The sequence below is a fragment of the Callithrix jacchus genome, chromosome 2, assembly GCF_049354715.1.
Source record: "Callithrix jacchus isolate 240 chromosome 2, calJac240_pri, whole genome shotgun sequence".
In the NCBI taxonomy this organism is placed as follows: Eukaryota; Metazoa; Chordata; class Mammalia; order Primates; family Cebidae; genus Callithrix; species Callithrix jacchus.
In genome coordinates, this window is record NC_133503.1 from 87,260,239 (window position 1) to 87,404,417 (window position 144,179).

General features: G+C 35.6%; 1 protein-coding gene across 5 annotated transcripts; it reads right to left on the reverse strand.

The window, feature by feature from the left end:
* Nucleotides 1-12,033: 12,033 nt before the first annotated feature.
* Nucleotides 12,034-80,983, reverse strand: SRFBP1 (serum response factor binding protein 1). 5 transcript variants are annotated; one of them, XM_035291025.3, is made up of 9 exons: nucleotides 80,868-80,983; nucleotides 80,137-80,273; nucleotides 69,609-69,697; nucleotides 68,500-68,572; nucleotides 46,385-46,456; nucleotides 24,006-24,087; nucleotides 22,190-22,904; nucleotides 20,409-20,446; nucleotides 12,034-12,985 (listed from the first exon to the last, which is right to left on the reverse strand). In XM_035291025.3, exons 3-9 carry the CDS (start codon nucleotides 69,686-69,688, stop codon nucleotides 12,801-12,803), a joined length of 1,245 nt encoding a protein of 414 aa, XP_035146916.2. In that variant the 5' UTR covers nucleotides 69,689-69,697; nucleotides 80,137-80,273; nucleotides 80,868-80,983; the 3' UTR covers nucleotides 12,034-12,800. The 5 variants fall into 5 exon arrangements, with proteins under 5 accessions (XP_035146916.2, XP_035146915.2, XP_017825211.3 ...); XM_035291024.3 differs by having other exon boundaries at nucleotides 80,124-80,273; XM_017969722.4 differs by having other exon boundaries at nucleotides 80,113-80,273.
* Nucleotides 80,984-144,179: the final 63,196 nt, after the last annotated feature.

Sequence of the window (144,179 nt, forward strand, 5' to 3'; positions counted from 1 at the left end):
AATAGTTAGATCCCAAACATGTATCATACATGTGTTAGGATAATATTAGCTACAGTAACAGAAAAACTCCCTAAATCTCAGTCACTTCAATGCTCTTTCATTTTTTGGTCATGTAAAGTTCAGTACATGACTGGATGGACTTGGGAGGATTTAGAGCCCCTGGCAAATAGGAACTTCACTATCTTCAATCTCTATCTTGAAAATTATCCAGTATGTCAACGTCTAGCTGGGAAATAAGGGAAGAAGTGTGGAAGATTACCTAGATCGCTTTGTGGGGAAGGTGAAAATCATGTAATCATTTTACCTATATTCCACTGGCCAGAATTTGCCTAACTTTATGGAGGCTGGGAAATATTATTTGCCCAGGTGCCTAAGGAAAGAAGAAATAGATTCAGTGAACCCTTAAGCCAGTTTTTAACATACTATTTCCTTCTGGTTACCAAATATCCTAACACACCTAGAACATACTCCCTCTTTCCTCAACAGAGGTGGTAATCCAAAGTTCCATTCAGTTACTGTAACCAGCTCAAAGTCCAAGATCTCTGCTCTGGATATAACTTCTTAAGACCAGTTATAGAAATCGCTCCCCTGCCACCAGGCCCAACATAGTAGGGTGAGCAAGGATAGATTTATAATTAAAACTGCCATTCCCACTGGGGAATATGGGAGATACAGAGGACACACAGTTCTGTTCTAGTTATGGTATGCCACTAGCAAGCATTTTGAAGTCCTCTGATCCAGGAGTGAGGGCATTTCTTTGGTTTTAATTTTGCTGTGTGGATGGAAGTATTTGTTCATTGTTTTTCAAAGCACTAGATCTATTCTCTTGGAGATTCTCTTTTCTTTATTACCCTATACCACGTTTGAAATAAATGATGGAGAATGTACCCTCCTTTGGGGCTCTGAGAGTTTTTGCATCCCACCTCTTCACTGAGCAAGTGTGGGAGCCCCAAAGTACATTTAATGATAGAACATTCAAAGGCTGATGGAGTCCAGTCTTGCAATTACTTAGGCACCAAAAATAGGCAAACGACTATAGTTTTTGAGAGGAGGGTGTCTATTCAATTACATACATTGTTAGCATCTCTTAAAGTTCTTTCCTAAATATAGTTTTCAAGCCTGCCTTGCATTTTCTTCCTTTGTCCTTATGCCTTAAAGACTATCATGTTTGGAAGGAAATTCCATACTGTTACTCAGGTCTATGTTGGAACCAGGAGTCTCAATGGATCTTTGTACACAATCTCTTATCACTGGGAACTGGAAGCAATGATTTTCCATCCTTTGCTTTTCATTTTTGTTTTGCTTGCAAACTAGTAAAGGATTTCCACAGTCCAACACTCACTAACAACATTCCATTTTCCTGTCTCTTTTCCTAGAGCTGCAGGGTTAGGAACCATGTGGCCCACCTTCCAAAAAAGTGCAGATGACCATTTTAATAATTGTTTTGTCACTGTATGGCATGAATCTCCAGTTTTTTCGCTCTGGAGTCATTTTAGCTTAGTAGTCATTTTCCTCCTGACCCTGTGCTAGACCCTATATTTTGGGCTTTTGGGCTTCTTCCTCCCACCGAATAGTAGTATCATTTTCTAGCACCAATTTCTACATCAGAATAGTAGTATCTGTACTATAACAAAAAATTCCAAACTGTCATTGGTTTAACAAAACGGATGTTTGTTTGATGATCACTTAAGTCCAAATGGCTTAAGTGGAGGATATTCTTAGTTATTTACATTGATAATTGTGATAATTGTTCCTTCATCTTAAAAAGGCAGGCATCCATCTGAGACATAAAAAATGAGTGGGAGATATGAGATTTTATGGGCCACACCTGCAAATGGCTCACATAGTTTTCACTCACATTGCACTTAAGAATTAAGCAATTCCTAAGTCACATGACCCAAACCTAACTTCAAGAGGGGTTGGAAATGTAGATTAGCTATACACTAATTGGTTTGATCAAGCAGATTGCCAATCTCTGCCAGAACACACCGGGGTAAATCCAGATGGATTAAGAGTTACATTCAGGCCAAGCAGGCTCAGTCTAAAATCCCAGTACCTTGGGAGATCAAGGTGGGAGGATCATTTGAGGCCAGGTGTTTGAGATCAGCCTGGGCTACGTGATGAGATTCCATCTCTACCCCCCCCCCACAAAAAAATAAATAAAAATAAAAAATGAATAGCCAGGTGTGTTAGCATATGGCTGTAATCCCAGCTACTTAGGAGGATTCATCAACCCCAGGAGTTCATAGCTGCATGAGCTATGATTACACCACTGCCCTCCAACTGAGTGACAAAGTGAGACTTTAAAAAATGAAGAGAGAGAGAGAGAGAGAGAGAGAGAGAGAGAGAGAGAAGAGCTACATTTAAACATTTAAACATATACCTATAAAAATACTAGAGGAAAACAGAATAATTTGAAGATGTCAAGAATTCTATGGGAAGTGGGAATTTACCCTACCTGCAAGCCACTAAATTAGCCTGTGACAATTTTAGAAATGCTGGCAGATGACAAGTGATCCTGGGTTAGAGACAAATGATTTTATTAGTCATGGCAAAAACAATAGGCAGAGTGTGAGCATGATGCTTGTGTCAGTTTCCCCACTGGGTTGTGTGTCCTTAAAATTACCCAAAGCCTCAGTGATTCACTGGAAAGACTACTGGAGGCCAGCTGTGGTGGCTCATGCCTGTAATCCCAGAACTTTGGCGGGGGCGGAAGTGGGCAGATCCACTTCCTGTAATCCACTGAGGTTGGTAGTTTGAGACCAGCCTGATCAACATGGATAAAACCTGTCTCTACTAAAAATGCAAACTTAGCTAGGGGTGGTGGCACAAGCCTGTAATCCCAGCTACTTGGGAGGCTGAGGCAGGAGAATCACCTGAACCTGGGAGGCAGAGGTTGTGGAGAGCTGAGATCATGCCATTGCACTCCAGTCTGGGCAATAAAAGCAAAACTCTGTCTTAAAAAAAAAAATTCACAGGAGTCACCATTTATCACAGATTAAAGGATAAAGATGACAATCAGCAAAGGAAAAGGTACATGAGGCAAAATCTAGGACAAAACAGCAGCAAGCTTCCAGGTGACCTCTCCCAGTGGGGTCATATGGACACACTCCTAGAAATGATGTGTGAAAACATGTTCTAATGTTGGCAGCCAGGGAAGCGCACATGAGCCTTGGTGCTCAAGGTTTTTATAGAGGATCAGTCACATAGACAGAAATGACTTACAGGACTGACCTCAGCTACTAAGTCTCTAGCTTCCCAGAACAAAGAAATGTTCATCATAAATTGCATTGTTAACATAAACTCTCTGAGCAAATCGGTACCATGTTTGCCAAAGGCTCAAAGACCATCTCCCAGGAGTTGTCCAAGACCCAGTCCCTTTCTCAGGATGTACTTATTTCTTCGAGCACAATGTGTGACAACTTGTGCAAAGTGTTGCAAACTAGGATGCTTACCTGATCCTTGGTGTCTATGGTTTTTACTGGGGAGTCAGTCACATAGATATACATCACCTGTCTGAACTCAGCTACTCAGACTCCAGTCTCCCAGAAAACAGATAGGTACTCACCATAAATCACTTATATAAAACTAGCTGATCAAACTGGTATTAGAAGGTCCAAGGCCTTATGCATACAAAAATGCTCTTATCAGGTTAACTATTAGTTCAGAGCTCATCTCTCAGGAGCTGACCAAGGGCCAGTCTGGAAGACAGGCATATCTTGGGAATGTGTAGAGCTGGCAAAGTTTGAACAACCCTGGCCAGCTGAGTTAACCCCTTCCTGTATACTTGTATTCTCCCAAGCCCTATGGGGAAAACACAAAGGACCATTGTTTGATACCTATAGATTCACTGTAGGAGAGAATTTCTGAACTTGACTGATTTTTTTGTCCTGAAGAGATGTTACTCATTCTTCAAGCTTGCCAGTGCAAATAAAATCCTGAAAAATGGCCCAGGTAAAAGGTGAACAGGGTTTTGCACTCTTGGTATACTTAGCAAGAACCTGCAGGGAGGTACAAGGCTTATGGCAGATTGCATTGTCCAACAAGGGTAGGCTCTCTTAAATAAGATAAAACACAGACGGCAAATTGAAGTGACTGATAACTTTGGTCACATAAAAACACTTACATAGCACAAAAGATACCATAGAAATGAAACTAGGCATAGAATATGGTAAACTGGAATGATCATCACTTCCACTCAAAAAATTATAATAAAAAATTACAAAATCATAACTTTTCTTGAATCCAACAAAGAGATGAGGTGGTCGGAAAACCAAGCAGCCAGAGATCTAGGGAAATACAAGCACCTCCTAGGAGGAAGATTTAAGAGCACTGGCTCTCTTGTGACAGAGCACAAAAGGAAGATGGGGTTGCCATGAAGGTAAGAAGTATTTGATTAGTTTTTGATGAATTGCTGCAGCTGAATAAAGCCCTGAGAGCTGGTGACATAAGGGGAATTTGCATCCAATTTGAGGCTCATAGATATGAGCCTACACTTGGACTCTTGCGAGAAAGGGAAGAGCTAAAACTCTTGACGATGTAGGCTCGAAAGAGAAGGGGCTGCAGCTGTAGGAAAGACACAAATCTCCACTAGGACCCTTTTTCCCTAATGGAAAGAAAAAGCCTTATTAAGCCACCTGAAGGAAGGAGATCAAACACTGTCACTCAGGACACAGGTGAAGACTCACTGTGACTTGTGAAAGGGTAAAAGATAAAAACAAAAACAACCAAAAACCCAAACCCTGTATCCCTGGAAAGAGACAGAAAGCTATCTGCACCCAGACTGATATATAGATCTCCTAACTGGGAAAGGGTCAAGAGGCTCTCCTGGAAAAGATTTATCAAAGATACAGCGAAGAGTTTTGCTGCCACAAGGAAGAGAGGCAAGATCACTGAGAGTAATAATCCCAAGATCTAGCCATGGTTCTTTAAGTATCAAAACTACAGAAAAACCTTTAATCATCAAGAGCTCAAAAACTTCTTTCCATTAGTCCTTTTTTTTTTTCTAAGAAATCTGCTAGAAAATATACTTTATTTAAACTACAGCAATTTAGCATTAAGTGTACTTAATTGCAAATCTAAGATCAAAATTAAGGTGAGAAAAAGGTATAATAACAATAGGTTATATGGTAATGCTGTTTGTTACGTGCTGCATGTTCTGATGAATAAAAAATGATGCAACTGAAAATGGGAAGAGAAGGGACATGAAACGAAAAAAGCAGGAGAAAGTCAATAACTAGTATTTAAGCAACAAGTGAAAGTTAAAGAATGTCATTAAAGATGAACAATACAGATTCTAAATAAAAAAATGGGGGGAGGTGCTAAAGGCATTAAAAAAGGTATAAACAAAATGACAACAGAAACAAAAACTTCCTAAATACCAGATTTAAGGTTTTGTTTTTAAAGGATAGCACAGTAAACACATTATAAAGAGAAATGGACTAAATGTAATAAATATAATTACAGCATAAAATATCTGGCAGGGTTAAGAGAAAACATATTCATCTTTCAACACATGTGAAAGGCTTTACTTCACTTACTAAATGGAAAAGATCTTCATTTTGGCTCATAAAAAACCAACTATACGCTCTATTCAAGAGACAAACCTAAAACAATTATTTAGAAAGGATAAAAATAGGCTGGGCATGGTGGCTCATGCCTGTAATCCCAGCACTTCGGGAGGCCAAGGCAGGAGGATTACCTGAAGTCAGGAGTTTGAGACCAGCCTGGCCAACATGGTGAAACCCTGTCTGTACTAAAAATACAAAAATTAGCCAGGCATGGTGGCGTACGCCTGTAATCCCAGCTACTCAGGAGGCTGAGGCAGGAAAAGAGGAAAAGCTTCCATCTCAAAAAAAAAAAAAAAAAAAAGAAAAACAAAAAATAAAGGAATACTCAAAGTTATTCTAGGCAAATGGAAATAAGAAAGCAGAAGCACCAGCTGGGTGTGGTGCCTCATGCTGTAATCCCAGAACTTTGGGCAGCTGAGATGGGTGGATCACCTGAGGTCAGGAGTTTGAGACCAGTCTGGCCAACATGGTGAAACCCCTGTCTCTACTAAAACTATAAAAATTAGCCAGGTGTGGTGGTGGGTGCCTGTAATCCCAACTACTGGGGATGCTGAGGCAGGGAGAATTGCTTGAACCCAAGAGGGGGAGGTTGTGGTTAGCCAAGATGGCGCCACTGCACTCCAGTGAGACTCCAATCTCAAGAAAAAAAGGAAAAAAGAAAGAAAAACAAAAGCAGGAGCACAATATTGATATCGAATGAAGTAGCAAGCAAACCACTGCAGGGAAAGGTTTTGAACTATTTTTCTCAATCCGTTTGCAAAAATGAAAAGGAAATAAAAAGAGAAACTAATGCATCTGATTACATGATAGAATAAATGACAGAAAAAGGCAACATGATAGAAAACATAAAATCAAGACAACTGACAAATTAGGAAAAGTATTTGCAATACTTAAAACAGATAAAGGGCTACTATCCCTAATATATAATAAATCTTAAAGATTAAGGGAAAAAACACTCACCAGTGGAAAAATGTCAAAAAACATATAAAAAATTCACAAAAATTGCTATAAAAGTGGTCCTTAAACATTAAAAAGCATTCAACTATCCTGCTAAAGAGTGAGCAATACATAGCCACATTACACAGAGGTAACCTTTCTCACCCATCTTACTGTCACAGAGAGGTCATGGGAAAATAGGCCTGTCGTACACTGCAGTGGTCATACACAATGGTACAACCTTCACAGAGGGGTTTTTTTTTAACCAAAACTACATATGCATTTACATTCTGACACAACATTCTCACTTCCAGAAATTTACCCTGAAAATATACCTGCAATAACATGAAATATGTACCGCTTTTTCATATGTCCTTTGCAACACTGTAATTGCAAAACATGAAAAATAATCCATATATCCATAGATAAAAGAGTGGTTTGGTAAATTCTTATATATTTACCCAGTGGAGTAACATAAGACAATTTTTTAAATGAGGAAGTTCTCTATGAACAAATCTGCAGTGATTGCCAGGGTGTATTTTAAATGAAAAAGGCAAAGTTCATGTAATTATCTAGGGAATGCTAATTTTTGCGTAAGAAAGAACAGGAGATAAGAAAATAGACATATATTTGTTCCTCTGTGCAAACAGGAACATAGAAATAATTTACCAGGGATTAATGAGATTTATTATCTATAGGGGATGGGTAGGAATGAGGTGGAAAGAACAAACAATGGGAAAGGGGAGAGTTGCTAATCCTCTGAGGATACTATTTTGTGTAGCTCTGACTTCAGGAACAGTGTTGCTGTTTCACATACATAAAAGGAAAAAACCAAAACTACCATGGATGGAGGAAAAATCATTAAAATAAAATACTGTCAGAACCATATAAACTTCACTACATTTCAAATGAAGTACTACATATACTAAACGGAGGAGGGAAACCAATATTCACCCAGGGAACTTTATATTATTTTTAAAATTGAGATATTCACATAATATTTACCCTTTTACAGTGTAGTTCAGTGGATCTTCTATGTTCACAAAGGTGTGCAATCAACACTATTCAATTCCAAAACACATTCATCTTTCTAAAAATAAACGTCAGACCCATTAGCAGGCACTCACTCTTCTTCCCTCTCCCAGCTCCTAGTAACCACTAATCTATTTTCGTTCTCTATGGATTTACTTATTTTGGACATTGCATATAAGTGGAACTGTACTGTGCGTTTGGCTTCTTTCAGTTAGCATTATGCTCTCAAGGTTCATCCATCCACGTTGTAGTGTGTATCAACAGTTCTTTCCTTTATAAGCCCAAATCACAGCCCATTGTATGTATAAATCACACTGTTTACTCATTATCAGATGATGAATGTTTGGGTTGCTTCTTTTTCTTTTTTAAGCTATTATGCCACTATGAACATTCACATTCAAGTTTTTATGTGAACATGTTTTCAATTCTCTTGGGCATGTATGGCTATAGGTGAGAATTCTGGGTGACATGAGGCTTTCATCATGCCTGTGTTGGTACATCTGATAAGTCTCCCACAGATCTCTGAGAATCTGTTCATTAGTTTTGGGCTTTTTTTTTTTGTTTTTTTTTTTTTTTTTGAGACAGAGTTTCGCTCTTGTTACCCAGGCTGGAGTGCAATGGCGCGATCTCGGCTCACCACAACCTCCGCCTCCTGGGTTCAGGCAATTCTCCTGCCTCAGCCTCCTGAGTAGCTGGGATTACAGGCACGTGCCACCATGCCCAGCTAATTTTTCATATTTTTAGTAGAGACGGGGTTTCACCACGTTGACCAGGATGGTCCTGATCTCTTGACCTCGTGATCCACCCACCTCGGCCTCCCAAAGTGCTGGGATTACAGGCGTGAGCTACCGCGCCCAGCCAGTTTTGGGCTTTTCTTCATAATTTCTATCTCATTATTGATGTTCTCTATTAGGTGAGGCATTGTTCTCAGACTTCCTTTTAGCTTATTAGACATAGTGTACTTTGGTTGAACATATTTAAAATAGTGTCTTCAATGTCTTTTTGAGTCTGAAGTTTGGGCTTCCTCAGGGAGTTTCTATTCATTTTTTCCCCCCATCAGTGCATGAACCATTCTTGCTTGTTTTTGTGCATGTCTGATAATTTTGTTTAAAATTGGACATTTTAAGTAACATAATGTTACAACTCTGTAAATCAGATTCCCTTCTCTCGCCAGGCTTTGCTCTTATTGCTATATTTTGGTGTTTAGCGAACTTTCTGAACTATTTATGTGTAAAGTCTATATTCTTTGTTGTGTATGAAATATCTGATTAATATGCTTAGTAGTGTGCTAATAACTGGACAGAGATTTCCTTAAATGCCTGGAATCATTACTTCTCTTTGTACTGGGGAATCTGTGTTGGGGCACAACTTTACTACTTAGCCCCAAGTTAACAGCTTCTCCTTAGCCTTCACTTACTTATGCACTGCCTCAAGGTCAGCCCCTGGTGAGAGTTTAGGGCCTTCTCAGCTTTTCTTGACCGTGTACACAGCTTTATGCACGTACATAATCTCCTTGATTCCAAAAAAATCATAACTTATTAAAGTCCCTATCTTTTAGTTGTTTAGTGACCTTTCTGATCTATTTATGTGTAAAGTCTATATTCTCTGTTGTGTATGATCATTGACATTTCTGATTCATTAAGCTTAGTAGTGTGGTTACTTTGGTTAAAATAGAATAATAGAAAAAACCAACAGAAATTCCCTGAGGAAGCCCAGACTTCAGACTTACTTAAAAAAGACATTAAAGACGCTATTTTAACTTACTTTTTGGTTAACTTACTGTTTACTCCAACTGTTACTGCCTAAGATAGTCTTGATATGTGTATGTCTGTGTGTGTGTGTTTTTAAATGTTTCTGAAAAACAATCTCTGGGAAAAAGCTAATCTCATTGGGTAAGCTCTAACTCAGATGAAACAAAGACAGCAAGTCAAGTTTTCCAGTGAACCATCAGGCAGGTCAAATAATGACAGTTCTCAGGGAATGTTGTCTAAGAAACTCCAATCTTGCTCTGAAGTCCTTCCAGTGGCTGCCAGGCTGCTGTTTTCCACTATGATCATGGGCTGTTGGTTTTCACAACTACCATGAATCTAGGAAGCAGGAGATTAGAATAGAGCAAGGTTTCACAATGATCCCTATTCTTAACAAGATTTAATTCAAGATTCAAGATTTAGATATTTTTTCTGTAGTAAATCCTTCTTAAATTGATGCAAGCCTTTGGTTAATTCTAGAGTTCTGAAAAAGTTGATTCTGATAGTTTAGACAATTTTCTTATTGCTTTTAGAGAGAAAATTATTTTTGGATGTTTGTACTCTGACATTTTAGCTGTTATTACCCCAGATAACTTTTAAAGAGCTCTAAACAAATATTGAACCCTTTGGCTAGTAGGCTTCTGTTATGCAGAGCTATCACTTAGCAACTTTGAAACTAACTTGTGTACGGACAGACGCTAGGGGTGAACTTTCAAAATACGTAAATATATCTTCGATAATGGTAATCCATTTTCTCACTATTAGAGAAAGGACTTACATGTCAAAAGGACATGGCTCCCACTGGCCAAATTAAGTAGAATTTGAGCATCAAAATAAATAATGAAGGACTTATATTTTGACCATTAAAGAATAACAGGGACTAGATTTTCCCTTCTATATTAAACTAGAAAACTGGACAAAGTATACCAAACAACAGTTTTCAGAAAGTGGACAACAGGTGGCAAAGGATAACCAGAACTGACAGAGACAAACAAGAGTTGAGTGCTGTAAGTACACCAGCTCACTGCCTGAAGTTTCCAAACTGTAGTGCAGAGAGAAGAACCCCAAAGATCTCAGTGGCCTGACTGACATTAGAGAGAGACCTCAGAGTTCAGAAAAGCCAATGTGGTTAGAATTTGTGAGGCAAAATACTAGAGGAAGGAAATACACAGAAAAAGTGCTCCAAAGATCTGTAGAAGGTTCTTTCAAGTCTTCAGTAGAACAACCAGTGTATGATGTACAAAGAATACACTAAGGCCAGGAAAAAACCGAAATACTAGAAAGGAGTTAGTGGAACTATGCCTTACACAAACCCAAGTATAGTTTGTGTTCTGACCAGCCACTGCAGAAAGATTTCCTAAGAGATAAAGTATCAGGTAGAGTTCCTAAAATGGTAATGCCTCGTACTGAAGTCAGATGAAATCTAGACCAGGGTTTCTCAACTTTAGCACTGTTAGAATTTTGGGCTAAAAAATTCTTTGTGTATATATATTATAGACAGCTTAGCAGCATCCTTGGCCTGTATCTGCTAGATGTAGCCACCTCCCACCCCTCACCCTTGACTATTCGAAATATCTCCAAATGATGTTGCCAAATGTTGCCTGGAGGGGTTGAAAATTGCTCCAAATTGAGAACCAGTGACCTAGATTAATGATTCTTCTAGACCCATTCTAACAGCGCAAACTTCAAAATGACTAATCTGATTCTAAGTAACTTAATTGCATCCCAGAACGAAGTCCAACAGTACTTAGAACAAAATCTAATAACTAACAGCTAACACACTTAACACTCTTCCCTCTTAACTTTTTACTTGGACCCTAACTCCTTCCAGTTGGGGTAAAAAGTCTTGGACGGACTTTGCAGTGTGAAGGATAGTGACCCCAACTTGACAGTCTGGCAAACTCTGGGTAGGTACAGAGACATTTTCCTGTTATTTTGTTTTTTGGCAGTCTGAAATTATGTCAAAATAAAATTTAAAAGAAAGTACAAAAACAATTTATGCATTCAACACAGGAAATGTAATTTTCTCTCTGCATAATCTCTTGAATTTCATCATTCTATTTATCTAAGTTCTTTTTTTTTTTTAAGACAGAGTCTCACTGTATTGTCCAGACTGGGGTGCAATGGTGTGATCTTGGCTCACTGCAATCTCTACCTCCGAAGTTCAAGTGATTCTCATGCCTTAGCCTTCTGAGTAGCTGGAATTACAGGTGCTCACCACCACACCTGGCTAATTTTTTATATTTTTAGTAGAGACGAGGTTTTGCCATATTGGCCAGGCTGATCTTGAACTCCTGGCCTCTAGGGATTTGCCTGCCTTAGCTTCCCGAAGTACTGAGATTACAGGCATGAGTCACCATGCCCAGCTGAGTTATCTAAATTCTTGAAATAAGTAGAGATGACTCTTGAGAGTTTGTGAATACACGTTAACCATATGGCCGCCTCTGCCATTAAAGGCACTAATGTGCAGGAAACATAGATTAGCATTATTAAGTTTATCAAGAACCCTGAAATTTTTCCTAGCAAAAGTGAAACATTTGAAAGGATTAAAAAAATTCTTTTTTCCTTTTAAATAGCAGTACTGTGATGTGTAAAGCAGTCCTTTCCTCAGTGAGGCATCTTATAGTTCTTGGCTTAGCCATCAGTGGAAATGTTCTTTTAATCCTACCACCTTCAGAATTTGTTCTTAAGAATCAGAATCTATGATTCCTCAAACATTTTGAAATAAGACTATATAGTCAAATAACTAGGTAATATTCTTGATTTAATGAAAATATTTATATGCAGTGAAACATAAATTATTGGTTGTATTGCTACATTTAAATAATTTGCTTAAGTAACTAAAATACAATTAAGAATCCTCAAATTGTCCTAGACAACTATTTTAGAATCAAAAAGTACATGATCATAAGCACTTGAAACTATAATAAAATTAATATTTATTTAATTAGCTGTACATCCATAATAAAAGTTACTAGTTTGCTAACAAGAATGATTTTTAACAATAGTGATCTGGTTTAAATAGCTATGATTTCCTGTTTCCATTATTACTTAAAAATACATATTGACATTTATTTTTAAGGACACAACAGAGCTCAACCAGTAAAGCACATGTCATGATAAGCACTAATGAGAAAATATGAGACCACTATAATCCCCAAATTACTGAATAAGGGAAACAGTCTGAGGGATATTATTAAAAATCAACTTAAGTACATATTGGATTTGTGAAAGGTCTATGTAAACATAACTTGAATTTACTTAACAAAAAAAAAGGAAATACAAAAACACTGTAATTCCTCTCAAGAGACTTATTCAAACATGAATTTAAGTAATAGCTGCAGGGCAAGGGCTGAGAAAGCCAGGCATGGTGGTGCATTCACCTGCAGTCTCAGCCCTTTGGGAGGCAGAGGTAGGAGGATCACTTGATGCCAGGAGTTGCCCAGGCAACAGAGTAAAACCCTATCTTAATTTTTTTTTTTTTAGATGGAAAAGTTCACAGAAGATGTACTAATCAATCATCAAATGTAATTTTCTTCCCCTGAAACACAGCAATGTTAGACTGCTGTTCTTTTCGCCTTCTGCTTGCTTCCCATGAAGGATGAAGAGGCAGCAGCAATTGCTGTTTCGTATTTTCAAGTTTTCTTTGTAGTTTTTTATTAAAATGATTCTTGATCTGAGGTTCATTCTGTGGAAAATCTAGGAAGAGAAAACAAAAATAACTAACTACATACCTAAAGAGCATACAGGAGAAGTACATTTCATCTTTTCCAAACCAACATTAAAAAAACAAAATTTTGATTTCTTAAATGGAATATTTCACAATTTAAAACTGAAGTCCAACAGGGAATAGTTTGAAGTTGAAAATTTACATATGAGCAGTCAATTCTGAATACAAGATTTCTTTTTTTTTCTTAAATTTATTTATTATACTTTAAGTTCTGGGGTACATGTGCAGATTGTGCAGGTTTGTCACATAGGTATACACATGCCATGGTGGTGGTTTGCTGCATCGGTCACTCTGTCATCTATATTAGGTATTACTCCTAATGTTATCCCTCCCCAATTCCCCCTCCCTCTGCTATTCCTACCCTAACCCCCCACCCCCCAGGCCCCGGTGTGTGATGTTCCCCTCCCTGTGTCCATGTGTTCTCATTGTTCAACACACACTTAAGAGTGAGAACATGTGGTGTTTTTCTGTTCCTGTGTCAATCTGCTGAGAGTGATGGTTTCCAGATTCATCCATGTCCCTGCAAAGGAAATGAACTCATCTTTTTTTATGGCTGCATACATTTATATGTGCTACATTTTCTTCATCCAGTTTATCACTGATGGGCATTTGGGTTGGTTCCAAGTCTTTGCTATTGTAAACAGTGCCACAATGAACATATGTGTGCATGTGTCTTTGTAACAGAATGATTTATAATCCTTTGGGTATATACCCAGTAATGGGATTGCTGGGTCAAATGATATTTCTATTTCTAGATCCTTGAGGAATCCCCACACTGTCTTCCACAGTGGTTGAATTAATTTATACTCCCACCAACAGTGTAAAAGCATTCCTATTTCTCCACATCTTCTCCAGCATGTTTCCTGATTTTTTTAATGACTGCCATTCTAACTGGTGTGAGGTGGTTTATCTCAATGTGGTTTTGATTTGCATTTCTCTAATGACCAGTGATGATGAGCTTTTTTTCATATGTGTGTCAGCTGCATAAATGTCTTCTTTGAAAAGTGTCTGTTCATATCCTTTGCCCACTTTTTGAAGGGGTTGTTTTTTTCTTGTAAATTTGTTTAAGTTTTCCGTAGATTCTGGATATTAGCCCTTTGTCAGTCGGGTAGATTGTAAACATATTTTCCCATTGTTTTGGTTGCTGGATCACTTTATTGATAGTTTTTCTTGCTGTGCAGAAGCTCTTAAGTTTCATTAGATTCCATTTGTCTATTTTGGCTTTTGTTGTCATTGCTTTTGGTATTTTAGTCATGAGGTCCTTGCCCATGCTTATGTCCTGAATGGTATTGCCTAGGTTTTCTTCTAGAGTTTTTATGGTGTTAGGCCTCATGTTTAAGTCTTTAATTCATCTAGAGTTAACTTTTGTATAAGGTGTAAGGAAGGGATCCAGTTTCAGCTTTCTGCATATGGCAAGCCAGTTTTCCCAACACCATTTATTAAATAGGGGATCCTTTCCCCATTGCTTGTTTTTGTCAGGTTGATCAAAGATCAGATGACTGTAGTTTTGCAGCATTCTTTCTGAGGCCTCTGTTCTGTTCTATTGGTCTATATATCTGTTTTGGTACCAGTACCATGCTGTTTTGATTACAGTCACCTTGTAATATAGTTTGAGGTCAGGTAGCATAATGCCTCCAGCTTTGTACTCTTTGCTTAGGATTGTCTTGGCTATGCGAGCTCTTTTTGGTTCTATTTGAAGTTTAAGGTGGTTTTTCCCAATTCTGTGAAGAAAGTCTTTGGTAGCTTGATGGGGATAGCATTGAATCTCTAAATTACTTTGGGCAGTTTGGTCATCAATGAGATTGATTCTTTCTAACCATGAGCATGGAATGTTTTTCCATCTGTTTGTGTCCTCTCTTATTTCCTTGAACAGTGGTTTATAGTTCTCCTTGAAGAGGTTCTTCACATCCCTTGTTAGTTGTATTCCTAGGTATTTTATTCTTTTTTTTAGCAATTGCAAATGGGAGTTCACTATGATTTGGCTCAGTCTATTATTGGTGTATAGGAATGCTTGCTATTTTTGCACATTGATTTTGTATCCTGAGACTTTGCTGAAGTTGCTTATCAGCTTAAGGAGATTTTGGGCTAAGACGATGGGGTGTTCTAAATACACAATCATGTCATCTCCAAACAGGGACAATTTGATGCCCTTTCTTCCTATTTGGATAGGCTTTATTTCTTTCTCTTGCCTGATGGCCCTAGCCAGAACTTCCAATACTATGTTGAATAGGAGTGGTGAAAGAGGGCATCCTTGTCTTGTGCCAGTTTTCAAAGTGAACGCTTCCAGTTTTTGCCCATTCAGTATGATATTGGATGTGGGTTTGTCATAAGCAGCTCTTATTATTTTGAGATATGATCCATCAATACCTAGTTTCTAGAAAGCTTTTAGCATAAAGAGCTGTTGAATTTTGTCAAAGGCCTTCTCTGCATCTATTGAGATAATCATGTGGTTTTTGTCTTTGGTTCTGTTTATGTGATGGATTATGTTTATGATTTGCAGATGTTGAACCAGCCTTGCATCCGAGGGATGAAGCCAACTTGATCATGATGGATAAGCTTTTTGATGTGCTGTTGGATTGAGTTTGCCAGTATTATTATTGAAGATTTTTATGTCAATGTTCATCATGGATATTGGCCTGAAATTTTCTTTTTTAGTTGCATCTCTGCCAGGTTTTGGTATCAGGATGATGTTGGTCTCATGAAACGAGTTAGGGAGTATTCCCTCTTTTTGTATTGTTTAGAATCGTTTCAGAAGGAATGGTATCAGCTCCTCTTTGTATTTCTGGTAGAATTTGGCTGTGAACCCATCTGGTCCTGTACTTTTTTTGGTTGGTAGACTATTAACTGCTGCCTCTACTTCAGACTTCATTATTGGTTTATTCAGGAATTCAACATCTTCCTGGTTTAGTCTTGGGAGGATGTAAGTGTCCAGGAATTTATCCATTTCTTCTAGATTTACTGGCTCATTTGCATAGAGGGTTGTAGTAATCTCTGGTGGTAGTTTGTATTTCTGTGGGATTGGTGGTGATATCCCCTTTATCATTTTTTATTGCTTCTATTTTGAATCTTCTCTCTTTATTAAATTAGTCTGGCTAGTGGTTTATCTATTTTATTTAAAAAAAAAACAGCTTTTGGATTTACTGAGTTTTTGAAGGATTTTTTTGTGTCTCCATCTCCTTTAATTCTGTTTTGATCTTAGTTATTTCTTGCCTTCTGCTAGCTTTTGAATTTGTTTGATCTTGCTCTTCTAGTTCTTTTAATTGTGAAATTAGGGTGTTGATTTTATATCTTTCCTTGCTTCTCTTGTGGGCATTTAATGGTATAAAATTCCCTCTAGACACTGCTTTAAATGTGTCCCAGAGATTCTGGTACACTGTAACTTTGTTCTCATTGGTTTTGAAGAACATCTTTATTTCTGCCTTCATTTCATTATTCAGTAGTCATTTAGGAGCAGGTTGTTTAGTTTCCATGTAGTTGTGAGGTTTTGAGTGAGTTTCTTAACCCAGAGTTCTAATTTGATTGCACTGTGGTCTGAGAGGCTATTATGATTTCCGTTCTTTTGCATTTGCTGAGGGGTGTTTTAATTCCAATTATGTGGTCAATTTTAGAATAAGTGCAATGTGGTGCTGAGAAGAATGTATATTCTGTGGTTTTGGGATGGCGAGTTCTGTAGATCTCTATTAGGTCCGCTTGGTCCAGATCTGAGTTCAAGTCCTGGATATCCTTATTAATTCTGTCTCATTGATCTGTCTAGTATTGATAGTGGGTGTTAAATTCTCCCACTATTATTGTGTGGGAGTCTAAAGTCTTTTTGTAGGTCATTAAGAACTTGCTTTATGTATCTGGGTGCTCCTGTATCAGGTGCATATACAGTTAGGATAGTTGGCTCTTCTTGTTGCATTGATGCCTTTACCATTATGTAATGTCCTTCTTTGACTCTTGATCCTTGTTCGTTTAAAGACTGTTTTGTCAGAGACTAGGATTACAACCCCTGCTCTTTTTTCCTCTCTATTTGCTTGGTAAATCTTCCTCCATCCCTTTATTTTGAGCCTATGACACACATGCTTTCTATCCCTTATAATTAGATACTTATTGAGTGCCTCTTAATTTATGCCATGCTGTCTTATTTATAATAACATAAAGAAAGAAATCTCATTGTTGTACTAGCATAGAAAAAAGAAAGGCATCTGGTATTTTCAAAGGAGCATCTTTAGCTTATGATATCTGTGCTCATGAAGCAGATGTAGCTAGAAAATTCACATCTCAGCTAAGACACTCCACTGGGTCCGACAATACTGATAGTGTTTACTTATTTCACTCCTGTCTGTTACCGAACCAAAAGTTGTTATTAGAAGGAAAATTACTAAGTCTACTCAAGAATATAAGACACAATTCTTTATTAGTTGTAATGTTATTCTCCAGATACAAAGGTGGCAACTTGTACACTAGTCCTTACAGTATATTATCACTTTACATATTTTGAACCAAGTCTTATTTGGAGAAGATACACTAGCATGAAAAGACATAAATCAATGCACATTTTAAGTAATCAGAAAGAAAAAGAAAGGCAAAAAACTTAATATAGGCTTATTAATCAGTCTTAGGAGTATGTGATTTCTCTGCTGCAAGTTAGACATCATTGTCAGAAGCTTTTTAAAGACCTCTTTAGGAAAACAAAATATTTTATATAAACCAGTGTATAGTTTGGGATATTTACAAAACATTATGTAGACAGAAATCAAAACATCCCTTATCTTACACAAATCACATGTGCTCTAGAAATCTGTTATAATGTTCAAAGAGTGGCTCTAGTGATGAAAAGTTTAAAAAAAGATTTCATGAAAACTGAGATTTCAATAAAGCAGTATTTCTAAATGAATATATTATTTTATATATTACATAAATTAGAATTGTAAATGTAAATAAACTCGTAAATATTTTAAGCATACAAACTAAGCACAAAAAAAACCCTTTACTTGGATATTCTCACTGTGAAAATGTAGGTATGTCTTATATTTACAGTTACCCTATGTTTGTGAATATATGGTAAAAATGGGGCATACTGATGTGTTTCTGCCAAATCCTGTATTATCTTCCTTTTTTGGGCATACAATTAGAATATATTTTCCATTCTTGCTGCAGTTATGTGACGTCCCATGGCTGAATTATGGCTAATAAAATGTGAGTAAAAGGCCTGAACCATAAAAACCTCACCTTCAATCTTCCATTACTTCTCTATCACTGATGAATGAAGAGGATCCAGAGGAGGGAAGAGGCACAAGATAGAATAAAACTCTGAGGGGCAGACAGACTGATGGATGACAAAACACTGAGATTTAGTAGTTACTTGTTATAGCAGGTAGTCTACTATGAATAATACTAAAATTGGTACTCTGAAGTAACATTTCAGTAACATAAAAATTTGGCATTGGTTTAGCAGTTCAGTGGTAGGTAGCAAGGAAATAGATATCTGAGAATGGGAAGTAAGGAAACCTATGTGCCAAAGAAATAGGGAAAGCTGTTATCAGTGATTACTTGGCAAGTAGGCCACAAGCCTATGGAGTTTGCAGTACAAAGGTAACCGGTGGGAAAGAAAGTATCAGTATATTACTGGCGGTCCTTGACAATATACTATATAAAAGGGAACAGACGGAACAGAAAGAATCCAGATATTTGGGAACTCAATGTTTAGAAAATCCTTGGATTCCCAAACAGTAGGCTATAAGACTAAGAAAAGTTTTAAGTAATAAAGGTCCACAGCAACTCAGCCCTAGAGCAGAGATAAGACTTGATGTATGGCTACAATATGACTAAATGTAGGGCTGCAATTCCCATCCAAACCTGATAATTCTCAATGCAATTGATGCTGAATGCGAGTGGGAGTGGGAAAAACAAAACAAAACACAATCAAACATAAATACAAGTTTGAGAACTAGCTCTAGGAAAGAATTTCCAGTACAGCAGCTAGCTGACAGATGGACTGAGGGAAACAGAGGTCAGAAATCCACTGAGTTTTTGAGGAAGTATACAATGAAAGAAATCACAAACCTGGGATGGAAAAAAGCCTCTGTTGAACTTTGTACAAATTTTCATCACTTTATATCTGTACCAGTGACTTGGGGCAAACTCCAAAGAGATTATGTTAAATACCCACTTCAGAAGTAGCCATGAAACAAAGACCCTTCCTAGACAGGACCAAGAACAATGGATAAGGAGGTTCCTCTCAGAGCCTTCGTAATCTTTGCTTAGCAGAATTTCAGGTAGTATATCTGTTGTGTGCCTTCCATCTTTCACTTAACAAATCAAGAGTTTTTATTGTCATTACCTTATCCCTTTTCTGCTACTCTATATGTGGTATATCATGGTATGAATTTCTTTTTGGTACGAAAGTCACCAAACTTTGAGGAATCCCACCCATGAGATTTGATGAAAAGTACTGTATCACCAGTGATCCTGGACTTTGAGCTGGATGCAGTGACTGGATGTGATTTCGGGTTGGCTTCCTTGGGAAGGAGGTCAGTGTGCTCTGTGTAGGAGGAAACGTGAAATAAGCATCTGGTGACAGAGAGAACTGTCACTAGCAGAAAAGTTTATGTGTTCACGAAATTCCACTTCCTCTTTTCTCCTAGATATATAGTAAGACTACATTTCTTAGCTCCTTTGTTGCTAGATGGGGTCATGTGACTGAATTTGGGTTAATGATAATGTGAACAGAACTGACTTTTGCTACTTTCAGGCCTGGCTCATAAAAACCTACAAAATTCTCCATGTACTCCATCCCTTCTATTGGCAAATAGAGAATACTTGGAACCTGGAGGAGTAAGGAGCCAAAAGATGGAAGAAACCTGATTCTTAAATGACTATGTAAAAAAGTACCTCTCTAATTCATCAAGTGGACTGTGATGTAAATGAGAAATGAATTTTTGCTGTTAAGTCAGTGAAAGTCTGAGATTGTGTAAGAAGTTGGTGTACCCAAATATGTTAAACTTAGAATTGTTATGAATTAATCTGAAAATATTCTGATTATACTCTTACCCAAGAAAGTAATATACTTGTTATTCAATGTTTAATGGAATGGCATTAGTAATTAGATCACTAATAATTCAGATATAACTTACATAGTTTACTTAAAAATGTGTTAATTTGAGATAAGTTAAATAGACATAATATTTCCTGATAAACTTTGTCTATATCTTTCCCTCTGGCAGGACACAGAAAAAAAAGAAAACCAAACACAAAAAATTATACTGATAATTATAAGATGCTCTGTTAATATTTCTGTGGGTACATCATTCATTCAGGCTATATTAAGCAATCACAATTTTTCATTCTTTCACTTTGGCAAAACATAGCTTAATTGTATATGGAGGTCAGGCAACTGTGAATACATACCTACGGATCTGGTTTTTGGAGCCTGTTCTTTGTAATTTCTAAAAGAAGAAAAACACCATTATGACTTTAAAAAAATAAATCCTCTGATCTTAAGAACATAACAAAACTGATGATGAAACTAATTCAAAGGCTATTATACTCCTTAGTCACACCAGCAAACAATGAAATAATTATGAAAGCCCCAGGTTTTAGCTATATCAAACAAAAGTTTGTTAGAATCCAATGCTACTACAGACACATGAGGACCTATTTCTCTCATCACCCTTAAAGAGAATTCTGTTTGAAAAGAAAATATCTTATCTTGGTTACTTTGCCTTTACTCTTGGGGACTATCTTGATAAAGAATTTCTAACAAAAACTAACATTTACATTTTGGCTGGCCGTGGTGGCTCATGCCTGTAATCCCAGCACTTTGGGAAGCTGAGGCAAGTGGATTACAAGATCAGGAGTTTGAGACCAGCCTGGCCAATATGGTGAAACTCAATCTCTACTGAAAAAATCAAAAACAAAAATTAGCCAGGCGTGGTGGTGGATGTTGTGTCCCAGCTACTCAGTAGGCTGAGACAGGAGAATTGCTTGAACAAGGTAGGCATAGGTTGCAGTGATCACACCACTGCACTCCAGCCTGGGTGACAGAGGGAGACTATGTCTTCCCCCCCCCAACCAAAAAAAAAAGGATTTACACTTTGTGGTATGCCATTTTCTTTCTTTCTTTTTTTTTCTTTGAGATGGAGTTTCGCTCTTGTTACCCAGGCTGGAGTGCAATGGAGATCTCGGCTCACGGCAACCTCCGCCTCCTGGGCTCAGGCAATTCTCCTGCCTCAGCCTCCTAAGTAGCTGGGATTACAGGCACGCGCCACCGTGCCCAGCTAATTTTTTGTATTTTTAGTAGAGACGGGGTTTCACCATGTTGACCAGGATGTCTCAATCTCTTGACCTCGTGATCCACCGCGCCTGGCCCTGGTATGCCATTTTCAAATAGGAAAAAAATGCAGCTTTTGAGGCAAGTTTGGAAAATATAAGTAAATATTTTACTTATTTCAATGCTCCACACATTTTTATGTCTTTGCCATACTGTGACATTTTTGAAAATTTTTTATATCACATTTTTCTCTTTCAGTAAAGACTATCCCAGACTTGTAAATAAATGCAAAACAGTTTATAGCTGTTACTGAAGAAATTAGCTAACCATGGTCTTCTAATGTCTAAATGGGATTATACAGTAAAATGATTGATGTTTACAATAATGGTCCTGGGTCATCATGAAAAAACACCATATTCTTTTCAGAAATTTCTGTTTAAAAAGATATATAAAATATTTTCAAAAGTTTTTCACTAAAAAGGATTTCAAAATTTCAAAACTTTGATAAATAAAGGAATAAAATTAAATTAGCCTGAATATTATTTGGCTACAGCATCTTGTTTTTTGATGAAACTGGACAAATGTGGCATTGCCATATGTATATCTGTACCTAATATCCCACTATAACATTGGAGAGGGCCAGGTCTAAAAATAGGATGGGTTGTATAAACTAGAATTATAATCTCTTCATGTATGAACATGTAGATATTTCTAGCATTTAAAAAAAGAATTAATGATTATTTTGCCATATGTGTATCTATACCTAATATCCCACTAAAACCTTGGAGAAGGCCAAGTCTAAAAACAGGATGGGTTGTACAAACTAGAATTATAGTCTCTTCACATATGGGCAAGTAGGTATTTCTAGCTTTTTAAAAAGAAACTAATTATTATTTCAGAATAGGAAAAAGAATCTTACCTTCTAGAGCTTTTAGATCCAGATAAAGAGTGGAAAAACACTGATTCCAACTTTCTGGTTTCTGTATTTGGCTTGGCTGTGTCATTTCTTGTATCCCCATGAGTTTCACCTCTATCTTCTTTAAGTAATACTTTTTCGAGTGGTTTTTGTTCCTTAACTGAATAATGACGACTACTTTCCTTCTTTCGTGTCCGTCTGACTTTCCCAATGAAAAAGTCATCACCACTATCGCTATCTTCAGACATGGAAGATTGTTTGTAAAACCTTTCTTCTGTGCTATCATCAAAATACTCCCTCTCCTCTTCACATGATTCTTCTCCGCCATCACTGTTACCACAGAGTGAGCTATCAGATCTTTTGGTTTTTTTGGTTTGACTTAGTGTTTTCAGTGTTGCGTCAGGAGGTGTCTTCTGGGACTCTCGGGAAACTACAGAATTTTTTTCTGAAGGCTTTGATGGAGAATTTTGAATAGTCACAGCTTTAGCTCCATGTTCTACCTTGGTTATTTTTTCCTTTGAATTATTTGTTGGTTTCTTTGCCAGTATTTTGGTTTCTTTCACTTTTTGCTCACTGATAATAGTTCCTTCATGCTGTGAATTATTTCCATTATCATTTGAATACAAAGTATTCTTAGAATGATTGTCCTCTGAAGTATTCTTTGATGACTCAACTTCAGCAACATTTTGTCTTGCATCCTTAAAGGCTTGGACAGCAGCTGCAACAGAAACAATGCATGATTTATTTTAGCAGGGAAACATATGAAACATGACTGTTTTAGAAGACTATTTTAAAAATTATTTGAAAAGATCTAAGAGGGCAATTGGAATGGATATAAAGTACATATAATGGGTCTGAATTCACAAAAAAATCTTTCAACTTCTTAAAAACCAAACATAGTGGCTCACGCCTGTAATTCCAGCACTTTGGGAGGCTGAGGCAGGTGGATCAGGAGGTCAGAAGTTCAAGACCACCCTGTCCAATATGGTGAAATCCCATCTCTACTAAAAATACAAAAATTAGCCGGGCGTGATGGTGTGTGCCTGTAATCCCAGATAGTCGGGAAGCTGAGGCAGAGAACTGCTTGAACCCGGGAGGCGGAGGTTGCAGTAAGCAGAGGTTGCAGTAAGCAGTAGACTGCGCCACTGCACTCCAGCCTGGGTGACAGGGCGAGACTCCATCTCAAAAAAAATCAAAAAACAAAAACAAACAAACAAATCTAACATATGATATGCTCAGACGTATTCATTTTAAATTGTGAAAATTAAAAGAAAATCCTTTCCTTATGTCTTGGAGTTACAAAGAACAGTAAAAACCTCACAGAACACAAATAAATAAAAGGAAATGGCAACTTTAATTTCTATAGTAATAACGGATTGAGTATTATAAATTGTGCTTACAGATATAAAAATCAATGTAAGATGTGACAAAAACATTTCATTTTATAAATATTTTATAATAAATGCATATAAATGAAAATTATGTGACTAAATGGCAAAACCAAAAGTAATGAGTTATGTCAGTATTTAAAAAAACTATTCATCTTTATCATGTATATATTATATATAAAACCATATATATTATATATTCATATATTAGGAATTTATTAAAAAATACAGATTTGGTTTTTCATCAGAGATCATAGATACTTTCTGTATTTTCAGAAACCTTTTACCTTGGTAAATATGTGAAAGAAAATTACATTTATAATAATCCTTGAGGTTAAAAGAACCATAAAAATATTTAAAGTAAGTGATAGCCATTATCCAAAGTCTACATATACATTAAGTACATTGCTTAAAAGTCACTTAATTCATACCTTTTAGGACATCTATCTTTTTCTTCAGAAGCGGATGTACTGCCAGTCTGGCAATTGCTCTTTCAGTTGCAGTAGAATCTGGCTGCAAATTAATGTTAGGAAATAAAGACACTATTGAAAGTGAATAAAATAAAATCTTTAAAATTAGAGTTGGAGAATAGAACCAGTTAATACTCTCCTTAGATAACTTATCTGTATAATCAATCCATGCTAATGACAAAGATCATTCAGACAAAAATATTACTGACTGAACAATTAAAATTATTATTTAATTATTAATAAATATTCTTTGGATACTTAATTGTAATAAGCACCATGTGTAACATTAAAAAAAAACATAGTTTTTACTATCAAAGAACTTAACTGATCTAATTAAGAAAACTAAATATCAAAGAATGAAATAATATATTAGTGCTAAACTGGGTGAGACTACTGCAATACTTGAAGTCCCATTTAACAGAGACCTAGAAATTATCTAATGTTCTTTATTTCTATTTTAAACATCTACTATCACAGCCACATTCTCAGGGCATAGAACAATGCTTGGATCTAGAAAATAAGTTATAAATATTTGATGATGACTGAATGGGAATATTATTTACAATATTCAATATATTTATACATTTTGGAAACATCAAAATGCCAGCTAATTACTTGAAATGCCATATAAAGGCTGACAACATCTAAATTTCGACCTCTAGCTTCAACCTGAGCTCTAAGCTGATACATCAAACCACCTAACTTGACATCTATTTGACATTGTCACAACTGAATTTTTTGCTTTTTTTTCTCACAAATCTGTTTCGCCTATAGCTTTTCTATCTTACTGTATGTAATTTCCATTCTTCTGGCTGTTCAGGCCTAAAACTCTAAGGATTCTTTTCCAATATTTCTCTATCTCAAAACTCACAATACAATACATCCCCTGTGATTCCAAATGTAAAATATATCCAGAACCAGTCACTTCTCACCATTTCTAACTCTTTGCCTAAATCACCAACACCTCTCACCTGGACCAACATAATAAGCTTATACCTGGTCACTTTCCTTTGCAACTTGCTTTCTTAACAGTCAATTTTCCAGGTAGCAGCCACAGTAATTTTTAAAAATATACTCAAATCATGCTAATTCCGTATCTGTTCTTCTTTAAACTTTACTGCCTTAAGATGCTTAGGCCATACCATTGCAATCTCTTCTTTACCTGGAATACTCTGCTCCCAAATATATACATGGCTGATCATCTCATTGTATTCAGGTCTCTATTTAGATGCCATCTCAACTAGCACAACACTTCCCATCACTATTTACTTCACATCACTTATGTTTTCATATCCATGAGGCAGAGACTTCATTTGCCTCATTGCTGTAAATTCAACACCTAGAACAGTAATTGGTATTAATAGTAGGCACCCAATATACATTTAATAAAGCAAGTCAATAAATTTCACTAGTGTGTGAAAGTAGAACAACCAGTATCAAATTCTTTATTCTAAATTTAGCCTTCATTGTGATTAGCAAAATATAAGGCATTTCCAACTCAGTAATATAAATGTATGGATACAAAATAAAAACAAGATGATGGCAGTATGCAAGCTATTCTATTTGGAGGATTTATCTGAGTAATGTCACTCAGAAAATAATTTGTTTAAATTACTCCTGGTGTAAATTCTGTGCCAGGAACACCTGCTATTAATTACCTTGGGTACTAGGTTGAATAATATCCTGCCAAAATTCATGTCCAAAATTCTGGAAACTTGGAATGTGAACTTAGTTGGAAATAAAATCTTTGCAGATGAAATTATTATGGAATCGCAGTGGATCAGGGTGGTCCTAAGTCTAGTATGACTGGTTTCCTTATAAAAAGAAGAGCATTTAGATATAGGGGCACAGAGAGACATAGTGAAGACTACGTGAAAACTAAGGCAGAGATTGGAGTTATCTTGCCATCAGCCACCAGTAGCTGGAAGACGCAAGGAAGGTTTCTCCTCCGGAGCTTTCAGAGAAAGCATGTCCTCACTGACATTTTAATTTCAAGCTTTCACCCTCCTCAACTGTGAGAAAATAAATTCATGTAGTTTTTAAACCACTCAATTTATGATACTTCATTATGGCAGCCTCAGGAAACTGATACACCTCTATTCTGACTATTAGACATAGCTTCTGTTCAATCTTTTCCAAGAAATGTAGTCTACTTATAGACCGTTAAGTACAGCACAAAGTGAACCTCTGTCTCTTCAGCCCACTGCTGGGTTTCCTGATATAAAACAGGAAAGACAGAAGAGAATTTAGGAAGGAAGCCTACTGCTAGTATCCTGAGTCACTTAGTGACAAGCTGGGCTGCTGAAGGAATAGGTCAAACATGCTTGCCAAAGTATTAAAAGCTAGATTATAAAAACCCCAATGAAGAACATGATCTTTTCAGGCTAAAAAGACTGAAAACAATACATGAAAATAGAGAGTCATATCAGTATATTATGACCTACAAGATTTCAAATAAAGAAAACCAAGTCACCAAATAATAACCTAAAAAGAAATGGTACACAGATCACAATGGTTCCAGACTTTACTTCTGGAAGCCAAACTACAGAGCAGCTAATGCTTCTAAAATTCTGAAGGAAAAGAATTTCCAACCTAGGAAGGAAGAAAAATACTTCCACATACAATTTTTTTTTAATTTACATCCCTTGTACATTTCTGTCCAAGAAGCTACAGGACAATGAGGAAGGATACAAATAATAAGAAAGGCATAGGAGACAAGAAACAGAAGACCCAGGCAGGAGTAATTTCCCAGGATGATGGTGACACGAGACTTAGGTTTGGGATACTTGGTGTGTTGAATATCTGGAGAGGACATGTCAATAGCAGATGGACAGTTTGGTGTTACACTAGAGATAAGACAGAAAACTAACAAACCTATCACAAACTAGAAAACAATATTATGCAGAAAAAGAAAACAATCACTCAGTACATGACTCACAGTCACAATAACATAATCACTAAATGTTCATCAAATCTGATTCAAGTATGTAAGAAGGATGGAGGGGTATGGAGGAGGATACCTCTTTTCCAGAAGAAAAGAGGTGTCTAAATCCTTACCTACCACAACATAAAGTTAACAGCTAGTGCTTAAGATGAAAAAGTTAACACAGTACTAATAAGATAATATAAACATCTTGTTGTAGGGGTAAATTCTGTATGAACCAACTGCAATTGAAGCAGGAAAGGAATAATAGAGTAGTGCCATTTTTACAAAAAAAATTACTGTAGAAGTATTTGATTTTCAAAACCAGGAATTGCAAATTGGCCCACGAGGGCAGTTCCAGCCTGCTGCCTGTTTTTTTTTTTTTTAAATAAAATTTTATGGGAACAAAGCCAAACTCCTTCATTTATATATCGTTTATGGCTGCACTCATGGCACCATGGCAAAGCAAAGTAGTTGTGACAGAAGCTGTCTGTCTTACAAAGGCATTCGTTTTAGGTCCTTTACAGAAAAACTGTGATGCTTGCTTTAAATTACATGTGAGTAAATCCTAAAAAAAATCAGGAAGAAAGAAAAAATTGTGAAGCAGGCCCATGATGTTTAAAATTTTAATTTAAAATAAAAATACTACCACGATAGACTTCTGTTGCCAAATCCAAGCAACAGGTTATAGCTGTGCTCCAGATTGGTAACACAATTAGAAACAATTTGGTATTCAACGAAGAAGCAGTTATGTTTCAGTCCTCAGGATTCATTACAGAAGATTTATGTGTTAAAACAGTGACAACAAAAATGACTAGTCCTGAGAAATGTATTCCTCAGGAAACTGCCCTTCAGATTATAGAAAAAAAAGAAGATACTCCAGGAGCAGCTGTTTATCTTTTACTACTGCTTTCAGTGTGTTTACCCCTTATAGTTTCTAAAAAATCCACTTCAAAGTAATTCTCAATACATGAACAGATGTAAAACAGACATAAGAAATTCTGGGAATCCTAACCAGATTTTGATTAAAACGTATTCAAACAATTCAAAAACACATTTACTGCTGTTCCCGAATGCCTGCTTTGACAACTTGCTAAAATCTTTGCTGAACTGGGTATTTTTCTTTCCAGAGTTAGCTATATCTTCCCGTCTTAGTTATAAAAAGTTTTAGAAGGGCAGTGGTAATACTTGCATGTCCAATGTTGACTCTGGGGTAAATGCTGTTTTGTTAAGAATCATTTTATCATTAATTTTATTTAGCAAAACTGTTTCTCTGCTCTGGAAGATATCCCAGACTAACTCTGATGTAGTAATCTGATTTCAGTGAATATTATTCTTTCTGAAAGGCTCTAGAATAAGATTTACAATTCTATAATTATGTATGAATCTCATGAAGGAAGATTTATTTTTACATTTTTCTAATTTCTTCTATAACTGTCCTTTTATGTTGTAATCTTTGTGGAGGACTAATTTGTGGAAGATTATCAAGTTAATAAAAAATAAGACTGATTTGGAAAGGGCCATTATATTGCATAATCCCAGGAGAGTCACTCACTCACACTGCAGTTGTCAAATTGGAGCTCTGCAGCCATATGTAGCAGCAGTGAGTCAAAGGAGAACATAGAAGTTTGGGTCTATAGGGTATACAGGTATATAAAATGAGTAGTTATACAGAATTAGGTATACTGTAGCTTTAAGTTCTATAATTATATGCAATTTGTGTTTCTGAAGAACATCAACAGTTAATGCTACCAGCTGTTAAAAATAACATATATTATAAATAAATATTGTTATAAAACTCTTAAGATGTATTTTTTGTTTTATTTTAATTCACAATAATTATATATACTTATGGGGTACAAAGTGATATTAACACATGCATACATTTTGGAATGATCAAATCAGAGTAATTAGTGTATCTATCACTTCAAATATTTATCATTTCCTTGTGATGAGAACATTTAAAATCCTCTCTTTCAGCTATTTTGAAATATATTCTTAACTGTGCTACAGAGCACCAGAACTTGGTCCTACTTTCTTACTGTAACTTTCTATCTGTTGAGCAATTCTCCCTTTTCCAGGTTCTACTACTCCTACCCCCAGCCTCTGGTAACAACCATCTTACTCTCTATTTCTGTAAGTTTGACATTTTTAGATTCCACATACAAGTGAGATCTACCAAATTGCACTTCCATTGCAATATATCCAAGCATGTTTTTCTATGCAGTTTTCCCATGCAGAATATTAGCAGACTTTTTGATCGCTATAATCCTGAACTAAAAACAGTAAGTCATTATAACGTTATTTTTTATTCATTGTTACTAAATCACTGGTATATCCTTCTCTGTAAACATGTGTTTATAAATCTTGCTTTGTTCTTTTTCTGCTGGTTTGTTCATCAAAAGTAATCTTCACAGATTCAGAAAATTTGCTGTGTCCTTTCACATGTATATGCAATGTTAGTATTTTTTTTAAACCTTATTTTGGAAAATTTTCTGGGTGAGAAATTTAAAATTTTCATGAGTCAAACTTTCATGACTTCTGAGTTTTAGATTACGAAAACAACCTCCATGCCCAATATATTATTCTATTAGTAAGTATTTTGTTGATAAGGGTAGTTATTTTTAAGGAAAATATAAAACATATTCTGATGCTTTATGCTACAGCTAATATTTAATGAGAATGTGGCTTATTCATGAAAAGGCTGATGTGTGGGCAATTGATTTTGTATAATCACACCATACCAGAAAACACATTTTTTGCTCTGGGAAAGTTTTGCATAGCTATAAATGCAAAATCCAGTTTATACCATGTGGCAGTATCCATGTCCTCAACAGTGGCTAAGAGAAACACTGCTTCACAGTAGAAACACCATTCTGTTTAAGAACAATGGGTTGAAAATAAATGGTTTCTCAAGTTCTTTATTTTGCTGACACTCTATTTAACAAAAATGTCTCTAAAGTATGTGCTTTATCTACTTTGTACCATAATTTTATGATGTATATACATTTGAAAATGAATACCCAGTGCTTCTAATTTTTATAAATGAAATATTGATAAAGTTGCCTACCCAATACCATGGCCAAACATCTTAGAGGATGAACTACTTGTGATATTGAAATATAAAAAATGTTAGAGTTAAGAATATTTAACACAGTGAAGTTCTGGGGCAAAATAAATCTAAACACTGGAAGGATCAGCTTTGTCATTTTTATTTGATTCCATAACAACTCTGAAGAGGGACTAAAATGTATTATCAGGACATTTGATCTAGAAGATCTCATTATTACAGAAATGAGAAGCAACAAGACTCAGGATGGTAAGTAACTTGACTGAAGTCACAAAGCTAGTGAGAAGGCAACACCAGTTGAAATGCAGAAACCCCTAGAAATTTAAACCTCTAACTTTTGCTAAACAAGAATCTTTGCAAAGAGTGAGTTCACAACTGATAATGAGGATATTACCAGTCACTTCCTAGAAGTGTATCTGAATTGTCAGCCTAAAAGAAAAAGGCACAAGTTATGCTCAAGCCCTCCTAATTAAAGTACTGTTACCATAATACTATAAGAAATCACAATAATTAGAATTGAGGCTTTCACCGAATGAAAAATTATTTAATCAAGGTATTCCTAAACATCAGAATGTTTTGTAGGGGAAACACATATCTCCTTAGGATACATGTGGTCCTTCAATAGTCCTTATAGTTAGTTGCCAGCTATTTTAAACTAATTCATATTTTGTCTTGATGGCATGTTAGTAATTTGCAAATCTCAGTTGCTTGCAATTACGTGAGTAGAAAAAATATTCTAATGGGGAAAAACTGTGCAAATAAAAAACTTACTGACATATATATTAGTAATGTGTTTTATAAATACTAAATTTAGTTTTCCATTCTTAAAAGACCAATAAAAATATTACACATGCACTTAAAATGTTTGTTTTGAAGAAAGTCTTCGACATGTTTTATAAATTATAGCAATTATTTAAGTATTTTTATTTTTTCAAGAAAAAGTCAAACTTAACATTTTTAGCTTTTAATTTTATTCCTAAGCAATTTTCATTTTAAATCTTTAATTTTATTAAGAATTTTATTCTTAGAAAATCCTACATTTAACTTTTAAAATCCAAATTTCAACAAGATGTAAAGGGGAAATGGACCAAAGATTTTATCAATCTATTAGACTAACCTTCCAGACTTGATTTCAAGATTACCTAGCTAGTTAGGAGCAAGTTAGAACTCAGAATCTGTTTTCTGAATTCAGTATTCAGAAACTAGTATTCTCAACAACTTTTCAACTCCGAGATAACTTTCATATTTCATGACCCAACTCCAGATGTTTTTTACACTATAAATTATGTAAAGCTGCCTTCATAGGTTTTTGGGGGGAAAAATGAAATATAAGAGTTAAAAAAAAAGTTTACGAAGCAAATGGGCTCAAGTTTATTCTTTGGCAGTGTTTGCATTTCTGTTGCACTGAGATAATATTTGCATCTTGTGTACTGCACTGGGTTAAGTGTAGAAACTCACAAGAATGAGAACAGACTCCTTCCCTCCTCATTTCTCTCCTGTCCATCTTCCTTCCTCACTAACTTCCTCCCTTTTTATATTTACTGAACCCTTATCATGTGAAGACATACACATGAAGACAGAGAAATCATCCTTTGAGGCTCACAGTATTGCTCTAATTTAAAAGGCTAAGACAAATGCACAAATAACTAACCCAAGGCAGAATGTGATAGGCTTCACAGCTGAGATAGAAAATGTTATGGATATTTCTGTTCCTTTCTATCTAGAAGGAACAGAAATACATGATACATCTTAAATAAATTTATTTTTGAAGCCTAAAAGGCTACTAAGTAATCTGTATGAACAAACAGTTTTTACACCTGCATGAAAAAGTTTCCCAATATTGGAAGGTATGACAGAAACCACAGCTTTCCTTATTTAAAGTTGACATAATGTTTGCCATGGAAAATTCTTCAGAAACTGTGGTTTTCACACACCTCCAGTGTCTTCCATTTCAAATAAATTATATAAAAAAGGGAAAACACCTTACCTTTCAATGGAAAATTTTTACTTGGGTATATGGGTATTTACTGTAAACAGAAAGCATTTGGATATATCTTAGAATGTAAACAACACCAAAATGGAAAAGAGGTCTTCTTTGAAACGTAACCTAAAATAAACTGCCTATAAATAGACTGGTGGAGGTAGAATGCTAGTGGCAGTACTTTTAATATTAGATTAACTTAATTTCAATTACAGATTTTACCTGATGATATAAACCCACATATTTATATTTGTACTTATCAAAACCATTTAACAAAATAATACGAAACAGTCCATTTAGCTTGATCACAAGAATTGTGGCTAACTAAACGTGAATATTTAGGTGGTGATGACAAAAGTCTCAATTATATTATCATACATAAATGCAACTAAGATTTTTAAAATAAATGCTGAAGAAAGACAAATGAAATATTTTCCATAGGAAGGAAAAAGAACGATACTCTCCGATATTCTGTCTACTATATGTTCCTGTTTGAAGACATTTAACAAAAACATTGAAAACTTGTCACATACACAGTTTTTCATGAAAATTAAAGTTTTATGAGAAATGTAATTTGATACTCTCTCTCTCTCTCTCTTATATATGAACATTGTGTTCATATATAACATGAACAGAATGAATATAAGCTTAAGTGATAAAGCCAGTCGTTTACTCATTCAAGCTAATCATTTCTCAATCAACTGAAGGAAGTAATGGCTTTGTGGTAAATGTATTTGCAGCTATTGTTTCTTTTCCGCTTGAAAGGAGAGAGGCCTTAATCACTGCTCTATTTCCCCTAAGCCACTGGGTCTGCTTTTAAGTGATAGTGTTGCTCATCTTCAGCTAAAACTTATATTAAATACCGATTACACCCTTCCTTGGTTCCTATTTCTAGAAGTGGATCAATTTCTAAATGTATTTGATTCCAGAACACCATATGTATATGTCCTATAGTCAATAAGGAAGAACAAACACATAAAAATAGGACAAAACAATAACAAAAAGGAAAACTATGCAGAACTCCATGTACTTAAAACAAACTCTAGGCAAGCAGAGGCCAAAAATGAACCTCGCTTTAATTTTCCCTTTTAACACTGGAAAGCAGTAGGGAGTTAATAATATGACAGAAGAAAATGAATGCTAGAGAGAATCAAAAGTGAACACAATAAGAAAAAACAAATTTTCAATAGTGATGTAACACAACTGAATTAAACAGCGCTTATACTTATCACTATTATATGGGTCTTTGGATCTTACAAATTGGTACTTGTGGTATAGTGGGAAGGGAAGGTTAAAGAGGAGGATGGAGTTGAGTGCCAGGAAAGAATCGCAGGACAGCTAACAGACCAGGATGGGATGTTCCACTATGGAGCTAGTTCTTAAAAGAAAAATGGAAAAGGTTGAGGACTATAGAAAGCAAAAGTTGCAAAGGCAAACTTGGCCTAGAATATTTTCCCTTGAGAAATTATGGAAATTATCCTTGCCATTATTGCAGAACATGAACAACTTTTATCAACTTGACTTGCTTGAAAGAATAGTAAATAGGCAAGAAATAGGTAAGGTGATTCTTTCAGGATCACCATGCTCATCTACATACTACAAAAAGAAGCACATACACAGGACAGTGACTTTAACCATCTGTGGCCATCCTACTCAGAAGACGTACCAAGAACTATGCATGAATCTATCCATCCACCCACCTGAAGAATGGAATATTCCCTGTGAATTTTAATATATTACATCTTTATCTTTTGTTTTCCACCTCTCAGTTTCAAAGAGAATTTAAAAGATCGTAGATATAAAATTTAGTAAGAAAATACCAAATAAAGGTAAGCAGAAAACATGAAAAGTGGGGGTGGGGGGTGGGGAGAGAAAATAAAATCATAACATATAGTGGCTGAATGGATTTAAAAAACAAAAATAAGGCTCAACTATTTGCTGCCTATAAGAGACTTATGTTATCTGTAAGGAAACATAGACTAAAAGAGAAGAAATGAAGCAAGATATTCCATGCAAATGGAAACAAAAAGAGAGTAGAAGTAACTATACTCAGTCAAAAGAGACAAAATCAAAAACTGAAGAATGAGACAAAGGTCATTATACAAATGAAGGGCTCAATTCATCAGAAGAATATAACAGCCGTAAATATATAAGCACCTGGTATCAGAGGACCGAAATATATAAAGCAAATATTAACACAGCTGAAGGGAGAGACAGACTGTAATATAATAATAATAGAGGACTTCAGTACTCCAATTTTAGCAATGCACAGGTCATCAAGGCAGAAAATCAACAAGGGAACATCAGGCTAATAGTATATCTTAGACTGTATGGACCTAATAGACATCTACAGAACATTTCATCCAACAGCAACAGAATATTTCTTAAGCACACAAGGAACATTCTCCCAAACTGATGATATGCTAGGCCACAAAATAAGTCCTAAAACATTTAAGAAAACTTTTTTGACCACAATGGTATAAAACTAAAAATCAGTAACAGAAGGAATTTTTGAAAAATTCACACATAAATGAAAATTAAACAACATGCTCCTGTACACCTAACGTGAGTCAAAGAAGAAACCTAAGGGAAAATGGAAAAGTATCTTGAGACAAATGAAAATGCAAACACAACTTACCAAAACTAATGGGACACAGTAAAAGCAGTTCTAAGAGAGAAGCTCATAGCAATAAACGGCTCTATCAAAAAAGGTCTCAAGTAAATAACTTAAAGTTATACCTCAAAGATTTAGGAAAATAAGAACAAACTAAACCCAAAGTTAGCAAAAGAAAATGAATAATAAAGATTAGAGCAGAAATAGATGAAACAGACATGAGAATAACCATAGAAGAGATCAATAAAAAACCAAGAGTTGGTTTTTTGAAGATATAAAACTATATACCTATATAGCAAGACTAAAAAAATGAGAAGAACCAGATAAAATGAGAAATGTAAGAGGAAATATTATAACTGATAATCACAGAAACACCAATGATACTGACCAATAGAACAGAATAGAGACACTAGAAATAAATCTACACATTTACGGGCAACTGATTCTCATCAAAGCTGCCAAGAACAGGCAATGAGAAAAGAACAGTCTCTTCAATAAACAGTACTGGGACAACTGGATATTCACGTAAGAAAAAAAACAATTAGACCACTATGTCACATCATGCACAAACCTCAAGTCAAAATGGATTAACAGCTACAGCATAAGACTGGAAACTGGAAACCTGCTAGATCAAAACATACGACATACACAAACCACACATCTGGTAAGAGTCTAATATCCATAATATTAAAGGAACCAGAGAAAATCACTAGCAAATTAGCTGGGCGTCGTAGCATATGGCTGTAGTCCCAACTACACTTGCTACACCAGCACTTGCACACCAGCTTTTAGGCTGGCACCTCCGCGTTGGGAGGCTTAGGCAGGAGGATCACTTGAACTCAGGAGGCGGAGGTGGCAGTGAGCTGAGAGTGTGCCACTGCACTCCAGTGTGGGTGACAGAGCAAGACCCTGTCTCAAATAAAAAATGAAAATAAAAACAAACAAAATGAAACTCACAAGCAAGTAAACAACCCAATTAAAAAATAGGCAAAGGATCTAAGCAGACATTTCCCAAAAGGTGACATTCAAATGGCCAATAGATATATAAAAAATGCTCAAAAACAGTAATTGTTAGGGAAATGCAAATTAAAACCATAACGATGTATCATCTCTCAACAGTAAGAATGCCTATTACAAAAAAGCCTAAAGGTAACAAGTGATGGAGAGGATGTGGAGAAAGGGAACCCATGTACATTGTTTGATGGCAAAATTAACACCACCATTATGAGGAACAGTATGGAAGTTCTAAAACAAATGAAAGATAGACTACCATATGATTCAGCAATCCTATTACTGGGTATGGGTATATATTCAAAGGAAATGAAATCAATATGTTAAAGACATCTGGCAAAAAAATTATTATATTTTCTCAAGAAAAAATAGATTGTGCTTTGATACAATTAGCACTGTTCTGTTCAACATGTCATTATTTTGTCTCAGGTAAGACCTGAGCACAAATTTAAAACCATTTTAGGGCTAATATTTTCTTCTCTCTCTCTGTCTCTTTTTTTTTTTCCCTGAGATAGGGTCTCACTCTTTCACCCATGTTGCAGTGCAGTGGCACGATCACAACTCACTACAGCCTTGGCCTCCCAGGCTCACATGATTCTCCCAGCGTAGTGACTGAGTAGCTGAGACTACAGATATGCATCAACACATCCAGCTTATTATTTTAGGATTTTTTAATAGAGATAGGGTTTCACCACATTGCTCAGACTAGTCTTGAATTCCTGGGCTCAAGTAATCCACCTCTCTTGGCCTCCCAAAACACCGGGACTACAGGGTGAGCTGCCATGTCCAGCCTTTCTTCTCTTTATGAATGAATTCTATGGAATAAAAATACTTACTGCAAAACTGCACTCATAACTTTGGTGTTGCTTTTCTGACAAGGACAGCTTTTCTTGCCATAAAATGCCTTAAATTTAACATAATTAATATCAATTAATTGTAGAGAGGTAAGAGTCTACATAAATGTAGCATCATCAGAGTACTTTTTTTTCCTTAAGGCTGGGAACCTTAACACCATTCAGTTCAAAGAACTTTTTAATCTTTACATTTTCCCTGAAAAATATTCTTAACACTTTGAGACTCTAATATTCAACAACTTCTCATATCTCTATGAGTAAAATTAATAATTACTGCCATGAAGTACTAATGATGACGCCAGTGAATTGATGAGTCTCCCTTAGATATGATGGAGAGAAAGGAAAGTAAAAACTATGTAGTATCTGTTCCAAATATCCTTTCACAATATAAATCCTATATCTAAATCTAATCAGGACTTCAAATAAAAGTAATTGGTAAAAATTTGTTTTTGAAGTTACACTGTATTTAAAAATTCAAAAAGAGTGAGCTCATTACATGGATTCCATAGCAATCTTGAGGAAAAGCAAACAGCAAAATCCAGTACTGTCATAATGATGAAAAATCACATTATACAGAAGAATGAATAAGAATGAAATCCAGATCAAAAGCCTCCTATGTTAATGAAACCTTTGGAAGACATGAATTTACATTCTTTTCAGTTACCTTGCTGACTGGACAAGCTAATGTCCCTGAGCTCTAGTTTTCTACATTATACAATGGGGATGTAATTCTGTCCCAATCAAAACTCCTCCACTAGAGTTGCAAATATTAAAAATTAAATGTGACTGTATCTAGCATACTTTAGTGAAAATTATAAGCACTGAATATATATTGTATTTAATAAATAATTCAATTTTAAGGACAAATAAATATGCAATATGAGAATGAGTATTTTCAAATCTTTTTCTTACACACACCTTGTAGCTAGTTACAAGTATAAACTCTCTTTTAGAAATAAACTCTGTGGTTAAGATTATCTCTTACCTTTTCTTGTACTGTCCTTAGCAATGCTTTAAGATACCAAAGGATGATCTGGCTTCTTAATTGCCATCCCTAATCTCCACACTATTTGTTTTTATTTGTTTAATATACAACACTTAGTGTGGAGCAAATTTTTTTTTTTAGAAGAGAAATATTTTATTCTGAGATAGATTGAGAAAATATATAGCAACCAACTGACATGTCATAAGCAAAGAAATTAGCTTATATTTTTAAAAGGTACACTTATAAATGTAGGGACAAGTATAATTAGATTGTTTATAGTACAAAGGATAAATGCTTGAGGGAATGGGTACCCATTCTCCATTATGTGATTATTATACATTACATGCCCATATCAAAATATCTCAATATCTCATGTACTCTCTCTATATATATAAACTATGTACCAACAAAAATTAAAAATAAAAGTAGGCATAAAATAAAAATTGCTGTATCTTTCACATATTTTTTAAAGCATTAACATCTAATGAATGAAATTCCCCTTATTAAAAAGTATGTTAAACTTTTAACAGAGGTTCTGAGAGAAATAAAAGTTTTAGAAATCATGGCCCTAAATCATCTAGCATGCTGATTTTCACAATACTGAATGAGTATTTAGATGACAACCTGTTTTAGCAAGATTTCTAACAATTCGGGAGATCTTAACATCATACATACTTTTATTCATTTTACTCAAGTAGCTATGATTAGAAACTTCTATATAATTATCATAGTATATTTTAAAATATGCTCTGATTTATTACATTTGAATTCTCCCATCACGTTTTGAGAATAGTGATTCTCAAAAGCAAAACTTTATGAAGGTTTAGAAATAAGAGAAAAACTTAAGAGCTTGAGGACAGACCTTTAATGGTGATTTTATTGAGGTATTTTATTGATTAAAAACAAGACACCCAGAGTCAGTGTATGTCAAATTTATAAGTCCGCTGAAGAGAGAAAGAGTGATAATGTATCCCCTGGGAACATACAGGTCAAGGTTACACTCTAGATAACCTAACATTTGGTAGTCTTATAGTTTATTATAAAAAATTAATGCTAAATTTAGATTTTTGGTTTCTTTTTTTCTAAAATTCAGATGTTGAAACATGAATTTCTGGTTCCTATTTGGAAAGCTAGAGAACCACAAAGAGCAAAAAGCAAAAAAAGGATGAACACTGTCAGAGTGAACATCTTAGAGTCAGTTTGGAGTGGGACGAGGTAGGGCATTATACACAGAAGACCAAAGAATTATGGCAGTCTTTCACAAAATCATAGAGGATAGATAACAAAATGCTGAAAGAACTGTCCACATAGAATTCTATACTTAAGAAAAATATTTTTTAAAATAAAGGAGAAACAAAAACTTGCTTGCCAAAAAAAAAAAAAAAAAAAAATTGGTGGAAACATATTGCCAGCAGGCCAGTTCTTCAAGATATTTTAAAAGTCCTCAGGTGAAACAAATACACCAGTAGGAAACTTGGATTTAAACAAAGAAAGAGCAATCAAAACTAAATAAATAAAAGTAAAAAGATGATTTATTCTTATGCTTATTTCTAAACTGAACTAAATGTTCAAATGTTCAAAGCAAAAATAGGAAAACCTATAATTTGCTTACAGCATTTGTAAATATAAAATGTGTCACAACAATGGTACAATAGAAGCCATAAAGCAATTGGCATTTACTGTCCTTAGATCATTACATTGCATATGAAGCAGCATAAAATTATGTGAAAGCAGATTTTGGTTAATTAAAGGTATATATTTTAAATTGTAGAGTGAATACTAAAAAAATAATAAAGATATGAACATGTAATAAATAGCTCAACAGAAGAGAGAGGACGCTCATTAATTCAGAGGAGAAAAAAAGCAAAAAGACTATGAAGCAAATAGAAAACAGCTAACAAACTGGCAGATTTTAATCCAACCACATCACATTGAGAGAAATGGCCTAAACATACCACTTAAAAGAGAGATTATCAGATTGGATAAAAAGCAAGATCCAAGTAAATGCTATTGATTTTAAAAGATCACCTTAAGTACACAGACATACGCAGGTTAAAAATAAAATGATGGGGAAAGATACTGCATGCGAACACCAACCAAAAGAAAGCAAAAGCAGTGATATAAATTTCAGACAAGATAGACTTTAGCATGGTAAATACTATCAGGGTTAAGAGGGCCATTACATAATGATAAAGGAGCAGCTCCCCAAGAACATAAAAAATCCTAAAAGTCTACATACCTAACATACATGTTTCAAAATTCTTAAGGCAAAAAAGTGATAAAACTGAAAGATCATAGGCAATCTGACATGCATAGTTGGAGGTTCCACACACCCTTAATAAAGTAGGCAGAAAAAAAAACAGTAAAAATATGGATAATCTGAATACCATCAAAGAATCTAACTTAACAGACCAACAAAATATATGCTGTCTTCAACTGCACGTGAAATATTTACCAAGACATGCCATACTCCAGACTATAACAAATACTACAACATTTAAAAAAATAGAAACCGGGAGGAGGGACTCAAGATGGCGCTGTGAGAACAACCCAGGATTGGAGCTCTCGTTGTGTCCGCGGAGAGGTGAGTCTGAGCTGCATTTCCAGACAGATCTTTGTTGCCCACGGAACGGGGAAATTCCCAAGTGAAGAGGAGACGCGGGACGCCAGGGAGAACCTCCGCCTGGCGAAGCCGGCAGCCGGGGTGGCCGGCCCTACCCAGCGCTCCACACAGGGCGCGCTTGTCCGGGTGCCCCGTTGAACCGGCAACCGGAGACGTGAGAGGGCTGGACTTGAGACTGAGCTAGAATTGGACAGTGAGCCAGCCCAGGGGATTGCAGGGACAGAGCGTTACGGGTGGCCCAGTGGGACGAACAAAACCGCGATTTCAAACAAGCCCCGTGCAGACGGCCCGAGACGCTCTGAGGGGGAGGGGCGTCCACCATTACCGAGGCAACCCGCCCCAACTGAGATACACGCCCATTGCTGACGCAGCCAGCCGTTGCCGAGGCAACCCGTCCCTACTGAGATACACGCCCACTGCTGACGCAGCCTGCCATTGCCGAGGCAACCCGCTACAACAGAGAGACTCCACCGCAAGGCGTGGCGGAGAACACAGCAGAACAGCAGAGCCAGGGCGAGCCTCACAACAGCAGGGCGGAGCCTCGGCAGGCAAACAGTGGCTAGTCTGCGTCCTAGCTGGGCAGGACCTCAACGGACATCCAAAAATAAAGCCCAAACCCCTCAACACAGAGCATTTGAGAAAAAAAAGGGTTTTTTTAATGAGCTCTGTTGCAGCAGAATCAAACATAGCAGCCTAACAGCCCTGAAAGAACAACAGAGCTCACAGCTCAGCAATTAAGCCCCTATAAAGTACAAACTGTCTCCTCAAGCAGCTCCCTGACCCCTCTATATCCAAAAGACTGACATTAGGCAGGTATCATCCTGGGACAAAGATAGCAGAAAAAGAAACTGGTAGCATCCCTCGCTGTGCCACAGCTGCTAGAGGTGCACCCCAGACAAGCAGGGTCTGGAGCGAACCTCAGCAGTCGTACAGCGAAGGGGCTAGACTGGTAGAAGGAAAACCAAGCAACAGAAATACTTCATCATCAACATTCTGGGTGTCCACTCAGAGACCCAATCGAAAAGTCAGCAACTACGCAGACGAGCAGCAGACAAATCCACAAAGATGGGAAGAAACCAGCACAAAAAGGAGGAAAACACCCGAAACCAGAACACCTCGCCTCCTAGAAAGGACCAAAACTCCTCCCCAACAAGGGAACAAAGCTGGACGGAGAATGACTGTGATGAAATGACGGAATTAGACTTCAGAAGACAGATAATGAGAAACTTTGTGAGCTAAAAGATCATGTATTAAATCAATGCAAAGAAACTAAGAACCTTGAAAAAAGATTTGAAAAAAGATTCGAGGAAATGGTAACAAGAATGGATAACTTAGAGAGGAATATGAATAAATTAAAGGAGCTGAAAAACACAATACGAGAACTTCGTGAAGCATGCACAAGTTTCAATAGCCGAATTGACCAAGCAGAAGAAAGAATATCTGAAGTCGAAGACCAACTCAATGAAATAAAACGAGAAACCAAGATTAGAGAAAAAAGCGCAAAAAGGAATGAACAAAGTCTCCAAGAAATGTGGGACTATGTGAAAAGACCTAACCTACGTTTGATAGGTGTACCAGAATGGGACGAAGAGAATGAATCCAAGCTGGAAAATACTCTTCAGGACATCATCCAGGAAAATTTCCCCCACCTAGCAAGACAGGCCAACACTCAATTGCAGGAAATACAGAGAACACCACAAAGATATTCCGCAAGAAGAGCAACCCCAAGGCACATAATCGTCAGATTCAATAGGGTTGAAATAAAGGAGAGAATACTAAGGGCAGCCAGAGAGAAAGGTCAGGTCACCCACAAAGGGAAGCCCATCAGACTCACAGCAGATCTCTCGGCAGAAACACTACAAGCCAGAAGAGAGTGGGGGCCAATATTCAACATTCTTAAAGAAAAGAACTTTCAACCCAGAATTTCATATCCAGCCAAACTGAGCTTCAGAAGTGAAGGAAAAATAAAATCCTTTGCGAACAAGCAAGTACTCAAAGATTTTGTCACCACCAGGCCTGCTTTACAAGAGCTCCTAAAAGAGGCACTACACATAGAAAGGATCAACCAGTACCAGCCATTCCAAAATCACACTGAATGCTAAAGAGCATCAATATAATGAAGAATCTACAACAACTAACAGGCAAAACAGCCACTTAGAATCAAAATGGCAGTATCAAATTCACACATAACAATATTAACCCTAAATGTAAATGGACTAAATGCACCAATCAAAAGACACAGACTGGCAAATTGGATAAAAATCCAAAACCCATCACTGTGCTGTATACAGGAAACCCATCTCACATGCAAGGATACACAAAGGCTCAAAATAAAGGGATGGAGGACGATTTACCAAACAAATGGAAAGCAAAAAAAAGCAGGAGTTGCAATTCTCATCTCTGATAAAATAGACTTTAAAGCAACAAAGATCAAAAGAGACAAAGAAGGCCATTACATAATGGTAAAAGGATCGATACAACAAGAAGAGCTAACGATCCTAAACATATATGGACCCAATGCAGGAGCACCCAGATACATAAGGCAAGTTCTTAATGACTTACAAAAGGACTTAGACTCCCACACAATAATAGTGGGAGACTTTAACACTCCACTGTCAATACTAGACAGATCAACCAGACAGAAAATCAACAAGGATATCCAGGGCTTGAACTCAGACCTGGAGCAAGCAAACCTGATAGACATTTACAGAACTCTCCACCCCAAATCCACAGAATACACATTCTTCTCAGCACCACATCACACCTACTCTAAAATTGACCACATAATTGGAAGTAAAGCACTGCTCAACAAATGCAAAACAACTGAAATCATAACAAACAGCCTCTCAGACCATAGTGCAATCAAGTTAAAACTCAGAATTCAGAAACCAACCCAGAACCGCACAGCTTCATGGAAACTGAATAACTGGCTCTTGAATGTTGACTGGGTAAACAATGAAATGAAGGCAGAAATAAAGAAGTTCTTCGAAACCAATGAGAACGAAGACACAACGTGCCAGAACCTCTGGGACACATTTAAAGCAGTCTCTAGAGGAAAGTATATAGCAATAAGTGCCTATATGAGGAGAATGGAGAGATCCAAAATTGACACCCTATCGTCAAAATTGAAAGAGCTAGAGGAGCAAGATCAAAAAAACTCAAAACCCAGCAGAAGACAAGAAATAACAAAGATCAGAGCTGAGCTGAAGGAGATTGAGACACGAAAAACCCTTCAAAAAATCAATAAATCCAAGAGCTGGTTTTTTGAAAAGATCAACAAAATAGACAGACCACTAGCCAGATTGATTAAAAAGAAAAGAGAGAACAACCAAATAGATGCAATAAAAAATGATAAAGGGGAAATCACCACAGATTCCACAGAAATTCAAACCATCATCAGAGAATATTACAAACAACTCTATGCGCATAAACTAGTAAACCTGGAAGAAATGGATAAATTCCTGGGCTCCTGTGTCCTCCAAAGCCTAAACCAGGAGGAAGCTGAAACTATGAATAGACCAATAACAAGGTCTGAGGTTGAGGCAGCAATTAAGAGCCTACCACACAAAAAAAGCCCAGGTCCAGACGGGTTCACAGCCGAATTCTACCAGACACACAAGGAGGAGCTGGTACCATTCCTTCTAAAACTATTTCAAACAATCCAAAAAGAGGGAATCCTTCCCAAATCATTTTATGAGACCAACATCATTCTGATACCAAAACCCGGCAGAGACCCAACAAGAAAAGAAAACTTCAGGCCAATATCCATGATGAACATAGATGCAAAAATCTTCAATAAAATATTGGCAAGCCGATTGCAACAGCAAATCAAAAAACTTATTCATCATGATCAAGTAGGATTCATCCTGGGGATGCAAGGCTGGTTCAACATACGCAAGTCTATCAACGTAATTCACCACATAAACAGAACCAAAAACAAAAACCACATGATTATCTCAATTGACGCAGAGAAGGCATTTGACAAAATTCAACAGCCCTTTATGCTAAAAACCCTCAATAAACTCGGTATCGATGGAATGTATCTCAAAGTAATAAAAGCTATTTATGACAAACCAACAGCCAATATCATACTGAATGGGCAAAAACTGGAAGCATTCCCTTTAAAATCTGGCACTAGACAAGGATGCCCTCTATCACCACTCCTATTCAATATAGTACTGGAAGTTCTAGCCAGAGCAATCAGGCAAGAAAAAGAAATAAAGGGTATTCAAATAGGAAAGGTGGAAGCAAAATTGTCTCTATTTGCAGACGACATGATAGTATACCTAGAAGACCCCATCGCCTCAGCCCAAAAACTCCTGAAACTGATAAGCAACTTCAGCAAAGTCTCAGGATATAAAATCAATGTGCAAAAATCACAAGCATTCGTCTACACCAGTAACAGACTTAAAGAAAGCCAAATCAAGAACGAACTGCCATTCGCAATTGCTACAAAAAGAATAAAATACCTTGGAATACAACTCACAAGGAACGTAAGGGACCTCTTCAAGGAGAACTACAAACCACTGCTCAATGAAATCAGAGAGGACACAAACAGATGGAGAAACATTCCATGTTCATGGTTAGAAAGAATTAATATCGTGAAAATGGCTATACTGCCCAAAGTAATTTACAGAATCAACGCTATCCCCATCAAGCTACCATTGACTTTCTTCACAGAACTGGAAAAAACCACCATGAACTTCATATGGAACCAAAAGAGAGCCCACAAGAACAGAAAATGAAACACCGCATATTCTCACTCATAGGTGGGTGATGAAAAATGAGAACACATGGACACAGAAAGGGGAGTACTAAACATTGGGGTCTATTGGGGGGAAAAGGGGAGGGCCAGTGAGAGGGGGAGGTGGGGAGGGATAGCCTGGGGAGAAATGCCAAATGTGGGTGAAGGGGAGAAGAAAAGCAAAGCACACTGCCATGTGTGTACCTACGCAACTGTCTTGCATGCTCTGCTCATGTACCCCAAAACATAAAATCCAATAAAAAATTAAAAAAAAAAAAATAGAAACCATAAAATGTATGTTCATGGATCATAAAGGAATTAAATAAACAAACAAAAAAAATAGCAAAAAGATACCTGGAAAACCTCTAACTGTTTGGAAATTAAGCAACACATTTCGAATGAAACCATAGGTTACAAAGGGTTCAATGGAAATTTAAAACATTTTAAACTAAGAAAAAAAACACAGCATATCAAAATTTATGAGATGCATCTAAAGTATTGCTTAGAGATAAATGATGAGCATTAAATGCTTTTATTAGAAAAGGTCTAAATGAGTAATTTAAGCTTCTACATTAAGAAACCAGAAAAAAACACAAATCAAGAAGATGGAAAGAATGTGGAGTAGAGCAAAAATCAAAGTGAGTAAAAAACAAATGCAATACAGAAAAATCGATTAATACAAAATCTGTTCCAAAGTGAAGCAATGTCAGTAAAAATTAAAAAAGGGAATTAATAAGGAAGAAGCAGTAGTGGTAAACCCAAAGAGCAAAACATGTAGAAAAATGTAATGATGATGCCACCCAACAGTGGTGTGTCCTTTTTTTGTTTCTGAGATGGAGTTTTGCTCTTGTTGCCCAGGCCTGAGTGCAAGACCCGATCTCAACTCACCGCAACCTCTACCTCCGGGTTCAATAGATTCTCTCTCCTCAGCCTCCTGAGTAGCTGGGATTACAGGGATGCGTCATCACACCCAGCTGATTTTGTATTTTTAGTAGAGATGGTGTTTCTCCATGTTGGTCAGGCTGGTCTCAAACTCCTGACCTCAGGTGATCTGCCTGCCTTGGCCCCCAAAGTGCTGAGATTACAGGATGAGCCACCATGCCCAGCCCAATGATGTGTTCTGAATCACCTCATTTAATTCTTTTTGAGCTCTAGTTTCCTCATTTGTAAAAAGAGGGTGAAAAAACATCTTTCGAAGGGTAAATATACAGATTAATGAGATACATATTTTAAAAATTTGGAAAAATAATGAAAAATCAGTTCTAAGCAGCAAGATTTACAGACTAATTTTTATACAAGGTAAGAAATGTCCTATTAAGTTCAACATACGTTTAAGGACTTTGAAGGCTGTGATAGCCAAACAAAATTTAAATATTAGTATCAAAATTGTTTTGGTGGCAGTAATGGAGTTGAGTTAGGAAAAGTAATTAGAAACTAACAGCGTTGCTTCTTGGTGAGTTTTCTCTTCAAAGAAAAAGTAAGCAACATAAATGAGAAACTTCTCATAAAACAAATACAATGCATTGCAGATATACCTTTTTGCAGATTTTTTCAAAGTTGATATCATCACCAAGAGCAGATTTAGTTACTGTATCAGGTTTCAATTCCTGTGGAAGAATAAAGCAAATTAATTTTAGTTGTCTATTTTTAAATTATCACTGTGAAGTTCCTTCCCATGTCTTAAGAAAATTAATATTAAATAACATCTTAATTTTGAGAAAAGAACTAACTCCCACCATAGTAAGATATTATCATGCTACTAAAATAGCCACAGCAAAATTTTAAGAGCTAATCTTCCTAAGAACAACATACGAGGCAAGTTAAGAAGCAATATTTTCATGGAACTCAATATAAACAACTATAACCTCAGGATTTTATACCCAGTCAAGCAGTTCTTCAAATATCTAATGTATAGAAAAACAGTTTTTAACTGTAAGAATTCAGGAAATATATGTATGTGCCTCTCCTGAGGAATCTTCTAGAAGCCAGCAAGAGATAACTTTAATAAAATAATTGATGTTGAGCACTGTATCTATTTGTAGAGCTATGACTAAAATAAATGTGGGGGAAGAGGAGAAAGGACAGTAGGTAGGTTTTATATGTTTTGATTAAGCAGGAAAAACAAGTAGAAAAAGTAGAGGAGAGGGAGAAAGAATAAGATTTTGATATGTTTTTTTTTCCTTATTTTAAAATGTTTTAAATTTCCCTCAAACCCTCTGTGACTCATGGTTTAATTCAAAATGTGTTGCTTAATTTCCAAACAGTTAGAGGTTTTCCAAGTATTTTTTGCTATTTTTTGTTTATTTAATTCTTTTATGATCCATGAACATACATTTTATGGTTTCTATTTTTTTAAATATTGTAGTATTTGTTATACTCCAGAGTATGGCATATCTTGATAAATATTTCATGTGCCCTTGAAGACAGCATATATTCTGTTGGGATCAGTGGTCTGTAAATGCTAAGTCAAATTGGTTGACAGTATTTAGATTATTCATATTCTTACTGTTTTCTTCTGCCTACATTATTAAGAGATGTGTTAGATCCTCCAACTATGCATAAGGGAAATGATAAGGGAAATAAGGGAAAATAAAGAATAAGGGAAAGAATAAGATAGGTCAGGTAAACAGGAGTTAAAGAATACTGTTCAAAAGGGACAGAGTAGAAAATAAAAGATTACATAAGAAAATGGAAAAGTATAGGCAATATAAGAGATATAAATACAATGGCATCCATGGAAAGAAAATACAGACTTTTCCAAGTACCAAAAGAATTTTTTTGAAAATTGCAAAGACACATTAAGTGGAGAAATAAACAGTAAATACAACATAGAATATTCAGTAATTAGAATATAAAATATGATAGAGTAGAAAGCAAAAATCAGGAATACAATGGAGTGAATTAGTTTAATGTGCCTATTAGAAGAAAAATATTTTCAAACTGAATCACAAAGCAAAACCCAACTCTATACTGTATACAATAAAGACTCACAAAGAAAACAGTTACTTGAAAAGGCTCAAAGATATACCAGGCAAACAAGAAAAAGTAGAAAGCAGGTGCTGAGACTGTGTTTCAGATAAAACGGAGGCAAAGAAAACAAAATTAAGACAAAGAAGATAACATTTATGACTATGTGTTAAATAAAACACAACTATTACATAAAGCAGAAAATACAGGAAATAAAGGGAACGGAAATACTATTTATTAACTTGAGACCCACACACAACTTCCAGTTCAAGAAAGAACAAAATAGGAAAACAAAATTACAAGATCTTAACAACATAAATAAGGTCATCTCTTTTATGAATGTATTTAGAATATTATATCCTTATATACAAATTGTATCTTCTTCTCAACTACACGTGGGAATATTAACAAAATTATCATCTATTAAGTCAAAGAAAGTATAATAAGAATAAGCTTCATTAAGTAAAATATTACAAGCAACACTCTCTGATCACAATGAAAAGATTACAGAAAATCAATAAATCCATAAAGGAAAAACCAAAAAAGGCCCATCTGGAATGAACACAATAAATAAATAAAACCACCTCAATTAAATAAGACTTGGGAAAGGGGAAATATAAACAGACATATCAGAATTTCTAACAATTAATAGGAAAATACTACACATAAAAATGTATGAAAAGCATTAAAAGTGGTTATTAGCCTTAAAACAACTGTATTAGTAAAAACAAAATAATGAAAGTAACTAAATTAAATTGCTCAACTAAAACTAAATTACCTCTGTCAGTTCCTCATTTAACAACTGAAAAGCAAGACTCAAATCATGTGATTTGTCCAAGGTCCTATAACTAGTTGGCAGAAAGACTGACCTTAACTAGTACCTTTATTAGAGCATCATCTTTCTGGCCTACTGCCTCTGTGAAATTCAAAAGATCTCTACAATGTCAAAAGCATTGGTGAAAAACTAAGACAGAATCAATTTATATTTCATGGTATGTGATGATGTCATATGACCACTTTACCAAGAGTATTAGAATCTTCTAGATATGAAAAACACAAGTTTTAAAATGAAGCATGATTTATATGAGCTGAGTGTTATTATAACCCTTTTAGCAGAAATAAAAATATACTTCTGTTTTTACATAAATGTGAGGTACTGAGCAATCTAAGCAGGTAATTTTGGCAACTTCTCTGGTTTTTCAGAAATATTACAGCAAAACTGATGTGAAGGTTCCAAATAAAATATATTTAAAAGATATAAGAAAATGAGGTTGATACGAATTTAATCAGGTTGGGTATATTTAAAATATGTTTGCCACTAAGGCTGTGAATTTGTTGTACTAATTATTAGCAATACCCAATGTCAAAATCTGTGAAGGATTTGAGATTTGCAAGCTAACAAGTTAGCCAAATACAGTATCATGGATGTTGGTAGAAGACACAGACTCCTAGGTCAGAGACAAAGGACAGTTTATTACTCATAGCAATAGCAGAAGCCAGTATCAAAATTTATTTGTTTGTTTGTTTTTGAGATGGAGTTTCATTCTTGTTACTCAGGCTAGAGTGCAATGGCGCGATCTCGGCTCACTGCAACCTCTGCCTCCTGGGTTCAAGCAATTCTCCTGCCTCAGCCTCCTGAGTAGCTGGGACTACAGGCGCGCACCACCATGCCCAGATAATTTTTGTATTTTTAGTATAGACGGGGCTTCACCATGTTGACCAGGATGGCCTCGATCTCTTGATCCACCCGCCTTGGCCTCCCAAAGTGCTGGGAGTATAGGCGTGAGCCACTGCGCCTGGCCCGAGTATCAAAATTTTTTAAAAGTTAATTCACTGTTATTTTTTCCCCCAGAAACCCAAAGCCCCAGAAACATGGTGGATATTAAACTTTAGATAATAAAAAAACCATGTAATAAAAACCAAAGGAGTAGCTTAGGAATGTAATACCTCTAAAATGGGCTAGTAAGTGGAAAACATTTGATTGAGAAAGGGAAAACCATTTGTAGCTCTAGTAGTACGACATGCGAACACAAAGTATGATTGCAATAACCTCTACTTTTAGAACCTAAGCAGCGATTAATTACACATTGTGTGCTAGGCTGAATAGCTTCAGGAAGATGTCCATGTCTTAATCCCCAGAGCCTATAAATGTGTTATTTTACATGACAGAAGGGACTGTGCGGAGATAATTAAGAATTTTGAGATAGGGTTATTATCCTGGATTATCCAGATAACCCAAATGTAATCATGAGCTTCCTTACAAGAGGGTAGCAGAAAGGTCAGAGAGAAGGAAATGTGGAAAAAAAAAAAAAATAGAAGTGGGGGTAATGCGGAAGGTGAAAGGGCAAGAAGAGAAAGAGACAGGGAAGAGAAGACGCTATGCTGCTTGTTTTGAAGATGAAGAAAAATGCCATGAGTTAAGGAATGCAGGTGGCCTTTAGAAGCTGAAAACGCAGGAAAAATTCTCCCCTAGAGCCTACAGAGAATATAGCCCTGCTGAAGCCTACAGAAATAATACAGTCCTGTTGCTGTTAAGATTTCTAACCTTCAGCACTGTACGACAATACATTTGTGTTGTTTTAAGCCACGAACTTTGTTATAATTTGTTACGGCAGCACTAGAAAATTAATCTATTTTCTATCTCCTACCAATCTTCGTATTATAAAATAATTCATTATACCATATTATTAGGACAAACACTACATGCCATAAATAATTCCAAGAATTAAATATTTACCTTAAAACTAAGTAAAATATAGACACATTTGGATGGCTTAAACTTTTTGTCTCATACCATTTATACTTCAGTATTTTGGACCAACTTGTTTCCTTAATTTTAAATACAATCCTATGTGTCATTAAAAGGGAATACTATGTCCTAAAACATGGTTCATATAAAAATGTAAAAACTGTGTTTAGCAAATAGGGATGGATAGAAAAAACAAGCAATGGGGAAAGGATTCCCTGTTTAATAAATGGTGTTGGGAAAACTGGCTAGCCATGTACAGAAAGCAGAAACTGTACCCCTTCCTGACACCACACGCTAAAATTAACTTCAGATGGATTAAAGATCTAAACATAAGACCTAACACCATAAAAACCCTAGAAGTAAACCTAGGCAAAACCATTCAGGACATAGGCATAGGCAAGGACTTCATGACTAAAACACCAAAAGCAATGGTAACAAAAGCCAAAATGGACAAATGGGATCTAATTAAACTTTACAGCTTCTGTACAGTAAAAGAAACAATCATTAGAGTGAACTGGCAACCAACCGAATGGGAAAAAATTTTTGCAATTTGCCCATCTGACAAAGGGCTAATATACAGAATCTACAAAGAACTAAAACAGATTTGCAAGAAAAAAAACAATCGAACCCATTCAAAAGTGAGCAAAGGATATGAACAGACACTTTTCAAAAGTAGACATATATGTCTACTTCATATATGAAGGCAACAAACATGAAGAAATGCTCATCATCACTGGTCATCAGATAAATGCAAATCAAAATCACATTGAGATACCATCTCACGCCAGTTAGAATGGTGATCGTTAAAAAATCTGGAGACAAGAGATGCTGGAGAGGATGGGGAGAAATGGGAACACTTTTACACTGTTGGTGGGAGCATAAAGTAGTTCAACCATTGTGGAAGACACTGTGGCAATTCCTCAAGGACCTAGAAATAGAAATTCCATTTGCCCAGCAATCTCATTACTGGGTATATACCCAAAGGATTATAAATTTTTCTATTATAAAGACACATGCACATTTATTTTCATTGTGGCACTGTTTACAATAGCAAAGACCTGGAACCAACCAAAATGCACATCAATGATAGACTGGACAAAGATAATGTGGCACATATACATCATAGAATACTATGCAGCTATAAAAAATGATGAGTTCATGTCCTTTGTAGGGACATGGATGAATCTGGAAACCATCATTCTCAGAAAACTGACACAAGAACAGAAAATCAGATACCGCATGTTCTCACTCATAAACACGTGTTGAAGAATGAGAACACATGGACACAGGGAGGGGAGCATCACACACTGGGTTCTTCTGGAGGAGTACAGGAGGGACAGTGAGGGGTAGGGAGGTTGGAGAAGAATAACAAGGGGAGAAATACCAGATATAGGTGGCGGGGGAATGAAGGTAGCAAACCACCTTGCCATATGTGTACTTATGCAACAATCCTGCATGATCTGCACATGTACCCCAGAATCTAAAGTACAATTTTAAAAAAAGCGAAAGAAACAACTAGTTTGTGAATATATAATAATTTTACACCATACTCTTCCTAGTGTATGTTGTTAATGCTAAGTAAAATGATTAACTAGACAGCAACACTTAGCTTTCCTTCATATAAAACTAATTCCAATGTCTTTTAGATAAATGTAGTTTTCTTGAATTTAGATTTTTTTCTAAATTGACTATAACTACAAATACTCTAAATATTCTGCAATTTCAAATGAAGAATATAATGCATTATTCCACATAGTAATATGCAAATTTTATGTCAAAGTTATACATTATGAAGTTAGGAGAAAAAAAATACCTAGATACATTTCAATTTGGAAAAAGAAAATTTAAGTTGCCCAACTCTGTACATAGCTGAGAAAGGCCTGTCATCAGGACTGGCCATTGGCCAGCTCCCAGGAGATAACCTCTGAGCCTGTGGGCCACATGGTACCAACTTAATCAGAGAGTTTATGTTAACAATGTGATTTATGGTGAATGTGTTTTCGCTGGTGTCTGAATAACTGAGGTTAGTCGTAGAGGCAATTCATGCTTACATGACTAATACCCAATAAAAACCCTTATAACCCAGGCTCAGTTGAGCTTTCCTGGTTGACAACACTTTGAACATGTTGTTAAATTATGCTGGGAACATGACCACGTGACTCCACTGAGATGCCACCTAGAATTATGCCGATTTTTTTCCTGGACTTCACCCCACGTGACTCTTCCTTTTGCCGATTTTAATCTGTATCCTTGCAGAGTAATACACTTTTCATGAGTATAATGGCCTTTTAAGAGTCCTGGGAATCTTTCCAGAGAATTGTCGAACCTCAGAGTGGTTGTGGGGACTCCTGACCCATTCATTTTAGAGAAGAGGAAATCATGACCCAATAAACTTTAAGAAACTCATTCAAAGAATCAAAGCAGGGCTAGAACTAGAATCCCTGTATTTTGCTTTGTGGCTATATTCTGTTGTCAGTGATGATCAATTAAAATTGTCTTAATTCCTTCCTATTTATATTAAACTAGTATTATTCATGTTTTCAGCATTAAAGAAGTCATCTCCTAATAACCAGAACCATCAGAATTATTCCAGTTCTCTTACTCCACACAGTCCTAGATGCCACTTTATACTTTTATACAAAATATCAAATTAAATTAAATTAGGTAATCCCAATTTTGGTTATTTGGCTACAACCTCGTCTTTCTTCTCTACAGAGACTTTTGTTTGCACAGTCTAATATAGTGACTCATAACTGTATAAGCAATGTAGTGTTGCCTCTGGTTAAGTAGGGAAAGTATACATTGTAACCAAACTATTCTATATTGTGCTGTGGGAAGCAAGATTTGGTAAATACAAAAAGCAACTTGGAGGCAGTAACCATGTTGACATTTTTAATTTCAAGAGAATCTCATCAGAGTCAGGCTTTTAACTTAATAAAATATAAAACATGTTTGTATTTTCCAAAATGTGATCAAAACTGGAATAGCATATTTAGGTTTAAGAGATTAACCCCCAAAACAAAAAATTAGAAGGTGCCAAAAAAAGTCTGGGTTCCAGATTTTTGGTCTATTTGAAAATGAGGCATTTCTCTGAAATAAAAAATCTGAAATAACTTGTGAGAGAATAAGAGATACCAAAATCTTCATACTATTCTATAGTTGAGAATTTCATTATGATTACCTTTTAGTGAGTGACAACAAAAACCTTATTTCCTAAATACTGTTCTGCTTTTAAAATACAGTTCTAGATTAAAGTTAAGGTCTATCATCATATTGCCAATAGATTTTTTCCAAACATCGCTGTCTTCTTCCTACATATATTCCTCTGTTCTCTATAGAAACCAAAGCATCTCAATCCTCTGCTGCTAGGGTTAGACAGCTCAGAGTCATGTGACACTGCAGTCCCTTCACTATGCTTCTGTTATGCCCCCATCTCCCTTTCTGCTTTGTCTTTGGTTCTGTTGTTTGCACCTGTTCCCTCCATTGTACTACCATTATCCTACTTATAGGTTCAAGACTTCTTTATGGATTGTGTGGATTATAGTAGCCTAACTGGTTTTCCAGATTCCAGGATGAGTAACTCCAAGGCCCATTATGTCATCCTACAGAATACAAAATGAAGTCAAAGTTTCAGTTTGGTATTTAAATCCTTTCAGTACTTGGCCTCAATATATTTTTGTGCTCTAACTGCTCTAATTTTATAATGCACTTCCATGTTTTACATTCAGTTCTACACAGAATCACCTGAATAAATTTTCTACCTCAGTATCTTTGTAATATGTATGATTTTAAAAATTTATCTTTAGAATACCTTCTAACTGGCTACCTTTCTCACTCCTTTCCTTCTAATCAAAAACTATCCAAGTTTCGAGCTTTGATTTCTAAATATCATGAATAATGAAGCAGGACTTCTTAGAGAAATGGCTGATTATAGATATCAGGCAAGAAAGCATAAACCCTGTGATTATTTCTTATGCCAGAAAAGAACAATGGGGTCAAATTGGGGTCTCCAAAAAAGTTAAGTAGGCTGGCTTAAAGGGGCTACCACAGGCTAAATTTGGGTGTCAAAAAGAATACTGACAGCAGTGAATCATAACCACATTGATCATATATTTGTTGTTCAGACCAGGGCCCATTTGAGAATAAAAATAAGGCGCTATTAATAAACATGCTGGGCCACATGGTGAATCCCAGGACAATCCCAGGGAAATTTGGTTATATGGTCACCCTAATTATAACACTTGTCAACACTTGCCATCTCCAAATGCTCTTTATTTTCTCTCCAACTCACTTCATTGGCTTTTGTCCCAATCACTTCAATCCCATTATTTTAAGCCTGTGATGATCTCCACATTGCTAAAGCTAATCAATACTCAACATATCAGCAGCATCTGACTTTTCCCCTTCTTGGCCTATCAATTTTTGTTAAGTTAATTCTTCCTTTCTTCTTGATACACTAGCTTCATTTGACTTACGTTGTTCATATTCTTGGTTGTTTTTCCTTTGTCTCCTTTGCTAGTTCTCTTCTCTCTGACTGAAGAATGGACCAGGACTCTGTCCTTGGTACTCTTTACTGTTATCTAATAATACCTCACTGATTTCATCCAGTTTAATTATTTTAAATATCATATATGTGAACATCTCCCCCAAATCTCCATCTGTAGCCAAAATAATTTCTCTGAACTCCTGACTTACATATCCAAGTGTCTACTTCAATCTTCATTCCTAATCCTTCCTACTCTGCTCTATTTCTTCCACAGTATATAATCTACTAACATGCTATACAATTAATTTATTGTCTACCCTGATCCCCCAAACCCCCACAAAAATAAATTACAAAAGATCAGGAACCTTTGTCTACTCTTGTCCTGAGGTATATCATAAGTGTCTAGAAAAGTGCATGGCATTTAGTAAATGTTCGATAAATGCTTGTTGAAAGAATGGATACTGAAGTTATTTTTACTTGTCAGGTATTATAAATTGTTACACTAAATATCTCAGTTATTGTAGTATGTACAACATAAACCAGACATGTCAGTAAACATTGCCCCTGTTGAGGAACCAAGGCAGAGAGTGTATTTCATAACTATGTCTTTCATTCAAGTTTATTATTTTCTATTACATAGATTTAAAAAACCAGTTAATCTTTACACTTGATCACATTGAGATCTGAGTTTAAATCATCATCTTCCCTTATACAACTTCATTCATAGAAACTAATAAAATAATCTAAAAGCTTTGTATTCCTTGATTCTATAGATACTTCCTTTACAATGTAAAACAAACAAACAGAAACAAAAAAACCCAAAACCAAAACAAAACAATGAAGCAATATAAAGTTACGTTTTTCACCCCACGGTTTGTAGAGTTTCACTCAACTATCAAGACTCAGCTTTCTATTACAGAAAGACTTCCTTGAATTCTCAAGCAGTGCTAAGTGCCCTTCCTCCTATGTGTCTATCAGCATCTTTCACATCACACTGAAGCTCTCTCCATTTTTCTCATTAGACTTAAAGCTTCTCAAAGGCAGGTACCATATTAATTTCTACATTTTTATAAACTAGTAAAATATGGGGCACACAAAGTAGAGACATATTATATTTTTGTTGAGCCAAAATAAAGGGTTATGGTCATGAGGATGGCTTTGAAATGAAATTATAAGTAAGTATTTAAACTTTTCTGGCAAAGTACCAGACTAAAAAATATCAGGTAAAACTTTCATCTTTTGAATCCTACAGTGCTAACTGAAATAATGAGACCTACTTTAGCTTCTGGTCTAAAGTCACAATGCAAACTGGACAATGATAATGGATTGTGTGGTATAGCAGATCTGTAAAATACCTCTGTTCTGGATCTCTCTGTCATTATTCGTTTTAGCATAACTTTTCAAAATGGTGTTGAAGGCAATGGTCATCATAAATAATACTTCGTTTATGCCATTTATATGGATTAAAAGACTACAGAAATTCAAATTCTTAAAAATTAAGTTAAAGTATACTATTGCTAGGAATGTTGATGTTGTAGATTTTATCTAATCACCACAGCAAATAGGTGAAACAAAAATTATATATTGCTCTAACCTCTTAAAAATCTATTTAAAGATGTGCCCACTAATATTTGAAACATATCATGGAAAGCCTTCTATGTGCAGAACGTTGTGTAAAAAGGCAATGCAAACAGAGTTTGATGTTTGAAATAACATGCTAATAACTGGTAACAGTAACAAAAAGAAAGATGTGTTAATAATAGATTTCTAAAAACTGATTAAGTACTTGTACGTGTGAAGATGAAATAAGCAGGGCAATCTTAAGTAAGTAGGGTAATATTTGTTTAGTGCAATTGGTTGGAACAATACAAATATAATAACCAAATTACTGGAGGACTGTCTTCAATCACACAAAACTTCCATCCATTACGACATATGCCCTAAGGCACAAAGCCTTATGCATACATCCCCCATCTTTCCCAATAAAATCACTACTTCAGAGGTTGGTGAAAGCTGTGACAATGATACATTCTGGTTTTGCAAAAGTATGTGTGATGTGGTAAAAAATCCTGCCTTGTTAACAGACAAAACTGTAGAAACTTAAAAAAACAAGATTGTGCAATGTGTAGAGAATATAATGTTGACTGTATTATGTAGATAGAAATGAGGTTAATACAGTTATGCACTAAGATGGGTCAACTGATGAAAATGCTTTTAATACTCATGAGGAATTAGATCCCATCTGGCAGACAATAAGAAGCTAATTTAGGGTCTTTAACAGGAGAACTATATAATAAAACAAAGTAAATTTACTACTAAGAAATTTTACTAGTGTCAGGTTTTTGCTGGCAGCCAGTTAAAGAATTACTAAATGTCTACAAATGGTACTGTCTCACTTCAGTTCCAAGTTGAGTTTCATGTCAAAAGTTGAATCTTTATATTCTAAAAAGTAAACTGAATGCATTTCTAACCTATATTTTCATCAATATATAAAAATAATAGTTTCAGTGAAAAAAAGCTTAAAAAATTTATATAATTCAATTGTACAATGATCTGCATCTGATCAAAAAATATTAATTAAACATACACATTAGCAAACAATACAGTCAAATGAAGCTTAAAAAACTTCTTTTTTTTTTTTTTTTTAACTATACAGTCCTATTTTCCAGAGTGGAAATACTTTTAAGAAAATAAGGCAAAATAGCTTGTTTATTGTAAGTGATTAAACATAATCACATTTTTTATGCCAAATAAAAACATCAAAACTGTTCCTGGAATATAAAATTACTCACTTCTGTCAGGTTCAAAGAGGTAGGCAGAGAAAATGACACCCAGCAATTATGAAGATTCTACATAGAACACTAAGAAATAAGTCAAACACATAGACTTTTTCATTCTGGACATTCTCTTCTAACAAAATGGCTGGCCTTGTGAAGAAAAGCTTATTGTTTGAAAATAATTTGTCTTCATTTAACCCCAAATTAAGGTGATATTCAGTTGAACAAAAGAAGAAAAAAAAAAAGAACATCCCATTTTGTAAGACTGTTACTTACTGATCTTATTGCTGCTTTTCTCCAGGGCCCCTTGTCTCCCATTATGTGTTTCCAATAAAACATGTTGTAATATTTAACTCTTTTCTCAAGCACCATATTATTTCCTACTGGAATTATCATAGTAATATTGGTTGTCCAAAATTTTGAACTAATCGTTTAAAAGTGCTTTGGATACTTTCACAGTTATTAGGAAATGTTTGGCTAAGGTTTAGGTTCAAATTTCTAGAATTACAAAACAAAAAAATCACATCAAAACAGAACAAAAAATAAATGAAAAACATTTAAAAAACACCAGGTTATACTGCTTTCTTCCTTCATACTGCTGAATCTTGTTTATACACTCAGTAGCCTCTGAAGTGGGCTTATCTAGGTGAAGAATTCCAGAATCAGTTCTTTACTTAAAACTTAGGTGTATACTATGACTCAGTAAATAGTAATAGCATTTCCATCTCTTTTGCCAATAAAGGCATGCAACTTGGCCTTTGTTTTCAAGTAGAAGCAAGCAGGTTCAAAAATAGATGATGTATACTATTATTATTTTTCATATATGTTCTTATTTAGAAGACAAGAATATTTTAAGGTCATCATAAACTTTATATAAACACAACTTACAACGAAAATCATGACTCCTATATATTAAAATTGCAACAGTGTTAAGAATTTCAGAAATATGCCCTATACAAAATAGTAATTTAAAGCTGTAGAAACTAATGCCAGAAAGCAAACTGGGATTTCAATATGATGATCTGTTACTAAATGCTGTTTCATGAGTGTGAGGAGAGCATTATATACTGATTTTTTAAAATAGCGCTATGATTTCCTGTTTATAATTTCAAAGGTCACAGTTAAGTACAGAAGGCTAATAACCAGGGCATCTTGCTTGCTCTCCTTTTAAAAACAAAAGTTCTGCCTTTAAAAAAGTTAAATCTGAAGTTATATGGCCTTAGGGCTTTGGTGAAGGTGACTGTATAAAATGAAGAATTTTTTTTCCTCCTGTTTTTGATACTTAACAAGCAAAAGCCTGGATTACAGATTCTTCTTAGTAACAGTTCCAAAGTATTCCATTTATCTTTAGAGACTCAGAACAACCTCGACATTGTAAACATGCCAACATGTAAAAAAAAAATTGCATTAGAAGTCACTTAGTCAGCTAGTTAAGCAGCATTGACCATGCATCAGACACATTATTCCTAGGTGTGAGAAACAATTAATTGAATATAACAACCCATTTTTTAAAAATATGAAACAATATTTTTATTAAAGATCAAAATACTTTAGAAAGGGGTCATAAATTCTTAGTTTCCATTTTTAGACAATTTATCTGAAACAAGATCTGCTAAGTATTTCATTATTTCACACAGCAACAAAACTGGATGACTTATTTTTTAATTAAAATATATTTATGTAGGATGTAATTTCAATATGTAATTTATTAAATATTCTATATTATACTTTGACTTAAGAAATACGGCCTCAGAAAATACTCTTGAAATATTTTTATTATTTGCATAAAATGAATTTGTTGAAATTTTTTCAAAGGATGAAAAATGTGTTTTACAAAGCATGTTTAAATTTTGTCACAGATAGTATTCTTTTTTTTTTTTTTTAATTATACTTTGAGTTCTGGGATACATGTGCAGAACTTGCAGGAATGTTGCATAGGTACAAAAATGCCTTGGTGGTTTGCTTCCTCCATCCCTACATCACCTACATCAAGCATTTCTCCGAATGTTATCCCTCCTCAACCTCCCCACCTCCTGCTATCCCTTCCCCAGTCCCCCACTCCCCAACAGACCACAGTGTGTGATGTTCCCCTCCCTGTGTCCATGGGTTCTCATTGTTCAACACCCACCTATGAGTGAGAACATGTGGTGTTTGGTTTTTTTTTATTGTGTCAGTTTGCTGAGACTGATGGTTTTCAGTTTCATCCATGTCCCTGCAAAAGTCATGAACTCATCCTTTTTTATGGCTGCACAGTATTCCATGGTATATATGTGCCACATTTTCTTTACCTAATCTACCATTGATGTGCATTTGGATTGGTTCCAGGTCTTTGCTACTGTAACCAGGGCTGCAATGAACATACATGTGCATGTGTCTTTATAATAGAACAATTTATAATCTTTTGGGTATATACCCAGTAACGGGACTGCTGGGTCAAATGAAATTTCTATTTCTAGATCCTTGAGGAATCACCACATTGTCTTACACAATAGTTGAACTAATTTACACATTCACCAACAGTGTAAGTTTTCTTGTTTCTCCACATCAAGCAATGGCAACAAAAGCCAAAATAGACAAATGGGATCTAATTAAACTTAAGAGTTTCTGCACAGCAAAAGAAACAATCATTAGAGTGAACCAGCACCCAAAAGAATGAGAATAAGTTTTCTCAAGCTACTCATCTGACAAAGGGCTAATATCCAGAACCTACAAAGAACTAACGCAGATTTACAAGAAAAAAACAACCCCATCAAAAAGTGGGCAAAGGATATGAACAGACACTTTTCAAAAGAAGATATTTATGTGGCCAACAAACATATGAAAAAATGCTCATCATCATTCGTCATTAGAGAAATGCAAATCAAAACAACCCATTTTCTTAAGAAGTTCTCTATAAGCAGCAGGAATGGCAATGAAACCAGACTGCTGTATCATACAACAACAGAAATACACACAAAGTAAAAGAGCCTGTTAGAGTAGGTGGTAATTCTTCTGGGGACAGAGTAGAAGTGCCAGGGCAAGTTTCCTAGAGCTACTTACATAAGAATTAGTTGTTGAGGGAAGAGTAAGTGTTTGTTCAGGTGGGAGAGATGCTATGTTTAAAAAACCTGATGTAGGCAAGGAGGCATGAAATTGCTATGTTTGGGATTCAGTTTAGCTGGTAAAAAAATAAAAAAGGTACATGGTAAGTGGAAGATACAGAAGCAACAGAGGGGCAGTTAAGAGTACAGATCACAAAGGATCTTGTATACCATGCAGGGAAGTCCAATTAGATAAGCATTTTAGAAAGGTCATTGGTTAGAGTGCAGAACACGACATGAAGGAGGTGAGACCAGAGGCAGGAAGTCTGTTATGATTTGAATGTGTTTTTCCCCCAAAAAAACTCAAGTTCAGGCTTGGTTCCTAATGTAATGGTATCAAAAGGTGGTGAGGCCTTTAAGATTTATTTGGGTCATGAGGTATCTTCCCTCATGAAGGAATTAATGTAGTCTCTTTCTCACTCTAGCTAAAATGAATTAGTTACTGCCAGAACAGGCTTGTAAAAAGTGAGGCTGCTCCTTGTGTTTGGTCTATCTCTGCAAGCATCTGTTCCCTTCTGCTTCTCCATGTTGTGATGATGAATGATGGAGCTGAGCAGATGCTGGCAACAGGTTTCTTGGATTTCCCAGCCTCCAGAACCATGAACCAATGAAACCTCTTTTATAAATAAATTACTTAGTCTCAGGTATTCTGTTATAATAACACTAAATGGATTAAGACAATATCTAAGTGAGTAATAAGAACCTGAGGCAGGGCGCAGTGGCTCACACCTGTAATCCCAGCACTTTGCTGGGGGCTAAGGCAGGTGGATCTCCTAATAGAAGTTCTAGACCAGCCTGGTCAACATGGTGAAACCCCATCTCTACAAAAAATACAAAAATTAACTGGGTGTGGTGGCGGATGCCTATAGTCCCAGCTACTGGGGAGGCCAAGGCAGGAGAATTGCTTGAACCTAGGAGGCGGAGATTGCAGTGAGCCAAGGTGGAGCCACTACACCCCAGTCTGGGCAACAAGAGTAAAAATTAATAAAAAAACAAAACAAAACAAAAATGAAATGACAAGTATTTTGCAGAATATATTTTTTAAAGTGGAAATGCTTAACCAATAATTTTAATACATGTTGCCAAATGTGTTTCTCAAAAGGATGTATTACTTTTAGTGCCCACAACAACAAATAAGACTTCCTGTTCATGTATTCACATCCTCTCCAATGACAGAGATATTTCTGATTCACCTGAGTACAATAACCATTAAATTTCAGAGTTCAATCTTCCAGATCATTCATGATATAAATTATCCACTTAATTGAGCATCCACCAGAAAATATATCAGTAATAACCACAGTAAAAGAAAAGCAAACAATGGATGAAAAAGAAAGCAAATTAATCAATAACCATGATGTAGTAAATGTGCTTATACTCTGAAAACAAATGTAGTCATTTAAAAAACACCTAATTAATCATTTCCTTCTTGAAAGAGATTCTTCACAAAGTTTCCTACTCTCGGTTCTTTTCTCTCCTTCACTGGCTACTCTTTTTAGTCTCTTACTTATTCTTCTTTATCTCCCTAAAATCAAAATTTTAGCGTGTCTTGAGGCCCTCAAACTAAGATAACATGATTAATCATGGACATACAACTAAAAAGCCCTATCTGAGAATATTAGAGAGTAAATGGAAACAGACTCTGATGGAGAGTCCACCAAGCTTACTTGGAAGAAAGAAGATGGAAAGCTATTCAGTACAAATAAGTTACCATTTCTTCAAGGTTCAGCCTAAGGCCAGCTGCAATCAGCCTGGCTTAGGAGCAGTGCCAGAGCTATCCCTGAAAAAATGAATCCAGGATACTTTATCCATTGAGAGAGCAGGTTAAATCCAGAAAGGAGAGAAGAACTCTCTAAATCTTAAGTGTTGAGACAAGTAGCAGACTCAAAGCATCTTACTGAAAGACAAAAGATCTAAACTGAGACTGGATCTGCTGTCTAAGAAACACAGTTTGAAGTTAAAACCTAGCCAAGAAAATTTATTAAAACAGCCACTTATTTGAGAAAAATAACCAAATCTAGAATCTCTGTAAGTTCATAATGTCCAGGGTACAGTCCAAAATTACCCAACATATGAACAGGAAAGCAAACAGAACATTTTTTCTTCTCCTTAAGCAAAAATGGCTATTATCACTATCCTTGATGGTGTTCAAAAAAAATTCCTCTTAACAAATAAAAATATTATCAGAGAAATAAACTATCGCAGCAGAGAAACAGAAACAATAAAAAAGTTTTAATTGATTAAGCCACAGAACATTAATCACTGGATGAAAGACTATAGGATATTTACATAATCTCACAGTATCATTTCACAGATTACTTAGTAACTGCAAACAGAAGATAGTTTTACAATGGGGAAATCTGGCATATGGCACTTAAGTGCTGGAACTCAGCAATGATAGTAAAGGGACAAACATGGATATATGTAATAGAATAGTGGATAATATAACAATAGTGATACAATGCACTATTATTATATTGTAGTATTACTATTTTCTATAGGTTTGAAATATTTTTTTAAAAGTTGGAAGGAAAAGTATAAGTACAGTATTATTAAAGATTATGAAACAAAAAAGAAAAAGAAAGCTAAAAGAAAGATTATTACACATCAGGGAGGGAATAATTAAAGTAGCTATCCTGGGATCTATTCACTTCCTTAACCAGGAGGAAACTCTAGGAAAGGGAGGTGATCCAGTTTAGTCTTCCCCTTAATATGCTGATAAGTGGTCCCTCTGGTAGATGAGATAATGAGTTTTTGTTAGGAGGAAGGTCCTTATCTGAAGAATGCTCTTAGTAGGCTGTCCCTTGCTAATAATGCTTACAATAAACAAACCCAAAATCTATGGGTTTATGAAGCCTGGCACAATGGAGAATATCATGCAAGCTATATAACCTTGGGATGTTAAATGGAGAAGTTTCAAAATGTAAATGTCCTGATATGAGGTAATAACCAGACTTCCTCATTTGGACACTCTGGGCTGGAAAGTACATGTCTGATGGGGAAAGGAAGGACCTGTGGAATTACATAAGAATCCCAGATGGCTCTCCTTACTTCACCTGTTCCATTTGACTACTTGCATTCTTACAGTTATTAGTAAAGCTGATTCTAGGTAAGATATCTAACATGTTGAATCTGATTTGATAACATGATTATTTGTACTGGCTCACAAATAAAACTGTCAGAAATAATTATAGTGTAAGATTAAAGATACTTTTAATACAACTACTTTCATAGAATAAACGAACAAAATGTTACATTGACATAGCTAATTAACACAGTACAGTGTACTCATAGGCTATAATAAAGTTTCTTTTACCCTATGGAGAAACTTGTTTTAGCATTCATAGGAAGAAAACTTACCAAAATCACAGTATGTGAAACTACAGAAAAAAAACTCAATAACTTTTAAAAAAACCATATAAACCAGACATATCACAAAATTCTAAACAGTATATGAATATATACGATGATAAACCTCTAATCCAAGGGTTAATGCAGCCTAGAATACTTCCGAACATGTCTTCTGAAATGGGATTCTCCCTAGAGTTGTGGTGAGGTTCAAATGATATGATATGGTTATTATATTATTTTGAAGATGTATCATTTAACTTTAATGCCTTTACAGATTATAATCTATACTATTTTTTCTATTTGTGATCTACTAAAGACAACCATTTAGGGTCAAGCTGTGCAGAAGCCTGAAACAAAGTGATCCTAACTGCTGAATATAAGTTCAAAGGATTTTTGTTTTTCTTTGAGACTCTCTATCGTCCAGTCTGTAGCGGAGTGGCATGCTCTTGGCTCGCTGCAACCTCTGCTGCCTGGGTTCAAGCAATTCTCCTGCCTCAGCCTCCCGAGTAGCTGGGATTACAGGCACCTGCTGCCATGCCCGGTTAATTTTTGTGTTTTTAGTAGAGACAGGGTTTCATCGTCTTGGCCAGGCTGGTCTTGAAATTCTGACCTTGTGATCCACCCACCTTGGCCTCCCAAAATTCTGGGATTATAGGCTTGAGCCAGTTCACCTGGCCAGATGGTTTTAATAATAGATTTCAGAATGTAAAACTAGGGGAAGAATAAAACAAAAGGCGAAAGAATTTTAAATTAGAGGAGAGGTAAGAGGTAGCAGGCAGAACAAGGTCTCAAAGGAGAATACAAAAATTTTCATTTTAAAGAATATTTAACATAGGAAGAAGTAACAACCTTAGAGAGGAAGAGATTAAAAAAGAATACAGTTAGGCTGGGCGTGGTGGTTCACACTAGTATTCCCAGCACTTTGGGAGGCTGAGGTGAGTGGATCACCTGAGGTTAGGTGTTTGAGATCAGCCTGGGCAACATGGCAAATAAACATGTATTTTTGTACTAAAAATACAAAAGTTAGCTGGGCGTGGTGGCAGCTGCCTGTAGTCCCAACTACTCAGGAGGCTGTGGCAGAATTGTTTTAATCAAGGAATCAGAGGTTACAGTGAGCAAGATTGCATGACAACTGAACTCCAGAGGTTAGACTGCATCAAAAAAAAAAAAAAAAAAGAATACAAATATAGGTTACTGTATATATTTAGCTGTGAAGAATTAAAGGATCTGAAAATATGTTGCACATCGTTGGGCCCTTCTTTTCCCTAGATGGCAAGTTTCATGTTTATTAAATTATCTCCTCCAATATCTAGGAAAGTGAGTCTGGATATATCATAGGATGTTCACAACTTACAGAAGCAGTAAACTAAAGTGGATAACATAATTAGCTTTATAGTCAGTTATAAGTTGCTTTATTTCTCCAAGCTTTAGTTTGATATTCTGTAAGATAGAAATAAAAATGATATCTACCTAGTGAGACAGTAAATATAAAACACATAATATACTGCTAGGCACATAGTAAATGCTCAGTAAAAGCTAGTTATTACCATTATTATCGAGTAAGAGATTTGTTGCACATTTTGAGTAATTTCAATATATGCCTGAATTTTACATTTCCTTCTCCAGCTGTAACTTACCGATCTGTAAATATTGATAGGTTAATTTAACTTTAACTTTCAAAGAAAAAGAAACTGTTTTAGAAGCCAGTATTTATACTAATATCAAAGTTAAAAGTATGGACACTATTAAAAGGGCAGCAAAGACTTGGGTTTCATACACCACAGTCTATAAAATTAGAACCTATGATTTTATAGTATCATAAAGATCAGGCCAATTTTTTTTTCTTGGTTGGCCAGAAAAAAACAAACTCCCATTTCTAAAAATACTCAGGTTTTCTTCACAAAGAACTCATCCTGCAACAAAATACCCTATTATTATAGAAAGCAAGAATAGGACAGTATGTCATCAATAAGACTATAAAAATGTAGTGGTATCTGAGCCAAGGAAAAAATTTCTCTGGGAAAATAAATAAGTAGAGGTTTTTTTCTCCAAATTTAATTGAGACTGAGAGTTTGTTTTGTCATGATTTCTTTGATACTCCCAAGTAGGTAATAATCACTTCCTAAGAAAATTACAAACGACCTTTTAGTTAAGAAAAATGCTGTTATGTATTTGCTTCGTTTAGAAAAGATAACAAAATTTGTAAAAGAACCATAAATGAGGAATGAAATTGAACACCTAAAGAAAGCAAATATATAGCCTTTCTAGTACTCTTTTTATATTTAAATTTATTCCAGTTTTTAAAAGGCATTACAAAAGAAGCTGAAGTCAGAGCAGCCAACTCAGCATACCCTAAACTCCTACCACAAACTCAAGACATATACATACTATGAATTTTATGAATTCCAGGAATACCTAGGCTATGAATTTGGCTTTCTATGGTGCAAGAATTCCAGAGTGAGCTTATATAATCACAGGGAAAAATAGAACACAAATCAAACCAAACCAAACCAAACCTGTAGTAATCTTGTAAACATAAAAACTTTCTCACTGAATCAGATTTCCCTTTGCTAATGAGATTCAAAAACAGAAACAGAAAACAGATTTTACATTTAGATAAAAAATGAAAACATTTCTATTTAATCAAATTCATTATCAAAATTTACAAAAGGGAATTATTCTAAAGATTGAATATCTTTTGCTTGCAAACTCTTCATACACTGCATACAAGTTTATTATATACAATAAACCATGGAAAGAATGTAGAGTGTGTGTGTGTGTGTGTGTATAAATTTGTTTATTCCAGTTTTTAAACAGTATTACAAAAGAAGTTAAAGTCAGAGTAGCCAACTATATATTGTGTGTGTGTGTGTATATATATGTATGTACACACACACACACACACACACACACACACACTGCATTCTTTCCATGGTAAAATAAAATCAGCAATTATATAGTAGCTGAAAGCCTCTGAATAATTTAAGACTCCAAAAATGACTATTCAGGAGAAATTACAGGGAAAAATTTAGGTAGGCAATGTAATTTAGTAAGAACCTTGGTTAAGAGAAAGTGAAAGACATAAATTGTAACTTCCTATCTTATTGCTATTCTCTAAAGATTTTATTTCTCATAGGAATATCATTTACAAAAAGTATATGAAAAAGCCAAAATAATCTACAAACTACAGAGACACAAATGATCGTTAGCAGTCAAATACAAAATACTTTTTTTCCTGAATGACTGGATAAAAAGGAGATTACAACTTTGAGAAAGAAAAGTTGTATCAGATGGATTCCATGAATTCTGTAATAGTGTTCAGGGGTGAAGGATGAACACAAGAAACAAATATACTTCATATTAAAGACTCATTTCCTAGACGTTTTTATTCAGATTAACTGGGATAACTTTGTCCTATTAAACACTTTACTACCACTTTAAAAAGAAGAAATGGTGAGAAGCTTCGATAACCTAACTCAATTAAAGTATTGTTAGAGAGCTTTCTTTCTCTTTTACCTAAATCAAAACATGGAAAGTTATATCAAAATGTAATAGGCAAACATGCATGCAAAATGACCCTGCAATTAAGAAAATTGCTGGTACCAAATGTTGTTTTTAAGTTCTATAGTAAAACAGTCTCCCAGACATTTAATGTCATGTCATTTGGTAAATGAAAGTTTCCACAAAGTTAGAGCAGTGAGAAGACCTAAAAATTATGCTAGTGAAGGGTCTGACTCAAGAAAATGAAAATATGGGAACATGTTGCTCTAACACTTATTTTATTTGAAGTTACTACAGAACTGAATAAAATGCTGACACCACTACATAAAAATTTAATGAGTTGGCAACAAGGAAAGCATGATGTCAGCCACCAATATCACCATCTACACTCCCAAATTGTGTGAAGACTTTAATTCCTGAACTGACTTCATGCTAAAGTTACAGTAAAAATGAAAATTTGAGGCATGAGGCATTACTAAACATAGATGAATTTAGTTTGGCAGAGTTTTGACTCCAATTAGCCTAGCATTTTAACAAATTCAGTCAAAAACATGGAAAAATGTAAGCTTAAACATTACAATTTTCTAAATGTGCTACATTCTTCACCAGACGGGCTGATACAAGATGTCTTAGGCAACTCTCAGGAATATTCAAATAAGCAATACCACACACACAAACAAAATGCAGGATGATAGATACTCAAAAACATATGCACATACACACCCACACAAGTCCTTACCTTCATGGCATGGATTTCTTCAAGCAATCGTTGTGCCCGTCTTTGGTTTTTTAACAGTGCATCTTCAGTACCCCTGCAAAAAATACATTACGGTATGTAGCCAGGCAAAGCATTAATTTTAGGCTCATATCACAAAGGATAATCATTTCATTTCTTTCAGAAAAGCATAATAAATCTCTAAGTAACAAACACTCCACTATGCTACACTCCCCATTTCCCTCACTCCCAAAACATACCTTGATTTCATAACCAAACCCATATGTTAGAAACTGGCAAAAATAAGTACTGCCTTGGCATTGTATTAATGACTATTACTTTTGATAGTTTGCTTTCTCTAGTTCCTTAATAACAGTTTTCCTAGTCAATCAATCAATCATTAGTAATTATATTTAATGTAATATAAATTTCATAAGCTATATTTAGAGGTTGGATATAGTTTTACCAAATGAAAATTTGCTATCTGGAATTTAAGGAAAAAATAAAGGAGGGCTAAATTCTGACATATTTATGAAAGAATAGGAAATTAATCTGGAACAAAACATATATGAAGTCTAAGCATTCATGTTTAAATCATAAGAACTATAAATAAAATACTTTTTTTTACTAACACTAGCGATATTGAAAATACAAATTATATTTTTCTAAAAAATTATGTGAAACATAATGTTCTAATAAACACTTTTACAAGGTACTGAAGATTTCAATTCACTCAGCAACTGAAGAAAAAAATCTGACATAAAATCTTCAAAACTGATTCTTAAGGTATATTACTAGATTTGTTAAGCTGTATCAGTATCTTAAAATAACTTCTAATAACATAAAACACGTAAGCCCAAGAAAATTTCATTCTGAAAAGACCAAAAAGGAGAATTTTACAAAAGCAGCAGAAAAATTCATCCTGAATCTTAAGCAATGATAGTCCAATCCACAGAAGGGCATGCTGACACAGCACATTCTATCTCACTCACGTAATCTCTACATATAAAACAAAAATGCCGTGTGAGTAAGACAATTACTTCTCTATATTCAACGCTAAAAATTTTGAAGTACCAAATAAAAACAACTTTGATATTTAATTAGTCACAAGGTCACTGCTTTACATGACTAACTTTTTTGACTTCAGTCTGCCAACACTCCTGACAAGTTTTCGGATGACCAAAACTCGAATTCTCTTCACTTCTTTTCTCATCTTCACAACCTTTGAAAAATAAAGCCATAATTAGAAGAAAGGCACTTACTTCAGGAACAAACACATTTTATTTTCAGTCTTAATATTATAGACCTAGTCTACCACTTTAACTACCCTTTTGGTCAACCTATATTCCTGGCTTGATAAAATCAAACCTCTTCCATAAATAGTGAAGGAATAAATCATCAGTCTAAAAATGTGTCTGAGGGCTTAAGAAAAACAAGTTATAATTTTTTTAAAAAGTCACAGTATTGCCAGAGATAAGTTATTTAATGTTACACTTACACCTTGCTAGGCTTGAAACATAAAAAACTGTGAGTTCCCTGAAATCAGAGCCTATCATATTCATTTTTTATATTCTTACGGTTTAAAACAAAGCCTCACTCATAATGGTAAAAATTTGCTGAATGAGGGTTTTAATTAGTTAGCCTTTAATTAACAATTTATTTTACTTATTTATAAAACCAACCTTTCATTATTTTTAGTAATAAATTATTTCAAGTATAACTTTAAAAGAAGCTCCACAAACACAAGGGCATATTGTGTAAGCATGTGTGCATGTAAACATAAATGTTCACACACAAACACACATGCAGACACATACAAATATACACTTTAAATCATCCTACTAGAGAGCAATGTTTAAGAACAAAAAGCAGAGCTACAGGCCAAGAAATGGAAATTCTAGTTATAAAAAAACTATTGATTATAATAGCATTCAGTACAATGGCATGTAATCACTGAGTTTATGTTTTGCCTATCACAGTTACGAGGCATACATCTTAAAATTACTCCTGAAATGTCCTTTCCCTTCTTCACTTTAGGAACTACATAAAATTCAGTTCCGATTAGTCCTTCCAGTGAAACCTCCAATGACTTCTTAAGTTAGAGATAACCGCTAGGGTGCCACTATACTTTACAGATTCTGTTATTAAAGCACTTACCTCATTGCATTGTCACTAACTGCTCATGTGGCTGACTTTTTCTATAGACAGTGAGCTCCTAGAAAACGAAGTCTTGTAATATTTGTATAGTATGTATATGTAATATTTATGTAGCATTTTCAATGACCTGCAACAGGACCTGGCACACACAATCCCTCAAATTCTTCTTGCCAAAATAGCATTATCAACATCATCCTGTTAGTGATAATATCTTCTCTTACCCTTCATGTCATTCACTCCCTTATTCATTGAAGATATTGGCAAGAACCCTAAGTTCTGCCATCATTCTGAGTGACTTAAATATCCACTTGAATAGCCCATCTGGTAATTATATATTCCCTTTACTTATTTTCTAAAGACTTAATCTATTCTATCTCAGCCATCCACTTCCGTGGCCATGCTGTCGACCTTGTCATCATTCCTAATATTCAATTTCTAAAACCATTAACTCAAATATTCCACACTGTGATCACAACTTCTATCAGCCTGTTTGTTCAACTCTACCCCCCACAACCATCTTTGACTTCATTAGGACCACCAGTCCACTGACTGCTACATTTTATGTTCTTCCGTTATGCAATTTAGATACATGATAAACATTTGCCAATATCTTAAACTCCTATCCCTCTGGTTAGCAAACCTTAGTCGTGAATGCGAAAAACATCTGAGTTCTTCATTATCATATGCCAACAGCAAATACTTGCAACATCCTGTCTACTATAAATTCATCATAATTAACCTCAAGTGGACTCCTATTCTTCCTAACAATCCTATAATATTCTCCTGGTCAATTCACTCTATGATGCCTGTTTTAAACTTTTGCCTACTCTCCTAAATCCTCTTGTCTCCCTCCTATCTTTTCTCTTTCAATAGCATGGAGAAAATAATTATCAGTTGGGAACCATCATTTTTCTACTAACATGAATGCAAATTTACTTCCATGACCCATTTTCCTTTATGAATAAAGTCACAAATATAAGAAATACTGCTACATATATCTAAGGTTAATCTTTTAACAGTCATCTGGAGCCCATTCTCTTCTGCCCCCCTAGAACTTCTACTATGGATTAACCCTTTAGTATAGCATTGACATTCTTTTCCTTTTAATGCATATGTTTCTCAGTGATTATTTTAAACATGTGTGGGTCATTTTCATTAGACACTAAATACACAAACATCCTCATTACATAGTTCACTAAGATCACCCCATTTTTAGTTGTGTTGAGAGCTAAGCTTTTAGAAAGAGATGTCTAAAGTCAGTATCTCTACTTCTGCATGCCACACAAATCCAGTTTGATTTTCATCCTCATCAGTCTACTAAAAGATATCACTAAGGACACCAATGATTTCAAAAAAAAGCCCCTGAATCCAATGGAAATTTGACATTTTTGACCACTTTTTCTTTCTTCAAACATTCTTCCCTTGGTTTTCCAAGACAGAATACATCCTGGTTTTCTTCTTTCCTTTCTACTCACTCTATTTTGATCTTCTTTGAAAATTCATCCACCTCTACCTAGTCATAAAATGTTAAGAGTTGAAGGGGCAGTCCCAAGCCAGTGTTTCTTTTCACAGTACACTGTTTAGCTTTAAGAGCTCTTACATGTGCATATTTAATCTGCCACCTAAACAAAGAGGAATCAAAAATTTTACTTTCAGCTAAGATCACTAATTTTAGCTCCAAGCCTAGATGTGCAACTTCCTGCTTGACATTACTTTCTGGGTGTGCTCAAAGTCACCTCAAATTCATACCTAAACTCATGTTCTTGGCCTCCAATAGGACCCTTCCCTTCTTTTGTGGGAGAGGGGGGTTTCATATTTCAGGGAATGGAACAATCCTTTTAGTTACAAACCTAAGGGTCATTAGAGGTAGCTCTCTTAATCCTTCACAATGAATCTCCAAGTCCTATTAATCTTAAATGCGAATTATCTTTCACATTGTACCACCTTTTTTTTGCACTATCTTGCCCTTTTTGCAATCTTGGCTGAGTTACTGTTAACTGGTTTCTCTACACCTATTCTTGCCTCTCGCTAATCAGTTATCCACAATGCCATCAGAATAAAAATTTTTTAAAATATATATCCGATGTCAGACCGTATGTAACTCTCCTCAACAATCTCCAACTGCTCTAAGAAGAACCACATTGGCCTTCTTTCAGTCCCCTGTTTTTACCATGCTCACTTGTACTACAAAGCCTTTACAACATCTGCCGTTTCTAATGGTCAAAATGTTCTTTCTTCTCATGTCAGCTTGTTAACATCTATTCATCCTGATTTGGGACCAATTGCCATTTCTGTGAAGAGCCTTTTCTGGCCTCCCTGAGAGGGTGACAAGTACCTTTAGTTGGTACCTTAATACTTTACTTTTAATCTGATTATGTTTAATATGTCTTACCCCAGTAGGTTATAAATTCTGTGAAGGTCAAGTATCTGGTTTTATTCAACACTGCATCTTAACACCTAACATAGTACATGGCACACAGTATGTGTCTTGTAAATATTAGTTAAATAAATGACCAGAAATGTAAAAATACACACTGTCAATTCATTGTTTCAAACGCAAAATACAATTTAAAAATGCAGAGTAATCAGGTTTCTTTCCCACTAGATAAGTTAACCTCTTAGCAATTTGTTTCAAATTTAAACTCATTAAAAACAATCATACTTGGCATAAATGAAAAGGCACACACAAGGTTTAAGTAAAAAAAAAAAAAAAAAAGAACTGCTACATTGCATAAACAGAATTATAGGGCTTCATGATTCATTTTTTGAAAGTTAAGTTATTCATAAAATAAACAAATAGGAAGCTATGAACTATACATTAAAATATGTTAACCAATGTTTCTAATTGCTGAACTTTGCAGGTGCATGGTTTGGTTAACCACTGTTAACCAAACTTTACTAATAAATTGCAGTGGGCAGAGTTGGTCCTTGGTTACATTCCAATCATAAGAAAGCCTGTCTCCAATTTTAAAATTCCAACTTAAGAAATACTATGTTTTTCATTAACGGATAAGAGAATTCTAAAAGCAAAGGGAATACCTCATATACTTAGGACTTAGGTTTCTCCAAGAACTCAGGTTTTTGCAAAACTGATGACTAATATAGCCTTTATGTTAGGATTTAAAAAGTTGCCAATTCATTTGTCGCCCAGTAATTATAAAGTTGGTTGACAGGCAACCCAGAAGGCAATGAACAGGCCTAACACAACAATACCCCCGTTAAGTCCAAATGCACTGCTTAGTGGCAGTACATTCTGGCAAACCTCTAATCAAAACCAAGAAGAATTATCATTGTTAGAATTGTGAAAACAGTAGGATTATTGTTTGGGAGGGGAATAACAGAGGAATAAGGTGAGCACAGAGAAAACAGAGGCTTGAAAATGTAAATAAAATATGCTGACACAGAAGAAAGAAAATGAAAAAGAAGTAGACGGGGGTCTGAAGACAGAAATTGAAGGGAAAATCTGAGGCCATCACCTAGACTGATAAAGCCAAGCTGAGGGCTTCCAAACAGCAAGATAATGCATTTAAGACAATCTATAAAATCTGAAGAAAAAGAGTTAAGACTGACATATACAGTGAATATATATGTACTGACAGTGAAGAATCACCTAGAAATTAGGCACACAAAGGCCTTTAATGTTAACCTGGCAAAATCTAAACATAGAGCATCTCTTGCATATACAGTATAAAAATACTATAAAGAAAGTGGAAGTCTAATACAGCTATTTGGGAAAAGATCATTTGAGATGACTCAGAAGAGTCAACATAAACACAGGAAAGGAAACCACAGAGAGGCAAAAGCCGGCAGTGTCCAACTCAAGGAAATTCCAAAGAAAGGGTTCCCCAGCTCAGAGACTTGAGAAATCTAATCTCTTCTGGAATAACTCAATTATGGGAACAGATGCATCATAGCTCAACATGAATCACGCAACTAAAACCCCTTTTGTATTTCTACATACCAAGCAGCTGATGGTCAGTAAAACAGGAAAAGACTGTTTTACAATGTGAGTATTATTATGTATATTAGATATGTTTTTTAATAAACTAGCTTTATCATTCACACAATCTCTTATACACTTATATTTAATATGAATTTATTTTTTAGAGAATGAGCTCCATTCCTGGGGTGAAATTAGGCAAGTTTCTGATTTACAAAGCAGAGAGCAGACTTTGGTTCACAGACAAAATTAAATGCTACTTGAATTCACTTTTACATAGCTATGTGTTAGCAGGCCAACTAGTTAGTTTGTGATAATTCACCAACTTTATCATGTTTTTGAGTTAGTAACAAAAATCTATAGTTATTACAAAATCGTTATTCTAAGAGCTAGTATTGTTCTAGAGGAACTTGCAGTGTTAAGAAAAATCTAAGTATATCTGTATTTCTAAGAATACAGTAAGGGCCGGGGGTGGTGGCTCACATCTGTAATCCCACACTTTGAGAGGCCAAGGAGGGAGGACTGCCTGAGGTCGGCAGTTCGAGACCAGCCTGGTGAAACCCAATCTCTACTAAAAAAATACAAAAATTAGCCGGGCATGGTGAAAGGCGCCTGTGACCCCAGCTACTTGGGAAGCTGAGGCAGGCAAACCCAGGAGGTAGAGGTTGCAGTAAGCTGAGAGCATGCCACTGCACTCCAGCTTGGGCAACAGGGCGAGACTCTGCCTTAAAAGAAAAAAAAAAAGGAATACATTAAAACCTCTGGTTATTCATTACTTACCTATCAGATTAGTAAATACAAAAAAACTATGATAATGCATTCTGTGTATGAGGTTGTGAGCAAACAAATACACTGCTGGTAAAAATGCAAACTGGTTTACTCCTTTGGAGGAAACCTTGGCTGTACTTTAACAAAAGTCCTACTTCTAGGAATCTATTCAGAAGACACATTCTCAACAATAGGAAAAGGCTACACACAAGATTATTCATTGCAGCATTTTAACAAAATGTAGCATGAGAAAGAAAAGAATGTATAAACAAGTAAATAATAATAAAGCATATAGCAATGTAGTATTTTAAATCAATGCAGAAGATCTGTAGGCATTACATAGATAAACCTCAAAAAGTAACACTGGTAAATAAAATACAGTAGTCCCGCTTACCAACAATTTTGTTGTCAGCAGTTTCAGTTATCTGCCCTCAGACACATGGTCCAAAAATATTAAGTGAAAAATTCCAAATCTAAGTAACTCATAAATTTTAAATTGTGCACCACTCTGAGTAGCATGATGAAATCTCTCACTGTACTACTCCATCCCATATAGAATGTAAACCATACTTTTGCCCAGTGTATTCCTGCTGTATCTGTTACCTGCCCATTACTGTACAGAAAAAAAAAAAAAACACTGAAGACAGAATTTGGTATTATCTGAAGTTTTAAGAATACACTGGGGGTCTTGGAACATAGCCCCCATAATTTGTAAAGCAATATGCAGTTTAAAAGTCTACAATGCAATACTATACACTGAGTATAGATATGTATGTCACTAAAATTGTGAAAAATGTAGAAGAGAAAAACACACAGCAAGAATAATAATTACCTCTGAGGTAGAAAAGATGGGTAGAATTAAACATTAAGACACAGCAAAACACTGACATTTCCTAAACAATACAAAGTAGATTATGAGAACATGTTACATTATTTTCCATATATTTGAAGTATTTTATACTTAAAAAAATCATTGGGTTTCTTTTTTGTCTCTTTTTGAGATAAGGTCTGGCTCTATTGCCCAGGCTGGAGCACAGTTAAGCGATCTTGGCTCATCACAACCTCTGGCTGCTGGGCTCAAGCCATCTTCCCACCTCAGCCTCCCAGGTAGGTGGGACTACAAGCATGTACCACCACATTTGGCTAATTTTTCTGTATTTTTTGCAGAGATGGGATTTTACCACGTTGCCCAAGCTGGTCTCAAACTCGTGAGCTCAAGTGATCTGCCTGCCTCGGCCTCCCAAAGTGCTGGGATTACAGAGTGAGCCACTGTACCTGGCCAAAATTATTGTTTTATAAAAAGGCCCTAATTTTGTCACATGGATGATAACTTAATGTTGATTAGACTTTTTATTTCTGATGAGCAACAATTTTTTAAAAATCTAGAGTGCTTAGTGATGACCTACAATTTAACCATTATTGAGCATATGCTGCCACCTACCAAAACTTCCCCGAATAGTTTAATAACTAAACACAAACTGGTTCTTTTCTTACAAACAGGCCCTAATTTAATATTTCGGAAAAAAATTATTAAAAAGTACCATGTACCTAAACATGACATAGGAGATTTTTAACTTCATAAGCGCAAACAAATATGGTTCTTGGCATTCTTATGTTTTACAGTACGTGGAGGAAACTCATTTTGTTCTCTTGCACTTTAGTTTCTACCTTTACTGTCTCACAAGAAATGAAAGCAATTTTTCTAATGGGCTTATTGGTAACTTGCTATCAAAGAATAAAATAATGCCAGTTTTATACACAGGCCTTTGGCCTTTCTATGAAATTAAAGTACTCCAGCAGATTACTTAACCTCCTAATTCTGATTTTTACATACGACTGCTGCCTAAAGAAAACAGATGACTTGAGAAAAATCTAGCTCTAGTTTGCAAAGCATTTACTCACTAAATGCTATGGCACTATTGTTTTCAATTGTGCATTTCTCCTTCTCTAGTTTTAATGGAAAGGGAGGAAAAAAAAAGCATTTAGTAGATTTTCCCCTCTCATTTGAACATTAGTCGACAGTTATGCTATCCATGATTTCATCTGCCCAATATATATTTAGTTTTTATTACCTGTGGACACGGTACTGTGCTAGAGGCTATGGAAGCTGCTATAAAAAGGAATTAAAAATTCTTTCTTCGAAGTACCAAAAATATGCAACAATCAATCATCCACGTAAGGTAAAAAATGATGGTTTATTTTTTAGAAAAGTAAAGATAAATTTTTACTTCAGTTCACAAGAGTAAATATACTCTAAGAACCTGGAGTCAGGAAGTACTTAACAAATTGGTCAGCTTCTAACTTTGGAAATTTTTTTTTATAAGAATATAATTATTAATGGTAGGAAATATTGAAAGTCAGCGCAACATAATGGGTGCCTCTGCAGGCAGGCTTTTATTTTCTCAGAAGACATTCTGGGAAATTAAATATGCTGTAAAATGAGACTGCCATATACCTTTGTAAAGAAAAAGTTGTGATTAAAAATTATGAAACAAGAATTCCTGTAAAATAAAATCATAGCCATTAGTACACATAGCCCAAAGACAGTGCTAAAGATTTATAAACCTTTGCAAACCTAATGAAACATAGGGACTCTTTCCAAGAGACATACAAACACAAATTTACAAATAATTCCAGGCAGTTATAGGCCCTTCGAAATGCATCCTTAAATCCTAGTTAAGAACAGTTAATCTGGGGTGGGGAGAACAAAAAAAGAAGAGTTAATCTACGATATTACGGATCATGAAAACGATGCTTCACATTATTCTTTCAACACATAGGTATTGACAATATGATGATGAACAAAAGTTTAGTCAGGTGAAGGGGAAAGAAACTTCTCTCAGACACACACACTCACATATACAAAACACTATTACAAACGAAGTATAACAAATGAAGCAGGATTAAGTATTAAATGAACTAATGAGAGAAAAAGGAGCATGTGCAAAGATCTGCAGACGGTTATGCCAGGTAGAGGACAGCCAATGTAGATGAAATATAGAGACTGAGGGAAGAAAGTGGTAACCGAAAGTAGAAAGATCTCCCCTTGTTTAGATTGGTTTTTTACCAAAAGTAACAGGAAGCTCTTAAATGGATTTTTTTTTTTTTTTTTTTGAGACAGAGTTTCACTCTTGTTTGCACAGGCCAGAGTGCAATGGCGTGATCTCAGTTCACTGCAACCTCCGCCTCCCTAGTTCAGTTCTCCTGCCTCAGCCTCCCGAGTACTGGGATTACAGGCATGCACCACCATGCCCAGTTAATTTTGCATTTTTAGTGGAGACGGGGTTTCTCCATGGTCAGGCTGGTATCGAACTCTCAGGTGATTCCCCTGCCTCAGCCTCCTGAAAGTGCTGGGATTACAGGTGTGAGCCACTGTGCCCAGCCTTAAATGGATTTTAAGCGAGGGAGTGACAGATTAGATTTACGTTTTGTAGACAGAATTCTAGCTGCAATATAGAGATTAAGATTAAAGTCTGGGAAGAGTCAATGTAAGTAGTTGGGAGGCTACTACAGTAGCTGCACTAGGATTCTAGTGGTGATGGAAAAGAAGTGAAATGATCTGAAAGTGAATTCAAATTATTTTTAGATACATTTTCTCCTTGAAGAAGTTGTTAATTCATTTCTTCTGCCTATTTTCTGAGATGGTTTCTCTTAATTTCTATGAGGTATTTTATATTAAGGGCACTGGCCCTTTGTCATATTTGCTGTATATATTTTTTTCTAGTTGGTTGTCTTTTTTCTTTCTTTGGTATGTTATATATTTTTATGCAGATAAATCTATAACTATCTTTCCTTTTGTGGTTTTCCACTAATTTTAAATTATAATATCCCCCATCATCTCCACTTTTCTCTGTCCTTTTTATCACCTTCACATTAGAATACACTAGACTTCAGTGGTGGATGTGTGTAGTTCATGATTTCATAAATTCATTTAATCATATGTTATACATGATAGACACAAAACTACAGAAGACAGAAATAGGTACATATGTGTTTCCAAAGGAGAAAGCAATTTGGGTGCACAAAGAATAGACACCTAATCCAAACTCAGGTGAGTTAATGAAGGTTTCCTAAAGGTCAAATTTTAACTGTTTTGAAAAGAACTGAAGTTAGCTAAGTGGAAAAAGAGTCTTAAATGACTTACTCCCTGTCATTTCCATCATCAAAGTCATTACAAAATTTGATATGATGCTCCCTAGTGTTGAAATTCCAAGGACATTACTCTGATCTTTCATACATCACAGGTAACCTCATGGAAAACAGCCCACCAAATGCTTTCTGTCACAAAGCATAAACTTAATGCACATTTATGAGTAAACAGTAACTGCTTTCAGCTTCCCTCTTCAGCATATCCAGTACACCACTGGAGTTCACACCAAGTTCCCATCAGTCAAAAGTTACCTACCCCTATATTACTCACAGGTTTTTCTGCTACTACCCCTTTCCTGCTTATATTAGACCTTCTGTCTGGAATAACTTCTTCCCCTTTACCTAATCACGGACTGCAATTCCTAAACTCGTTAAAGACCAAGGACAAATATCAACCACTTCATTTTGCCGCCTTTGAAAACCTTTCTGCATTACTAGTTCTTTGGGATATTCTTCACACATTGTTCTGTACCGTAGGTGGGAGTTGCTTAGCTCTCTTACTTGAGTATAGTTTACTAGAAAATATGAAACATCCCTTACACTACTGTATGTAATCTAAACGGTGACTTGCTCATACATGGGCCAAAGAACTTCCTTGTTGTATGTAACTGTGAAGTCCTTACTTGATCCTTACGTTTCCAGCTTACTTTAAGACTTCGGTTAATATTACTTCGTTGGATAGAAGCAGAAACCAGAAGGCGGTAGGTGGTAGAAATAGTATTGTGTTGCCATCAGCACGTTATGGAAGTGACGGTGGTGAGAACAAATATCTGAGGAGACTGGACTGAAGAAAGAAGCAGAAAAAAAGAATTGGAGACAGCAAATATAAATAGCTCTTTATTGAAGTTCGGCTGTAAATGGAAGTAAAGGAATAGGACAGTCACTGGAGTAGGAAACGAAGTACTGAGCATACAGTCTCATTCAAGATCAGCAATTTCTTAGAAGCTACAGCTCTTCATTTCTCCCTTTCATTTTTGACAGGCAATAAGGAGCCGGTAATGTGTACTGAAAGCTTAGGAAGGATCAGGCACTTGCAAATACTTTACGTATCTCAGTTAATCTCACAACAACCCTGGGACAAACTCCGAGTTCCGCTTTACGAACAAGAATATTGAACACACAGGCTAAAGGATCTTCCCAAAGTCTCACAGACATAAATTCGTGGGGCCTGACACATGTCTCTCACTTTAGTCACCTAGAGACCGAGAAGGGAAATTACCGGTTGCCAAACTCCAAGTTAAGGGAAATCCGCCCGGGCCCATCACGAAAGTTCCTCCAGACGCACCCTCTATCCCCGCCTCCGACCACACGTCTCAGAAGAGCTGATTCTGAGTACCTTCAAAGTCAGCCCCACAGGTTCCTCAACCTCGGCGCTTACCTCGTTATTGAGGTTCAGAGTTCCCGGCAGAGCCATGGTAGATGGAGGAATACGATCCGCCGCCGCCTGCACGTGAACTGGGCCTGTCAGAGCTCGGCTGCGTTGCCACGCCCCTCAACGGAGGCCTCTCAGGCCCAAAACTGTTCCGCCGTCTGCTCTAGCTGTTGCTCGGGAAAAAGAAACGTTGACGCTCGGAGGGGAAAACAGGAACTGAATTAGAGCAACTTCCGGCGCAGAGGGCGACGCGACGGAATTGCGCGTTCCTATAGAAACTAGTCGGGGGCCGGGCGCGGTGGTTCACGTCTGTAATCCCAGCACTTTGGGAGGCTGAGGCGTGTGGATTACGAGGTTAAGAGATCGAGACCATCCTGGTCAACATGGTGAACCCCCCCCCCCCCCCGTCTCTACTAAAAATACAAAAAAAATAGCTGGGCATGGTGGCGCGTGCCTGTAATCCCAGCAACTCAGGAGGCTGAGGCAGGAGAATTGCCTGAACCCAGGAGGCAGAGGTTGCGGTGAGCCGAGATCGCGCCATTGCACTCCAGCCTGGGTAACAAGAGCGAAACTCCGTCTCGGGGGAAAAACATCAACGGCAACAACAACAAAAACAAAAACAAAAAAACACGGGCTGGTAGCTGGGCAACGTCAGGGTTTTCAAGGGTTGTGTGTGTGTCTGTGTTCGCTTAGTACACAGCGCCCGCTGTGTGTGTGTCTGTTCGCTTAGTACACCGCGCCCGCTGGGCAACGTCAGGGTTTTCAAGATTATGTGCATGTGTGTGTGTGTGTGTGTGTGTGTGTGTGTGTGTGTTCGCTTAGTACACTGTGCCCGCATTGTACTGGCCTTTGTTTTTCTCTCCTAACGACGAGGGGTCGCTCGACGGCGGTGAAAGAGCTTTTGTGAAGTGATCAATCACTTGAATGAATGAATTTTTGCTTCCATTTTAAAAATCTAGTTAATTTGTGAAGATTTCTGCTTTTCTAAGAAGCATGCCTTTTTAGATCCTGACAGCTTTTTGTTCCAACCTCACATTAGCTGAAGTGTGGACATGTGCGCACTATAGAAAGGTTTAAATTTAGTGAATCAACATTTGAAACAAAACCAGAATGCACATTTGCTAACGCCTGTGGGAATGGCTGTTTAGAAATATTAGCCGGCAGGCATAGGAGACGTAAGGGATTGTGTTTGAATTAGGTAATATATAATTGTCAACACCTTCTAGTATTCACCATTAAAATGTGTCAAGTGTTGGTTCAAGAGCTTTACATAAATTAGCTCCAAATCTCCACAGAAGTCCAACAAGGTAGGAATTATTATTCTTTTATTATTGTTTTGTTAGAGACCCGGTCTCTCCCTGTCACCCAGGTTGGTGTGCAGTGGCACAGTGATAGCTCTCACTGCCACCTAGAACTCCTGCGCTCAAGCCGTCCTCTAATCTCAGCCTTCAGATAACTGGGACTACAAGCGTGAGCCACCCCACTCTGCTCTGAACTATTATTTTACAGATGTGGAAACTGCCTTCAGAAGCACCAAGTGCCTTGCCCAGAGTCACTTGCCTGGGGCCGTTTACTGCTACAGGATTTCAGGTCCAGCTACATAATATGTGGGGTACAGTGCAAAATGAAAATCCAGGCCCCTTCATTCAAAATGCAGGAAATTTCTTCCATAGTTCCTCTTGACTCTTTATGGTGTTTTTTTATTGACTATTTAATGTGATGTTCTCTAAAGTACAGAGACACTAGGTTAAGATGGAGAGCCCTGCCCGAAGACTCAGGTAGGAGTGCATGCACTGGAGCAAGGTGGCAGCAGTTGCTGGGTGGGGACAGGAGAGCAGGAAACCAGAGAATCTACCTGAGGAGGCTGTGTGGACAGGACCAGGCATGACCTGAGACAACAAGCCCTTGGCACATGTTCCATTATCCCAGTGGGTTTCACTTGCAAATATACATTTTGCATATAAATTCATAAGAAGACATGTTAAATAATCAAGTAAATTTAGAACTTTATGGAAAATGTGTCTTCTAATTTGGGAAAAAGCATTATGATCCCATAATGCTTCAGAAAATGTATTATGAATACAAAATTTGCCTGTAGCCCTGAAAAACTTTGCAGTTGTTTCTCTTGAACACCTCTTTTGCTCCCTAAAATTTCAGTTCTTAGACCACCAGTCTCCTCAGGATCAGCACTTGCTTGCTTGTTTTCCTCCTTAGTCCATGCTGCCTCCTTGAGCTATGATCCTGCCTCTGCCATCTGCTTTCTCAAGTGCTACTTCTCAAGACCAGGTCAAATTCCATCCATGTCTTTTAAGAATTATTTCCACGGCCCCAAAGATAAGTTTAATTTTGCTCACCAGTGGCTCATACTTATAGTAATTGTGATAGTCTAATGTGAAATTCTTTGTGTATTGGTTATTCTTTTACATTAAAAGCTCTCAACAACTGTAAGTACTCTTGTTTTTAAGGAGACAAGTATTGTCCCATTTTCACAATATTAATGTGAAATCATTTGTTCCAGATATATCACTTCTAAGTCCAAAGTTAATCTTCCCACCTCTCGTTTCCACAATCTCAAAAATTATTTTGTTTGATAACAAAGGTAGTTCTACTAATTGGCTATCATTAAGCTATGCCCATTTTCTCCAGTAATAATAATGTATTTGTATTAATTAGGTTGAAAGTTTCTCTAGAAAGCAAACTGTCTACCTGTGTTATTCATGGGGGGCTGAACTGGGTCAATTAAATACTGTCTGAAGTACGCAATGACAAAGCCATTATAATTGAAAGCCACTCGTTTCAGACTTTTATCTTTTTAGTTCATTGCTCCAATTAGTGGAACTAAGGGTCCATAAACACATTCGGTAGAGATTCAAGTTTTTCAATGTCAAGTTCCTCAACAGCTTCTCAGGTCCCACTATATTAGTCTGCTTGGGGTGCCATAAAAAATACCACAATCTGGATACCTTGCACAACAGAAATTTATTTAGGATGCTAGAAGTCCAAGATCAAGGTACCATCAGGATTAGGGATTAGTTTCTAGTAAGAGCTTTCTTCGTTGCTTGCAGACAGCCACCGTTTTGTGGCTACAACCTCATGTGACCTTTCTGCTGTGCACATGCAGAGAGAGAGCTCCCTCGTGTTTTCCTCTTCTTATAGTGGCACCAATCCTATTGGATTAGAGTCCTACCATTATGACCTTATTTAAACTTAATTACATCACCAAAGGTTTTATCTCTGAAATAGCATCATATTGGGAGTTAGGTCTTCAACATGTGAATTTGGAGGGTGGAGGAAATAATTCAGTTCATAACACTCACTTTCCTTGAGAATTCTTCCATGATTACATCAAAGTAATCTCTTTCTTATCTAACATGCTGGATTACTGCTATTATTCTCATTTTGCACTTTTCTTAAATTTTAGTCATACATTTCTTGATTACAACCAAACATGGATGTTTAGCAATCAGAATAAAATAAAAAAGCATACTCACACATATATGAACAAATGATTTTTGAGAACATTTCAAAGGCAATTCTGTATGGAAAAGGTAATCTTCCCAACAAATTGTGCCTAAAAAATTGAATATCTATATGAAACACACACACGCACACACCACTTTCACCTACATGTAACACCACCTAGAAGAACAACTCAAAATGATTGAGTTTATATATAAATGTAAAACCAATAAAACTTCAAGAAAAAATCATAGGACAAAAACTTTGTACTATGAGGAACTACATACTAATTAATTGGAAAACTTAGAAGAAAGGATAAATTCCTAGATGCATACAATGTGCCAAGATTGAACCATGAAGAAATAAAACACCTGAATAAACCAATAACCAGTGATAAAATAGAAACCTTAATAAAAAGTTTTCCAGCAAAGAAAACTCTGGGACAATGGTAGGAAGAACTAAGAACAGCCCTAAACTATTCTGAAAAATGGAAAATAGAATACTTCCAAAGTCATTCCTTAAAGCCAGTATTAATACCAAAGCCAAAGACACATCTATAAAAGAAAACTACAGACCAATGTATCTGATGAGCACTAATGCAAAAGTTCTCAACAAAATACTAGCAAACTGAATTCAACAGCCTATTAAAAAGATCATTCACTGTGACAAAGCAAGATTTATCCCAGTGATGCAAGGATGGTTCAGCATATGCAGATCAATCGATGTGATATATTGTATCAACAGAATGAATGACAAAAATAACTGATGCTGAAAAAACATTTGTTAAAATTCAACATTCCTTCACAATAAATACTCTCAGTTGAGTATAGAAAGAACATATCTTAACATAATAAAAGCCATATATGACAGAAACACAGCTACTATCATAATGAATGGTGAAAACTTGAAAGCCTTTCTGCTAAGATCTGGAACAAGACAAGGATGCCCACTTCTACCACTGCTATTTAACATAGTACTGAAAGTCTCAGCTAGAGTAATCAGACAAGATAAAGAAATAAAGAGCATCCAAATTGGAAAGAAAGTAAAATTATACTAGTTTTTCAGATTAAATGATCTTACATTTGGAAAAACAACATCTCCACCAGAAAGATATTAGAACTGACAAATCGAGTAAAGTTGCAGGATACAAAATCAGCATATGAAAATCAGTAGCATTTCTGTGTTAAGTGAACCATCTGAAAAATCAAGAAAGTAATCCCACTTATAATAGCTATAAATAAAATTAAATACCTAGGTATAAATTTAACCAAAGAAGTGAAAGATATCTACAATGAAAATTATAAAACATTGATGCAAGAAATTGAAGAGGACACACACAAAAATGGAAAGATATTCCATGTTTATGAATTGGAAGTATCAATATTTTTTAAATGTACTACCTAAAGCAACCTATAGATTCAATGCAATTCCTACCAAAGTATCAATGACATTTTTCACGGAAATAGAAAAACAATCCTAAAATATATATGGAACCACTAAAGACCCAGAATAGCCATAGCTAGCCTAAGTAAAAGGACTAAAACTGGAGGAATCACATTACCTGGCTTCAGATTATTCTACAGAGCTATAGTAACCAAAATGCATGGTACTGACACAGAAATAGGCACACAGACCAATGAAACAGCCTAGAGAACCCAGAAGTAAATCACACATTTTCAGTGAACTCAATTTGTACAAAGGTGTCAAACACATGCATTGAGAAAAGGACATTTTCTTTAATAAATTCTTCTGGGAAACAGGATATTGATATGCAGAAAAATGAAACCAGACCCCTCATCTCTAACTGGATATAAAAATCCAATAAAAATGGATTAAAGGCTTAAATCTAAGACCTGAAATTATGAAACTATTAAAAGAAAACTTTGGGGGAAACTCTCCAGGACACTGGTCTTGGCAAAGGTTTATTGAGTAATATTCCACAGGCACAGTCAACCAAAGCAGAAATGGACAAATGGGATCACAACAAGTTGAAATGCTTCCATACAACAAAAGAAACAACACAGTGAAAACTCACAGAATGGGAGAAAATATTTGCAAACTATCCATCTGACAAAGGATTATTAACCAGACTAAGCCAAAGAGTGCAAACAACTTAGCTGAAAAAAATCCAATAATCTTATTTAAAACTGAACAAAAGATCTGAATAGGCATTTCTCAAAAAAATACATAAAAATGGCAAACAGGTATAAGAAGATATTGATCCTCAGAGAAATGCAAATGAAAACCACAATGAGATGTCTTCTCATTCCAGTTACAATGACTTTTATTCAGAAGACAGAAAAAAATAAATGCTGGTGAGGATGTGAAGAAAAAGAAACCCTTTTTCTTAGATATCCACTATGGAGAACAGTGTGGAGGTTCCTCAAAAAACTAACAATAGAACTAACATATGTTACACCAATCCCACTGCTAGGTATATACCCAAAAGAAAGGAAATCAGACTCTCAAGGAGATGCCTGTGCTTCCATATTTGTTGCAGCACTATTCGCAATAGCCAAGATTTGGAATCAACGTAATGTTCAGCAACAGATAAATGGATCAAGAAAATGTGATGCATACATGCAATGAAATATATTCCACTATAAAAATGAGATCCTGTTATTTGCAGTAACATGGATGGAACTGTAGGACATTATGCTAAGTGAAATAAGCCAGGCATAGGAAAACAAACTTCACGTGTCCTCACTTATTTGTGGGAATTAAAATTAAAACAATTGAACTCATGAAGATAGAGAATAGAATGATAAGTTATCAGAGGTTGAGAAGAGTAGTGGATGGGGGAAGTGAGGTGGTTAATGGATACAAAATATAGGTAGATAGAAAGGATATGATCTATTATATGGTAGCATAACAGGGTGACTACAGTCAAGAATAACTTATTGTACATTTAAAAATGACTAAAAGAGTATAATTGGAACATTCATAACAGAGAAATAATAAATGATTGAGGTGATGGATACCCCATTTACCCTGATGTGGTTTTTTATGCATTGTGTCCCAGCATCAAGATATCTTATGTACCCCATAAAGATATACACCTACTATATATCCATAAAAATTAAAAATTAAAAGAAATTAAGAAAAAATACTTTCAATTGAAAAAAAATGTTGTGACCTTGTAATAGGCAAAAAAATTTCTAGGCTATCAGACAAAAAGTTGAATCCATATAAAAATACATTGAAAAATTGAACTGAATCAAAAATAGAACTTCTACTCTTCAGAAGGCACCGTGAAGAGAGTAAAAAGAGAAAGCACACATGGAGAGAAAAATTTTGAAGATTACATATTTTACAAAGGGCTTTAATCTTGACTATGTAAAGAACTCTCCAAACACAAAAGTTAAGAAAACAGGCAAAAGATTTGAACAGATGTTTCACTTTTAAAAGATGTGAATAGCAGATAAGCACATGCTCAGCGTCATTAGATATTAGGGAAATGCAAGTTAAAACCACAATGTTTGTGATTTTATTACATACCTATTAGAATGGCTAAAATAAAAAGTCTGATCATACCAAGTAGGTTGTGGAGTAACAGGAACTCTCCAACATCACTGCTGGGAATGTAACATGGTATGTAATTTAGAGATAGTTTCTTAAGAAGAGTCTAGTATATGATATAGGCCTTCTCCTTCTAGATTAACAGAGAAATGGAATTACATGTCCATACAGAGACTTGTGCTAAAATGTTCAGAGAAGTTTTATTTCTAATAGCCAAATGATAAAAACTATACAAAATTTCATTCAACAGGCAAATCAATAAACTCTGATACACACAGACACACACACACACACACACACACACACACACACACAAATATTATTCAGTAATAGAAAGCAATGACACATGCTATAACATGGATGAATTTCAAAATAATTATGCTGGGTGGCAGAATCCAGACAAAAAGAGTACATACTGTATAATTTCATTTTTATAAAATTATAGGAAATGTAAACTAATGTATTACAAAACTAGATTAATGGTTGCCTGGGGAAGTGAGAGAAGAGAGATTGAAGGATACCAGAAAAATTACAAATGGTCACGTGGAAGCTTTGGTGAATAATTGATATGTTCATTATCTTGATTTTGGTGATGGTATCACAGTGGACACATACGTCAAAACTTATCAAAATGTATACTTTATATATATACATATATATATGCAGTTTATTGTGTGTCAATTAAAGCTCAATAAAGCTGTTAAATAAATACATTTACCCTTGGACTAGCAATTCTACCTCTAGAAAAATATGGTAACATTACACTGGTACAAATTATTGATGTATGTACAAAGCTATTCAGTATATAAGTTTTGTAATAATAGAAGATTGGAGGGAACTTGTCCATCAACATGTAACTGATTAATAACCAGCTCTTTGTTTATTGGAATGAAAGACTTTTCATGATACATTTTGTAATGAATAAATCTGTCATTACACAATAGTATACTATTGTTCATTTGTGTGCATTAGGAGGAAAGATATGTGTACCCACCCCACCACACACACATACACACCACAATTACTTGTTTGTATTGTATCTTTGTTCTATACAGGGGAAGTCAGGAGCTGGGTAAATACAGGTAAAGTCTTTCTACCATGTGTAAGGTACATTTTGTACCTTTTAAATTTTGTATCATATGTTATTAACTTTTAAACAAAATAAAATTTAAGACATAGTCTTATGGTTGTTGTTGCAATTGTGAAAAGAATATGTTCTCTCATTTCCATATATTTTAGCTGGTTATTACCAATATAGAGACAAATTATAAATCATGAATTTTTTGTGGATGTTATTCACTCACTTTTTCAAGTATTTTTTGGAGGTGAGAAGGATTTTTAAGTTTAAAATCATATTATTAGAATGATAAATAACTCAGTATTTATAGTAATTATTTTGTTTGGATAATTACATTACCTAGAATTTCCAAACAAATGTAAGAACAGTGTAAGTAATAACAGTGATAGTAAGTATTCCTTACTTTTTCCTGACAAATAAAAAGAACTTTAATATTTCACAATTTAAAATGATATTTGGAGTTTTTCGTGGTGAATAATAAAACCAGGTAATTTTTTTTTCTGTTTTACTAGAGGACTTGATTGCTTTGATATTTTGTTTTTCTTTTTAAGGCATTTTCCCCATATGTGCTCTAATTGTATTGCAGCTGTTAGAAAGTATGGGCCATTACTAAGAAAGTAGTTGTAACTCTATATTTTTCTCTGTTACTTAAATGAATAGAAAAAAGAGAAGTTATTATTTGGAATCTTATCTTTTTTATAGCATGTTGTTTACAATCCTTAGTATTTGCACTATTGTTAGTAATTCAACTCACAATAGATTGCAACACAACTGAGTGTTTCATCCACCTCCCAGAACCACTGCTCTAAAATTTTATTTTGACTTTGGATATTCAATCCCCTGGGTGGCAGTGTTGTTCTCCAAATTGTAGATTGTAATCGAAATTGCCAATGTTGAGGAAAGCAATCTAAGTATGATATGGGATAACATTTTCTGAATTAGAAAGAAAATAGATGGATATACCAAGTCTTACATTTGTTTAATGCTTAGGATTAACACCTTAAGGTTTCAAATTTTGATTATCCGTAAGTCACTAAACAATAGTAAAATGTCTAAGTGAAACACTAATGGATTCATTTAAGATTCTATTTTTTAAAAATATATAACAAACTAAAGAGTATAACTAGCTACTGTATAAGAGGCAAGTCACTAAGCTAATTGCTTTACTAAATAAATCTTCTAGCAGATTTCTGACATAAATTGCATTTTAATTTTTATGGAGCATTTTCATTAGATTTGTTACTTTATGTCTCTAGGAAATTGAAAAAAGTTTTATTTTAGAAATTTTATATCTTAAAAATGTTCAGTAGCTAATTAATGTCATGAAACCAAGTTTTATAAAATTCAAACTGATAGAGCCAACACTTACTTAGCAATTCAACATATTGGGTAAGAGCTTTAGGTCTGGAATCAGACTATTTGATATTAAATTCTAATTCTACTCTTTAACAGCTATGTGCTCCTGGGTAAATTATTTAAACTCTCTGTGCCAAGGCTTCTTTATCAGTGAAAATAGGAATGATAATCTGTCTCAGGATTGTTGTGATGTTTAAATGAAGACACAGTATAGAGTTCTTGATGAACATTTACCTCTCGGTAATTTAACTACTGTTATTTTTATTTCATTTGATCTTAACAGTAACTTTGTGAGATAGGCATGGTATGTGTGAGGGATTCATGTCTTATGAATAACAAGTATACCTAGGGTCATAGAGGTAATAAGGAGGCAGTCCAAGTCTTTTGACATAAAATCACCGGTAGCAGTTTTATAACAGCTCTATGATATTAATGTATAAATTATATTAATACGGTGTAGCCACCATGTCATTAATTCCCATTCGTCTAATTATTTATTAATTAATATCAATAATTACAGTTTACTTCTTTTAATTATTTTCCAATTAGCGCAAGATAGGCTCAAGATTATTGCAACAAAGCCTATAATAATTTAAAGTTAAGTTCAGAAAACATTATTGAAACCCAATCTAGATTCTTTTCAACATAGTGATTGGCTTTGATTCATTTTAATAAATGTTTTTTAGTATCTATATTGTAAAGCTTTGTACTAGGTTTAGTAGGAGATGCAAAATAGTGAAGACATTGTCCATGTCCTCCATGGACTTACAGAATAGTAAAATAATTCTAACACCAAGTACATTAAGTACTGCAGTAAGACTGTGAGGGACTATTGGAGTGTAACAGGGAAGTGAACAAAGTGTGACTGGAATGCTTCCTACAAGAGGTGGAATTTGAATTTCATTTTTGAAGGAAAGAAGCTATATAATAGGAAGAAAAATTTCCAGAGGAAATTAGTAGATAAAAGTAAGATAGTAGAAACCATACTATTTCACAAATAGAATAAAGCTTCCAAATGATTTTGTCATAAACTCCTAAAGTCTGCAAAAAATTGTTAAGCCTAGAAATTAAAACCTTTTTAATTTCTTAAATATATTATCTATACACACCCTCTTAAAAATGATAATTTTTAAGCATTTGAAAAACGGAAGTAGGTGTTTTAGGGCAAAAAACAAAATACATGAATATTACTAGACTGATAGAAGTAGGTTTCAGAATATCTGGAAGTTTATGGATTTGTAAATATTGAGTAATCTCTAAAGGAAAAAAAGACAGAAGTTTTAAAGAGAGTAAAGTGAACCATATTGTGCAAGTTGATTATTCAAAATGTAGACATTCATGTCATACCCAACTAAAATTGAGTTGGGAAGCCATGGGGAAGGACACCCAGGTCCCTGTTCCAGGAACTATTTTTGCAAGTCAACAGAAAAAAACATCACTTTAAGATAATGTCTTTCCTAGGAACTACTGCCACTTACTACTCAGAACTCAGCAGCTCCTACAGTTTATTCAGCTCAACACTGCCAGTGCCAGCAAACTTTCTCTTAAAAGAACATTCAAAACTTTCCTCTTTTTTCTCAATAAAATTCCAGCCTTTTTTGTTTTTGTTTTTCAGACACATCTAACAGCTACTCTGGATCATGTGCATTAAATTGCAATTTCAATCCTTGTCTATTATTCCCAAGTAACCTGTTTATTTGGAAATTCAACTATAAATAGTCTGACTTAAATTTACAATGTATAAGTCTGCTCAGAGAAAACAATTTTAATTTGTTCATCAAGGAATAAAGGGTTTGTAACAAATTTCTTGGGTAACTTCTCTATCAAGACCAAGAGGGAGGCAAGATATATAGCCTGGAAAGTGAAATTAGCAGTCACCTAGCCTCTTCTTGAAGAAATTAAATGCTGTTTTTCTAGTAAGAAGAGTAAGAGAAAGAAGCTCTGTTACTTTGCCTAATTCAGAGTCCAGCATGGTATCTCTGCTTCATTATTTTACAAAGATTCCTCAATATGCTCACTGAACTTTGGTAACTACTCATTACCACTCTACTGCAAATCTACTTGTCAGTGTCACCAGTGGCCTCTTGGGCACTAAGCTGGATTTCAGAGCACTTTAATATGAGATGATCATCCCAGTCCTTTGCCACTGATTGACAGACTTGACTGTGTTGGCTGAGCCAGTGGCCACTTCCTCTCTTGCCTCCCAACATGCATCATTGTCTAAGCTATAAGTCTCATTAGGCAGTGGTTGCTTTACACCAGACTTTTTCATACCTGACCTAACCACATGGACACTATTAATTCAGCGAAAATTATCCAGCCGACATGTTAATACTGCTGAGGTTGAAAACCCCTGATCTATGTTTATGTCCATAACAGCCAACTGTATAGTGCAATGAAGTACCTTGGGCTGGGCTGTGGGAGAGGATAAAATCTGCAGAAGTTTGGGCTTAAAGGAAAAGACAATAATGTTGTTAGGGAGTGCTGCGACACACCAATATGTAGAAATGTCTGTACTTTTTGTGTATGATTAATAATTTAAGTATACTTGACAATCGATACATTCTTTAGGGAGCCTTAAAATGATGTTTTCATAGTTGTTTTTTTTTCAGTTATGGGAAGCAGATGGTTCTCTAAAACTTACAGGTAATTAAAGTCTTCTTAAACTCACGGCATATAAATATTTCTACATTTAAATAGAAGCTCATTTTTTAAAAAGTAATTTCCTTGTACTTCTTATAAAAATATAAAAAGGGAGAGGGGACTCAAGATGGCACTGTGAGAACAACCCAGGATTGGAGCCCGCGTTGAATTCGCAAACGGTGAGTCAGTGCTGCATTTCCAGACTGATCTTTGTTGCCCACAGAACGGGGAAACTCCCAAGTATAAAAAGACACGGGACGCCAGGCAGTAGGTCTGCCTGGCGAAGCCGGCAGCCGGGGCGGCGGCGGCCGGCCCTACCCAGCAATCCCCACAGGGCGCGCTTGTCCGGGTGCCTTGTTGAACCGGCAACCTGAGACTTGAGAGGGCTGGACTCGAGACTGAACGAGACTTGCACAGTAGCCCAGCCCAGGGGATTGCAGGGACAGATCGCTTGGGATACCCAGTGGGACGAACAAAACCGCGATTTCAAACTATCCCGGGCAGACGGTCCGAGACGCTCTGTGGGGGAGGGGCGTCCACCACTACGGAGGCAACCTGCCCCAACTGATATACACGCCCACTGCTGAGGCAGCCAGCCGTTGCCGAGGCAACCCGCCCCAACTGAGATACACGCCCACTGTGACGCAGCCAGCCGTTGCCGAGGCAACCCGTCCCTACTGAGATACACGCCCACTGCTGACGCAGCCTGCCGTTGCTGAGGCAACACACTACAACGAAGAGACTCCGCCGCAGGGCGTGGTGGAGACCACAGCAGAGCCGGCAGGAACAGCGCGAATCACACAACAGCAGGGTGGAGCCTTGGCAGCCAAACAGTGGCTAGTCTGCCTTCTAGCTGGGCAGGACACCTGATCGGACATCCAAAAATAAAGCCCAAACCCCTCAACACAGAGCATTTGAGAAAAAAAAAAAGGGTTGTTTAATGAGCTGTGTTGCAGCAGAATCAAACATAGCAGCCTAACAGCCCTGAATGAACAACAGAGTGCACAGCTCAGCAATTAAACCCCTATAAAGTACAAACTGTCTCCTCAAGCACCTCCCTGACCCCTCTATATCCAAAAGACTGTCATTAGGCAGGCATCATCCTGGGACAAAGAGAGCAGAAAAAGAAACTGGTAGCATCCCTCGCTGTGCCACGGCTACTAGAGGTGCACCCCAGACAAGCAGGGTCTGGAGCGGACCTCAACAGTCGTACAGCGAAGGGGCTAGACTGGTAGAAGGAAAACCAAGCAACAGAAATACTTCATCATCAACATTCTGGGTGTCCACTCAGAGACCCAAACGAAAAGTCAGCAACTACGCAGACGACCAGCGGACAAATCCACAAAGATGGGAAGAAACCAGCGCAAAAAGGAGGAAAACACCCGAAACCAGAACACATCGCCTCCTAGAAAGGACCAAAACTCCTCACCAGCAAGGGAACAAAGCTGGACGGAGAATGACTGTGACGAAATGACGGAATTAGACTTCAGAAGATGGATAATGAGAAACTTTTGTGAGCTAAAAGATCATGTATTAAATCAATGCAAAGAAACTAAGAACCTTGAAAAAAGATTTGAAAAAAGATTCGAGGAAATGATAACAAGAATGGATACCTTAGAGAGGAATATGAATGAATTAAAGGAGCTGAAAAACACAATACGAGAACTTCGCGAAGCAAACGCAAGTTTCAATAGCCGAATTGACCAAGCAGAAGAAAGAATATCTGAAGTCGAAGACCAACTCAATGAAATAAAACGAGAAACCAAGATCAGAGAAAAAAGCACAAAAAGGAATGAACAAAGTCTCCAAGAAATGTGGGACTATGTGAAAAGACCTAACCTACGTTTGATAGGTGTACCAGAAGGGGACAAAGAGAATGAATCCCAGCTGGAAAATACTCTTCAGGACATCATCCAGGAAAATTTCCCCCACCTAGCAAGACAAGCCAACACTCAATTGCAGGAAATACAGAGAACACCACAAAGATATTCCGCAAGAAGAGCAACCCCAAGGCACATAATCGTCAGATTCAACAGGGTTGAAATAAAGGAGAGAATACTAAGGGCAGCCAGAGAGAAAGGTCGGGTCACCCACAAAGGGAAGCCCATCAGACTCACAGCAGATCTCTCGGCAGAAACACTACAAGCCAGAAGAGAGTGGGGGCCAATATTCAACATTCTTAAAGAAAAGAACTTTCAACCCAGAATTTCATATCCAGCCAAACTGAGCTTCAGAAGTGAAGGAAGAATAAAATCCTTTGCGAACAAGCAAGTACTCAGAGATTTTGTCACCATCAGGCCTGCTTTACAAGAGCTCCTAAAAGAGGCACTACACATAGAAAGGATCAATCAGTACCAGCCATTCCAAAATCACACTGAATGCTAAAGAGCTTCAACATAATGAAGAATCTACAACAACTAACAGGCAAAACAGCCACTTAGAATCAAAATGGCAGTATCAAATTCACACATAACAATATTAACCCTAAATGTAAATGGACTAAATGCACCAATCAAAAGACACAGACTGGCAAATTGGATAAAAATCCAAAACCCATCAGTGTGCTGTATCCAGGAAACCCATCTCACATGCAAGGATACACAAAGGCTCAAAATAAAGGGATGGAGAAAGATTTACCAAGCTAACGGAAAGCAAAAAAAAGCAGGAGTTGCAATTCTCATCTCTGATAAAATAGACTTTAAAGCAACAAAGATCAAAAGAGACAAAGAAGGCCATTACATAATGGTAAAAGGATCGATACAACAAGAAGAGCTAACGATCCTAAACATATATGGACCCAACACAGGAGCACCCAGATACATAAGGCAAGTTCTTAATGACTTACAGAAGGACTTAGACTCCCACACAACAATAGTGGGAGAGTTTAACACTCCACTGTCAATACTAGACAGATCAACCAGACAGAAAATCAACAAGGATACCCAGGGCTTGAACTCAGACCTGGAGCAAGCAAACCTGGTGGACATTTACAGAACTCTCCACCCCAAATCCACAGAATACACATTCTTCTCAGCACCACATCACACCTACTCTAAAATTGACCACATAATTGGAAGTAAAGCACTGCTCAGCAAATGCAAAACAACTGAAATCATAACAAATAGCCTCTCAGACCATAGTGCAATCAAGTTAGAACTCAGAATTCAGAAACCGACCCAGAACCGCACAGCTTCATGGAAACTGAACAACTGGCTCTTGAATGTTGACTGGGTAAACAACGAAATGAAGGCAGAAATAAAGAAGTTCTTCGAAACCAATGAGAACGAAGACACAACGTGCCAGAACCTCTGGGACACATTTAAAGCAGTCTCTAGAGGAAAGTATATAGCAATAAGTGCCCATATGAGGAGAATGGAGAGATCCAAAATTGACACCCTATCGTCAAAATTGAAAGAGCTAGAGGAGCAAGATCAAAAAAACTCAAAACCCAGCAGAAGACAAGAAATTACTAAGATCAGAGCTGAGCTGAAGGAGATTGAGACACGAAAAACCCTTCAAAAAATCAATAAATCCAAGAGCTGGTTTTTTGAAAAGATCAACAAAATAGACAGACCACTAGCCAGATTGATTAAAAAGAAAAGAGAGAACAACCAAATAGATGCAATAAAAAATGATAAAGGGGAAATCACTACAGATTCCACAGAAATTCAAACCATCATCAGAGAATATTACAAACAACTCTATGCACATAAACTAGTAAACCTGGAAGAAATGGATAAATTCCTGGACTCCTGTGTCCTCCCAAGCCTAAACCAGGAGGAAGCTGAAACTATGAATAGACCAATAACAAGGTCTGAAGTTGAGGCAGCAATTAAGAGCCTACCTCACAAAAAAAGCCCAGGTCCAGATGGGTTCACAGCCGAATTCTACCAGACACACAAGGAGGAGCTGGTACCATTCCTTCTAAAACTATTTCAAACAATCCAAAAAGAGGGAATCCTTCCCAAATCATTTTATGAGACCAGCATCATCCTGATACCAAAACCCGGCAGAGACCCAACGAGAAAAGAAAACTTCAGGCCAATATCCATGATGAACATAGATGCAAAAATCTTCAATAAAATATTGGCAAGCCGATTGCAACAGCAAATCAAAAAACTTATTCATCATGATCAAGTAGGATTCATCCCAGGGATGCAAGGCTGGTTCAACATACGCAAGTCTATCAACGTAATTCACCACATAAACAGAACCAAAAACAAAAACCACATGATTATCTCAATTGACGCAGAGAAGGCATTTGACAAAATTCAACAGCCCTTTATGCTAAAAACCCTCAATAAATTCGGTATCGATGGAACGTATCTCAAAGTAATAAAAGCTATTTATGACAAACCAACAGCCAATATCATACTGAATGGGCAAAAACTGGAAGCATTCCCTTTGAAATCTGGCACTAGACAAGGATGCCCTCTCTCACCACTCCTATTCAATATAGTACTGGAAGTTCTAGCCAGAGCAATCAGGCAAGAAAAAGAAATAAAGGGTATTCAAATAGGAAAGGTGGAAGCCAAATTGTCTCTATTTGCAGACGACATGATAGTATACCTAGAAGACCCCATCGCCTCAGCCCAAAAACTCCTGAAACTGATAAACAACTTCAGCAAAGTCTCAGGATATAAAATCAATGTGCAAAAATCACAAGCATTCGTCTACACCAATAACAGACTTAAAGAAAGCCAAATCAAGAGCGAACTGCCATTCGCAATTGCTACAAAAAGAATAAAATACCTTGGAATACAACTCACAAGGAACGTAAGGGACCTCTTCAAGGAGAACTACAAACCACTGCTCAACGAAATCACAGAGGACACAAACAGATGGAGAAACATTCCATGTTCATGGTTAGGAAGAATTAACATCGTGAAAATGGCTATACTGCCCAAAGTAATTTACAGAATCAACGCTATCCCCATCAAGCTACCATTGACTTTCTTCACAGAACTGGAAAAAACCACCATGAACTTCATATGGAACCAAAAGAGAGCCCGCATAGCCAAGTCAATTCTAAGCAAAAAGAACACAGCGGGGGGCATCACACTACCGGATTTCAAACTATACTACAAGGCTACAGTAATCAAAACAGCATGGTACTGGTACCAAAACAGAGATATAGACCAATGGAACAAAACAGAGGCACCGGAGGCAACACAACATACATACAACTATACAATCCTTGATAAACCTGACAAAAACAAGCAATGGGGCAAGGATTCCATGTTTAACAAATGGTGTTGGGAAAAATGGCTAGCCATGTGCAGAAAGCAGAAACTGGACCCCTTCCTGACACCTTACACTAAAATTAACTCCAGATGGATTAAAGACTTAAACATAAGACCTGGCACCATAAAAACCCTAGAAGGAAATCTAGGCAAAACTATCCAGGACATAGGAGTAGGCAAGGACTTCATGAACAAAACACCAAGAGCATTGGCAACAAAAGCCAAAATAGACAAATGGGACCTAATGAAACTCCACAGCTTCTGCACGGCAAAAGAAACAGTCACTAGAGTGGATCGGCAACCAACAGAATGGGAAAAAATTTTCGCAGTCTACCCATCTGACAAAGGGCTGATATCCAGAATTTACAAACAACTCAAGCAGATTTACAGGAAAAAAACAAACAAGCCCATTCAAAAGTGGGCAAAGGATATGAATAGATACTTTACGAAAGAAGACATATATGAGGCCAACAATCATATGAAAAAATGCTCGTCGTCACTGGTCATCAGAGAGATGCAAATCAAAACCACACTGAGATACCATCTCACGCCAGTTAGAATGGCGATCATTAAAAAATCTGGAGACAAGAGATGCTGGAGAGGATGTGGAGAAAAAGGAACACTTTTACACTGTTGGTGGGAGTGTAAATTAGTTCAACCATAGTGGAAGACAGTGTGGCGATTCCTCAAGGCCTTAGAAATAGAAATTCCATTTGACCCAGCAATCCCATTACTGGGTATATATCCAAAAGACTATAAATCGTTCTACTATAAGGACACATGTACACGAATGTTCATTGCAGCACTGTTTACAATAGCAAAGACCTGGAATCAACCCAAATGCCCATTGATAATAGACTGGATTGGAAAAATGTGGCACATATACACCATGGAATATTATGCAGCAATCAGAAATGATGAGTTCGTGTCGTTTGTAGGGACATGGATGAATCTGGAAAACATCATCCTCAGCAAACTGACACAAGAACAGAAAATGAAACACCGCATATTCTCACTCATAGGTGGGTGATGAAAAATGAGAACACATGGACACAGGGAGGGGAGTACTAAACACTGGGGTCTATTGGGGGGAAAAGGGGAGGGCCAGTGGGAGGGGGAGGTGGGGAGGGATAGCCTGGGGAGAAATGCCAAATGTGGGTGAAGGGGAGAAGAAAAGCAAAGCACACTGCCATGTGTGTACCTACGCAACTGTCTTGCATGCTCTGCTCATGTACCCCAAAACCTATAATCCAATAAAAAAAAATAAATAAATTAAAAATATATATATAAAAAGGACAACATTAATAGTTTGAAAACCCATATTTAACCTAAATCAAGATTTTTCTACAAAAGAGACATCTTTCCAAAAAGTTTAAAAGATATCAGAGAGTAATGTGATATTAAGCCAAATAATCTCATCACAATGGAGTATTTTACTTTAAAGAAATATTGGGCAGTATTTCCTACTTAACCTTTCATGCTAGGTTTTAACTGTATATATGCTACATAACATATCAAATTAATCCAAGTCACTCTATTTATGCAGTAGACTGTCATATATGACCAGTTACCATATAATGTCATACTGTAATTGCAAAAATGGCAAAGGTGATACTTCTGATAAAGCTTAGAAAAGCTTTTTTTTAATAAAAGGCAAACCTCACTGTTCCAATTTTCTGTAAAAATTGCCTCTTCTCCTCCTATTTATTTTTTTCCTTGAATGGTATTATAGCATGTTAATACACAAAGATATTGACATTACTTTTATCTACATTGTTGTTTTCTTTTTGGAGACACGGAATTTATCAAAAGACTGATAGTAGATTCTTAAGCAATTCTGAATTTTTTGGTCCCTTTTTAGGTTCCTCTAGAATGATTTTCCTCAGAAAAGTGTATCTCTAAGAACTGAATTAACCAGAAGAAAATGAATAACACAACACAACAACTGTATTTCCAGTGGTATCTTATACCCCAAGAAACACTTCAAGATTACGTTGTCTAATATTAAGCCTATTGCCATGCAATGACCTTGAGCCAAAGATCACCAGAAACATAGATATAGTTAAACAATTTAGATTTATTACTTGTTTCAGTGAGGGAGAATGCACACTGTAAGAAACATTGGGTCTCAGTAAGAAGGTGTTTAAAAGCATTTATAGAATTAGGGGTTTGCTCAAGTAATTTTGGATAGGACCTGATGAAGCATGGGTTAGATCTAAATTGGATGCTTTAGGAAAGCAGGAGGAAAATCCATGAATATCTCATTAAATCTTATATATAGGGAAGGGCTGACTACAGTGAAGATAAAGCTGAAATTGGTTTATAAAAACAGTCACTTATTTTAGCTGGGGAAGGGAATATTTGGTATTTTGTGGTTGAACAATGACCATTTTTTGGTCTCAGTTAGACATGGTCTCAGAGTTACTTCATTTGATGTTGATAGTCTGTCAGACTGTTTAAGTTCAAGAGAAGAACAATATGGCCTAATTGTGAGCATCAAACCAACTTGTAACAACACCGAAGCCTGCCTGTGAGTTTTAGATCAGTTCTCCAACATCAGGAGCGACTGGTTTTCTTCCTCAGCTCTATTTACAAAACTTGTTTTTTTGTTCTGTCTTATTTACTGATTCAATCTTAGTCATCTAAACAAGAAACATTTGGTTAATTTTAATCTCTCATTTATCTTATCCCTGAATTAGTGATGAGGATTATTTGTCACCAATTTCTGTCATAAGTATCCATGAAATGTCTTTTAAATTCATTCTTCATCCTGTATCTAAACCACTTTTGTTTAGTCTCTCATTATCTCTTACCTAAACCATTAAAATTGCCAGCAAACTGTTATCCCTGTTTTCTTGTTTTACACCCTACAAAGCCAAACTCTCACTAATATCAAAACCTTCTTCTTAAAACATAAAAGGATCACGTTGTTCCATCATTTTATAACCTTTAATGGCTCTCTTTATCCATACATTTTATTGTCCAATGTCTAAAGTCCTATCCTGCCATTCAAAGTCCTTAACAATACGGTGCATCTTAACATTACCATCTCACTTCGAATCAGCCTACCATTTCTTGTACATGGTCACTGTCCAGTAATTCATTCAACAAATATTTGTTGAAGGTCTTTATTATGTGCTTTTATTGGGTCATGTTATTTTCCTTGGTCTTTAAAATTCTGTGACCACTGCTGTGCTTGTTAAATGTCTGTCTCCCCACTAAACTCAAAGCCCAGTATTAGCTGGAACCATGATTGGTTTTGCTCACCATCTTATTCCCAGCATCTAACCCAATACCTGTTATTAACATGGACCACTACATGTATTTTATGCATGTTGGGATTGAGTACTTGGTTAAATTATGAATATTATTAATAAAAATGGCAAAGTTAAATTTTCTTAATATTTAAGACTACTATTAATAGTCATTAAAATGAATAAAAAGTTATGTGAGTATAAATATAAAGGCAGGCTGAGAAATGGATTAAATGATTTCTCATAAAAATGCAGAATTTAGTTAATTATAAAGGAACTCTGAGTTAAACTGTTTTTTTGCCTCTGTGTACAAAGTTCTGAAAATGATTCTACATTGATGTGCTGATACCTTTCCAAGATTGAGGAAGCTAAAATTTGATGAATAGCTAGATGCTGCCAAGAAAATTTTTAAGGGATTTGAGAGCCACAAACTATGGAATACTTCCGTGTCTACTGCCAATAGGAAAACTCATTAGGGCTGTGGCCCTGGGAGAGTCACTTCAACTTCTTGAACTTCAGGATCATCACGGGTAAAACCAGGGTGGTGAATGGATCCCTACATAGCCTATATTAATTCCACAAGAGAAGAGATACAGCAACACTCCCTGCCCCAAAAGCTTTATAAATTTACTTCTGATGTTTTTCAACAAATTGAAGATATGCTTTCTCTAATTCCCAATGTGAGGAAATGGCAGGTTACCACTTACCATCATTATCTTTTACTTAATCAAAAATAAATATTAGTCAAGGATAATTCAAGGTATTTCCTCCTTTCCATTTCTGCTTATTCTGTTTGAGACCAAATCTAGTCCAATGAAACATCAATATGTCCTCGAGGGTTCAGTACACATTGAATTAGCTCCTGGGCCACTAAACTCTATTGTCTCCCTCTTTATTTTACTTCTAGTTGGTTTCATTTTTTTAATCCTCTGAAATATTGATAGTAGTACACTCAGGTTCTCTACTTTGTTACATATTTTTTTAGATTGATAATTCTGTAACAGTGATTGATAGTTTTTTCTATTCCCTGTTCTTCACATGTGATTTTTTTTAAAAAGCTGGGACAACTAAAAATATATTCACTTGAGTATAGATTACAGGTTAGCCTTCTGTACAGAAAGGTTGTCATGCTTACTCATTTTGAATCCTTTAGAGGAAATAAGTGAATTGGTAGGCACAACTTAGGTTGAGGTGAATTGGCCTCCAAGTCTTCTTCTTTCCTGCTGGCAGGAATGTTGATAGAGTGGCATGAACTTCAGCGATATTTGCAAACATACAGATGAGGCCACATATAAAAATGGGAAAGTGAAACTTTCAAAGGACCTTGGGACCCTGGTTGCTTTGTCAAACCATCATACCAAGTTTTGGCTTTTCCTTGAAGAAAAAAATAACGAACCAACCAAATAAAAAAAAAACTTACATGTTTAAGCCACTATTGATTTTGATTTTCTTTAACAGTTGGGTCAACCTATTTTTCTCTGATATAATGATAATGGTAACCAGCTTTTTAAAAAGCTTCTGCTGTTTCGCCTACAAACTTGTTAGTTTCCTTCTTAGATAATCATCTACTCAAAAGCACTCAATGCAGTTTGGTGAGTTAATATTATAAAGCATCAAACTTACATAAGAATAAAAAGAATATCTGCCTCCTTTTTACATCCCATGTAATAGTTAACACCTAGACCTGAGAGTCTCTTCCCTTCCCCAGACAAAGGCCAAAAATCACTAAGATCAGAACATAAATAAAGGCTACAGAAAGTATTAAGAACACACACACACACACACACACACACACACACACCGCACACAACAAGGAAAGGAAAAAAAGAAAGTCACTGGTCAAAGCAGAATTCAGATGTCCTAGAATACGCACTGAAAGGTTAATCTTTTTGCTTGAACAAACTATACAAATAGAGTGCATAACCAACTAAAAGAAGGAAGTTAGAGTACCACGAGCCAAGGGCAAATGTGCTACAGTAACTAAAGGACTTTGTCAAATCTTCAGTGATATAGTTTGGGTCTCTGTTCCCACCCACATCTCATCTTGGAGCTCCCATAATTCCCATGTGTTGTGGGAGGAACACAGTGGGAGGTGTTTGAATCATAGGGGTCTTTCCCATGCTATTCTCATGATAGTGAATAGGTCTTATGAGATCTGATGGTTTTAAAAACGGGAGTTTCTTTGCACAAGCTCTCTTTGCCTGCTGCCATCCATGTAAGACGTGACCTGATCCTCCTTGCCTTCCACCATGATTGTGAGGCCTCCCTCCATGATTGAGAGGCCTCCCCCATGTGGAATTGTTAGGTCCATTAAACCTCTGTTTTATTTCAGTCTTGAGTATGTCTTTGTCAGCAGCATGAAAACGGGCTAATACATTCAGCAAACTGTTTCTTGATTCCATTTACCATATTTTTCACTCTCAAACACCCAATCACTGTCAGCCATCCTACTTTCTTTTCCTTTCTAGCATTTTCTTATGAAAAAAATTCAAACATACAGAAAAGTTGAGAGTAAATACATGTAACTCACCATCTGGATTCTATCATTAGCATTTTACTATATTTGCTTTACAACATCTCTCTCTCTCTCTCTCTCTCTCTCTCTCTCTCTCTCTCTCTCTCTCTATCTATGTATGTATTCATCTCTCTACCATCAATCTATCTTACTTTAGATACATTTTAAAATAAATTTCAGATGTCCATAAACTTCCCCTTTAATACCTCAGAACAAAGGTTTAATATTACTGTAAAATTATTACAATACTCTCAGAGTATGTTTGTTATTCTCTCTGAAATACGTATTTCTAAATACATACATATGCCTGTGATTACTTGCATGCCTACTTTACCACTGGACTATGATCCCTTTGAGGGCATGTGCAATGATCTACATATATCTGCATTCCCAATGGCCAGCTTAGGACCATTTAGCAGGTGGTAAATTAATGCTAATTGAATGAATGAGGTTATTTTCTCACAGTAGCACTAATCTATTCAGTTCAGGTAATAGGATCATTAAAATTCAAAATTAGGTTACTTACACAAGTCGGGCAGGGAACAGTGACAGGATGTCAGGACACTGAGTTCATAGGCAATGCAAGCTTTTTTCTGAAATGCTCTTATTACATTTAACTATATCCTAAACAAGTGACAAAATAAAAATTTACTACATGAGCACAAGGCATAATGCTTAATTGCTTTCTTCACAAGGGCACGGCTATTACTGTAGTCATATTTGTTCTCTATCATGGTTAACTAGAGCCCAATATTTTTATTATTAGTTGAGTATGCCAAGAATAATCACAGTTATAGTCTCTTAATACAGAGTTACTTTCAGAGTATGTTTTACCTTTGAGATTGGGTTAAATAAAACTATATTGTAAATAGCAGAAAGACATCACCAAGGAATGAAGTGTCATATCAAATCTAACTGGACACAACTCAAGTTGGCTTTTAGGCATCTGTGTTGATTTTCTGTGGTGGTTGCCAATAGTATAAGTTTTACTGATGTTACCATGTTAATAAGAAAATTAGGACTGTGCAATATACCATTTTTCCAACATTGTAATGAGATAATTTATACTTTCTGCTGAGAGAATCAGTCAGCCTTCCTTGAACAGATGCAAGGAAGGGAAATGTGTGAGAAGCTCTGATGGAATGATATCATCTACGATATTAAACAAGAAGCATGTGTCGTAAATGTGAACCTTATATAATAGAATAACACCTTTTAAAACACAAATGTGATCATAAAACCATCTGCTTCATAATCAGCTTGCAAAGTACATCTGGTATTGCTATATTGGTTCTCCAGATTGTTCCTAAATGCATTTTAAAAACATAAAATAAATGCAGATAGTTATGGACTGAGAGACTAAATGTCCAGATGACCTCTTTTAGTACCTTCGCTAATTTCATCATTGTATTTCTTAATTATACTTACATCTGAGTAAACATGTAACTGTTAGCATTAAAAACACCTATTGATTAAATGAGTGAAGGATTCAGGTAAGTGGTGGTCTTTAATTTTATTTCTAGCTAATCACTCCTTTATATTAAATTTAAAGAAAATGCAACATTCCTAGAGTCCTTACTTCAATCATGATGTCATATTACATGCTATTTTGTTTGTAAAAAAACTGGAATGTTTAAATTGGCAAATTAATGTACAGTAGTCAGTGGATTCTAAATGTAAAAAAGGCACACAAAAAATTTATACTCAGAAGACTCGTTAATTTTTACTTTCACAGACATCAGATAATTTGTTATTATTATATCTTTAATAAGACTAATATTTCAGTTAGAAATTATTATTTTCTGATTCAGCACAATTTTTTTTTAAAGTGAGGAAAAGTTCATCTTTGGACTAGATGGAGAAAATCTACAAAGAATTTATGCATAATAGAATATGATCTTAATTATTATGTGAACTACATTTTTCACTATAAACCTTCTCCTCTGAGAGTCTGAACTATTTTCATTTGTATGATGTCTTCTCTCTTGAAGAATTTCCTGCTACTTTTGAAATCTTCCCTACACTTCACTATTTGCAAATCCAATTCTTTTCATAATATAGCTGTTACTCTTTCAGTGACAAAACAACATTTTACATAATTGCATTATGATTTTCCTTTTATCTATTATTACCCTGATATTCATTGTACATATTTCTGAAAATTTGTTTTTGTTCTGTAATAATTTATTTCTTGTATAGAATCAATGCTAATAGTTTTGGTGGTGTTATTTTTAGTTATTTCTGTGATGTAGTTATTTCAGTCACATCCCTATGCATTTTCCCCCCTTATTATAGAAGTCTCTGCTGAGAAAACTGTAGAATTTATTTGTAACTCAAACTAGAATGTATGACTTCCATAATTATGTGAATATAGAACTACAAAAGCAAGCACGGTATTCTAGCAGGAGTTCAGTAGGTAGAAATAATATTATTTACACCAAGTCTAAATGAGTACCTTCTAGCTGCAGAACAATAGAAAGGCTTAGGAGAAAAAGTGGAGTCATAGTATATGGACAGTGTGCTATTCATGGTTAAGCAAATTTCCCTGCCTTGGTTTTGGTCTCTAAGGTTAAAGGTTCATGTTGGGACTCACAGTTAATAGTCAAAAGTTTGTGCTTTTGTTATGTGCTTGACCTTCTGATATTAGAAACTTAGTTTACTTTAAAAAACCCCAGATGCCCATTAATGATAGACTGGATAAAGGAAATGTGGTACATATATACCATAGAATACTACACAGTCTAAAAAGAAATGAGATCATGTCCTTTGCAGGGACATGGATGAAGCTGGAAGCCATCATCCTCAGCAAACTAACACAGGAACAGAAAAGCAAACACCACATGTTCTCACTCATAAGTGGATGTTGAACAACGAGAACACATGGACACAGGGAGGAGAACAACACACACCAGGGCCTATTGGGGGCTGGGGGGTGAGGGGAGGGAACTTAAAGAACAGGTCAATAGGTGCAGCAAACCACCATGGCACACGTATACTTAGGTAACAAACCTGCATGTTCTACACATACATCCCAGAACTAAAGTAAAATAAAACAATTCAACTTTTATTTCAGATTAAGGTGTACATGTGCAGGTTTGTTACATGGGAATATTTTGTGAGGCTGAAGTTTGGAATATGGATGATCCCAGTACCCAGGTGGTGAGCATAGAGTACCCAATTAGCTAATAAGAAGTTTTCCAGCTCCTCTCCCCTTCTTTCTCTGTTCCTTGTAGTTCCAGTTTCTATCATCCCCATCTTTATGTCCATATATGTATACTCAATGCTTAGCTCCCACTTACCAGTGAGAGCATGCAGTATTTGGTTTTCTATTCCTGTGTTAATTTGCTTAGGCTAATGGCTTCCAGCTGCATCTTGGTTTATTTTGATACAGTCTATTTGATTTATATGTAGCACAAGTTGGATCCTTATGCATAGCAGTATTCTTGACCTCATACCCAAACTCACATTCCAGTTTCAAATAGCTCGTTCAAAAAGATTTACATTTTCATTGTGTTCAAGCCATTTACTCTTTTAGAAATTTTGACAGGAGATATTGTTACTACGCTCAAAGAACTAAGGAATTAAAATTCTTTAATGTTGATATTAGGAGGCTTAGTTAAGAAGGTGAAAAGTGTGTTGGGTAAGAAGGACAGATAGGAGTTTTGACAGTTAGAGGATATCCAAAATACAGAGCATAAATAAAAGCAAAAAAGTGACACTTCAAAAGAAAAGAAGCAGAAAAAGAAATTAAGGTTAATTGAGTAGTTTTTTTTTTAAACTGAACACTATGTTAGGAACTATTCTCATATGTTTCATTTACCCATCACAGCATTAATCTAGCTCAGCCCATATGGTTCCCAAGTGCATAGTCTTCTCTCATAATTCTGAATTCAAGTTTCTGATTGGGACTTGGAGGTGATACAGTAAGCCTTTGAAAAAGTCCTTAGAGCAAAGAAGTGGGAGAAAAGAATGAACATCTTTTGTACAACAAATTTCTGACAATTTTATCTTCAGTTAACTTATATTTTAGTCTACAGACTCCATAGTCACATCAGTGTCTATTGTTGCCAAAGTAATAAGCAACTGGGGTCCATAAGGAAAAGGTAATAGAACTGAGAAAGGGAGAATAAAAGGACCTCATTAAGGTGTTAAAATGCCTCGTAGTAATATTTCTTTGACATTTCATATGTATCCTTAGGATCTAATCAACATGTCCTGTGAAGCTGTCTGGATCAAGGACATCTCTCCACTTTTTCAGGAAATAAAGGACAGTGATGAATTACATGGAAGGTAATTTGACAATCTTTTTCTGCTAAAGGTTAGTTGTGAAAGATTACATGCTTTATTCATTATGTATATCTTTTTTTTACTTTCAAAAACAGGAGACTTTAACTTGATGTAGGCTCCAGGGGTAGAGAGTGAGAAAGAATGAATTATTTCAGAATCAGCAAGTTGTGTAGTTAATCCACAGCCATAACGACCTCAAATTACTAACATTTCTACCTCCCAGGAAGGACAAAAAGGGAGATAAGTTAAGAATTAAGATTAATGATCATTTTTTCCCCCCGATTCTGTGAAGAAAGTAATTGGTAGCTTGATGGGGATAGCATTGAATGTATAAATTACTTTGGGCAATTTGGCCATTTTCAAGATATTGATTCTTCCTAACCATGATCATGGAATGTTTTTCAATCTGTTTGTGTCCTCTCTTATTTCCTAGAGCAGTGGTTTGTAGTTCTACTTGAAGAGGTTCTTCATATCCCTTGTTAATTTTGTTCCTGGGTATTTTCTACTCTTTGTAGCAATTGCAAATGGGAGTTCACTCATGATTTGGATCTCTCTCTTTTAGTCTGTTATTGGTGTATAGGAATGCTTGCAACTTTTGCACATTGATTTCAGACTATCAGTTTCAGGATATTTTGTCCTGAAATGATGGGGTTTTCTAAATATACAATCATGTCACCTGCAAACAGGGACAATTTGACCTTAAACTTCATATAAAACCAAAAAAGAGCCTGCATAGCCAAGACAATCCTAAGCAAAAGAAAAAAAAAGCTGGAGGCATCATGCTACCTGACTTCAAACTATATTACAAGGCTACAGTAATCAGAGCAGTATCATACCAAAACAGAGATATAGACAAATGGAACAGAACAGAGGCCTCAGAAAAAATGCCACACAACTACAGCTATCAGATCTTTGACAAACCTGACAAAAACAAGCAAAGGAAAGGATTTCTTATTTAATAAATGGTGTTGGGAAAACTGGCTAGTCATATGCAGAAAGCTGAAACTGGATCCCTTCCTTACACATTACACAAAAATTAACTCTAGATGTATTAAAGATTTAAACATGAGGTCTAACACCATGAAAACTCTAGAAGAAAACCTAGGTGATACAATTTAGGAATAGGAATGGGCAAGGACTTCATGAAGCAAACACCAAAAGCAATGGCAACAAAAGCCAAAATAGACAAATGGGATCTAATTCAACTTAAGAGCTTCTGCACAGGAAAAGAAACTATCAATAGAGTGAACCAGCAACCAACAGTATGGGAAAAATTTTTTGCAATTTTCTCATCTGACAAAGGGCTACTATAAGAATCTACATAGAACTTAAACAAATCTATAAGAAAAAGACAATCCCGTTAAAAACTGGGCAAAGGATATGAACAGACACTTTTCAAAAGAAGCCATTTATGCAGCCAACAAACATGAAAAAAAGCTCATCATCACTGGTCATTAGAGAAATGCAAATCAAAACCACATTGTGATATCACCTCACATCAGTTAGAATAGCAATCATTAAAAAATCAGGAGACAACAGATGCTGGAGAGGATGCGGAGAAACAGGAACACTTTTACACTGTTGATGGGTGTATACATTAATTCAACCAGTGTGGAAGACAGTGTGGTAATTCCTCAAGGACCTAGAAATAGATTCCATTTGACCCAGCAATTCCATTACTAGGCATATATCCAAAGGATTATAAATCATTCTATTATAAAGAGACATACACACATGTTTGTTGTGGCACTGTTCACAATAGCAAAGACTTGAAACCAACAAAATGCCCATCAATGATAGACTAGATAAAAAAAATGTGGCACTTGGGCCGGGCGCGGTGGCTCAAGCCTGTAATCCCAGCACTTTGGGAGGCCGAGGCGGGTGGATCATGAGGTCAACAGATCGAGACCATCCTGGTCAACATGGTGAAACCCCGTCTCTACTAAAAATTACAAAAAATTAGCTGGGCATGGTGGCACGTGCCTGTAGTCCCAGCTACTCGGGAGGCTGAGGCAGGAGAATTGCCTGAACCCAGGGGGCGGAGGTTGCGGTGAGCCGAGATTGCGCCATTGCACTCCAGCCTGGGTAACAAGAGCGAAACTCTGTCTCAAAAAAAAAAAAAAATTAAAAAAAAAATGTGGCACTTATATACCATGGGATACTATGCAGCTATAAAAAACATGAGTTCATGTCCTTTGCAGGAACATGGATGAAACTGGAAATCATAATTTTCAGCAAACTGACAGAAGAACAGAAAACCAAACACCACCTGTTCTCACTCACAGAATGTGTTGAACAATGAGAACACGCAGACACAGGGAGGGGAACATCACACACTGAGGCCTGGGGGGTTGGGGGCTGGGCGGGGGAAGAGCAGGGGGTGGGAGGATTGTGGAGGGATAACATTAGGAGAAATACCTAATATGGATGACAGGGCAATGAATGCAGCAAACCACCACCGTGGCATGTGTATACGTATGAAACAAATCTGCACGATCTGCACATGTACCCCAGCACTTAAAGTATATATAAAAAGAAGAATAATGATAACAGTAATGAAAAATAACAATGAATTCTAGTGTTCACAATGGGAATGAAACAGCAATATTTGTTTTCTAGGTTCCTGTGTCTCTAAGCACTTGATATGCTTTAATTTATTTTACCTCCAAAATTACCTTTTTTTAAAAAATTTGTACTTTAGGTTCTGGGGTACATGTGCAGATCATGCAGGATTGTTGCATAGGTACATACATGGCAGGGTGGTTTACCACCTTCATCCCCCCATCACCTGTATCTGGTATTTCTCGCCATGTTATCCGTTATCTCTCCCCACCCTCCCCACTCCCTGCTGTCCCTCCCCTAACCACCCCAGCTGACTGCAGTGTGTGATGCTCCTCTCTCTGTGTCCACGTGGTCTCATTGTTCAACATCCACCTATGAGTGAGAATATGCAGTGTTTGGTTTTCTGTTTCTGTGTCAGTTTGCGAAGAATGATGGTTTCCAGATTCATCCATGTCCCTATGAAGGACATGAACTTATTTTTTTATGGCTGCATAGTATTCCACAGCATATATATGCCACATTGTCTTTATCCATTCTATTATTGATGGACATTTGATTTAGTTCCAAGTCTTTAAGTGTGGTACCATTATTAAGAAAAAAATTTCCCTATAGTTTCAGAACGGAAGCATGGTGAGCTAATTAATTCACCAGTGCATGTCACGCAGTTGAGTAAATGTGGAAGCCACTATTTGAACAGGGATAATCTGGGTCAAGCCATACTCTAAAACACCAAATTCTGCTATATCAAGATAATTCCAACATAAATACATATGGAATGTAAAAGATGCTTAATTCTCTTTTTCTGTGGTACCTAGAGAATAGAAGATGATGATAATAATGGGATATTGATTATACCATACTTAGAACAACTGACATCTGATTTTGGCCACACCATCATGGACATTGGTATTACTTTGGATCCATGCTTCTAGCTGTGATTTATAAAAAATTAAAAACAAATGACAATTCAGTTTATTAAAGGGTTGGTGCTTACATTGTGTGACGAGATATGGTAAGTGACAACTTTCAGTGTCTAAGTGCTTGATGCTTCCTTGACGGGGACAAGCAGGAGGAATGTGTATTTATATTCTCAAGTAGAAGTTGGCTTTTAAAATCTGTTTTATTGTGAGATATATCAAGCCAGATAAATAATGTTAAGCTTTGTTCACAGTTTTTCGTTGTATAACATGATTTGTATTCAAGGTGAAGTATTTGGGCACATAATCCTTGATTTTTTTTTCTTCTTCTTTTCCCCCTCACTAGTCAGTGCTGCTTTCTCATAAATTCCCTGGCACTATTTTTTTAAAATGTTTTGATCTGTTTCCACCTGAGTTGTTTCCTTTTCCATGTATTGAATAAAAGTTATCTAGGGAAGGACCAGAGTTAAAGTTATCAGTTGGTTTTCAGAATTCTTTTGTAAGTGACTTTGAGTTTTCTATTTACTACTTCAGCAGTTACCTACTTGCTGTAGTTTTACTTTGCTTCTCATAAAATTAAATCACAGAATTTAATGGTCCACCTACCTGTTGTATAACAATAAGTAAACATATTTTATTGGGCATGGTGGCTCACACCTGGCTCACACACTTTGGGAGCCAGAGAGAGAGAATTGCTTGTGTCCAGGAAATTGAGACCAGCCTGGGCAATATAGCGAGACCCAGTCTCTACAAAAAATTTAAAACTTAGCTGGGCATGGTAATGCACGTCTTTAGTCCCAGCTACTCAGGAGGCAGAGGCAGAAGAAGGCTTGAGCCCAAGAATTCAAGGGTGCAGTAAGCCATGATTATGCCACTGCACTCCAGCCCTGGTATCAGAAACAAAACAAAACAAAAAAAGAAATAAAATATTTTAAATATACGTGTTATATAGAGACTGTAAAACTAAACACCTACTATATTCTCTTTTATTTGATCATTCTGAAATTATTTTTAATTACATTCATAATTTTGTACATTTATTTCTACTTACCATTGCCTATAGAATTGTTTCCATTAAGTCACATGCTTGTCAAACTAATCAATTGTGATCAATTAAGGCTAATTAGTCAATATATCATGTCATATGATCAATAGCTTTTTTTTTGGTCAATAAGAAAAACTGAGGTTAAGAAGACATTTTTGAACCAGGGCAGGGACAGCAGGGGGGTGGGGAGTTGGGGAGTAATAACATGGGGAGAAATGCCAGATATAGGTGATGGGAGGAAGGCAGCAAACCACATTGCCATGTATGTACCTATGCAACAATCTTGCATGTTCTTCACATGTACCCCAAAACCTAAAATGCAATTATATATATATATATATATATTTAAAAAAGAAAATAGCACAATTCAATTAGATTTAAAATTAAACACTGGTTTCAAATATGGGATGCTAAAAATAAATTATTATAACTAAAAAAAAGAAGACATTTTTGTGTATTGTGAGTGGAAGAGATAGAGATTAAGCAAGTACCAGTATGTCTGGAAAGGTTCAATGATAGGAAAAATACACTAGTTTCTTGACCATTATTCTAAGGCTAGAGAAAAGGTGAGGGATTCCATCACAATAAAAGTACATAAATGCATAGTAGCAAAAGTATATGAATGCATAGTAACTTTCACATGTCAGATACTGTGCCAACACAAGAAAAGAGAATACTATGCTAAATCACGCCTTTGTGAATATCAGCTAGAAATTTAAAAACTCTTCTTCTTTTTTTTAAGACAGTCTCCCTGTTTTTTTTTTTTTTTAAGAAAGAAAGAAAAAAAGGAAAAGGAATGAAGAAGAGTAAAAAAGAGGAGTAGGAGGACGGATAGAGTATGGGAGTGTTGCTTAATTGCCCAGGCTAGAATGCAGTCTAAAAATGGGTATTGAAAACCTCCCTTATACCATCAATTGTGCTTAATAATGGCCAACCAATATTTCATTTAAACCTGTGAGTAGGTGTGATGTGGTACTGATAAGAGTGCATATCTTGTGTGTTTAAAGTGGAGAGTTCCATAAAAGTTTATTAAGTTTACTCGTTCTGGATCTGAGTTCAAGTCCTGGATATCCTTATTAGTTTTCTGTCTCATTGATCTATCTAATATTGATGTTGAAATCTCCCACTACTACTGTGTGGGCATCCAAGTCTCTTTACAAGTCTTATGTATCCTGTATTGCAGAGAATTGCAACCTCTGCTTTTTATTTATTTATTTATTTTTGCTCTCCATTTGGTTGACAAATCTTTCTCCAGCCCTTTGTTTTGACTCTTTATGTATCCTTGCATGTAAGATGGGTCTGGATGCAGCATACCGATGGGTTTTAGCTGTATCTTTTGATTGGGGGATTTAGTCAATTTAAATTTAAGATTATTGCCATTTGATGTTAGCTGGCTATTTTGCCCATTAGTTGATATAAATTCTTCATTATGTTGATACTCTTTACTTTTTGGTATATTTTTAGAAAGGCCTAATACTGGTTGTTTCTTTCTATGTGTAATGCTTCTTTCAGAAGCTCTTGTAAAGCAGGCCTGGTGGTAATGAAATCTCTGAGGACTTGCTTATTCACAAAATATTTTATTTTTCCTTCGATTTTAAAGCTTAGTTTGGCTGAATGTGAAATTCTGGGTTGAAAGTTCTTTTCTTTAAGGATGTTAAATATTGGCCCCCACTCTCTTCTGGCTTGTAGGGTTTCTGCTGAGAGATCTGCTGTGGGTCTGATAGGCTTCCCTCTGTGGGTAACCTGACCTTTCTTTCTGGCTGCCCTTAGTATTTTTTCCTTCATTTCAACCCTGGTGAATCTAACGATTATGTGCCTTGGGGTTGCTCTTCTTGAGGAATATCTTTGTGGTGTTCTCTGTATTACCTAGAGTTGAATATTGTCCTGCCTTGCTAGGTTGGGAAAGTTTTCCTGAATAACATCCTGAAGAGTATTTTCCAGCTTGGATTCATTCTCTTTGTCGCATTCAGGTACACCTATCAAACGTAAATTAGGTCTTTTCACATAGTCCCATATTTCTTGGAGACTTTGCTCATTTGTTTTTACTCTATTCTTGTCTTCTCATTTTATTTCACTAAGTTGGTCTTCAACCTCTGATATCCTTTCTTCTGCTTGATCAATTTGGCTGTTAAAACTTGTGCATACTTTGCGAAGTTTTTTTGTTGTATTTTTCAACTCTGTTAATTCACTTATATTCCTCTCTATATTATCTATTCTTGTTAGCATTTCATCAAACCTTTTTTCAAAGTTCTTAGTTTCTTTGCACTGGGTTAGAACAAGTTCCTTCAACTCCCAGAAGTTTCTTATCATTCACCTTCTGAAGCCTGCCTCTGTTAATGGAACACAGTCTTTCTCCATCAGACCTTGTTCCATTGCTGATGAGGAACTGAAATCCCTGTAGAGGGAGAGACGTTCTGATTTTGGGTATTCTCAGCCTTTTTAGGCTGGTTTCTTCCCTTTGTTATAAATTTATCCATCTGTCGTGTTTGTAATTAACGCCTTTCTAATTAGGTTTCTGAGTGGACATCCAATTTATTGATTCCCAGTGTCGGAATCTGAGCAACCCACTGCGCAGGCTAAAACAGTGGCATTAAGATTGATGGTGCTTTTCTGACTCTGCACCAAAAACCGCCATGCCAAGGCACTGGCAAAACCATGGCGCCAGCCACAAGAGTCATGGTGGTGACCTGTGGGGCTCCTCTGCTGGGAATCTCCTGGTCCATGAGCAACAAAAATTCGTCTAAAAGTGTGGCATACTCTTGTTTTCTGTGCTTTCACTGGGAGCCACAATCCTGAGCTGTTAACAAGCAGCCATCTTGGATCTCTCTGAAAATATTTTATTTCTTTTTTTGTTTTGTTTTATTTCTGATGCCAGGGCTGGAGTGCAGTGGCATAATCATGGCTTACTGCACCTAAAACTCTTCTAAGAGCTAGTTTTTAAGAAGTGGTAAAGCCATATTTTGCAGTATCTGTTTTCCCAAATTTGTATTTCTATTTAGATGAATGTAGCCAAACATATAAATATATAAAGATACATACATACATATTTTATTTTTATTATATATTATATTTATATGAATATATATAAATCTTATAATTTGTATGTTTATAAATACATATAGCAACATTAATACTTTTTATTAATATTTAACATGTTAAATTTATATATTCATATATTTAACATGTTAAATATATAAATGTTTGTATTTATATGAACATACACATTTGGATAATCTTTTCTGCTTTGTAAAAGAGTAAATGTTCCAGACAAATGTGTGTCCTATTAAGTATTTGATATTCCTAAAAAGTTGATGTATAATAGAATCACATTTTGTAATAAGGAACACCAAATTGGGAATATTAGTAAAATTTCCTTTTGCAAATATTTGCTCATTTTTTTGTCAAGCACTGTTTAAACTTCTAACCTTCAAGTTTCTATATCTCACTTGGCTTCATATTTTAGGTTTGCATGTTTCTCTCATGGTTCAATTAAATAGTAGGCTCAGTGAAAGACGAGAAGGAAGTATTTTTTGAGGATAGTAGAATTCGGTAGCAAAACTAGGTAGGGTTGTACAAAATTACAGGCAATTTCACTTATGAACATAGATGAAGACATATTGTCTTCAATAATATATTAGCTAACTGAATCAAATAGTGTATTTAAAAATTAGCATCAGATTTTTAAGAAAACTTTTTTTGAATAATGTAAAAGAGTAAAGACTATAATTTCAGATAAAACAACTGTCCAGTTACTATGGGAGACCCATCTAATTAAAATAAAAAAAGATAGATTAAACATAAAACTAAGTTTTACAAATACATCACTGGCCTGATACAAAAGAAAGTAATCTAAAGATGCTAAAAATAAAAGAAAAAAATTGATAGGCAAAGATGTTGAAAATACATAGTTACATCTAAATTAACAATGACCTTATAAAATAATCAAATAATGTCTGACTTTTGGGTTTGAGTAAAAGATGAAACTAAAATACTGGAAAAAATAACATAAATTGGCAAAAAATTAACAGAGTTAAATCATTTAAGATCCATTTGTTGCTTGAAGGAAATGTAAAGATCATTAAATTTATATATTGTTTGCCTATTAAAATATCTAAGGCAAACACACGAAGAAAATGTTTAGAGAGTATATTTTATTAATATGTAGAAGTGGAATGAAAAAAGAATAGAACCTTTCAATTAATCTAGAAGTAGAGAGAGAGAAAAATAAATTGAAAGAGTAAGGCAAATAGTATGATGTGATTGGCAGTACTACCCTAAAATGTGTTATTAGTTACAATAAATGTAAAAGGATGAAAGCAACATACAAGATTTGTCAAGTAGAACTAAGACACTGAGACACAGATAATATAAACATGTATATGTATATGAGACAAAATCATTAGATAATAGTAAAACGTTCCATAGTCCAGGAAGATACAATAGGCCTAACCTGGTGTACACTGAATAACTTGGTCTAATAGTACATAAAGCTGATATATGTTAACTCACAAGGACTATCTGCTATCACATTGTAATATTTAAAAACACTTCAGTAATTGCTCAACTAGGTGTACAATAAACCAATAAAACTACAGATAATTTGAACAGCATACTTACTAAACTTGATCAAACTGACATACATAATATTAAATTGAGAATTAGAGAATGTACTATTTTCAAGCCCATACAAAAATTTATTAAACTAGTTCATGTTTCATATAGGGTATAAAACAAAACTCATAAAATTTCTGAGCATTAATAGCACCCAGTCTCTAATCTAAACCAGTGTGTTGTCAGCAGTATTATTAAAATTTTGTTGGTTGCTATGTCTATAGTCTTAAATACCTATATTGTGGTAAAAGATTTAACATTAATAAGTTAAGTATCTGAAGAAGTACAAAAAAAAAATCATGAAATAAAGCCAAAATAAGTAGAAGGAAGAAAATGATAAAGAGAAATGCAGAAACTAATGTAATAGGAAGCAAACACAAAATACAGATGATCAATACAAACAGAAGTTAGGTCTTTGCACAACTGAAAATATAGACAGTACTGGTGAAGACACAAGTAAAAGATAGTATCTGTTTAAAAAAGGTCCAAAACTTAGATTATGTAGAATTAGAGTAAGAGAGCCAGGCTACTGCATATTAAATGCAATTGGCAATGTATTAACTATGTTATTGTTGATATATGTTTTTGGGGAGACCACAAATATATTAATAGTTTTTGAAGTACTGCATTGTTTAGACTATTTAGCTTTGAATTTCATTTCTATATTTATGAGTATATAATTATGTTTTAAACATTCTTTCAAAATGTAAAATAGTGCCATATTTGTGGATAGGAAGAAAGTAAGAGTTTGGTTAATAATTTCTTATTGCTCTTACTCAAATTTGACAAGTATGATTACATGAGCACTCTTGTATTTGACTGGAGTCATCGTTAACTGTTATTATAAATATATATGTATATATATATTGTGTATATATAACATTTTAAACTCTTTTTTTGAGACGGAGTTCCACTCTATCGCTCAGGTTGGAACGCAGTGGCATGATCACACTTACTGCAGCCTTGAACCTCTGGGCTCAGGTGATCCTCCCAGCCTCCTGAGTAGCTGGGACCACAGGTGCATGCCACCATGCCCAGCTAAATGCTGTATTTGCAATTACAGTTTTGAAAAGTAACTTGGTAGTATTTCTAAAGAACTTTTTGAAAATTCATATGAGACAGTCTCAATAAATATGTTCCCTAGAAAAATCTAAGCATTTATATAAAGAGCATTAACTATCAGCATTGGAAGTAACCTAAATATTTAATACGTGCAATTGTTGAAACATCTTTGATACGAGCTACACAACTATAATACCAGCAATGATTTTGCAAAATGTTCACAACACAATGTTAAATGAGCAAAGGAGTACTAGCTTCCCAGGCCACATATACTTCAAATTTTATCTAAAAAATATGTTTATGTGTGTAAATAAAAAAATCTTGAAGGAAATATACAAAATTATTAAGACATTTACTCTGAGTGTTGAGATTATTAGTGAGTGTTTTTGCTTTAAAAATTTGCTATACGTTATACATTTTCTATCATGGGCATTTGTGTTTTCAGTGAAAATAATAAACATTTATATAAACCATCAATGCAATTAATCATGAAGAGACTAAAAGAACTCTCTATGATCAATTCCATTGATGAAGAAAAACACAATGAAATAAAAAATTTATAGACTATAGAAAGCTCTTGGAAAGCTGGGATTAGAAAGGGAAATTTTTTTATTTTTTAACTTTTAAGTTCAGGGGTACATGTGCAGGTTTGTGACATAGGTAAACTTGTGTCATGGGGGGCTTGTTGTATAGATTATTTCATCATGCAGGTGTTAAGCCTAGTAACCATTAGTTACTTTTCCTGATCCTCCCACTCTCCACCCTCCAATAGGCAGAAAGGGAAATTCTTTAATCTAAGAATAGATATATACTAAAACCCTACAGCAACATAATAATAAACAAAGAGATTTTAGAGGGGTACTGGAAAACAACTGGAAGAAATTTTAAAAACACACAAGATTTGAGAGCAAGGGTCGATTTATTTTCAAATTATATGTCATTTGATAATTTACATTGAAAAATCCAAATAAAGTACTTCAGAAAAAAATAAGATTTTCTTAAAAAGTTCCAGTTGTGAGAATGGTATATGGAGAGCAGCAACGTTCTTTATATCAACCAGAACCAATTAGAAAGTGCTACATAGAATAGAAGACAAGAATATACAGTATCCAGGAATTAATATAGCAAGAAATATAACTTTTATATAGGAAGATTATGAACCAATTACATTTTATAAACTCTATTGAAAGATATACAATTTCAATAAAAAGAGATGTAAGATTACAAACTAGTGTAAAAGGATAAATTACTATAACAGGAAAAAAGGAAATATTGGCAAGCTATATGAAGAAAAATTGAGTTGAATCACAACTTCAAACTGATACAAAAATAAATTTAAAATCGATTTAAAGTTCTAAATGTAACTATGATGTTAATGAAAAATATGTCAGGGAATATTTCATGATTGGGAAAGAATTTCTTCAACATACCTAAACAAATAATCATAATTATTAACAGTATAAATATTTGTAACATAATTAAACATTTTGGTCAATCAAAGCAAAGGTTAACAGGCTCACAAAGGTGACGGAAAAGTTGATGTTCAACAAATATATATAATATCTAGAATGTTCGTAGAACTACTTCACATCAGGAAATGTCAGGAAAGTTAATTCAAAACTGAGCAAAGGATATAAAGACACAATTTATAGAAGGGAAATATTAAATAATGAACATTTCAACATCAATGGTCATCAGAAAATGCTAATTAAAAGCTGTAATATATCAGTACACATCTAACTGTTTAAAAATCCAGTTAAAATCAGTAACAGGTTAGGATGCAGGAAATATAATTCCTCGTGTATAACTAGTAAGAGTTCAAATTTGTACGTTATTTGTGAGAGTGAAAATAATATTAAGTTAAAAAAATGAGTTAATATAGTTGCATATTGCAAAGCATAGTCATTCTGCTATTGGATATCTACTCCTGGGACACATTCCCATGGTGTGCAAGGAGGCTGATATGCAGATGTTTGTTGCTGCAAGGTGTATTGGATAAGTAAATGTGCCCTATGCGTGCTTTGGGATACTATGTAGAAGGAATGGACTTAGATTGTATAGCAACATGGGTATCAAGAAACATAATTTGAATGAAAAGAGTAAGGAACAGAAAATTTGTTGAACACCTTGTTTTAAATTATAAGTTATGGTCACATATAACACTATTATATATCATAGATAAATCTATATACAACTTGGAAGTTTGGTCGAAGGGAATAAATGAATGGTGCTGGAAATAGTTGATAAAGATATAACAGAAAAAGAAACTAAGGAGACTCATAAGGACCAATGATTATCATGATAGTCATGAACAGTATATTATAAATGAGTGAATATAGTCAGAACTAAACTGGAAAAAGGAAAAGGAGGTAAGGGCAAAATAAAAAAATCATGTGAGAAGGAGAAATAAATACAAATACAAAATTAGAGTGGCGAGAGCACATGGACACGTAGAGGGGAACAACAGACATCAAGTACTAGGCTTATACCTGGGTGATGAAATAATTGTTACAATAAACCTCCACAACGCAAGTTTACCTGTGTAACAAACCTGCACATGTATCGCTAAGAACAGAAAATGAAACACCGCATATTCTCACTCATAGGCAGGTGATGAAAAACGAGAACACATGGACACAGGGAGGGGAGTACTAAACACTGGGGTCAATTGGGGGGAAAAGGGGAGGGCCAGTGGGAAGGGGAGGTGGGGAGGGATAACCTGGGGAGAAATGCCAAATGTGGGTGAAGGGGAGAAAGGAAGCAAAACACACTGCCATGTATGTACCTACGCAACTCTCTTGCATGCTCTGCTCATGTACCCCACAACCTAAAATGCAATAAAAAATTTAAAAAAAATTAAAATAAAATATTTAAAAATCAGAGTGGTAAGAATGAGTACTCAACATTAATCCCTTCATAAATTGGAAGCATGCAGATTTTTTTTTCTCTCTTTTTAGACAGTGTCTAAAAAGACTTCTCAAGGCTGTAGTCACCAAGGCTGAGTCTCAGGGTCATGATCATGGCCAGGCTTAGGTGATCCTTCCTCCTCAGCCTTACAAGTAACTAGAACTACAGGTGTGTGCTACCACACCTGGCTAAGAGTGTGTGTGTGTGTGTGTGTGTGTGTATGTGTGTGTGTAGAGATGGGGTTTTGCCAGGTTGTCCAGACTGGTCTGGAACTCCTGAGCTCAAGCATTCCACTCAATTTGGCCTCCCAAAGTGCTGGGATTACAGGTGTGAGCCACAAAACGCGCAGTTCAGAGAGAATTTTTTTCTTAATTCCCACACCCAAACAAACACTTTCTGTTTCTCTGGGTGGATAGTGGAGAGGAAGGTCAGTCAACATGATGGATTTCTGATTGCGATTGTTATTTTGTGCAGGTGCTGTGTATCTCTAACAAGAATTCTTAGTGACTTTCCAGTCTCTTTACTGTGTTGAAGCTGCATATATTTTAGTCTCACTGGGCGTATATTTGATTTCTTACAAGCCGACTGGAGTGCGTTAGGCTCAGCTGTCTAATTTGCCTCCTAGTTACTGTCTGTCATAATTTTTATGACAAAGCTTTTTATAGTATAATTTGATATCTTTGAGTTAGTCCATAAAATAATTTTCAGTCAGTACTTGTTATTACCAAGAGCTGGTTAATTCTGTAATTCTTTTTATCAGTTTCACTACTTCCTATGTTTTTCCGACTGAGCTTTGTTTATTGAGATATGATTTATATACAGTAAATTATACATTCAACTTTTGAATGTGGAATTACGTATCTGTTATTTGCTTCTGGCTTGTGATATTACCGACCTTTGGTATTGAATCACTTGTGATAGAATGAATACTCTAGTGTAATAGATTTTATATATTTTTTTAACTTTTAGTTTCAGGGTATGCATTTGTAAATCTGTCACATGGATAACTTGTGTGTGGCTGAGGGTTAGTGTTCAGATGATCCCGTCACTCAGGTAGTAAACATAGGTAGTTTTTCAATATCCCCCTTTCCTCTCCCCTCTAGTAGTCTCCAGTGTCTATTTTTCACATCTTTATGTCTATCTGTATCAACGTTTAGCTCCCACTTATATGTGAGAACATGCCATATTTGGTTTCCTGTTTCCGCAACATTTATGGTTTTTGTGATTTGGCATTAATCCTCAAAATAATAACTCAAAGCAAAGCCTATGTTCAAAATAAAAACAAAAGAAATAACGTTCATTAAATTTTTTTTAAAAGCCACAAATTCACACAATTTGAGGGAATGGACAAAGCTCAAAACTTCACCTAATTGAACAGAAATTCTACTCTGTTCTCCTTTACATTCAAATAAATAAAATTTGCTTTCCCTCACATGCTTATTAGGTGTGCCATTAGGAATAGGACCTACTTAGCACCAGTTTTGCTTGATTTTACATGTTTCTTAATATTTCTCTCTCAAATAAATCTCTAGAGAGCCTTATAAGAAGTACTTACACATTTTTTTCAAGCCATTGTTATTTACTGTCCTCACAGCAAGAAGCACATTTGGAGTGGGGAAAAAAATCTATAAATATTGTACGTTATTTAAAATTCTGCATAGTTTATTTCTTGGCATGGTTTGTAAAAGGTAATGTTTATAATGTCACATTTAATAAAACATTAGCTTTGAGAATGCCAGAAGATATTATTCATTAACATAGCAGGAAATTATTTCTGTATTTTCTATTTTAGGTAGAAACTACAAATTAGTTATAATACCTTAGATTGGCCTAATTTTGATGCTTCTTTTTAGAATAGTCAACGTTCAATTATATTATAATTATACCTCTGTTTTTAAAACCTCAGTAATTCCTGTAGAATTTCATAAGTTTTGCCTCGTTCATATATCACCTTTCCTATAATTTACTTAATATTTTTAGTTAAATTGGCTTGTGACAAAGACACAAGACCTAAGTATTGTTTTAGCCTGGTCTAAACAATATTATTATAGTTTTAATATATTAGTAATATGTTCTGATATATGTTCAATAAACACACTACCACTAAAATTAAAAATGTTTTATCTGTGTACCAACTAAATTATATCAAGTACTCTGAATGTTGAGTGTTCCACATTTTGAGAATAACTGTATTATATTATATATTATTCTGTCATGAGGTTATGAGGTCCTTAATATGTCTACAACTCTGTGTATATTGCCACAAAAGACTCTATCTTGGTATCTGGCAGTGGTGGGATTTCTATAATCAGATAAAAGGATTGTGGGTTGGAATCTTAGTTTTCAGTGTACAGAAGTCTTAGACAAATATAGATGTCACTTAAATTTTTGTTTAAAAATGATGTTTTAGGTCAAAATATAAACTAAGACATTATCGTCTGGATAAATAGAAAATTATTCCACAAAAATATATATTATTTCTATGGAAATCCTGAATATAAAATATAGTCTGCTAACAGTAGTGGCATACGTAGCACTTTGAGGGCAGAAATAACAATCAGAAAAAGGGAGGTTAAGTTTCTCAAAATGGGAAGAATGGTGATCTTGGATATTAATTACTAAATAAAAGGCCATCACAGGGTTCTTATGAATACCAGATTTTTTGGCACTTCTTAATTTTCTACTTCAGTGGATGTGAAAGTGGTGGGTAAATGGAATACCATACAAACAACCAAGGTTATATTATCTCCTAAGTTGTAAAAAAGCAGCTAGATAAAATTCGAAGGTCCACAGGAGGATAACTGAAAGTGCTTTTGCTGTAAATCCATCTTTAAAAAATCTGTAAATTACACAATCCAGGAAAGCCCATGAGATATGCTGTGTATGATTGCAGAGATTTCTAATATACTGAATATCATCAAGCTTAGAGAATACTGTGCTCAACTATGCAGGATTTGACACTTGTTAACATTTTTGTTGAGATTTGATTATATACGTATGATAGTCTATTTTCTACTCTAAATTACATGAATATAATTTAGAAACTAAGGTTTAGTGATTATTTTGCACATTTGTTTAAATAAAGCATTGTATTTTTGTAAAATAGGCTGAGTTGAAGAGGAAACTTGCTCTAGTCTTTGGTACACAATGTTTATGAATCTGGCATTGCTAGCGGTAATACTATGAAGAGTCTGCAGAATTCAAGATTAAGTTTTAACAGCAGATTTGCTCCATAAAGCAACTGTCTTCTATTGGCATTTCAGGAATTTATTTTTTTCTGGTTTTGGTTAAGATAAAATAAAAAAATATGAACCACATTAGTCATGAAAATGAGATTTTTGAATATTTATTTACTCAAGCAGTGGAAGTTTGTGGCTAGGAGTGTGAATTCAGGAATCAGACAGATCTGGGAAGACTTCAGTTTCTACTACAAATCAGGTCAAAAAGTCCGTTCAAAGCTTCAGTTTTCTTAACTGTAAAATGAAAATAATAATAGCATCTATTTAATTTGGTCATTGTAAGGATGAAATGAGAAGATTTCCATAAACTTCTTGAGATAGTTCTGATAATACAGTAAGTAGTCCATAAATAGCAGCTAAGCAGCTATTATTTTAAATAATAATGTAAAAGTAAACAAAATAAATAATAATATAAAAATAAATTTAACATAAAATTATATAATTTGATAATATATAAAATTTGTATATAGGTAACTAATGAGGGATTCCTGGTTATGATTATCATTATCATGTTGAAAAAAATATGAACAATGGATTTCACGTATACATTTATTATGTTAACCAGCTAACTTATTCAGAAGCCATAAGGATAGATATCAGAACTATGAATGCCAAATGGTGATACTATAATTTCTGTAACTTATCAACATCTTTTGATATTTGTTCAGAAGGGGTAAAATGAGCTTTTAATTTAAAAATTGATTTCATGATGATCAAGTAGGCTTCATTCCAGGGATGCAAAGCTGGTTCAACATGTGCAAGTCTATAAATGTAATTCACCACATAAACAGAACCAAAGACAAAAACCACATGATTATCTCAGTAGGTGCAGAGAAGGCCTTCGACAAAATTCAACAGCACTTTATGCTAAAAACTCTCAATAAACTAGGTATCGAAGGAACATATCTCAAAACAATAAATGCTATTTATGACAAACCTACAGCCAATATCATACTAAATGGGCAAAAACAGGAAGTATTCCCTTTGAAATCTAGCACTAGACAAGGACACCCTCTCTCACCACTCCTATTCAATATAGTATTGGACGTTCTAGCCAGAGCAATTAGGCAAGAAAAAAATATAAAGAGTATTCAATTAGGAAAAGAGGAAGTCAAATTGTCTCTATCAGCAGACAACATAATTGTATATTTAGAAGACTCTAGTCATCTCAGCCCAGAATCTCCTTAAACTGAAAAGCAACTTCAGCAAAGTCTCAGGATACAAAATCAATGTGCAGAAATCACAAGCATTTCTATACACCAATAACAGACTAACAGAGAGCCAAATCATGAGCAAACTCCCATTCACAATTGCTACAAAGAGAATAAAATACCTAGGAATACAACTAACAAAGGATGTAAAGGACCTCTTCAAGGAGAACTACAAACCACTGCTGAAGGAAATGAGAGGACACAAACAGATGGAGAAACATTCCGTGCTCATGGTTAGGAAGAACCAATATGGTGAAAATGGCCATACTGCCCAAAGTTATTTATAGATTGAACACTGTCTCCATCAAGGTACCAATGACCTTCTTCACAGAACTGGAAAAAAAATAACCTTAAACTTCATATGTAACTGACAGAGAGCCTGCATAGCCAAGGCAATTCTAAGCAAAAAGAACGAAGCCAGAGGCATCATGCTACCTGATCTCAAACTATACTACAAGGCTACAGTAATAAAAAACAGCATGGTACTTGTACCAAAACAGAGATACAGACCAATGGAACAAAACAGAGGCCCTGGAGGCAACACCACACATCTACAACCATCTGATCTTTGACAAACCTGACAAAAACAAGCAATGGGGAAAGGATTCCCTATTTAATAAATGGTGTTGGGAAAACTGACTAGCATTGTGCAGAAAGCAGAAACTGGACCCCTTCCTGACACCACACACTAAAATTAACTCCAGATGAATCAAAGACTTAAACATAAGACCTAACACCATAAAAACCCTACAAGAAGATCTAAGCAAAACCATTCAGGACATATGCATAGGCAAGGACTTCATGACTAAAACACTAAAAGCATTGACACCAAAAGCCAAAATAGACAAATGGAACCTAATTAAACTCCAGAGCTTCTGTACAGCAAAAGAAATCATCATTAGAGTGAAGTGGCAACTAACAAAATGGGAAACAATTTTTGCAGTTTACCCATCTGACAAAGGGCTAATATCCAGAATCTACAAAGACCTAAAACAGATTTACAAGAACAAAACAAACAAACCCATCTAAAAGTGGGCGAAGGATATGAACAGACACTTTCAAAAGAAGACATATATGCAGCCAACAAACATATGCTCATTATCACTGATTATTAGAGAAATGCAAATCAAAACCACATTGAGATACTACCTCAAGCCAGTTAGAATTGCGAACATTAAAAAATCTAGAGGCAGCAGATGCTGGAGAGGACATGGAGAAATGGAAACACTTTTAGACTGTTGGTGGGAGTGTAAACTAGGTCAACCATTGTGGAAGGCAGTGTGTCACTTCCTCAAGGACCTAGAAATAGAAATTCCATTTGACCCAGCAATCCCATTACTGAGTATATACCCAAAAGATTATAAATCATTCTGTTATAAAGACGCATGCACACATATGTTCATAGCAGCACTGTTTGCAAATGCAAAGGCCTGGAACCAACCCAAATGTCCATCAAGGATAGGATGGACAAAGAAAATCTGGCACATATACACCATGGAATACTATGCGGCCATAAAATAGATGAGTGTGTGTTCTTTGTAGGTACATGAATGAATCTGCAAACCATGGTTCTCAGCAAACTGACACAAGAACAGAAAATCAAACACTTGATGTTCTCACTCATAGGCAGGTATGAACAAGGAGAACACATGGACACAGGGAGGGGAGCACCATACACTAGGTTCTGTTCGGAGGGCAAGGGAGGGACACCAGGGATGTGGGGAGGTTGGGGAGGGATAACACGGGGAGAAATGTCAGATGTAGGTGACGGGGGGATGGAGGCAGCAAACCATGTTGCCATGTGTATACCAAGGCAACAATCCTGCATGATCTGCGCATGTACCCCAGAACCTAAAGTACAATAAAAAAAAAATTGATCCCATGACTTTCTTTAGGTGCCAACTCCATGAGAGTTTGAGCTGCAGCAGTCCGTTAAATTCTGCTATAAAATGATGACTCACCATTGGCTTAATAGTTCATTCCTGACTTTTTATTTTTGCATAATATGTATAATCAGATTTCCTGCCTTCATACTTACAGTCACCCTGAGCTGTTTTAAATTTTAGAGAAAAATATATTTAATTCCTAAATCTACTCACTTTTAGAATAAATTTTAAGTAACAGATACGAATCAATAAAAATAAACAGCCAGAAATGTGCAAGTATACAAGATACTATACAAGGCAAAGGAATAAATGGTAATTAAGGGATATGAAGTATATTCTAAGCCTGATTTTTATATTGTAAAATAAAATACAGAGGGATGATAAAATCAAACAAACATTAATATGAATGGTATGAATTGTTTATTTGTTATGGCACAAAATCCCCCCCATAACAAATATTTAAATCCTTCTTGGTAAGTTGCTTCAAATAATATATATTTTTTATTTTACTACACTGATAGTAAAGAATACTTTAAATGTAATTTTATGAAAATCTGTTTTAAAACTAAAATTTAGTGATGTTGCAAGTATGGACATCTTGGTTACATAATATGTGATACAATTTTACCAATAAAACATTGAAAATTAATATATCAAAAGAAACCATGTGCCTGATAAACAACTCTTAAAGTATACTTTTGTATACTGTTTGCTTATTATTCAAAACTCATTTACAATAATTGCTGTGCTGGTAATGATGCTCATTTTTTCTTTAACTTCTGCATTCAACAAAAGAAAACATTAACAGTGAATTCAATCAAAAGAAAACATTAATAGTGAGTTGACTACAAGTTGTATATTTGTGCTTATATAAATAACTGCATTGTAATTAAGCTAATCTAAGGACCACAAAAACAGTAAATCTTATGTGTAATTATATTCTGTCAAGAAAGTATGAAGCTAAATCCCTATCCTTTTACATTTTAATGAGGCCAAAGTATTCCAGTGAATAACGAAAAGACACAAATATTGTAAGAGAGTCTGTTTACTTATTCATTCTTCCTTTTATTAGTTCACATATTGAGCTCCAAATATTCACAGTCACTGTTAGGTGATAAAAATAGCATTAAGAATATACATAGTCTGCACCCTCAACAAGTTCTTAATCTGAGATTGGAGATGGATAGATCATAAAAGCAGTAATGATGAGGTGTGATCAGAGTTATCATGCATTCAGGACGGGGAGCACAGGGAGAAGCCACTAGAGCAGTCTGCGAGGCTTCTAGGAGGAGGAAGTGTTGACTGAGCGAGTGTCAGCTAACAAAACAAAAAGTTATCCAGAGAGTTTACAGGAGGCAAGCACATTTGCAATGTGTCCAAATGTACAAAGGCATAAAAGAGCCTGATATGTTCAAAGAAAAAAGTTCTATCTCAAAATGGAGAGATGGATAGATGGATAGGTATGACAGTGAGATTCAGACAGATTAAATAACTTAATTAAAGTAATAGAGCTAGTTAATGGTAGAGAAAGAACAAACAAAACAGGTTTTTTTGTTTTGTGGGTAATCTAATACCTCAGGACAAGGTGTCTTTAATTCAATTTCCACTCGTGGATTTCAAATTCCACAGCTCTCAAAGTTATATCAACATCTCTGAGATCAGAAGTACAGTATACATGCCACATCTTTTTTTTAAAAAATTATACCTAAAGTTCTGGGATACATGTGCAAAACATGCCCGTTTGTTACATAGGTATATATGTGCCACGATGGTTTGTTGCACCCATCAACCTGTCATGTACATCAGGTATTTCTTTTAATGCTATCCCTGCCCAGCCCCACACCTCAGACAGGGCCCAGTGTGTGATATTCCCCTCCCTGTGTCCATGTGTTCTCAATGTTCAACTCCCACTTATGAGTTAGAATATGTGGTGTTTGGCTTTCTGTTCCTGCATTAGTTTGCTGGTAATGATGGTTTCCAGTTTCATCCATGTCCCTACGAAGGACATGAACTCATCCTTTTTTTATGGCTCCATAGTATTCTGTGGTGTTTATGTGCCACATTTTCTTTATCCAGTCTATCATTGATGGGCATTTGGGTTGGTTCCAAGTCTTTGCTATTGTGAATAGTGCTGCAATAAATATAGATATGCATATGTCTCTATAGTAGAATGATTTATAATCCTTTGAGTATGTGCCCAGTAATGGTATTGCTGGATCAAATGGTATTTCTATTTCTACCTCTTTGAGGAATCGCCACACTGTCTTCCCAATAGTTGAACTAATTTACACTCTCACCAACAGTGTAAATGTTCCTATTTCTCCACATTCTCTCCAGCATCTGTTGTTTCCTGATGTTTTAATGATCGCTATTCTAACTGGCATGAGATGGTATCTCATTGTGGTTTTGATTTTCATTTCTCGAATGACCAGTGATGATGAGCTTTTTTTCATATGTTTGTAGGCCTCATATATGTCTTCTTTTGAGAAGTATCTGTTCATACCCTTTGCCCACTTTTTGATGGAGTTGTTTGCTTTTTTTCCCGTAAATTTGTTTAAGTTTCTTGTAGATTCTGGATATTAGCCCTTGGTCAGATGGATAGATTGCAAAGATTTTCTCCCATTCTGTAGGTTGCCTGTTCACTCTGATGATAGTTTCTTTTACTGTGAAGAAGCTCTTAAGTTGAATTAGAGCTTTCCATTTGTCTATTTGGCTTTTGTTGCCATTGCTTTTGGTGTTTCGTCATGAAGTCTTTGTCTATGCCTATATACAGAATGGTATTGCATAGGTTTTCTTCTAGGGTTTTCATAGTTTTGGGTCTTATGTTTAAGTCTTTAATCCATCTTGAGTTAATTTTTGTATAAGGTGTAAGGAAGGGATTCAGTTTCAGCTTTCTGCATATGGCTAGCCAGTTTCCTGACACCATTTATTAAATAGGGAATCTTTTCCCCATTGCTTGTTCTGTCAGGTTTGTCGAAGATCAGATGGTTGTAGATGTGTGGTATTGTTTCTGAGGACTCTGTTCTTTTCCATTGGTCTATGTATCTGTGTTGGTAACAGTACCATGCCGTTTTGGTTACCATAGCTTTGTAGTACAGTTTGAAGTGAGGAAGAATGATGCCTCCAGCTTTCTTTCTTTTGCTTAGGATTGTCCTGGCTATATGGGCTCTTTTCCATGAATAGACAAATAATAAGTTCTGAAATTGATGCAGTAATTAATAGCCTACCAACCAAAAAAAGCCCAGGACCAAATGAATTCATAGCCAAATTCTACCAGAGGTACAAAGAGGAACTGGTACAATTCCTTCTGAAACTATTTCGAATTATAGAAAAAGAAGGATTTCTCTTTATCTCATTTTATGAAGCTAGCATCATCCTGATACCAAATCCTCGCAGAGAAACACACACACACAAAAGAAAATTTCAGGACAATATCCCTTATGAACATCAATGTGAAAATCCTCAATAAAATAGTGGCAAACCAAATCCAGCAGCACATCAAAAACCTTATCCACCACAATCAAGTTTGCTTCATACCTGGGATGCAAGGCTGGTTCAACATATGCAAATTAATAAAGTAATTCATCACATAAACAGAACCAATGACAAAAACCACATAATTGTTTCAATAGATGCAGAAAAGGTCTTTGATAAAATTCAACACCACTTCATGCTAAAATGCTCAATAAATTGAGTATTGATGGGACATGTCTCAAAATAATAAGAGCTATTTATGACAAACCCACAGCCACAGCTAATATCACATTGAATAGACGAAAGCTGGAAGCATTCCCTTTGAAAACTGGCAAGGACAAGGATGCCCTCTCTCACCGCTCCTATTTAACCTAGTGTTGGAAGTTCTGGCCAGGGCAATCAAACAAGAGAAAGAAATAAAGGATATTCAAATAGAAAGAGAGAAAGTCAAATTGTCTCTGTTTTCAGATGACATGATTGTATATTTAGAAGACCTCATCGTCTCAGCCCCAAATCTCCTTAAGCTGATAAGTAACGTCAGCAAAGTCTCAGGATACAAAATCATTGTGCAAAAAATCACAAGCATTTCTATACACCATTAACAGACAGAGAGCCAAATCATGGACTGGAGGATGTTTATGGCAGTAATACTAAAGATCATTCTCCAGTAACTGGAAAACTCACCTGTGCCTCTTTTTACAATAACCTTTATAAATTTTAAAAACTGTTTGTTTATTGACATACTGTTACAATCGTAAACCTCAGAAGTGAAACTTCTCAGTTCAACATATATTTATTGACTTCCTATTATGTGTGCCAAGCCTTCTGTGAGATACTAGAGATACCACATGAATACAAATTACTTGTTGCTTTCAAGAAACATTTGTTCAGGTGTGAGACATTGTGGAGCAGAATGTCAGTTTTAAAATGTATTAATAAGTGAATTCAAAACTTATAAACTGGTCAGAGAAACAAAGAATATGTTATATTTGGTCTTGCTTTCATCTTCCTTAACTTTCAGTAAGCTCTTGAATACTTTTTCTCAAATTCTCAAATTCTTTTCTGAATTTTGTGTAACTTTGGGTTAGTTTTGTTTAGATTACTGCATTGGTTAGGATTCTTGGTGGAAACCAAAAGAAACAGACTGATCAACTTAAGCAAAAAGAAAAGAAAAGAGAAGAAAAGGAATTTATAGGAAGGACAGTCCGTTACGCATAATAAAAAATGATAGGCTCTAGAAGGACTCTGGAAAGAACAGAAACCCACTGTAGCTTCAGGGATCTCAATAGCAAAAACTGACCATTCTATTCATTGGAAATAACCCAAATCCATCATCTTCTACCTTTGTGTCTCTAAACTCAATATTCAAATTCCTTGTAGAGAGTATATGATTGCTCAAATGTGAGTCATGTTGTTATAAGGCAAGCAGCAATAGCATGATTTATAATTCTGCTAAAACCACAAGGAGAGTGGTTTTCCAAGAGAAGAGTGCGGTGCTTTTACTAAAAGTTGGGGGAGGCACACTGGGAAGGTAAGGACAATGTTTCTTAAAGTTGGGAAATGTACAACCTCTTTTAATTGAAAAAGAAATGATTATACCCCTCTTTAATGTAGTTTTATTTTTATTTGTCATCATCCATATTTTAAAGTGTTTGAGCAGTTTGTGTTTATTAATATACTACCCTCTTTTATAAGATTATTGAATGTGAAAGCCTAGAAAATGATGACTAATTTTTGTTTTTTTGTTTTAAAACAACGTGAAAAATTGTAACTACATTTCTGCTGTCTTGCCTGTTGGTCCTGGTAGCTAGGGATGGGGAGTAGTCCTCCACAATTTCTACCCCAACTCATACTCTCTAAAATAATCTTACCAATCAAATGCAAACAAAACTAAAATAGAGCATGAAATTTTATTTAGGAACATTGCTTTGTTGTGACAGATGATATTTGCTGAAACTTAATCATTGCTCAAAATATAAATATGAAACCAATGGCTGCAGGCAGGTTCTTTTAGGTTTGGCATGCCTATGCCACCATATGCTCAGGGCCAATTCAAAATGTCCTCCACTATTCTTCATCAAAAGAACTTCATAACCATTCTTTCAAGAGTACTCAGTGATGTCCATCTAACCTTCATTCATCATGAAACTATTACTTGTGTATTAAGTCCACATCTGTTCATTTGTCATTAGCCTGAACAATTAAAATGAACTATTAAGTCTCAATGTTGTAGTAAAGAAAAATGCAACAGGTGCTGAAATGCTGAAGCAGCATTTGGGTATAGGGCAGATATTCAGAATGTGCTTATGTAGAAAACTTTAGATGACTATAAAAATAAACACATCAAATTAAAAAAAAATCCAAAATGAGAGCTAATTATCTCAATCTGCTAAAGGTTAGTTTTTCAATGTGGTTTTTCCCTGTGGAATAATAGTATTCATTTAATAATTTTTCCATTCCATTAGATTAAAAACAATTTACTGAGCAGTAGCTGCACAGATTTGTGCAAGGTGCTATCAGGGAGACAAAGGTAAACAGAACATAAAGGCTACAGATAAGAAACACACACATCATCACAATGCACTACTATAGTGCACCTTCTGTTTGAAAACTACTCTAGTAAAAGAACTGAAAAAATGCACAGTTCCTTTTATTAAATGAAATATTATTAATAAATTAAATAATTATTGCATTTGCAGGTGCTGGGAATACAAAGAAAAAATAGATACCTGCCTTTGTCCTCATGGCTCTTGTTATCTTGTGACAGAAAAAAAGTTAGACAAATATTTTTGCAAATATTCAATTAATCACACATGCTGTAAATAGTAGTACAAAGGAGAAACACTGATTCCAGAGAGGGTGAAACAGAGGACCTGGCCTATTTTGGGCTTTCAACAAATGCTTTCCTAAGAGGGAATCTGAGGAGATTCCTCATATGGCATAATTGAGGAGACAGACCATAGATGAAGCACCTCAGGCATTGGATACAGCAGACAAGGCAAGAGAAGGAGGGTTTGCAGGACAGATATAAGTGGGGGTCTAATTGTCCCAGATGTAGAAACGTTTGAAGAGGAGCAATGGGAAAGAGTGTGGGAGAAACTGAGGTCAAATCAGCGTGTGTTCTTGAAAACCTTCCTGGAATACTTACCAAACACAGTACTTGGACTTTATTTTTATAGTCCTTTATAAAAATTATTTTATAAATTAAATTTTTTATTTAATCAGAAACATCCTTTATAAAAATTGACTTTCTAGGAGCTGTTGAAGCCACTGGAGCATGGGATATAACATAAAATAAGATACGTAAAAATTACTCTGGGCTGGGCGTGGTGGCTCACGCTTGTAATCCCAGCACTTTGGGAGGCTAAGGGGCGTGGATCACGAGGTCAAGATATCGAGGCCATCCTGGTCAACATGGTGAAACCCCGTCTCTACTAAAAATACAAAAAATTAGCTGGGCATGCTGGCACGTGCCTTTAATCCCAGCTACTCAGGAGGCTGAGGCAGGAGAATTGCCTGAACCCAGGAGGTGGAGGTTGTGGTGAGCCGAGATGGCGCCATTGCACTCCAGCCTAGGTAACAAAAGCGAAACTCTGTCTCAAAAAAAAAAAAAAAATTACTCTGTCAGGAATGCACACAGTGAATTGTATAGGGTGGAATCAGTTAGACAAGTCGTACTGGAGGCTGTGACTGAACCTCGGGGGAGTTGGAATGGGTGACTCTAGGGGAAGTGGAAGGAGAGCCAGGATTAGAGGTAAGGGGGAATGAAATGGCAAACATGCTTTTGAGGCTTTAAATTTGGATGGTTGTTTGGAGCCAGTGTCAGAGTTATGGAATATAAGAAAAACCCCAAGATTTTGCCTATAGATGAATATAGGTTATGAACTTCAGCCAGTAGATGCTTAATTTTAAAGGAAACTAACATCTAATAGGTAGGTATAATGAATAAATTTGTGTGACAAATTTTATTTAATAAAAATGTAGAAAAAGAGTCTAATTTTTTTCTGCAAATATATTTATTTGAATGGACTATAAATTATCATTATTTGGAAATCACATTCATTTTTTAACCTTGCTATTTTTGATTTTTTCTTATTTCCCAATACTATTAACATTGAAGAGGTAAGGAAGAAATATATAGAAAAAGAGTTGTTTATGTTGTAATTCCTGCCACTTAGCCAGCAGCCTAATGGCCGCCTTCTGGGGAGACACTTGGCAGCTGTTTTGATTGGGTGAATCAAAGGGCCAGACTGGAGCCAGGTTATTTGGCTGTCCCTTTAACGAGGCGTCTTCACAAACATTTACAGCTGCTTGTTTATTCTCTTTCTAGAAGCTTGATTTGTAACCTCAATCAATTTCAGAGTATTTACCTAACTCATTTAAAAAGGAGAAAGAGTCAACTAATCCAATTACTGCCAAGAATAACCAGCCAGGTTGAACCAATTCCAGGCCTCGTAAAAATTATTTTGCACTTATATAACTTATGAAGAATGTCTTCTAGTCCACAGTTGTTTTTAATTTGTTAATTCTGGAAGTCTTATTCTGGCCATCCATCAGTGTCAATAGAGTCAATATGCTCACCTGTCAGTGTTCGCATTTTATCTCTAGTTGTGGAAGTTGCTCAGTAAACTGACTCAGTTCTTGGATGGCGACATTTTGCTGGACAGTGTTCTAGAGCCAGTCCTAAAGCTAGCCTAGAAAGTATACTTGATTCTGATGTTCTAAGAATGGGAAGAATGAATGGTTTGAAGTAGAGGAGAGGTAGGTGTTTTCTCATTTTCAGGATATCTCTCTATGCCTTAGAAGAAAAAAAATGACCCTAGATATAGCTTGGCATAGATTCTCTGGAGCTCATCCGGGGAGTAAGTAGGGAATCAAATAATCAGAGCTACTCTCTCAGGTACTTAGCAGTGCAACTTCTAAATCTTTCAAAGAAAAGGTACAATTGCTACAATTAATCAAAATTTTGGGGTCAGTTTTATACTCATCATAAGTATTCTTTCAAATTGAAATTTTCACCATTATGTGTTGACAGCAGTTGAAAGACTTAACCAGCTAAATATGATGAAGGATGTGTTTCTGCCTTTGGTCTTTTTCCATTTTGAAGATGACACACATGAAATCATGTGTAATTTGAAGAGAATAGGGTAAGGTTAAAGAGATGCATTGTCTAGCTTTTAGTGTCCATAAACTTAATCCCGTATCTCCACATTCCCCTCTGATGCTTACACTTACTTTCCCATTAAACTGAATATAATGATCACATGTCATTTAATCTAAAACACCCTTTATAAAAATTGACTTTAAAGATATAACTTGGCAGACATAGGGTTTTCTTCCCATAAAATTCCTCAAACACTCCTGATGATAAAATTAAAATGGAAAGGCTCAAAATATGAAATCTCAAGGAGAATTTACAGAGACCCGAAATCTGCTGAAAGATCATTTGATAAAAGGCATAGAATCATTAAGTCATCTTCAGAGATTACAAGTTGAATTGGGACTTGGATAAAAACAAAATGATATATTCATTCAACTTGGGATAAAGAAGGTAAGTATAAATCTATGTATTTCCAAGCACTGGAATTTGGATTATTTTGCTATCTGCATTGTGAGGCAGAAAGAGATTTTGTTTTACTATTGGATATTTCATGAGAAAATGGATGTTTCTAAAAACACAAGCAGATACCGACACAAGAATATGCTCAATTTGTTTTATTATAGAGATATGTTAGGTTCTGCAGATTTGGCAATACTGTGTTTTCACATCTTATCAAAATATACTTTCTCTCTGATGTTCTGTCATCTTCAACATCTTAAAAATATACAATCCAGGATGAAAGACTGAAAAAAATGTTAGATTGTAACTTTTGTTTGCATCATAAATATCCTGGGGAAAACTGCATGGAGAAATGTGTTTGTTTCATGTATCCTATAATGACATGTATTGTGCTATTATGCCCCCAAAGCATTTCATAAGCACTTCCTTGTATAATCAGAAAAAATCAAAATAGAAAATCAACTGAAAAACTGGTTGAAAATTTCCTTATCTCCTTTTTAAAATGACATGCCGTAGTTTAATAGAATGCAAATGAATAGATAGGGTAGTTTTTATTTTTATGTATTTCATTCTTTTCACTGGTGCTTCTTAATCTTGAGACAAATTTTCTAGTCTGCAATTCAGGAAATAGCATGGCAAGGGTTCTTTATGAAGACAAATTGCTGTTAGGTCTTGCCAGGCAATAGATTAGGAATGACTTTATTTTTCAAAAGCTCATACAGGTCCTGTGGTCACAACTGAATAATGGTTAAGGTTATAAAATGAAATATCCACAGGTATATAAAATGCTAATAAAGGTAAGAAATCACTTGGTACTTTGAAAATTTACTGACTTTTATCCTCTTTCTCTTGAAAAGTAAGCCTTATTTTGAAGACATGTGGTCTTCCTGCTGTGTGCACATAATTAGCAGTAATGGGAATTAGACAAGCACACTTAGTGCAAGCTCATCCTTGTTTTAAAGTTGTGCTTGTCAAATAGGGATATAAAATGAGATGTGCTGTTAATGCTTCAGTGCATTGTGGCCATATGGCAAGCTTTCAGCAAAGAGGCACCCTGGGAGGATATTTGCTTATTTTTCGTACATGTCACTGAGACTCACAGCACCCTTTCTCTCTTAATGCTTAATAGAGGGTACTAAGAAAACAAGTGGCTGAATTTATGACCTAACAGAGATTTCTTATTCATAGTAAGTTAAGGCTAATATGAACTGTCTTAATTTGAGGTTAATTAATGCATTATCAGCCCATGATATTCTTGTTCTCTGTCTTAAATTTTTATAGAAATGACTATAATGTTAAAAATAAAAAACCAGACTCCCACTACAGACAGATTGGAAAGTGTAGGAAGAAGAGAGTGTGGCTAACAGTTTTTCAGATTCTACTCTGAGTTCAGCAATGTTTTAATGTTTTGTCTTTTAATCTTTACCATACACTTTGAGGCAGATATTATTCTCAGTTCTTAAATGAGAAAACAAGATAGGTTTTTACCTTGCTAATAATCATAAAGATAGCAAATGAAAAAGGCGTCATTAAACACCAAATCTGTGGGACCATGCTCTTTTCATTATCAATATTGCTGAGAGCTCTTCACTTACCTTCTGGATCTCTTGACCTGAAGGGCTGAAATTACGTCTATCTTCTGATTATACAGTTATTAACTGACTTAGTTTTCTCTCAAAATTTAGTGAGAATTTTGAATATGGCTTAGTACCTGTTCTTTGCAAATTCTGTTATTGTTCTGATTGATTTCAGTGTACATGTGCATAATTCATCCAACTACCTCACCTCAAGTATTTCCTTCTAAGCTCCTCAATACAACCAATACATGTCTTTTATGTTCTCTACACTTCAGAAACAGATACTGTTGGACATTATCATCATATAGAACTGTTCTGTTTTAAAAATATTTTTATCATTAAATTATGCTAAATTAAAATACTCCCAATATCTCTTCTCTTTCCACCTTATGGATAGAAACCATGATTTATAGTAGGCATAACTATCCAAAAAAAAGGACTATTATTTTCCAGCATCTACTGCAGCTAGTCTTAGCCAAATGACTAAGTTATGGTCAAAATATATGAGCAACATTTTGTGTAAATTTTTTCATAAAGGTAGTTGAGAGGAGGGACTTATTTTGTCTTCCTTCTTATTGGCTTGACAGCTCATGTTCTATCTGGAATTCCAGCCCTCCTTTGGCCCATGTGAAGGATACCATAAGCTGAAGGACAGAGGACAAGATAGAAGGAGACTGGTTCTTTGATGTTTGATTTTATGGAGTGCTCTACTACCTGGGACTGCCTGTTTTCTAGAATTGTTTTTTATGAGAGAGAGAGAGAGAGAGAGAGAGAGAGAGAGAGAGAGAGAGAGAGAGAGAGAGAGAGAGGGAGACTGACTTCTGTTTTGTTTCAGCTAGTATTGTATTTTCTCAAATTCAACAAAACCTAACCTGATTACTGTCATTTTTTTGTTAAGTCATCAATGATCCTATGCCCATTTCTTCCAAGCCGGCCTGGCATCCACAGTTAATCACATGCATAACTCCTTCACCAGCATAGTACGTACGACTTTCTATAGAAATCAATGAATACAGTCTTAGCCTTCATCCAGCAATCTGGGACTTTGTGAGTTTTCTAGAGCCTACCATATATTTGTACATATTTTTCCTAGGTGTAGAATACAAGTCTCTCCTTGATGTTTTGAAAAATTCTGCTCTCTTAAATACCTCATCTCTGGTTAACTCTTTCTTACATAATGACTGCCAACTCAAACTCAAATCCAGGAAGATTCCTTGATTAAACACCACTTCCTTTCAGCCCGGACACCCAGTTGTTTTGATTGTCAGGTTTCCTGATCTTCATAGTTTATTTTTCCTGTTTGTTTGTTTGTTTTTTTTCCTAAATTTTCAACCAGTTCTTTGACATTTTTAAGGTATCAGCTAAATAGCCCAGGAGTCTAATTAATATTAGTGGAAGAGAGGTAGAAATATCTTCTAGGAATTTTGGAATAAGAGTTGCAGTGGTAGGAGAATATTGAGAGATATTTCTAATGTAGTGTTCCCCATTTGCATTTAAATCTGCCAGAATTTTTCCCCATTTATCCCTAAGGAATTGAAATATGACTGCCAACTTAAAAAATGCATATGCCTACCTTTTATTTTATTTTTCTTGGTTATAATATCAAGTTGTTCCTATCTAGATAGAAGGGATTTTTTTTTTTTAATTTCGTGCAGCACTAAAATATACAGTATAGTATTGCTAAAAGCAAGGTTCCCATCAAAAGTATCTATTATCCAGTATTTATGAAACCTCTGGATTATAAAGCTTTGAAATAAAATTGAGAGAGATTTCTTGAAAACTGTTAAAATGCCTTCAGCTTTGCCATATACGATACTAAATCAAAATAAGTAGTGTATCAACAAATGAGTGAGTTGTTGGTCACATTTGTTGTTAATCCAAAAGCTAGCACTGAAATCCAGATCTTTTAAAATTCTTTATGGTCACAGTCTTTTCTCCTATTACTAATACTGATCAAAGTCTTTTAAAAGATAATGAAGTAGCTCTATATTAAGAAAATGACTATGAAGAAGTAGAAAATATTTATAGGCACTAAGAATTGGTCAAAATCAATAAAAATATGTAAAGATGCCTTACATGTATGTTGCATTCTTTTGCTTTTAAGATAATTTTATATAGTTCACACTAGTTTTTGAATCATATTTGCCTTTTTAAATAAACTTCTATTTTAGGATACTACACTTTTATTTTAGGATATTTTTTGGTTTATAAAAACAGTTTCAAAATATGCAGAGCATTCCCTTAGGCTCCCCACCCAGTTTCTCTTATTATTAGTGTCTTACATTGGGTTGATACATTTGTCACAATTACTTATTCAGTATCAATACATTATTATTAACTGATGTTCATATTTTACTCATAGGTTTTAAAATTTTTATCTAAGATAGTTTTGCTGGTTCAGGATACCATCCAGGATACCACATTACATGAAGTCATTGTTATACTAATTCTTTAGGCTCCTCTTGACTGTGACAGTTTCTCAGACATTTCTTGTTTTGGATGACCTTGGCAGTTTTGAAGAGTATTGGTCAGGTATTTTATATAGTGTCTCCATGCTGGGATTTCTTTTATGATTAGATTGAGATTATGGGTTTTTGGTAGGAAAACCACAAAAGTAAACTGGCACTCTGATCAAATCCTATCAAGGATACATACTAGCAACATAATGTATCACTGTTGTTGCTACCTGACTGAGGTAGGGTTTCTCAGGTGTCTTCACCAAAGCGTTTCTCTCTCTCTCTCTCTCTCTCTCTCTCTGTCTCTTTTTCCTGTTTTCCATACTGCACTCTTCGGAGACAAGTCAATTTGCTCAACCCATATGTAAGAATTGAGGCGTTATCCTCCATGTCTTTGAGGCAGAGTATTTGAACATATTATTTGGAATTTTTTAAGCATAAGAAATTTGTCTATTCTCTCCCATTTTGTTTTACTTTTTAAAACCATGTATTTATGTCAGGATGGACTCAAGGATATGTATATTATGTTTTGTTATAATATTATGCTAGTTTATTTTGTTGTTCAGATTTCTTTAGTTTTGGCCATTGGCAGCTTTCAGTTGGTTCCTGTGTCCCTTTAACATGCCTCCATCACTGTGCAGTTTCAGTGAGCACTTCTTCACTTTCTGGCACTACAGGATGCTCCAGATTCATCTTGTGTATTTCTTGTTCCAGTCCTAGAATCAGCCATTTCCCCTAATAATCTTGGATTTCTTTTATTGGAGAAAGATATTAGACACCAAGATCTGGGTACTAGGTGTGCTTGTTGCTAGTGGATGTTATGATGTCTATGTCCTCTCAACTACAGTGGAAGGAAGTTTATGATTACATACTAATCCGTGCATGTATACATAGTTGTTAATATTTTAATTATAGAAAGACTACATTTTTTGTATCTCTTTCTCACCCTGCACTACCATTTATCATACATTTGCTATGCACAACTACTGCTTTCAGGGCTTTAAATGTACTCTGTCACTTAATCTTCACAACTATATTTGGTGTAGGTAATATTATCATTCATATTTTAAAGATGAAGGAAAGAAAAATCTGTATCTTTTTTTTTTAGGGGAGCAGAGGGGATAGAGTCTTGCTTTGTTGTCCAGGATGAAGTGCAGTGTCATGAGCATGTCTCACTGCGGCCTTGACTCCTGGGCTTAAGGAATCCCCCAGCTTCAGCTTCCCAAGTAGCTGGAACTACAAGCATACACCACTATGCCTGGCTAATTTATTTTATTTTATTATTATTATTTCAGTAATTTTGGGGGAGCAGTTGATGTTTGGTTACAGGTATAACTTCTTTAGGTGTGATTTCTGAGATTTTGGTGCAGCCATCACCTGAGCAGTGTACACTGCATTCGATGTATACTGTTTTATTCCTCACCCACCTCCCACTCTTCCTGCAAGTCCCTAGAGCCCATTGTATCAATCTTATGCCTTTACAACATCATACTTTAGTTCCCACTTACAGGCAGGAACATGCAATGTCTGGTTTCTCATTCCTGAGTTGCTTCACTTGCAATAATGGTCTCCGACTCCATCCAGGTTGCTGTGAATGCCATTATTTCATTTCTTTTAGTGGCTGGGTAGGATTCCATGGTGTGTGTATATTTATTTGCTTGCTGATTGATGGGCATTTGAGCTAGTTCCACATTTTTGCAATTGCAAATTGTGCTGACATAAACATGCATGTGCAAGTATCTTTTTCATATAATGACTTATTTACTTTTGGGTTGATACTCAGTAGTGGGATTGCTGGAACAAATGGTAGTTCTACTTTTAGTTCCTTAAGGAACCTCCATATTGTTTTCCATAGTGGTTGTATTAATTTATATTCCCAGCTGCGGCATAAAAGTGTTCCTTTTTCTCCACGGCCACACCAGCAACTATTATATTTTTATTTTTTTAATCATGAACATTCTTGCAGGAATAAGGTGGTATTGCATTGTGGTTTTGACTTGCATTTCCCTGATAATTAGTGATGTTGAGTATTTTTTCATGTTTGTTGGCCATTTTTGTATCTTCTTTTGAGAATTGTCTATTCATGTCCTCAACCCATTTTTTGAGGTGATTATTTGATTTTTTTTCTTATTGATTTGTTTGAGTTCCTTGTAGATTCTGGATATTAGTTATTTGTTGGATGCATAATTTGCAAATATTTTCTCCCACTCTGTGTGTTGTCTGTTTACTCTGGTAACTATTTCTTTTGGTGTACAGAAGCTTTTTAGCTTAATCAAGTCCCATCTATTTATCTTTGTTTTTGTTGCATTTGCCTTTGGATTCTTGGTCATGAAGTCTTTGCCTAAGCCAATGTCTAAACGAGTTTTTCCAATACTATCTTTTAGAAATTTTATGGTTTCAGGTCATAGACTTATGTCTCTGATCCATCTTCAGTAGATTTTTGTATAAGGTGAGAGATGAGGATCTTCATTCTCTACAGCTTCATTCTTCTACATGTGGGTTGCCAATTATCCCTGCACCATTTGTTGAATAGGGTGTTCTTTCCCTGTTCTGTGTTTTTGTTTGCTTTGTCAAAGATCAGTTGACTAAGTATTTGGCTTCTTTTCTAGGTTCTCTATTCTGATCCATTGGTCTATGCATCTGTTTTTATATGAGTACCATGCTATTTTGGTAATTATAGCCTTGAAGTATAGTTTGAGGTTGGGTAATGTGATGCCTCTAGATTTGTTCTTTCTGCTTAATCTTGCATTGGCCATGTGAGCTCTTTTTTGGTTCCATTTGAATTTTTGAATTGTTTTTATCTAGTTTTGTGAAGAATGATGATGGTATTTTGATAGGAATTGCATTCAATTTACAGATTGATTTTGTCCATATGGTCATTTTCACAGTTTTGATTCTACCAATCAATGAGCATGAGATGTGTTTCCATTTGTTTGTATTGTCTATGATTTCTTTCAGCAGTGTTTTGTAGTTGTCCTTGTAGAGATCTTTCACCTCTTTGGTTGGTATATTCCTAAGTATTTCATCTTTTTTGCAGCTGTTGTAAAAGGGGTTGAGTCCTTGATTTGATTCTTAACTTGGTTGCTATTGGTGTATTGCAGTGCTACTGATTTGTGTACATTGATTTTTGTACCTGGATACTTTATCGAATTCATGTATCAGATCTAGGAGCTTTTTGAATGAGTCTTTAAGGTTTTCTAGGTATAAGATCATATCATTAGCAAATAGCAACAGTTAGACTTCCTCTTACCAATTTGGATGCCCTTTATTTCTTTATCTTTATCTTTTTGGATAGGGCTAAAGGACAAAGGGCAGAGGACTAGTCCTGGGATGTAGGACTTCCAGTACTATTTGAATAGAAGGATGAAAATAATGCCTGGCTAATATTTAACTTTTTTTTTCTTTTTTGGTAGAGGCAGGGTCTTGCTTTGTTGCCCAGGCTGATTTTGAACTCCTG

What these genes read in the sequence shown, in the direction of transcription:
- SRFBP1 (XM_008991625.5), bottom strand. Translation starts at nt 80,903, where the DNA reads ATGGCTCTGCCGGGAACTCTGAACCTCAATAACGAG. An exon ending in CTCTGAACCTCAATAACGAG is followed by an intron (nt 69,698 to 80,867) that starts GTAAGCGCCGAG and finishes TATTTTTCAAAG; the next exon opens with GTTGTGAAGATGAGAAAAGA. An exon ending in TTGAAAAAATCTGCAAAAAG is followed by an intron (nt 24,088 to 46,384) that starts GTATATCTGCAA and finishes ATTAATTTGCAG; the next exon opens with CCAGATTCTACTGCAACTGA.